General features: G+C 38.4%; 2 protein-coding genes across 6 annotated transcripts in view; one reads left to right on the plus strand and one right to left on the minus strand.

The window, feature by feature from the left end:
• Positions 1–31,890: 31,890 nt before the first annotated feature.
• On the plus strand, positions 31,891–112,901 carry DCLK2 (doublecortin like kinase 2). Of its 5 annotated transcripts, none has more exons than XR_008430346.1 (18): positions 31,891–32,834; positions 45,083–45,417; positions 77,347–77,449; positions 79,793–79,891; positions 81,187–81,234; positions 84,824–84,918; positions 90,853–90,925; positions 91,888–91,996; positions 95,511–95,568; positions 98,713–98,832; positions 100,550–100,696; positions 102,921–103,054; positions 104,338–104,415; positions 105,466–105,562; positions 107,036–107,116; positions 107,862–107,978; positions 108,741–108,823; positions 111,520–111,604. XR_008430346.1 is itself a non-coding variant. In XM_053939905.1 (18 exons), the coding sequence occupies exons 1-18, from the start codon at positions 32,420–32,422 to the stop codon at positions 111,534–111,536; spliced, it is 2,139 nt and encodes a 712-aa protein (XP_053795880.1). In that variant the 5' UTR covers positions 31,891–32,419; the 3' UTR covers positions 111,537–111,627. The 5 variants fall into 5 exon arrangements, 3 of the variants coding, with proteins under 3 accessions (XP_053795880.1, XP_053795878.1, XP_053795879.1); XM_053939905.1 differs by lacking the exon at positions 108,741–108,823 and adding an exon at positions 109,640–109,652 and having other exon boundaries at positions 111,520–111,627; XR_008430347.1 differs by lacking the exon at positions 81,187–81,234.
• Positions 112,902–120,507: 7,606 nt separating this feature from the next.
• LRBA (LPS responsive beige-like anchor protein) overlaps positions 120,508–144,179 on the minus strand; it is a 365,752-nt gene continuing 342,080 nt past the window's right edge. The window contains exons 53-56 of the mRNA XM_053939908.1: positions 132,157–132,258; positions 130,738–130,952; positions 124,029–124,180; positions 120,508–122,056 (exon numbers count right to left, since the gene is read on the minus strand). Of these exons, the coding sequence (XP_053795883.1) occupies positions 121,966–122,056; positions 124,029–124,180; positions 130,738–130,952; positions 132,157–132,258 (560 nt within the window). The 3' untranslated portion in view covers positions 120,508–121,965. The remainder of the gene's footprint in view (positions 122,057–124,028; positions 124,181–130,737; positions 130,953–132,156; positions 132,259–144,179) is intronic.

Below are 144,179 nucleotides of genomic sequence, written 5' to 3' on the forward strand. Positions count from 1 at the left end.
ACTTTCTCCAAAGCTCTTACTTATGGTGGAAACTTTGCCACTTTGGCCTTATTACGTTGTTCTGACTTACTGCATCCTCCTTTGCTATCCCAGTTCACTAGAATCTAAATTTTGAGTACTTCTGAATGTGTAACACTTCATTCCATTAGGTCACCCTCCACAATGCACCCAAATTCAGAGGAGCCTCTTTAGTTGGGCAGCTTTCTTTAACTGGTCTTTTTTTTAACCAGTTCAAGATGACATTTTCTTCATGTCACTCAATTAAACCAAAGGTAAACCCTTCAAATTCTGCACGACTTTGAGAGTTCACAGAGCTATCTTAAAAGTTTCATCTGCAATAAAAAATACAAGTAAACCATTCAGTCAGTCAGCCAGTCAATTAAGACTGAAAAACCACTGTGACCTTTTCAATCTACTTTAGAAATTCATAAAGAGTTGCTTTCCAGAATGAGTAGGATTGCTTGATATAGTGTAATAGACTGAAGCCAAAACTAACAAGATCTTTGAAGGTCTTGAATAGTCTGCTTCCAGTGAAGTCTAGAGTCTCCCAGACTTGTTACCTGGCACACGAGCTATACCATCAGTTCTCACTAACAGATTGTGAAATTTGCAATTTCCTAGGAAAAATTTTTGTGCTGCAATCTACCCTGTTTTTTTTTTTCTGTTGTCAGGCTGCTCACTTCTCATGCCAGCTGCTCCACCCACCTGTTCCCCTGTGTATAACTTAATAATCTCCATTTGATATAAACTGGAGCAGACCGAGGAAGTGTAAACTTTCAGTGTAGGATGATAGCACGGGGTGATTCTGGGGGAGTAGAATGTCTGGCAGTATACATTCAGCAGGCACAAGACTTTGATCAGCAGTAATGAATATATTGCTTCAGGAATAATCTTCATTAAGTTGGTTGGTGATGTGGGGATTGATTCTACAAGGTGCTGTTCATCTTGTAGCCACACAAACATTTTTTGAGCAAATGAAATGTTCTTCTCCACTTTCTCATCTTCTAGCATTCCTCAGAAGTCACAGCAAGGATTCTGTATCCAAGCAGGAATTCTAACTCCTACAGTCAGAGGATGAACAAACTGATGGACACATTTTCCAGTCTTTGATCAGAAACCACCCTTCCCACGCCATGAAAACACCCTACTCCCACACCACTTTGAATCTCCTATGGCGATTCCCAAAGTCTCGGATTGAAAGGATGGTGAGGATTTCCTAGAGCTTTAATAACTCACTGTTTCAATCCAATGGTATGAGTTCTCTGGTGAAAAGTGATTTACTGTCATAGAAAATGGTGGTCTTTCTTCAAATGTCAGCTGCTGGAAAGCTAAACAGAAAAGTAGCAGGCAAGCTGAACAGACTCCCCTCCATTCTGAAAGAGACTCTCAATTTGGTTGAGCCATCTTTCAAGATGGTTTGACCCATCTTTCATAAGATGATAAGATCTGTTAGATCCCTTAGAATCCTTTGTTTAGAGTCCCTTATTTCTCTCCATGAGTGGTGAGGCAATCTAGTTTAGCAGATTGAAGTAGATGTCTAACTTTAGAGAGATAAACTTTTAAAGTTGGAGTGTGAAGTCCACCCTAGAAAAGGTCCTTGCATCTATACTGCATACATGCACAAATATCTGTATAACATTGCATAAGAAATCCCTATGTACTTTCATATCAACATTGTTTCAAGTCTTTGAAGATCAACTTTAAGTACATTAATTATCAAGATTATCTTTAAATACTTTATTAATTCAATGAGAAAGTTTTTACAGTTTTCTCAGTCTGGTGAAAAATGTTTCCCCTTTAAGACCAAGAAATACAGAACAACTTATTTTTCTAATTTTAGATTTGTATATCTTGGTTTTGATTCCACATTTGTTTAATTGCATTTAAAAGTATTGGTAAGGGGTTTAGATAATGAACAAAGGTCATTAGCTAAGTAACTTAAACAACTTTTTTGTTTTATGGAATCAGAGAATGGGTAAGACTGGGAGAGACTACAGTGGGTCATCTGGTCCAATTTCCCTGATCAAGCAGGGTCACCCCAGAGTGCATGGCAGAGGATTGTGTCCAGATAATCCTTAAATATATCCACTGAGATATCTCTACAACCTCTCTGGGCAATTTGTTCCAGAGTGTGGTTACTGCACAGTAAAGAAGTTCTTCCTCATGTTCAGGTGGAACTTCCTGTGCATCCATTTCTGCCCGTTCCTCTTGTCCTATTGCCTGGCACCACTGAGCAGAGCCTGGTCCATCCTCCTGGCACCCTCTTTTCAGGTACTGACAGACGCTGATGAAGTTCCCTCCCAGTCATCTCCTCTCAAGGCTGAACAGGCACAGCGCCTTCAGCCTTTCCTTGTAAAAAAGGTGCTCCAGTCCCTTCATCATCTCTGCTGCCCTTGAGCTGGATCTGCTCCAGGATCTCCAGGTCTCCCTTGTACTTGAGAGCCCAGATCTGGACACAGCACTCCAGAGGTGGTTTCACGAGGGCTGAGCAGAGGGGCAGGATCACCTCCCTTGACCTGCTTTGAAGCGTATCCAAACATTTCACCTTGTTTAGTCCAGAAGTGCCACTGCCTTTACTAGATTACTTAGGCAAGTAAAATGAGCAGAAGTTATTTGCCACAGCTCTTAATTAGAGGGATAACTCACCACTGAAATCTAGGCAGAGTCAGAAGTTTAAATCTGGATAATTAAATACCTACATGCATCTGGCTTTCAATGTTCTTAGCATGCTGCATTTGCTCTTCTACTGATCTCAGTGCCAAGTTAACTCGGAATCACCCATTTATCTGCCTGGATAAAAACTCCATTAAAAGGCTGGCAGTAGCTCTAAGGATTAACAGTTGGGAACACAGCTAAGTAAAGAGATGTAGAGTCCATTTGGACTACAACAGTGAAAGCAGGAAATGTATCTTGGGGCAGGAAAATAGATCCAGCTGATATCATCTGGAGTACTTTGAAAACAAGATATAAAGAGCAGATCAACAGAAGCTGACTGTGGAAGGATGGAATTAGAAATTATAAATTAAAGTCTATGCCACACAGGAAAAAGAAGGAGCATTTATGACAGGCAAAACATTACTAATGCTTAATCACCACAGGCTTAAGAGAAATAGCCCAGAGAGCAGTATGAAAAAAATAAAATGATATTGCCAATTAATTTAGAGATAAAGGATAGGATCCCCTTATGCTTTTTTGGAGACAATGAGAGTTTTCTAGTTCCCTTCATTTGACATCAGGACAGTGATCTGTTAGCACTACAGGTTACCCGCATTTCATTTATTACTTCCCTGCATAGAAATATTTCAGTTTGGTCTCTCTAATTATTACGTATTCACGACGTGTGTGCAGGTCCTTCTCTCCCAAAGGACTTTTCTAACACTCAGGTGAGTATTTTTCCGAGGGAGTTCATACCTCAGTGATCTGAAGGTACAGCACTTCTTTCTAAAATCCGACAACCGTTGCTACTAGTTTTCCTCTAAATATCCAATTCTGTACTTTAGATGTTGTCACACAAGGTGGCAGACAGGAGCTCCTGTAACAAACCTGGAAGAATTTTTATTTCTGTAACTGTGACAAGATGCAGTCCTAAAATCCCCACATTTTAACCACACCCAAACACACAAACAGCATATTCCAGCTTATTTTACAACATACCACATGATGGTTCTTTCCAAAAACTGCCACCTGGGGTGTACATCCATATATATTGACATGGATACATGGATTACAATTCTAAAATATTAACAGATGTTCCATGTGGGCCTGATAAATACTCCTTACATGTATGACATGATTTGTTAAATTATTTCACTCTTACACTTAGGAAAGAACAAATCCTGCCAGCATTTATGTATGTGCTTGGCTTTACCAGCCTGACTACTCCTGGCATCAAGTATGATTTTCATAAGATCAAGGCCTAAGATATCATATGCAATAACTTGGAATAGAAATGCTTTCTAAAAAAATAACACTTGCCCTAGCTGAAAGCTACTGAGATTTCATCGTGATTATCATCAGCAGCCTGGTGAATAAACATGAGACACTCAGGCATTTACTCTGGTCAGGCATCAGGGAGGAGAACAATGTGAAACAAAGGAGGGAGAAATGAGGCAGAAGGGTAGAAATGGTTCTTCATAGCTTCCAAAGGTTGCAACTTACTCAGAAATGTCTGGTTATTCTTAGTGAAATACAGGCATGCCTAGAAAAGGGCCAAATGTGTTTTTGGGGATGGAATTTAGTACTAGACAGATTTTGAAAGTAAAACTCTGGAATCACAGTAGCTTTGCTTCTGAATACCACACCTGCAGAATTGTTTAATGTATCTACCAGGAAAAATAGATCTGTGTCTAAAGGTTTTCTCTTTCTTGTTATTGTAATGGAAAAGAGTATATGATAGGATATAGGTGATTAATAGAAAATCTCATGCTGCTCCATGTCTGATATGACCTAGATTTCCAAAAAGTGGGTATTTACTAAAATGAATAATTTAACATCCCAAAAAATACAGGGAAGCTGTGTCATAGTGTAGCTTGAAAATCAGTCCAGTTTATTCCATAATTTCTTTGATGACAAAGGAGTTTATTTTTCTTTTTGTAATAACTTTGCTGCTTTTCAGTGCCTCCTTCAGAGCTTTTTTACAGCTGCTACTTCTCACCATTAGACCTTCTCTTCTTAAATCACCCTCTCATTTTCTGTCAAATCCCAATTTCCATAAGGGACCTGTTACTATATCCCTGCACTGAGAGGATCTAAAGAAGGCATTCCCTAAACAACCTCAAGTTCCTGGGAAATTTAAAATGGTAAGTCATGGACTAGCTAAACAAGTGACTTCTACTATTTCCACTGAAAAACTCAAGTTTTTGCATCTGTTAAAAAGGACTCCAGACTCTCAAATTCCTTGTACATGCTTCTAGTAGCAACTTATTTAAATTTTTTCTCATATTAAATGTTTTCTATACCTTAACTGCACAATCTGGGAGTCCTTCCCAGCCATTTGGTCTCACTGCAGCCTCTACATCCTGCCACCATGTCAAGACAGGCATTGGCAAACTTTCTGACTCCCTCCACCACTTTTCCCCATTCCCTACTTCCCATGGGAAGAAAAGCAGACGTGAAGGATGGGAGAGGGGTATAATATGCTGTGGCCAGCCTTCAAGTAGGACAATCAATGTGATCAGGTTCCAGTGTTTAGATATAGTCATTAGTCATTCAGTGTTTAGAGTAAAACAGCCATTAGCCCCCATATAAAATGAAAAGGTGTTGGAAGTGATCAGAGTCCAGCTCCTGCCTTTAATGAGGGACAGGCCCAGGAATATCATCCTGGAAGATTTCTTGTAACAGAATCTTTAAAAGGCAGATCATAGGCAGAGTAAGTTATGTCACTAGGAGTTTCCCTGTTGTTGAGGAGGTTATTCCTTATTGTTAATGTCTAAATTAGCCACACTGGAATTGCCTTCTAATTTCCAGATGCATGTGTGTGAGAGGAATGGAAAAGGATTAAGAGACTTAGCATGAAGGTGTTGCAAGAGTTACTTGTGGGCCAGCTTGCAAGGGCTAAAGCTACTGCAAGGAACAGCTTGCTTAGCCATGGTGCCAGGTCTGAAGAGACTCGTAAAGAAAAATTGACTCAACAGTAAAGGGCATGATTTCTTGAAGATAAATGACATTTTCCACAGAGTGTTGTAGGAGAAGGAATAAAGTGTATTTGTCCAATGCTTGTGAAACTGTTGAACCACTTTGTGGTTTCTTCCTTTCTTTCATCCCTTTTTATTTCTTTGTTACCATTCAAAGAGGTTTCTAAAAACTATACCACTGCTAGAGCTTATAACTTCCTGCTGTGATTTGTAGGCAGCTAGGCTGTTGTGCTCCTCTACTTCTCGGCAGTGAAGAACAAGGGAAGAAATTGGAAGTGTCTTCCTGAGACGCTACAAGAAGAGACAGAAGATAATGAATTGCGTTGCTACATTAGGTAGTAAAAGACTTCAAATTTTCTTCAAATACTTTTCTGAGACAAGCAAAAGCAGTAGGGTCACTGAATAAATGATCTTTTCCTCAAAAACTGTTAGGAGAGACAATCACAAAGAGAATATTAAAGTTTTTAAAGTCTTGATAAGAATATGACATTACCTCTATGAGAAGATCTGGTTTGGAAGGAGATATGCTCCTGAGAATAAATAATATTATCAAACCAGCTGCTGAGCATAGCAAATGGAAACCTGTTTCATCTGACCTTTCTGTCTCTATAAACAAAATTGCATACTATGCAGAGCTTGAGAGGCCGGAAATAAGGAGATAATTTTCCTGCTCTTTTTCGTCTAGACACTAGAAACAGGTTGTGAGCAGGAATTCAGGAAATTCAAACATTATCCTAAGATCTAAAAGCTGAGAGAACAAGTAGAGAACAAGTAATTGGAACTGACAAAAGCTGGTGTACTGTGAAGAATTATTTAGAATTATACCTAATATTTTCTAACCTCCTTTGTTTTCATACCAGTCACAGTACTCATTAGGTTCCCAAGAAACCTTTGAGAAAGCCATTCTGATTTTGTTGTGCAAGAGGTCAGACATACTTGGGTGACTTGATTCACCTCACTCTGTTCAGTAGGTATCCCAAAATGACAACTGCCAGAAGCTGGAATGACAACCTGCTCTTATCTACCTTATTTGGCCAAGTTCAGTGAAAAATGGCTCACTGAGGTATTCAAACTCTAACCCCCAGGGAGAATTACTCCTCCAACTCCTCTTGGCTTCTGTCAAGCTATTTCAGCTTCTGCAAACCAGCAGGCACCCCACAGTGGGGTGTAACTCTCCCTTGCAGAGTACCTGGTGCAGTAGAAGATGGAGCAATTGAACACAGAGTCTGTCTTCAAAAATCTGACTCCTAAGTGAAGTTCCTGACTTCTGCCAACACCACAGCACTCCTTCCCCTTCCTCCCTTGCCACACTGTCCAGTCAGCCATCGGAATCAGCCTCATGGGAATTCAGAATGGTTGGATCCAAGGGGCAGCATGCAGTGTCACATGAGATGAGTCAACAGAGCCCACATCAAGAACCAGGAAAGCATAGTTGAAACCCTGAAGAATTCTACTTCTGGAGAACACCATTTGGCAAAGAAGATACTGAGGCAGACAGTTTGCAATCTTATTTTAATTAAAGCGAGCAAGTAATTGTGAACAACTAAATTCACAGCATGAAAACACCACACAGAGCAGACTACAAATACTGATACAAAACTCGTAATTGAACTTACAGACATGAGGAAACTGTGTGTCAAAGTTGTATCATTGGATTATCCTGACAAGGAAGACATTAAAGCCATGTCCTTGGGACAAGTCAAGAAACTCGTTGCCACAAGACCAGACTCTGGTTTGCTGAGTATATCTGATATCAGAAAGTATCACTTGGCCTTAGTCTGCTCTTAGTGCTTCTATCACACAAATGCCCATAGGTTTTTCAGAGTCATTGAAACAGAAATTTCCAAACAGGTATGGAAGGGTGAGGGCATAACTGCTGTTCCATTCCCACACTCATCACGATTCCTTCCCTTCCTGCCATTGTAGTAATGCCAAACCCAAGCTTTAAAAAAATAATCATAAACTAGGCCTCTCTAAAGTAAAAATAATGACTTCATAGAAACAGAATTGAAAAAAAATAACCAAACCAAACAGCACACTGCATAAGTAGGCAGGGAGTGTACAGGGCAGGGAGTTGTTCTTGTTATTCACCTTTGACAGTACATTGTTCCAATTTCTCTTCAGAAAGATTTCTGTAAGTATATTTTAAAATTAGTGGCAGATGATAATATCTATAATTAGTTAATTCATGGAAATGTTTAGAAGAGACCTCACTTATCTTCAGACTGCGTCTTTATAGCATTGTATTTCTGTAGCCAATATACATAATGTTCTTCTGTTCATGCTTTTCTCAGAACACCTTAAAATGCAAGATTCAACAGAAGCCAAACAATACAGAAGAGAAAAATTGGCCAGACATCTTTTCTAATTGAGTATACTCAACAAACCAGCTAGAAACAGTTTCAAATTAAACTTTCTAACCATGTATCTTGGTAATATGTACTTGAAAAAACATGCACTTTCAAAGGCATGGGTATTTAGATGTAGGATAAAATTGATGACAGAGACAGGAAAAGGAGAAAAAGTTGCAAAAGTATCTGTGGTCCTTGATTGAAAAAAAAAAAACCAAAAAACAAAAAAAAAAAAAGAAAAAAAAAAAACCAAAAAAAAAAAAACCCAAAAAAACAAACAGGACAAAAAACAAAACAAAACAAAAAGGCAAGCAGTCACGTTATTAGTTCCACTCACATTTCATGCAAGAAGACCAGCTTTGCTTTTAATAGACCTGGTTGCTATTTGCAGTTAGAAAGATTTTATCTAGTGGTCTCTGCTCTGCTAAAACAAGACTATATTAGTATCATACTTGAATGGTCTCAGATAAGTATGACACAAAAAACCTTCAGTGGACACTATTCTAGTGTTCAGTTTTAAGATATACATACCAGAAATGACATTGAGCTTTGACTTCCTTTCAGCTGAAATAACAAAAAATTCTTCCTGCTAACTGTAGCCTCATAAAATAACATTTAAATGTCAATAACATATTTGTGATACAAAAAGCAGGTTGGCCAGTAGTGTGAAAATCCCCCGGGACATTCTCTTTGCCGATAGTTCTCCTGTTATATTTGCAAGCCTTTCAGACTGTTCAACGGGAGCAAAATTCACCCTTTTCCATATGTAACTTAGAATCAGTAATTTGCCAAATCAACTTGTCTCCTAAACCAGCATTGTTAGGAGAGTTATAACAAGAGATATATAGCTTAGCACCAGGGGAAAAGTTCCCTTTGTAACTTAAAAGAAGTGGTGCTTCTCATTCTGCTTCTGCACTTTTTCTTGTGTATGTATATTGCTGGCAGCTCACGGAGAAACTGGCTGTGAGATTTGAACCCCCCAGGAGATACAGATGGCTCCTTGATTTACTTATTGATGAAATAAAAAGGAATTCTGCCTGTGGACAGGAAAGTGGGTTTTGGTTTTTGTTTTCCATTTACTGAGAATGAAATCTCCCGTATGAGGAGTGTAGCAATCCCTGCTGCATTTCTTGCTTGTGTGGCCATTAATGAGCTAGCATGCACACAACTGTACAAACCTAGATTAAACATTGTAAATGACCGCAGTATTTTCTTCCTGGAGCTAAATCTATGATGTGATCTATGGCCATTTTCCCCTTATTTGGAGGCTGCAGGGTTCATACTCCGGGCAGAGCAAAAACACAACACAGAGCTATCAAGCAAAAGTAATCCTCTTTATTTCAAAACAGATGACTAGCTATTTGCATGGTTAAAAATATCAGAGTTTTCCCTGGGTAATCCGCTAGCCAGTCTGATCTACTTTTTCCCCCCATAATGCTAGGTCATTCTTGGATTAAAAACAATAGACTCCACCCACAGAGAAATTTTCTTTAATACCTTCACAACACAAAACAAAAATGGGGAAAAATAAAAACCAATCACCTAGGCCTTCACAACTCATTAGCTTTCTTCCAGTTGTATTTTTATATGATGTTGCAAACATTCTATACTGTAAACATCTTACGCATGGTAGTTCAACTTTTGCAATTATTAGGTTTTTGGGCTTCCTGTAAAAACAATTGAGGCTTCTGCAAGCATAAAAATTGTTTCAAACTCCTGCCTACCAAAGCAAGCAATCTCCTGAGGAGGTGGTGGTAGGCACAGCTTGCCTCCTTTGTTGCATACAGAGTGAGGATTTTGCAAAGGAGTCCCAATTTCAGTGGTAATGGGTGAGATCTAGTGAATACAACTAAATATCTCAAAGTCCTGGGTGTAACAGTGTTAGATATTCATTGTAGGAATAGATGGATGGCAGGTGAAATAGCTCTCCCTGGCAATTTTACAAGTTTGAAGTTGTATGCTACAGTTGCATGAAGCAGGAAGAAATTAAAGTGCTTGCTTAGAAGCCAATATAATGACCCAAACCATCAGATAGATGGTTTGAGATAAGAATTAATTCTTGGGTAAATGGCAAGTGTTGACAGCAATATTTTTTCCCACCATTTATATACATAAACACTGATTTAATTTCTTTAATAAAATGATGACATGAAAAAATAGTTGACCTAGAAAGGGAAAAATTTGCCAGAATCGACATCTTTCTGAAGCAAAATTAAAATATTTTTTTTAAAAAATTAAAGGGCTCACAGCTTAGATTTCTGAGAAATTTCATGCTTACTAGCAATATCATCCTTTTTTAAAGAAAATAAGTACATACAACCATCAAGCCCATTTTAAGACATATCCCACATGAGAAATTACTGGCAAGGTATCTTTTATAACATTGCACTAATATAGATCTCTGGTAACAGCCTTACACAGGCTGTCACTGCTATTCTCTGATGTAGGAGGGAGACAAGTATGTGAGGCAGCACAGACTGGCAGAGCAGGCTACACACATTACACTTGCCAAGACTCCTGAGGGATGGAGCAAAACCACCATTCAGCCAAACTCTGAATGCCTGTGGAGCCTCTGCAAGCCTAGCAACGATAAACAGTGACACCTAAGGGAAGGAGTGAATATTTCCCAGGGGAAACAAATATTCGTGCAGGGAAAGAGAAGACAGCTATCCAAGTCCTCTCAAAGTTACCTTTATGATTCCCAGGGTATAAATAAAGTGGGGGGGGGGAAAGGCACTTTTAATAGGGCGAGTTGTCTATCACACTACCTACCCAGAACAGGAAAACTGACAGAACAAAACACTTCCCTCAAAGCAGCTGCTTCTATTATCACCTAGGACAGCTTCAGTCAGCTTTGTCCTATGTGTAGAGTTTAAAAAAACCCTGCTATCCAAGACAATTATCACACCCAGGACATTAAAAGCACTATAGTGCAATGTTGCCAATAGTATGACTAATACTGTATCAATTCTACAGCAAAACAATCTTCTCCAGAAAGGTCAAACAGTTATCCTCTCTGTAGAAGAACTTGTTTCCACATCTGGAAGAACATGTTTGCAGGTTTGTATCACACAGAAACTGCACATCCTCTAAACAATCTAGGTGTTTGCAGGGGATAGGAGTAATTTCTGCTCTGTTGTTCTGTGAGCTGTAATACAGGAGCAGGTTTCTTACTAATTTTCTGCTGCCCAGCTCTGATTACCAGCAGGTCCCATGTGTCCCATTCAGAAAACCATAATGCTTAAAGATGCTGTCACCTAGAATAGAAAAATGTACTGGCGACACAATTACGTAGCTTTACCAGAGGGCAGGAGACAAAAATTTCCCTTTTTCTCTGGCATTAACACCTTTGAACTTAATTTTAGCTCAAGCAATTCCCTGATGATAGAAGTGAGATACTTTAACTGAGGACAAAGTCTCATTGAACAGTAAGGAATTCAAGTCCCAGCCTCACCATTCTGACACATCTTCTGTACGTTATTGTGTCACGTTCTTGTTTGTCCATGTCCCACAATATAGCATCTGTGTGTTTCTCTCTCTTAATGTCACCAAATGCTAGTTTACACAGAAGGGCTTGCTTAGGTTCTAGCTAGTTATATACTGTACAAACACAAATTAACAGCTTACAAAAATTACTCTGCAATCTTCAATATCTCAGAACATAAAAATAGTCCATTTAGTCTCTCCAGAAACAGTAGCCGACTCGAGGCTTAGGCAAGAGTGCACAAGAGCAGAACAAACATGCTGTGATATATCCCAGTACTCCCCCAGCTTCCAATGGTCCATGATTTGGGGAGCTAACTTCCTCTGCTAGAAGCCTAACAATTGTGTTTAACAAACTTAGATTAAATATTTCATTATTTTGAACCTGCACAATGCACAAACCTTTTGCTATGCACAATATCCTCTGGAAGAAAACGCCATAGTTCAGATGTACACTATGTGAACACCCTGGATTCTGTTTCTTTGTTTTAAACATCCTGAGAGTTCATTTTGGTGCTCTTCTTCCACAGTCCAGAAAAGACAATGATAGACTTGGAGCCTATCTCTTCTCTCACTGTTTCTCATCATTTAATAAATCCTATTTCAATCCCCATCAGCAGACTCCCAGAGATTTTAGAGTCATTAGTTCTGTAGTCACTTCTCATATGGAAATCATCTTTCGACTTCAGTCTTCCTTGTTCCTCTTTCTGCTATCAGCTTATGAGATCAGGAAAAGCACAATATTTGTTTTGTTCTCCATATTTATCATTCCCAACACCTATCTGCTCTCTTTTTTTTTTTTTTTTTAATAATCATCACAGAGCACTGCACTTACATTACATTGTCATTAAAATACTCATAACTGCACTCTCTTTCCTGCCTGGTAACAGCCAATTCAAAACTCTTCATCACATATATAAAGCTAAGAATCATTTTCTTCATCTCTGTTGCTGTACCTTTCTCTACAGTGAATTTAATCTCCCATTTTATCACTCCGTGTCACAAGAGCTTTCTTCCCTGCAGAAAGTTTTCTCTTTTACTGCTCTGCACAACTTAATGCCATCAGTAAATGTTGCCACCTCCCTCTCTACTTTGTTTCCTAGACTGATTACACTGAACAACATGGGTCTTCATGAAGATCTCAGTGGAATTTGCCAGGTGAAAATCCTACACTGAGAAAACTGAACATTTGTTCCTACCTTCTGTTTCCTGTCTTTTCAACTGTTACTAATATATGAGAAGACTTTGCCTTTTATCCTATGGCAGTTTGGCTTCTCTAAGTATTTTGGAGGGATTTGGAAGACCTAAAGTCAACCACAATTAGATCACCTTTGTCAAACACACAACAGTGATTCCTTCAGGGAACTACAGCAAAATCAGGAGACGTAGCTGCCTTCTGCAGAAGCTACAGGAGGTCTTCCCAACTATATTTTATTTATCTATGGCTTCCTTCTCCCTCTAGAGACATCAGACTCACCAGTCAGCAATTTTCCACATCTTATCTAAAGACCTTCTAAAAACTGGTAATGCATCTGCCACCGTCTCTGATACAGAGGCATTTCTCAGGGATGGTTTATATTACACAATTGGTGGTTCAACACTACCTAAACAAGATTTCACTCACTCCTACCCATATTTAGCTCTTATATCAACTTTTTCAGATTGTCAAAGCAACCTTTGTTTCAATCCCCTAAGGAATGCCTAGAATCTACATTAGCAACAATTTCTTTTTCGGGACTTTTAATTTTGTTTGCTTCATTCTTTTAACTCTTACATAAAGGAGCCCTTCTCCTATACCAAGAGGGCCAGATGAACAAAGTTTTATCCTGTACACAGCAGGTGCATTACAAATAAAAACATCAACCTTTTCATTGTTCATTGGAATTTTGACCACAGCTAAATTGGGCTAGTTGAATTGGGTTAAATTTTTGTTAAATGGGCAGTTAAAGTCAATTTTAGAAGCACATCTAAGGTAATGTCTTCCACTCACGGGACAAAAATACCCATGGAAGAACATTGATTTACGTAATACATAAGTTAGGAACTGGATTAAATTAAACTAGCTTGACTGAGAATATAAAAACTGCATGAACGTACTTTAAATTACAGCATTGTTCACAGAAATTCAAATAGCAGTTGTATTAACCCAGTCTATTTATATAATATTCAGTTTGAAGGAATTTCCTGTAGGGGTTTTAATGAGTAATTGTAAAAAGAATTATTGAAAATTGTATCTTCATTATTAACAGCCATGTACAGTCTGTGCCAATAAATGGTATAGGAAATAGAATTAATTGTGTTGTGGCATTGCTTTCACCTTGATTCAAATCAATTGACATTTTTAATAGCACAAATATTCAATATTCAGTATTTTTTATGATTCATGGATGATAATGAAGGTAAGTCACCACAGGGCACAACACAATCCAGACCAATCACACTTTGATGCCTAACTTCAGGGTTTAGCATTTGACAGGTAATTTCCTAATTAACCATGCCTTCAAAATTCAAGACCCAATAAAGAAAGAGCAAACTGACTTTTCACACAGCAGAGATGCTAAACTACCTTCCTTTAAAATAGTAAATTGGTCCTGACAGTGTTCCATTTAATTGGGAGTTTTATGAAATGGACCAAAAGAAAGCTTGGTTTTAAACATATTTATTTGGCTAGAGTCAAAAGAGAAATATTTTTTATCTTCTTCTAATTTGTATAGAATTTATTTCATTCCACAAACACGCAAGCAATTCATTACTTGGGGAAAAAAAATTATCACACCTTTCATGTTGCCATTTGTTGTCAATTTCCTAAACTCTATATCCAAGTGTTTTTTCCTTTTCCATTGAACACAATCTTCTCAGGGAGCAAAAAGGAAGACAGATGTCAAAACAAATCTTGCAGAATGGTTCACAATGCTATCCAAGTGCAAACATCAATGCTATGTAGGCGACCTTCACAATGATCTCAGTGTTTTCTGTATTTTCACAAATTATTGCATTAGAGGTGCCTATTCTGCTAGCCACTCCACCAGGCATTACAGCTTTCTAGGAGAGGATTTCCTGAGTTGTCAGTTCATGTCTTTGGGATAGTCCCTCACTTTGCAGTTTTGCAATAATTTAACCCCTTCCACACATTTCACATAATCATAGCGCTGGTGACAAATTTAAAATTTTAATATCTAATATTTATTACACTTCCCCTATCATCACCCATTCCTGATTTGTCTTACCTTGGCACTGGCTGATATATGTTAATGTCTGATCTGCTTGGTTTGAAAATGAAATTGAACAGCATAAACAAACCAAGGTCTTCCAGCCAGTCATTACACTTTGCCTACAGAAAAAAAAATATACAATCTCTGCTTCCTTGATCACAGCACTATGTATGAAATCTACTATAAACTAGCAGAGGCAAATGCAACGGGTTTCTGTTGATAGAGGCTGAGCAATGGGCACCTGATGATAAACAACTCCTCTGTAAATTCAGTAGAAGTCAGCCCATGACTTCTGCTAATTTTGTTACGATCAGCTAGGGACAAGTTGTTCCCAGCTCCAGTGGTTAGCACAGTATTGACAGTTCATCCAAAAGGAAATTAATTCTCCCCATAGGCAGGAGGTCTTGGTCTGAAGAGCTTTTATTAAACTCCAGGTGGAGTTTAAACAGCTCTCCTAAGTTACAAAGCACATGGAAGGACTGCAGTAAATTCTTGACTTCTTGTTTTCACCTGGGAGGAGCACTTGCAGGAGGGTAGCTGTCCATCTGCTCTGATAACACCCTCCACATTCCAGCAGCATAAAATATTGAAGCTACTCAGTATCAGGCAGTGTAGAGCTCACCTAATTTAATGTCTGGTATAAAAAGAAGCATCATGCTGTCATTAGAAATGGCAAATACACTGGAAAGCATTTCAAGGAAAAAAGAATACAGAGCCATGACTAGTAGACCAGCAACATCACAACTAGACAGTCAGTTACCACTATCTTTCTGTTTCATTGGAGTTTTAACACAGACCAGAGTCTGTAGTAACCCCCATTTAGACTGACCAGAGTAACCCATACTAGACTGCTAAATATTCAGACTCCCATTTATCTGTCTCAAAATTGTAATTTCTGTAATTTCTCATTCAAGTTCAACAAAAATTAAATGGAACCTTTTGTGAAAACTCCTTTTGAAGCAGGGAGGTCATCAGCTGTACAGAAAAAAAAAAAAATCTGTAAAATACAAGGAATAGGAAGTAACCAGGGACTGTGGATCTAAAACTAAAAGCAAACTGGGTAATGTAGGCAACAGAATACAAATACACTGAGTGTGTTATTGCAGGAAAGAGAAGGGCAGCCAAAATGCAGAATGAATTAGAGCAGTCAAATCAGTTAAGAGAAAATTGGATGGGTTATAACAAATCATGGAAAGAATAAAACTGGAGACAACGAAGGACTTTTAATAAATGAGGAGGCTGCAGAAATTAATGAAACACATCAAATGTTTGAGGTATTGCACTGCTTTATAAAAATGTGCCTTCTGTGAGGCAAGTAGAGCACAGAACTGGCAAGTTATCAAGTGATAGAGGCATGTAATGCATTGCTCTGACTGAAGGTAAGAGAGGACTTTCAAATGTGACCATATGTACCTAAAAACTTCTGGACTTCAGAGAGAGGTATTACTTTTTCAAGACATGCATGCCTTAAGAGATATGAAGCTATTGGTGAAAAGAAAGGCAAATCTGGTACCATTTTAACAAACACAAAGAAATTATTGTGATTATTGTCAGCAAATTCAGCTCCAATTACAGGCCAAATAATGGAACAGAACTATTTCTTCTGCAGGAGGTGTTTCACCTTTTAAAAGTCAATAAATGAAAACAAATAAATAATATTTTAAAAGCTTGTGTTTATAGAGGTGAGGAGGTGTATCGGTAAATGCAAGCATTACATCTACACATAAATATTTTCCTAGTTATAGGAAGCACAAACCTGACTTATTCCTGACAAATGTGACATATTCTATGTCTTGCCATTAATGACTTGGCAGGGAAGTAAAACAGCATAGCAATTAAAACTGCCAGAAAAAGATAAATTAGGAAACATTGTAAATACCAGAAAGAATAAAATAAAAAGGCAGAAGACAAAGAGCTAAGAGGGAGGAGGAGAAAACCGAAAAATCCTAAAAGAAAATTTAATTATTTTTCAGAACTCAAATTTTTCATGGCCAAATTATGGCAAAAGTGCTGCTAAGTAAACTAAAGAGGTAAGTAGCAGATATTAAAGACGTTTCTTCATCAGTCCTTCTGTCATCCCTTGCCCTAACTCTTCTATTCAAAATCCCACCCATCTGCCAGGATCCCTGTATTTCATACCTAGCCCCCATATTCTGTGCCAGTTGATCTGCCTGTCCTGGCTTTGCTCTGGCAATCTCTACTACAAGGCTGAAATACAAGTTAGAAGGCAGAGGGTATAACAATACTTTCCTCTTCTTTTCATTGACAGACATGATCTTAGTCAAATTACATCCTGCAGATTTCTTCACCTCTGCAACAGGACTGAAGGCTAATAAAACAAGAAGGCTTTCAGAGAGGGTTTTGAGAATTAATTGTTACATGTAGAAGACTTAAACCTAATGTTAGAAGTAAAAAAGCCAGAGAACTGTAACCTTTTGCCCAGTCAGTACATGCAACTCTGCTGTCAGCGTGGGGATTCTTGTTTGGACTTAGCGCAACCATTGTCACTAACACGCGCAGTTCAAGTCTCCTTATTTATTCATCAGTGTGCAGGGAGAAGACTAAAGCCAACACAGTTAGAACATGACCTTTTTGTTTCAGTTCATATAAATAATGTTATAGGGTTGTATTTCTATCCTCCCTGATGTGAATAGTTGCATGAACTGGTCAAAAATAGAAGCTTTCAGAACTTTTGCAGTCACAAATATAGCATCTCCCCTAAGTGGCTGAACAGCAAAATGGACAATTCAAACTCTAAGTAGCAAGAAAATATGAATCTGACCTATTTACTCAATGGAAAGGATATTATTAGTACTTGTAATCCTCATTGATACTGACAGGAAATGCAACATTTCTTTTATACTTCCACCATATCTTCAAGAAAAGGAGAAAAAAAAAAACACTTTATCGTAGTACTGAAGGGAACCGCTCCTGTCTCAAGCTCTTATTTTACCCAGACAGATCAAAATACTTTGGGGGTATTTATGCAAGAATTATCTCTGCTTCACAGATGGAGTAAGTGAAACAGATTCTGGTGGCTTGTTTAACAGCTTTACATCAAAGAAATGTCGAAACTATAATTCTGTCTGTATTAATTCTCTGCTGCATGATCTTGACAAAGTTGGATCTAACTTTGAAGCTGGTCCTGCTTTGAATGGGAGGTTGCACTAAATGACCTCCAGACATCTCTTCCAATTTGTGGTTGCTCTATGATTCTTGCTTCCTTTGCATCTTTCAACTTTGCAGCCTGAACATACAAATCACAATGCAGACTTCAAATCCCAGATACAACATATTGGTAGGCTCTGCACAGAGCCTGTGCTTTATCAGGAACCTAGCAGGACACAGAGTTTTAAATAGCAAAATCCACTTCTTGGCATTCAAGCATCACAGTATCTGTAGAATGACAACTGAGTATCATTACAAGTTTTAATTAAGTGCTAGCACATAGCCCATCATCTTTCTCTGCAGCACAGAACACCTAGCTGTTCTCAATTCGTATTAAGCACCCAAATGTAAATAAGGTTATCTTATTTGTAAAGAACAAGGTATGTGCAGTAATAAAGATCACAAATCTAGTTTTAAAATTCATTTAAAAACTCAAAGTTTCTCCACTAGCACTGAAAGGGTGAGATCTGTCTCATGCTGCAATTTTGTTTGGAGGTCTGTCAGCATTCTGTCAAAACGTTTTGGTTTCTCTATTCTGGGAAAACTATTTGAGAGCATAGGAAATATTAGCTGAGAAGCAGAATAGAATGGATATATTTTGAGGCAAATAGGCAGACGACCTTGTAGTAGGGATCTGAACCAAAAGAGCTGAAAAAAGAGCTTAATGTCTTGTTAGATGACCAGAAGCATTATATAAATTCAAAAATAAAGTTACTTTTAATTCAACTAATATTTTGCAAATCAGTACACCAGGTGGCTGGTACCAGAATCTTTTTTGATATCACATTGCACTGAGTAAGTGAGTTTTACTCCAGCTCTGCAAAATTATTACTTTTTTTTCCTTACAATTACTCTAAGCAGTTACTTTGCAAATCCTCTGGTTTTTGTTGATGTAGCTATGTTTTCATAATTATCTCATTTGCCTTTTAGCAAGGACAACACGTCTTCTGATTTGTCTGATGCCTGGGGTTTTGCTGACCATGTTCAAGCTTCAAAATTCTTGTCCTGTTCCTGCTTTCTCTGCAATGTTTGTAAGTGATTCTTAAAACCTTGCCACTACAACCTCTTAAAATTTATTCCAGTTATTTTAACTTTCTTCCAAACCAATTTTTTTTTTAATTTAATTGTAAATTGTCTTTTTTGAATGCCAAAAAAGTTACAGTTACCAAAGAAGCAGAGAGTGATTTCTTTAGCTCTTTTAGTTCTTCATTTATTTTTAACCTTCTATTTCACTACTGCTTGTTTCTTCCAGTTTTGTTTTCTCTTAGAAGTCCAACAAACTATTTAACCACAGCAAGCCACAAAACCCACTTTTGATGAGTTTAATAAGTAGTCTGGGATCTGTGAAGTATTTCCCCATTGACAGCTAAAAATCAATTACAGGTCTTCTAATGTACAACCTTTTGAACTTGGGTTCACTTGATTAAACAGGTACCATCACTTACAGTCTTCCCTTCCACAAAAAGCTTTTCCCTCATAAAAATCAAGAAAAGAAAACCTATAAAACTACTTCAATGGCACAGTTCAGAGTCTGCTGTAGTTGATTAATCCACCAGCAAACACAATACCACAGACAGTACCTCAGGTAGGGAACAGAGGGAGCTGAAGAGCTGACAGGAAAATTAACTTTTTTCAGAGATGAAGACACCTGGGGAAGGGTCAGCTTTAAGCAGCAGATATAAAATTGACAGAACCTATCAGAACCTCTGTAATTTCTAATAATAATAAGCTCTGTTTCCTTTGAGAAGAGGAACAAGCACACAGGAGTATTTCTCCAGCAAACAGCTCTGGCTCCTTAGAAGAAGCAGCTATCTTGTGTCACAACCTCCAGGGCCTCATTCAAAAGAAAGTATGAACATCCTTTGTGCAGCATTTTTTTTTTTTTAATACTTACTTTCCCTCTGCTTTCCATCAGACATAAAGCATCCTAAGGAGCAGTAGCCTGTAAGGTGAGTCTGCTTGTTTGCTAGCTTCAGAGAAAGGTAGAAAGATTTGGGATTTTTTTTCTTTAAACTAGATTTTAGAGCTGCTTTTTTACCCTTCACTTTTCCTGTTGATCTGCTGCCATTGTAAAGAATTCATAATACGTAAAATTGTAAAGATGAAAGGGGTCTGGGGAAAAGGAAATACAAATTCAAGGTCTAGCAGTTTCATCACAATATTGCTGTACTAATTCCCTGTTTAAAAATTAAGATAAAATGTCCTTTCTTCTTCCCTTCTTCTTCCTGACCCACTTTAAAGGTAAACTCTTTGAGTACTGGAAATTTTTTCATATATATATATATATCTGCATGTATGCATGTATGTGTGTATGTATATACACACACATTCCATCTAGTTGAAGATGTCCCTGCTTATTGCAGAGGGGGTTGGATTGGGTGACTGGATGACCTTTAAAAGCCCCTTCAAACCCAAACTGCTCTATGATTTTATGATATGTTTGGATATCACTTCTTACAATGCATTACTCTCAGCTAGAGCCTGCACACTTGTGCAATAGCAATAAGGCAACAAGAATTCACCCAGTGCCTTCCAAATGTTATTTTTCTGAATTGCACAAAGAGATGGGTCTAAATTAATGAAGTTTAATGTGCTACGTTGATGTCTACAACATCAAGTAGCCTTTCCCCATACCTTTATATTTTTTACCATCAGAAATGTACACAACACAAATCACCTATTTATTTTCAGTAGATAACAGCACATAGACTGAGATACGGCCAGCTAGACCCAAATTGTGAGCTACAAAATTCTATGGTTATGCATAAGCTCTTCTTGCAGACCTTCCTAGCTCTCAGTAGAGAAATGTCCAATAATTTGCTGTGAAACAGCTCAACACATCAGAGGACTGAAGAAGAGCAGGACTGCAATGGGTCACACAGTACTCACAACAGAGATACAAAGACACAGCAGTCAAGCAAACTGCTCTAAAAGGAACATTTAAGACAAAAAAAGCTGGAGATTGTTTGTTTGTTTGTTTGTTCTATTTTCCTGGGGAGGTGTTTGTTGATTTTTTCCTAATACACAAAGAAATGTACTCCAGAAAATATTATTTATATTCGCCTTTTTATTGCTGTTAAATGTCACAGGTAGCAAATGCATTCCTTGATTTAAGAAAAGAGATGAAAAAGGGTGAAATAACTAAGCTGCATAATAGGATACAAACATGCAATTAGCTAAAAGAACTTGATACATTTGTAAATTGTGTTCTTTTCAGCTTTGATCCTCTCTTATAAGAATACCAAAATTTTCTTCCTGCAAATATTAACCTACAGAGATATAAAACTTGTATTTCTAAAATAAATAAGAAAAAATCCTCCACATCCTCGAATTACCCACAAGATGGCACAATAATCTGACCAAACCCGATACAACCAGTCTTCCCCTGACTACAAACACGGCTCCCAGAAGATGGTTTTTCCTCAGATCCTGACAAAACCACCACCATCCAGCAACTGGCTGAGCAGTATTTAACCCATGTATCATCTATAAAGACAGATGTTGCAAAGTTGGTGCCACCTTTTCTCCCCACACTTAAAAATCTTCCAGAAGGGAGGAAGGATTAAAAAAAAATAATATCAAACCAAGTACAAAAAAAAAAAAAAAAAGAACAAAATTGTGAACTTTTATCTGCTAAGGTTTTCACATAAGAAATATTTCACAAATTAATATTAATCTTCTCTCTATTCTCCTTGTTTAATCCACATTTACACAACATATAATAGATGTTCCCGGGTCAGAGAATATTGACCTACAATTTCAGAGGTCACTAAGTCTCTGAGAGTTACCTGCCCTAGGGTAAATGAGCAGAAGGGTGGCAAAAGTTCCACCATGTTCACAGCAAAGTTGTTTTCTTGCCATTCAAAATGAAAGTGTCAATGGGACACAAAACTGCCCAATTAAAATAGAATTAAAATGTTTAAAAATCAAACTAGAAATATTTCCATAGTATGACAACAGCAGACTCTCATGACTAATTTGCCAGTAGAGGATCAGACAAGAGAACAGATGGAATATCTGCTGAAAAATGTAGCTTTGCACATCAATCAAGTCTATACCATCCCAGCTGGTGTAAACTCAGCTCATATTGGACCACAGGCCTGTCTATTAATGGGTGAAATGCTGAAATAGGACAGTTACTACACTTGCATTTGGACTTTGAATGAACTATAGTCTTATACTCTTTTTTACCCCTGCACAACTTGCTAAATTTTAATGCCTCTTATATAAGAATAGAACTGCAAACTAGCACAATTTAAACTACTTTGGCATTTGTCCTCGTTAAGCAGATTAATAGCCTAATTCCCTGTTATCTGCTCTGGCTAACTACTCATTTCCAGGTGTTACAGTTGCTGTTCTATAAAGCAGAACACACACTGATACTGTATGTGCGTGCGTGTGTAGATATAAAAATATATGGAGATAAAACTTTCTTTTTTTTTGAAGACCGGTAAGAGCTATCACATTTCCTAAGAGATCTCTCCTAGAAAAGAGAAGAAGTTCCTGGAAAGATGTTTTTCATAGATTTTTCTCACCATTAGAATGCACCACTGGCTCCTACACAATAGTCTAAACCTAGTGACTTACATCACTGAGGGAAAAAGACATAGAACACCTCTGTTTGTAACTGAGTAGCTATGAATGGTTTTTGTTTTCCCTGTGCTTCAGTCATTCGGGTTTTTTCTGTATATGGCAGGAGTGATTAAGGAACTTTCTAATTCTGGAAAAAAATTAAAAAAAACCCCCAAACATTTAATGGTAAGGGGAAAACCTTTCCCAGGCTACTTTACTGCAACTCTTGTGTTTGTCAGCAGTATTTATGTTCCTGTTCTGCAAACTCATGGGTGAGGTTTATCAGCTGATGAATTACCATTTGCAGGCATACCCCTTGCAGACAAATTCTTGGGATTGTAACCTCTTTGGGTTTAGCATTAAGTCCTTTCATCTACTTATGACACTTAATCCATTACGGTTATGGAAAGAAACAAGAGCTAAAATTGAGTACTCTGGGAATAGTTTGCTTCTCCTCACTTCCAGAGAACCAAAGGGTTATATTGCATTTAAAATCTCCCATCTCTGAGGTTTGAGGAAGTTCATAATGAAAATACCTTAAGTTCTCCGAGAAGGCTTAATTTCCAATTAAACTCTAGCATCCGACTTTCCTTCAAGGGGAAAAAAAAGTTCCAAAATTATTACTTTTGTTCCAAATTCAGGCTCAGCAAATGTATTGGGGACTCTGGAACAGCCCAAGGTTACTTTTTGCCTGTAGCCATAGTTGCTCTTATGTCAGCAATCAGCTTCTGTGCCCCTTCATCTGTGCCCCCCTCATCTCCTCTGCCTCTCAGCTAGAAGTCTAAATAAGAATTATTCCTAATTGAGTCACAACTGACCTTCAAATTATTTTGCTTAAAGTTCTGCCTTCTCAAGAATAAGAGTTGGCTGCACTTGACAATCTCTATGCAAATGCTTTAATTCTATATTATTTACAGCACTTTACAAAGCAACACACACTCTGTCTGGAAGAAACATGACTGGTTTTGCAGCAAATTGTCCACTTTCAAGCCCAAAGATGGTACCAGGATGGGACAAGCTCACCAAGATTTCTTCCACTTACCTCTCATGGTTTCCTTATTTATTGACAAAACAGATTGTTTTCCTCTTTCCAGACCTGTCGGGATAAGCAGTCTTAAAGGAGACTTTAAAATAAGAAGTCATAAGACAGCAATATTCTCAATCTAAGTCATCTGAAGAAAACAAACGTAATATTCACAATGTTAATGCCAGAAATTAAGCCCCAAAGCAGCATTCCATTATTTTATTAAGGCAAAAAGTTCAATCTGGCAAAGTTCCCACACAACTTTGACCATGCTGGCTGTAGTAGTTGAGAGACATCATTCTGCTCCTAATGCAAATGGCTTTGCTGGCAGCAAGTCAAATGTATAGATTTCTTGTCAGAGATAAAAAGAGTACAAAAACATGGCAACTAAATTATGACTGATAAAGAAAGAACAGGAGAAGATTAAGGATTTTCACAACACTGCATCTGACTTCCTTTTAAAAAATAAAGCAACACTCTCATTACATGAAAGCCAAGTAGCTGCTTTCTCTTTCTTGTACAGGGGCTGACATTATTGACTCAACTTCATTTTGTACTGTGCTGATGAACAGACAGAATAATTCTGCTGAAGATAACTAAAACCTTTGCTGGTAATTAGGAACAAAACAGCAGCATGCCATTCTCCAGTAAATCTGACAACACACATGCAAATAATAACACCATAATTATTAAAGAAGACACATAAGCCTGGAAGGCCAAGATTGGGCTTGATATCTCATCTCTGGAACAACACATTTCTTCAGATGCAAGAATTCTCTAAAACAAATTCATAGAGCACTAAGCTGAAATCAGTCTCTGGTGATCTGCACAGAGCATATATTAGCACACAAAGAGTGAAAACACTGTAAGGGGATACAACTCAGTTTCCCTCAGTAGCCGGCTAGGTGACAGATCTTTAATTAATGTTATAAAATTCTTATCAGCAATTTCTGCAACCTATCCTGATCATCACCATCACTGTGTTTGTACAGTACAAAACAAGTTGAGGCTCTGACATTTTATAAAGTCTATCCCTGGGAATATCCTATGGCTGAGGATTTCCACAGCCAAGCACCAACAAGGATAAGGCCCATATAAAGGCTTTGAAAGCAAGATATGTATCCACAGACAATCCCATACTCATCCTAAACATACCAACAGACCAGAAATAAAGGCTTGCTTGCTTTTAAATAAATAAAATTTGATTATTCTTTAAAAGAATTTAAGTTACATTCAGCAATTGCTTATTCTGAAAGCAATGCTGCACTATGTTTTAATTAAATACCACACCTGATTGTCTTCAGACAAAGAAGAAAGTGAAAGGCTGCATTTCCTGCTCTTGCAACTTAGCCAAAACTTCTGATCTACTAGTCATTCCACTTCTCCAATCTTCAAGGTATTTCTGTAAAGCATCACCATTCTACACTGCATAAATTATGATTTTCAAAATCCTCAAGGGAGTTGCAGGGTCCAGCCAGAAAGTAAACCTAAGGAATAAAATTCCTATTTCTTTCAGGTATTGGAATTTACAGATCCAATGTAAAGTCAGGAGGTCTTTTTTTATACCCAGTGTGTTCTTCTCCAAGGCAGTTCCTTGTTCTGCCTCTACCTCCCACAAACGACAATCACCTATTTTACTCTCTGCATCACAAGGCTTCTAAATCTGCTGCTTTTCTCTTGCAAATATGCCACTCTGATCTTAACGTTGATTAACATAATTAGTTGCTCAAGTAATTTTTCTTAGAGCAACATTGGTTTTAAATGGTGCTAATATATTGCTGCTTTTTGGATGTGAAAGAGGTTTGTGGGCTCGTAAATCTGTCCTTTTGCTGACAGCTGTACTAACTGCTCTGATGCAATGTGGTACCTCACCTTTTCTTGCATCTTTGTCATGTTATCAATAGAAGTCATTTGTACATTCCCCTCCCATTTTACAAAAAAATCAGTCCTTGGATGACAAGGCTCCTGAAGCCAGTAGGGGCTTCACTGTGGTACAGAAGAAAGCAAGGGGGAAAATTATTACTCATTTCATTCTCTGCAGTTGTTCTATTGCCTGCTGATGCTTTTGGTATATAGCTACACTATACAATCGGTTTGTTCACAAAACAACCCAAATATGCAATATTAACTTCCTGCTCTATGACATTTTTGGAGGTGAGGGTTATTACTCTACCAAGAACATTGCCCAGATTCAAATTTGCAAATATCAGATTCAAATCAGGGCAGCAGACCCTGGTGGGTGAGAAAAAGCCATCAAGGAATAGGAGTGCAGATGAGAGAATTGTATGTAGTTGGCTTTGCTTCAGTAACCATCATATTATCAAATTATATACTTTTTTATTTCCTTTAGTAGTTCACTTGTTTCAGAATAGATACTGCTTCACTGTTGTTTTCATCTCTAGTTTCCATCAGGTTTGGGGCATCAGTTTATTTTAGACATCTTTGCTGAAGTAGCTGTCTCAGAAAACACATTAATTTTTCATTTTTAATTATATTGGTAATTCACTAAAATAACTGTTGGCAGTGATCTTTGAAAAATTTATTGGAATCTTGTCCTTATAAGTTATTTAACATCTGAAATAACATAATTCTTAAGGATTTTTTTCAAGATTCTACATTTCTCCTATTTTTAATACCATATGAGTAATCATACTTTAAAGTAAGACAACAGATTAAATGATCCACTTAATCCTGGATCATGGATTGTCCAACCAGCGTTATAGCAACTATACAGACAGCCATTTCTATTGAAAATACAGAATTTTGATGTCTTGTAATGAAACAGAAATAAATGGAATTAAAATTATTAATGATTATACAAAAATGATGATGGGGTTAGCAGCAAAAAAGGTAATAGAAATAAAGCCCTAATGACTTCTTGCTAAATATGCTAGGAAAAAAAAAAGATGAGTAGAAGATTTCATTGTCTGTAAATCATGCCTTTCTTCTCTTCAAATTATCTAAATTAGATTATCTAATCTATTTTTATTCAGTTACAGGTATTGCATAGATGAAATTTGCCATGTGCAAAGCCTAAATGAGTCACAGAAGGCAATATGACAGCCTTGAACTGTTGTGAAAAAAGGAAGTTCACAAATATCTTGCAATGCAGATTAATCAGCAAAGACATAAAATTTGTAGGTGTTCTAATGCCTCCTCCTTTTTAGGCTTTCAGTTGTGTATCCTTTGAGCTTTGATTTAGAAACTTTCCTTTTCAAAGAAATGCTGAATCACACCTGGAGAATTTAATGACAAAGGAACCTGGAGATATTTATGTAATCCACCAGTATGGGCACATGGAGTTAGGCATTCATTTATGTCACAAAAAACCACACTCAATTTATTTAATGTGGCCATTTCTGATCCAGCTTGAGTGGGTGAGGATCATTACCTCACGTCACTGAACAACTGGTTATAATCAGGAGCTGAATTTTGCTGGAATTCAAAAGGGCTGAGATCTCAGTTGACTTCTGAAGGAATTTGTTGAGAGGGTATCCTAACTCTTCCATGATGTTTACTACTAGCACAAAAACTAGGTTTGCATGATGACAATATTGTACAACTTCATTCATGCTGCTCTGGGTGGAGGTAGCATCCCACTCCCTATGTCAGGGACAGGAGAATGGGACAGAATGTCTCTGTTGATATTAGCAGAGTGCTAGAGATGTTCTGTAGAAAAGTGCTAATCTGGAACAAAAAAAAAAATACTGGATATGAAGGCAAAACCACTCATCTGAGCAGCTACTGGCTGATATGAAATACCAGCCATGAGGAGGCTTTACCTGGGTCCTTTCCCAGGACCTTGCTGGGAAGGGTGTTGATACATCTGAGTCTTCTTTGGTACAGCAAAATAAAATAGAACATAATGTGAGGATCTTTTCTTCTCTACATTTTTGTGTTTCAGGATCAACATTGGTTTTATACAGCTTTTATTCATATTTTTTTTTTTACTACTTTTAAAAATCTTAAATAGATGTTCAGAAATATTCTTAAAGACAAATTTAAAGACAAAGGTGTCCTGTGGGAAGTGTACAGAGTTGTTTTAAAAGTAACTGAACTTCTGTATGGCATTTTCATCTAATCTATCAAAACTGGTGAATAATTCTGAGGTCTAAATGCACACACTGACTTATCACAGATCCCAGACCCAGACTTTTCCCTATGATACATTAAGTTGTATAGAGATAATTCAGTATTCAACACTCAGACTCACTTTCCCATTCATCAAGAAGTGTTAATGTAAGAACAGCTTCATAATGAGATTATGAAACCATAGAATTGTTTAGATTGGAAATGACCCTTAAGATGATCCTGTCCAACTGCTAACCCAGCACTGCCAAGTCCATCATTAAACCATGTCCCCAAGTGCCACATTTACACATCTTTTAAGTACCTACAGGGATGGTGAGTCCACTGTTTCCCTGGGCAGCCTCTTCCAAAGCTAGACTATGCTTTCAGTGAAGAATTTTTTTCCTAATATCCAGTATAAACCTTTTCTGATGCAACTTAAGGCCATTTCCTGTTGTCCTATCCCTGTTTACTTGGGAGAAGGGACTGACCCTCACTTAGCTATAACCCCCTTACAGGGGGAGAGAAAGGTCGCCCCTGAGCCTCCTTTTCTCCAGGCTAAACACCCCCAGCTCCCTCATCTGCCACTCACAGGACTTGTGCTCCAGACCCTTTCCCAGCTCCCCTTTCCCTTCTCTGGACACAGTCCAGCAACCTCAACGTCTTTCCTGTAGTGAGGGGCCAGAACTGGACACAGGATTTGGGGTGCAGGCTCAGCAGTACCGAGTACAGCGGGATGATCACTGCCCTGGTCCTTCTGGCCACACTTGCTGATGCAGGCCAGGATGCCACTGGCCTTCTTGGCCACCTCTGGGCACAGCTGGCTCACTAAGGACTGAAGATCTTCCTTATTTCATCTACATTTATATATTTCTCTGCTACTTGGTCAAGTTGCTTAAACTTTTGGTTTCCCATTTTATGCATCTACAAAGTAGGGCACAGCATCTCACAGGGATTCCGAGATATTTTATTGTATGAATATTTTAAAAGCATTTTAACATTCTTGGGTTGAAAACAAATCATTGCAAATTATCATCTAATTGCTTAAATACTCAAATTTGGTATCCTTGGTGCTGCAAGTAAACATTTCCTTATTGAATTATTCAAATAATATTTTCTGTAAATAAAATCTTCAGTCAACAGACACCAAGTTAATGGTTTTTTTTTTCTTCTTTAGTAACATTATGTATTATTATTTTCAAGGTGAAATAAATGGGCTAAATGTAAAGGCCAGATACATACTTTTTTCTAAAACCACCTACTGTAAACTCTAATTTTGAACTGAATCTCACCTATCAATCCTATTAAATGTTCTGAGTAACATAAATGTCACTGATTACAACCAGGATGGTTAAGAGTTCAGGTAACAGAAGGAAAAAAGACATTGCATATCATGGTAAACTTTTCTTAGTTTCCTTTTAGAAATTTCTCACAGGGCTTGCTTGTTTTAAACAACCAATCAAGCAACAAAACCACATAGGAGCTCTTCTACATGCAAGCAGATATTTCAACCAAGTATTCATTATGCTTACCACAATAAAAAAGAAAGGAAAAAAACAAAGTCAGGTGAGAGAACTGATTAGTTAGATGGACATGAAAAGAGCAAGCTCTTTTCTATTCAAACAAGAAATGTATATTTACAGAATAAGAATATCACAAGAATGAATGATAATCACATTTTAACGGAGATTTAGGTTAATAAGCAAGGTATCATTTATGCATGTAACCTTGCTTGCTGTAAAGTGAACTGCTAATTTGTCATCCCTATTGTGGAAGAAGACAATGTGAATTCATAGGTCAGTTCCATACAGGACTGCACATTGATCACATTAATTTTCTAAAGTGTAACAACAAATGTCCTTCAGATGCATATGGGGTTGTTTTGGGGTTATATTCCTCATCTTGGAAAGTCTTTTAAAACATCTGTTTGGCTACAGATAACTCTGTAGGGGAAACAAGACGGCAAGGAAAAGGTGAAGCATACACACCAATGGAAGCTCTGTGCAACAGGGGCTTACAGATCTTATTAAAAATACACATAACATCTGAGGAGGAAAAAAAAAAAAGAGCACAAGTTGTAGGACCATGTTTGAGGTGTCACCAGGAATTTCCTTGGTAGTTACACATATGGATCTAATCCCAACCTCTCTGTAAATATCATCTTAATATAGAAATAGTTTAGTTTTACAGATTAGAAGTCAATTTCATATTTATATATGCAATAAAACATAGTTGGTCTACAGACTTTGAAAGTTCTCTGTAGCGGGAATTCCCTTTGAGAGAGAATTTTCCTGGTGAAATCTGGAGAATTCCCTTTTAGCTTTACTTCACAGGAGGTTGTATAAAATTCCTTTCCCTCCATCCCATCTCTAGCTAGAGGTTTCAGAAGTCAGAGCAAGTCCTGCACATGACATATCCTACAACTCAGCAAAACAACTTGAAACTGGCAAAATGGTAACCCTGTAACCAGATTTTCCAACCTATATTCAGACACAGACACAGCCAATACATTAAAATTCATATATATCTATATATGTATTTACATATTAGTCTGCATGAGTCCTCTGCAGACAGTTGAGCACTGTCCTGTGGAAACAGTTAGCAGCTCAGAGAGACAAAAGGTGTGTAGGAGGGGGGGATTAAACTTCCTTGGGCTTTTGTGACCTGCTTCTGAGCAAATGGAAAAAGGTTAGTCCAAATAACCTTCTGCTGAGGGTTGAACTAAGAAATGTGAATTGTTCTGCAAAGGCCAGATGTGCCCATGAAGCGTGGTACTGTTTGGAAAAAGTTATACCTTTGCAGCTGAGACCCATCCACTTCAGAGCAAAGTTACACACATGAGTTTGAATTTTGTCTGTGTAACTTTGGCTGCAATTAGGACTAGAAACTACATATCCAAGCCAGTCTAAAAAGTTGATCCATACTGTTTTGTGGCTTCTGGGTCCTGATTCCCAGGCATGACCTGCGTGTCTAATCTTAGCAAGTGTATTCATGCCCTGGCTGTAACAAAATTCCCTCTCCTTCAGTTCCTTTTGTTGATTTTACCACCAGAGGAGATAATCCTGCTCCATGGTTTATCTCTTCTTTTTGCTTGTGGAGGTTTTCAGGCATCACAGAAGTTGGCACTTCAATAAAGAGTGAGTTTCACTGCCGTTTTCTATGTATCATCTTTAGAATATTGTTACTAGATGTCTATCTACTTTGTAAGAAACCCAGTAATAATGCTGAGAAAGTGTTCGATTTTATTGGTATTTCAAAAAATAATAATAAAAAATATATATAAAAAAATAAATCCATCAAAACTGTGGCAAAGAATATTGGACAGAAGAGCACAACCTGTGGTCACCTGTAATGACATAACACAACTGCAACTTCCCAATGCAAGAGACCTAAAAAAAATTGAAAACATGTATGTAGTTATAAAAGCTTTTACATTTTTTTAGATTCTCATTGTGCCAAGAAAAGAAAATATGTTCTGTAAGGTTGAAAATAAGTTGAAATCGCATCCATCTCAGCGTATTTGTTGGCCATTTCTATGAAAAGTGAATTTGACTTGAGGAACCTCAGGAGCACTGAGAACATGTCTGAGGAAACCACAAAACGTGGGCTGCAGCACATTGAGGAGGTCTAGGCTGATTGAATGGGTTTATTTGAGTCCTCAGGGAGAGGTGGTGGCAAATGCAAAAGGAAAATCATAGAATCACAGAATGGTTTGGGTTGGAAGGGACCTCAAAGATAATCTAGTTCTAACCCATCTGCCATGGGAAAGGATGCCTTTCACTACACCAGCTTGCTTAAAACCCCGTTCCACCAGGCCTGGAACACTTCCAGGGATGGGGCAGCCACAGCTTCTCTGGGCAACCCGTGCCCGTGCTTCACCATCCTCACAGGGAAGAATTTCGTCCCAATATCCAATCTACACCTACTCTCACTTTGAATCCATTACCCCATGTCCTATCGCTACACGCCCTTTAAAGCAGTTCCTCCAGCAAATGACAGGGATGCGTAGTTTTCTGTCCCGCGGGATGTATTAGGCTGAGGGCCGTACAGAAGGAGCATTTTTAGCGTTTTAACGCAGTGACTGAGCCACGCAAAGCCGGGAGAGAGCTGGCAGGCAGCTCGGCGGGTGCGCCTGAGGGGCGTGTGGCACTTGGACGACCACCAAAAGGTCAGCACTACCCTATGGGAAAACTGCGCCTCCAAATTCTCCTTTCCTAGAAGAATCCCTTTCCCTTCCCGCTCCCCGCGAGCCGCCGCTCCCACCCTTCCCACGGCCGCTCCCGCCCCGCGCCGGACGCGATCCGAGCTGGCACCGCCCCCGCGCGGCGCGGCCCGGCAGGAGCCCCGCCCGCTCCCGCTCCGGCTCCGCTGCGCTCCACGGCCGGGCCGCCAGCGCCGCTCCCGCCGGATCCGCTGCGGCTCCTTCCCCCGCCGGGGAGCCGGGAGGCTGCTCCGCTCCCCGCGCCGAGTGGCGGTGCTGCTGCCCCCGCCGCGGGAGCAAATAGGCGCTCCGGCCCCGCCGCCGCTGCCCGGCAGAGCCAGCAGGGAAGGGGCTGAGCAGGGGACCCGCGCATTGTGCGAGCCCGCATGGGCACGGCACGGGGGCGCGGCCGCGGGGCTCCTGCGAGCCTCTCGCTCGGCCCCCGGCATCGCCCGTAGCCGGGGGGCGCCGCGCTCGGGCGTGAGGGATGCTTTTGTGCGCGGCCGCGGGCGCAGCAGCGGGTAGCGGCGGCTCCGGCGGGGCCGGGGCTGCGGTGGTGGGGCAGGTCGGGCGCCGCGCTCAGCCGCAGCCCTCCCGGCGAGAGCGGCCGGGCGCGATGCTCTATTAGGCGGCCCGAGCCCTTGCAAGCGCGGCGGGCAGGCGTAGCAGGCAGTAGCGGAGCTGGGAGGGCGGGCAGGCGGCTCTCCATGGCGAGCAGCCGGAGCATCGAGCTGGAGCACTTCGAGGAGCGGGACAAGCGGCAGCAGCGCTCCGGGCCGCGGCGCGGAGGCTCCGGGTCCGGCGGCGGCGCGGGGCCGCGGGGCAATGGGCTGGTGCCCAGCCCGGCGCACAGCGCGCACTGCAGCCTCTACCGCACCCGCACCCTGCAGGCGCTCAGCTCCGAGAAGAAGGCGCGCAAAGCCCGCTTCTACCGCAACGGGGACAGGTACTTCAAGGGCTTGGTGTACGCCATCTCCCCCGACCGCTTCCGCTCCTTCGACGCCCTCCTGGTGGAGCTCACTCGGTCCCTGTCGGACAACGTGAACCTGCCGCAAGGGGTCCGCACCATCTACACCATCGATGGCAGCAAGAAGCTCACCAGCCTGGACGAGCTGGTGGAAGGTGAGGAGGGTGTCAAAGTCCGGCTGGACCTGGCCGTGGGACCTGGTGGTGGGTTGTGGGCACTCCTGGGGTGAGCTTCCCAGTCCCCACCCGGACCAAAGTGAAGAGGTCGCCTTGTGAGAACTGGCGACCTCAGAACCCGTGAGGGCAAGTAGCCGGGGTTGCCCGCAGGTTACCGCTGTGAGGGGCGGTAGGGCCTCGTTTTCCCCGTGTGGACCATCCACTTCTGCCATCACCTTGAGTGCTGCCATCTGCATGCGCTGGGCTTGACTCCAATGCTAGTTAAGCAGCAGGTGCTCTTTTCATCTGCAAGAAGTGTAAAGTTCTTGGTTACCTTCCATTTGTAATAGAGGGAAATGCTGTAATTTGCTTCTCTAAGTGTCATTGTTGACTCACAGTGGCTTCAACCTTCAGAAAAGAAGCCCCAGTGCTGTGAATAAAGGGTATCTCTATCCTACCACTTATTAAAACTAACAGGTGTAACACCCTGGTTTCAAATGTGATCAGAGTCCATATTAACAGAGGGAATTATCTACCTTGCCTGACTTTCAAAAGCACGTTATGGAATCAGATGTATTTCAGAGTTGTTCCTAAGTAGCTTTTCATAATGGGATTTAGCTGCTGAAGTTATGTACATCTTACAAATCTGAACAGAACAGCACTTGCCTGTCTCAAAATGGGACCAGAAATATTCTTTTGTGAATGACACATATGCCCCTTGTTTGTGGGGAGTGATAACTATCAGAATGAGGAGCAGAATTCCCCAGTCTTTTCACGTGATGTCTTAAAATATAGTTTGAGCTCAGCATTGCCTGCTTCCCAAATGAGCAGGTTATGTTGTGCATGCTGAGAGGTTTGCAATGAATTTGCACTCGATGGTTGTTCTCAGGTATTTAATAGATCAGCTACCACCAGAGTCTTCCACCCTGTGACTCTGTGTGCCAGGTGTAGCTGGTTTGCATTAATGAAGAACTGGGATTTTTTTGTAGGCTTTCCAATGCCTCCTGCTTCCCAGGCTTTCAGCTGCCTATCCTTTGAGCTTTGGTCTGGAAGCTTTCCTTTTCAAAGCAGTGCTGAATCACACCTGGAGAATTGGATGAGAAAGGGAACCTGAAGACCTTTATGTAATCCACCAGGAAGGACATTGGGAGTTAGGGACTAGCTGCTTCACAACGTGGAAGAGAAAGGGGAGGGGCTGCAGAATTTGCTGTGCCAAAGGGGGTCTCCCTCAAAAAAGATGTGCATGGAAGGGCACTTCCATTACTTTTGAGATGTTGCAGCAGGAGTGATACTAGGCTTTTATGACTTAAAACGAAAGCAGAATTACTTGCTGGACAGCCATGTATACTCTTACAATTATAAATTAATAATTGAAAGCAAAACTTACTCTTTGTCTCTTCAAATACTCATTGAAACTGTAACCTTTGTTGTGGCTCTTCACTGGAAGAATAAAGCAAAATAAATGTCACAGTCAAAATGCCACTTCCATGCTTTCTCAATGAAATAAAAAGCGGGAAAAAGAATCCCAAGTACTTAGTCATCTATCCAATACAACTCTCAGGAATATTAAGAAAATCCTATAGCATCATAATTGGATTAGTATGTTCTCCAGTTAGCGTGCTAAAAACTTTACCAGTGCAAGACTAATCACCCAGAGAAAGAAAAGTGTATAGAGGAAGGAAAGGACAGCAAACAAGTAGTGAATCTGTCATTCCTTGAAATTATTTGAGGTTTTTGCTAGCTGTTTTGTTCTTGAGGTGCTGGAAGAGATTTGATTTGGGTTCATTTTCTTTATTTCTTGTGGTTACAGCACAGCAAGCTTAAATTTCTGCTCTCGAGTAAATGCTCCAACATTGGTGTTAACCTAAAGCTTGAACTACAGAAGCACCAGAAGTAGTTTTGAATGGTATTTTGCCATATTTCTTTTTAATATTTTCAGAAAGGAAAATAAAACTGTAGTGCTGGAGTGTGTGCCAGCCACAGGCTGAGCACCAGACGGGCCATGGCTGCGTGATGCAATACCAAGCTCGCTGGTCTCTTGGCACCTTCCCAGTGCTCCTGAACTGGGACATGGAGTCACAGCAGTTCAGGTTCAGTAGTGGCAGATCTCTGCAGTGAGCAGAAGGTGAGTGCTCAGCAAACCTTGCCAAGCCAGCAAGGTCTGCATTAAACCTCCCTCAGCTCTAGCCTGTGTGTGTGTAGCTCTTGGACAGTGATGTGTCCCAGTACAGGGCAAGCTCGTTAAGGCTTATTTGCTATTTATCTATCTGAGATATAAAAGCTGGCAACATCAAATTGTGTATCATAACGAGCTGAGTTGAGTCACTGATAAATGTTTTTTTTTGGAGTTTGGCTGTATTTGGCAATCTCTTTTACTGCTTGTCATTTTAAGAGAAAAAGAGCTAGTGCATGGACATACTGAGGATATGAAATATTGCTGTTATGGGTTGAGCCAGTTAAAAATTGCACCAGATCATGTTTATTAGTCAAAAATAGAAGCTCCAGTTTATGAAGCATATTGCTTTTCTTAACTGGATATGACAATCAAAAAAGCATGCTCTGCTGGACCAGCCTAAGGCAAATATAATTTATATTCTCAGCCCCTGTAGATAGGAAACATTATGAGTATGACAGTTTTCACTGTTTTCTTAGAATGGGAGGAATTTCATTGTCTACTCCTGATCTGTTTGAGCAGGCAGATCCAGAGAGGAGGAGGGGGCTGGGACTATTATGGCTCTCTTATACTTTTCTTTCTTCCAGCTTTACTCTGCTGGAACACTGCTTTTTACTTTAGAATACAATATTCCATGTGTAATTTTATACTTGCCCTTCAATATCAAATATTTAAAAGTAGATTAATTTTTATTTTCTACCAGAGTTAGCTATTTAAGTGTTTGTCTATTTCCTTCAGTTTCCCTTGAAAAAATAGGCTTCCTAAAGCATGATATACCATGGTAATAGAACTGTGCAGCTCTTTAGTCCTGAGCTATGTGTTTTATGTGGATGTTGGTCATGCTCTGTCTCTTTGTTTTCACTGCCTTGTTAATGAAGGATGCGGAGAATCCCGATTGTACAGGTCTGCTGCAAAGTTGGGAGTTGTTGGATTTTGGGAGATGAAAGCAAGTGTAGACCTTATTTCTGGAAAGAGAAGTTCTGTTTGTTTTGCATCTAACGGGAATCCTTCTGTTCCCTAGAAAAATGGCTGAGTGTCTTTGTTCGTTCAACAACAGTGCTTAATTAATACAATCCTTTATAAAATGTCAGGAGTTTTGTCTGCATGATTATGCACACAATCAACAGGCATTTGTAGGGAAGTCTTTGGGCAGGAGGTGGGAAGGTTTTGGGGTGGGGCAGTCCTTATGTATGGCCAGGACACATAGCACAGGGCAATGTCTGATTTACAGAAATGAGCTCTGCCTCACTAACACAGACTAAGAGAATGTGTTTTGAAATGAGGTGTTGAACAATCCAAGTTTTTTTCTGCCTTAGACCATAGTTGTTACTGCATATTACATTTTAATCCTGCATAAACTACCTGTGACTTCGGTTGATGTGCACTGTTGCATTAGGTCAGGGCATTTGTAGTCTCTTGTCAGGGCAAGCAGATGGCAACACCAAGTAGGCAGTTTGTGTTTTTGCACATTCCAAAAGGTATGATTACCCTCCTGTGCTAGAGCCAGAAGCTGTAGCGCTTTAATAAACAAGAGGCAAATGTAGCAAGTTGAACAAAGAAGGGTAAGTAAGGAGGATGAAAGAAGGATTAAAAACCACTGAAAGCATATTCTTCCAAATATGTGTTCAAATCACTGTAGTGACACAGTTCTGGAGCGTTGGGGTATGGATGTGAAATGCAGAAGTAATTCTTAGTTAATGTCCCATCCAAGTAAAATAAAATAATTCCATCATCATCCATCTCCTAGTTTCAGGGATGGGGAAATTCTAGTTTACCTGAAAAGGGTTATTTAGTTCCTGTGGAGAAGGCACATGGTGTCAGGTGTGTTTGATACCAGGTGGAATTGACTGTCATATGAGAGCTTTTACCCTGCCCGAGCAGGGGGTTGAACTTGTTGAGGTCTCTTCCAATCTCAGCTGTTCCGTGATTCTGTGAAAGCCTGTAGGAAGCTGTAATCTGCACCTCTTAATGTCTAAATCAAATCAAAAGAGAACTAAAGAGATCATCAAAAGAGATCATCTGCTAAAATCCTGGTTGTCGTCCCAGATTTTAAAAAGTGCATGGGGAATTCTGAGTGCTGTAGATGAGAAAAGATCGTGACTTCTATAGGGTTATTAAAGACGATATGAAAGTGAATTGTAAGAAACTGATGAGGAGGGAAGTTGCTCAAAATAAGGAAGGAAAGGGAAACTGAAATAACCCAATCCTTCATAAAAGGGGTTATTTTATTTTTAGATCAGTCATATATGCTGTAAATACGCTGTTCCGGAAATCTGCTTGGCTTTGTGTTACAGAACACGGAAAGGTTACTCTGCTGTTTCCTCAAGTTAGAAAGAAGGTCAGTAGCCTTAAGAACTACCTTGCTGTACTAAATAAGCAGCTTTTGGTAGTTCTGAAGCTAGAGAGTTGCACCCAAAGAAGCTGAGGAACATAAGGTGAATAAATGACATCTGTGTAGATACCTGCCCTGTCCTATGGGATTCACAGGGGAACACATGCCTAAAAAATATGGAAATTGTTTTCCTTCCCTAGGGATGTTTTTACCTGTCAGCTGTGTCATTCTCTGTTACACAGAGTGCCATTTAAAAAGTGATCATTTATGTGACTTTCAGGAGATAGTGCTTATTGACCTTGAAAAAAGCAAGACCGAAAACTTTATTCAGATACTTTTGTTTCAAATATCCCTACTGAGGATTTTTGAGTGTTGCACACTTAATTAATTCCTTTTGTTGCTCACAACATGTGACATATCCACAGCTGGCTTCTAACCTAATGCTAGGGAAAAGTAAATATTTGTAAGTATTTCTTTAGTAGTTTTTATTTTTTAAGGACAAAAAGTCTGAATATTTCTAGGCTATTTGTCAAATGCTTAGCAGTGAGGTTTGGCTCACAAAAGTTGTGCTGTGAAGAACCTCAAATGGTCAGGCAGCTGTGTTCCCTCAAAACTGCACTTGTGATGCAAAAAGGCAGGATGCATCCTACTTTTTTTAATAGTACCTAATATTGCATGGCTGAATTTAGAATAGTTCATGTAAAGGTATAAAATAATCAGGGTTGAAATAGACCTTTGAGATCATCCAGTCCAACCATCCACCCAGCGCTGCCAGTGTAACCCCTAAACCATTTCACCAGGTCCAAATGCCTCTTAAACACCTGCAGGATGGTGACTGCCCTACCTGCCTGAGGAACTTATTCCAGTGCCTGATCACCCTAACAGTGAAAAGATTTTTTTCTAATATCTCATCTGAATTTCCCCTGTCTCAGCTTAAGGCCATTTCCTCTATTCCTCTTATGGCAGGCATGGCAGAAGAGACTGACCCCACCTCCATCCAACCTTCTTTCAGGGATTGTAGACTGCCATGAGGTCCCCTCTGAGCCTACCCTTCTCCTGACTAAACAAGCCCAGCTCCCTCAGCCATTCCTCTTAAGACATGTTTTACAAACCCTTCATGAGCCTGGTTTCCCTTCTCTGGACACACTGCAGCTCCTCAATGTCCTTTTTAAAGTGAGGGGCCCAGAACTGGACACAGCACTTGAGCTGTGCCCTCACCAGTGCCCAGTACAGGGGAACAACCACTTCTCTGTCCTGCTGGCTGATCCAGGCCAGGGTGCCATCAGACCTCTTGGCCACATAGGCACACTGGCTCAGGTTCAGCTGCTGTCAACCAGCACTCAGGTGTCCCTTTCTGTCCTAAGCCACTCCTCACCCAGCCTGTATCGTTGTATAGCTCAGGTGCAGAACCTGGCATTTCACCACCTTGAGCCTCCTGCAGCTGTGTCCTCAGCCCACTGATGGAGTCTGTCCAGGTGTCCAGCAGAGCCTTCCATCCCTTGAGCACATCAATTTAGTGTCTTCTGCACAAGTACTGAGGGTGCCCTTGATCCCCATGTCCAGATCATCCATAAAGACATTAAACAGGACTGGCCCAAGGCTGAGCCCTGGGGAACACCACTAGTGACCAGCTGCCAAATGGATTTATCTCCATTCACCACAGCACTCTGGGCTCAGCCATCCAGCCAGATTTTTACCCATTGAAGAGTCCACCCAACCCAAGCTGCAAGCAGTCATTTTTTTCTAGGAGGATGCTGTGGCAGATGGTGTCAAACACTTTACTGAAGTCTAGATAGACCCTGGATAGGCACATCCACAGCCTTCTCCTCATCTACTAAGTGTACACGCTACTCTCCTTAATCCATGCATTTTTATCTTGAAAGGTGAGCTAGGCACATTTCTTGGGGATTGGTGTTGAAGAAATAGATTGCAAATAAAAAAAACTTTGTGGATGAGTTTCTAAGAAAGCAAACCAGTATTTAGGCAGCTGGTGATCTATGGCTGTTTGTCAGTCAGATTGACCAGTGTAGTCTTGTTTTCTCTTTTTCCATTTTCTCTGTTTATCATCTGTATTTTCCTCTTCTGAGGGGATGGCAGGTGTTGTGTTTAGACTGTTGGCTGTCTGAAGCTGGAATCCTTTTACATTGTTCTTAAACCACTTACACAGCAGCTTGTTTCATGGTTAGTGCATCCAGTTATTAATTCAGTGCAGCTGAATTATTGAGAGGCACATCATATTTCCTTGTGAAAAGCCAATGTTCCATGTCTTCTAGCTGATTTTCTACTGTTAATAAGACTTGGAAAATCAGAAGTAGACTTATGCCATTTGCTGATTATATTGTGGCCCAAAACATCAGCAGATGTTTCTCTTTTTAAGCAAGCATATGCCAAATTTGAGGAGTTTTTGCTGGTAGCAGGATTTCTTCATGGAAGAGCTGGCACTTTTAGCTTGCTCTGGGTACTGTCATGAATCGTGAGTTAGATTGTACATACACTCTGTTAAAATTATGCTGTGAACTTATAAGGAGGTTTCAGACTTCTGCCAAAACTACTCTGCAGCCTGGTTGAGCTTTCTGCTGTGGAATAGTTTGGCTGGGCTCAAGAGTCCCAGATGTCACCTATGTCTGGAAGTGTTGCATTTTTTTCTGCCTCTAAATGAAAAAAAGAAAGCATTGCTAAATAGATCATCCTGCTTCATTACTCTATATTGTGCTTCTTTACCTGCACATCTCAGTGTAATATTAGAGACTAAACTCATGCTCTGGTCTGAACCTTGGGGAGCTGATTCATGTTAATGCCAATGTTGTGAGCTGGAGACATGGTATTTACTTTCCATAATATAATTGCTATGACTGTGTGCTGGTTGAAGCTACTATGCATTAGCTTTAATGTCTTTCAAGAATATAAATGGAAAGTGGGCCTTCAAACCATAAAATTGACCAGCTTGAAGTCAGCAGTGTAAATATCTGAATTACTGTTTATGCCTGTTTTTGGAGATTTATCAACTTTCTTGGGCTGGTAGATGTAAAAATGCAAAAAGAAAAAAGCTACAGCCTGATCAAAATACTGCTAAAGTCTCATAAAATATTTCCTTTTTATTTGGGATGATATGCATTTAGGTTATTCACATGGATAATCTCATTCAAGACAGTCAGTGAAACAGTCAAATATATTTATGGTTGTGATTTTTAACTATAAAGGTATCTGTTAGTTTCAATGACATTTGAAAACAATTTCATTGGTTCAACTGTTCTAGACTCCCTCAAAAATCAAGTATTGTGTGTTATATTTTACATATCTTAGTTTTCTGAAAGATTGTGGAGATTATCAGAAGTCTGTACTTATACATGAATTAATCCCAAAAAGATTTAAAATCAGGTCATACATGAAAGCTGTGAGCAAATATGGTGTATATATATAGTATTTATATTTTCAGGTTCTTACCTACAAAAATTAATGTAAAAAAGAGATACTACTTATACAAATTACATTATATTTCTTCCAAACTGACATACATAAGGGCATTTTCTACTTTGGAGGATGGCTACAATAATTTAAACAATAGCACACTTTTATTAATGCTTGCTTATCCAGGGATGGTGTTTCCTCAGGCATGATTTTTAAATGCACCATTCTGTCGGAAAGTTTCCTAGAGTTAACTTTATAGATGTGATTTAAGTTACCCCTGCCATTTTTTTCCTTACATATTTTCATCACAATAGTCAATTGTATACCTCTGTCAAACAAATAAATGTTTAACTTGTTCCTAGAAAACCATTCTTTATCCAGAGAGAAGCAATTGTCTTCCTAATGATACTGTTTCTTGGGGTTTTTTTGTATCTTGCAAGTTTTTAAATAGAACTTAGAAACTGTGGGTGAAGTCCTGGCTGTAGTAAAATAATTAGAGATTTAAGTAATAATTTCAAAACTTTATCCTTTAAGTCATGAAATAAGAAAATCACTCCGTAAATGTGTTTTCTCACTTACAGCCCTTACTCTAGTTTTGCCATATGTGCCTGCCTTGCAGGTGTAGTAGTAAAATCTGTTTTCCATGCAAAACTTGTGTTACTTAACTTTATTTATATGTCTGGTATATGAAAGCAGGCATGGACTTTGAAGCACTTACTAAACAATTTGTAATATACCATATTCTCAAGCAATTAGACTTTACTGTATCTACCAACTATAGGAAATTTTCGATTAATTTTGGCAGATTTTATCTTTTTTTTTTTAAGGTAAAATAGTTTGTGCTTCAACTTCAGGCTTGACTAAATGCAGCTGAAACAAATAATAAACAAATAATTTGAAATTCTTTCTTTGAAGTTATTACATTGTTTTAACTTGAAAGCAGTTCCTGACTTTCATTACTGTGGCCTCTGCTTAAAGGAAAAAAAGTAACAAGAAGAAATCTGTATCACAACACTCTGAGATAATCAAGCAATTGTTTTATTCATGCATTAAGCAAGGGAAGCAGTAGGAGACAATGTTTTACACTGCTATCTTAAAAAAATGTAGATCCTTTTGGATTAATATTGACTGAAAATTTTATAGAAGTACAATTTCTGCTGTCCTATAGGGTGCTGTAGGACAGCTGTGACAGATAATAGATCACATTCCACGATAGTATGAAGAAGATGCTCTATTTATGATTATGAAACAAAGTCAGAATGCCTGTTGAAACTTTGCTATTATAAATCCTTGAGCAAAGGGACCTTTTTTATGCAAAGCAATGAATTCACTTCAAGTTTTAGACTGTTTCTGAGTAGCTTTAATATTTTTTTTAAACTTTATTAATTTAAATTTCAGCCCTGAGATTTAACTTTAAATTACCTTGTGTGCATTTGTTTTTTTTTTTTTTTTCTTTTTTTAATGGTCTAGGAAGTACATTGGTTTTGAGTCAGGATAATTCTGAACATTCTCAATTATGGTGAATTTTGAGGTACTTTATAGAATTTATTTAAAGCTCTTTTGCACACAGGTGGACAGACTGTCCCAAGAGTTTGTGCTGAGTTTGGCTGGGATAGAGTTAATTTTCTTCATGGTAGCTAGTATGGGCTATGTTTTGTATTTGTTTTTGAAACAGTGTTGATAACAGGGGGATGTTTTTGTTCCTGCTGAGCAGGGCTCACGCAGAGCCAAGGCCTTTTTGGCTTCTCACATCATCCCACCAGTGAGTGGGCTGGGGGAAAATGAAACTGGGAGGTGACACAGCTGGGACAATTGACCCCATCAGGCCCAAGTGATATTCCAGACCATATGACATCATCCTCAGTTTATAAATCTGGGGGAAGAAGGAGGAAGAGGAGGAAAGTTCAGAGTTAAAACATGTGTCTTCCCAAGTCACCATTACCATGATGGAGCCTGGCTTTCCTGGAGGAGGCTGAACACCTGCCTGTTCTTGAGAAGTGGTGAATGAATTCCTTGTTTATCTTTGCTTGCCCCTGTGGCTTTTGCTTTCCCTATTAAACTGTCTCTATCTCAGTCCATGAGTTTTATTTTACCCTTCTGATTTTGCCTCTTCTGTCCCACTCAGTGGGACTACTACCAGCTTCTTGAAGTGCCTCTCATTTGGCAGCACTGGGTTTGGAGACAGACTTACTGGCAATTGTTCAGGCAACAAGCACAGTGCTTTGAATCTAGTGATAGAGGATGTACAGGGGGAAACCTTTGCTTTCTGTTGTAGCTGAGCTGCTGCCACAAAACGAATCTCTCACACTGTTTTGCGATAACAGGATAGATGATGAAAACAGCCGTTGGAAGAGAACTGTGCACATCTTTAAAATCATGGGACCTCTTAGTTTGAAAGGGACTTTCTGAAGTCACCTCATCCAGATTGCTTGGAGATTTCTTACAATTTAGCAGGTAGTTCTGGGGCAACATAAGCTTCTAGACACCACGGCCCTTACTAAGCTGTGTGGAGTTTGGGGTTCTTTTTCTCCTACCTGTAAGTTGGTGCTAGTGTGCAGCATGCAGCTGTTTGTCAAGGAGTTTGTGTACTGAAAACACCTTCTTTCTCTTAGCTATTTTTTTGGGAGAAAGATGAAGAGTCTAATCTTGTCTGCATCAGTTTGTTTTTTGCACCACTTGATCTAGGAATATGAGGAGGAATGATGGGGATGAGTGAAGAGGAAGAGTACAGACAAGGCAGTGGCATCCACAGAACTTCACCCCAGTTTCCTAGTACCTGAGTGGAGTACAGTCCTGGTGATGTTTTTGGAGGCAGAATTTTGGCTACCAGAATTTCCAAACAAAATCAGTGTTGACTTGGCTTAATTATAATCTGTGTTCTTTCAAATACAGCAAGTAGACTTTCAAGAAGGTCTAAATACAAGATAGATTACAAAGCAGTGTAATAGGTATTGGAAAAGAAACAAGAAAGTCTTTCAGCTTACAGTAATTCTTCAGGGCTTTGAAAGTAGTTTAGTATCTTGCTTTTAGAATAAGCTCTGCAACTTCTAATATAAATCAACTCTCCAAACTAGAGTTCAGAAAGTAAAAGTGTTGTTTAAAAGTTTGCTAGTATGCATCTAAATGTAGGCATACATTTTGTAACCCTTACAATTCTGTCCCCTAGATGTATCTTTACTCTTTACTCATCTTGCTGTGCATGTTAGAAGTGAGTTTGGTTTCTTCCACCAGTGACTTTGACTGTGTAGCTTTAATTTTAGAACAGGTTAAGCTTTTTAAGATATAGGTAGCTCTTCTATCTGGAGCAATGTTGTATTCTGTCAGTTTTGAATGCTTTAGCATTCATCCTTCTGGCAATACTCTGCCCTTTCAAGAATGTCTTGGGATGTCATTTTGTGACACCCCAAGGATATGGGTTACACAGAGTTAAGGATGTCCTTGTCATGGTTTACACCTTGCATATTGCTGTCAGGTGTCAAAAGTGTTGTCATAAGCTGCAAGTAGTCCTCCTCTTTTTTTTTCCTCTAAAAGAAAAAAAAAAAAAAAGAACAAAAAAAACCTAACCCAAAACAAACAAACCAACAAAAACAATAAAACAAAAACCCAAACAAACAAACAAAAAACCCACAAACAAACCCCCACAAAACAAAAAAAGAAAAAAACAAGAGCCAAACCAAAAACACCCTGCAAACCAGCTTTGAGTTAGGAAAGAAATTAAAAATGGGGAAGTGTAGATGTATTATTATCCTCCCATACTCTCAAAGACTTGCTTGTGGCCTCAGCAGGTGTTCATTGGTCTAAAAAATACGTAAATGGATGTGTTTCAAATATGTGTCTTTGGTAGAAAGGCAGTAACTCCTGGTAGGTTAACGTGCCTTTTAGGGTAAGGGCCTTGAGGTGCTTAAATTTATTCTGTTAAAACTTGCTGTTGTAAAATAAACACAGGCATAGGTGTACATATCTTGAAGTCCATGGTTGAGGGATAGATACATAGGGGAGGACCTGGATATTTGCTGTAGGAGAATGCTCTTAGTGTCATGTGTTGAGCTCAAGTAATTTAAGCACTTGCAAGATGACTCAATCCAAAAGATGTGAAATATCTTGAACCTCCTCGTTACCCCCTACTGTTTATTATACCAGAGGTCTTTTGAAACCTGTTGAAAGCACTGTATGAGAGTGTTCTTTGGGTGGAAAGCCCTGATAACTTATGGTCCTCCTTGTGAAAATACAGGAAAATCATTCCCAAAATATGTCTTTTTTTGGTTTTTCTGGTTTTTAAGTTAACAAAGTAGCTGCAAACCCCCTTGAACTGTGAACATGTCCTCTTCTTTTCAGGTGAGAGCTATGTGTGTGCATCCAATGAACCGTATCGCAAAGTTGATTACACCAAGAATGTCAACCCGAACTGGTGCGTGAACATAAGGACTGGATCCAGTCGGTCCTTGACGTCCTTGACATCCACAAGGAGCGAAGTGAAGGAGAGTAAAGATTTCATTAAACCCAAATTGGTGACTGTTATTAGGAGTGGGGTAAAGCCACGGAAAGCTGTGAGAATTCTGCTGAACAAGAAGACTGCTCACTCCTTTGAACAGGTTTTGAATGACATCACCGAAGCCATTAAGTTAGACTCGGGTGTAGTCAAGAGACTTTGTACACTGGATGGGAAGCAGGTAGGAGAATAAACTGCTGTGGCCATCTAATAATCTGAGATGCTCAGTTTTCATAAATTCAATTTTCATTACTGTGTATGCTTTAACCTGTTTCTGAATGACAGTTAAAATCAACTTTTAAAAGATTCATTAAAATATTAATACAGCCAACAAAATTAGAATTGTATATAGTGTAAAATAAGTAGATTTTTACATTCAAGTAAAGCAAATTATTTTTTATGATAGCCGTTTTGCATTGCTCAAAAAAGTGACTGTTGATTGAGTAATACAGTTTATTTGAAACATTTGAACTTGTTAAGATATCTGTGTGTTTTCAGACTACCATACAGTGGCTGAATGGTATAAGAAAAATATTGATGTCTCCTTCCATTGCACTTCCATAGATTGCTGTTTCCAGAGGTAGTAACTGACATGAGCCGAGGTCAAGAATTGTATCTGAAATTAATAATTCTGGGAGGGTGTTCACATCTTTGCAACTTTTTTTTTTTGCTTTTAGTTTTATCTCTGCGAAAACAAAGCTAGGGTTAATGATGTGGTGTGTGTTCTTGCACAGAAATACAAAGGAGCAGCCCACAGGATGTTCTGCTGCACCAATTTAAAGTGTCAGGAACACACTTGATGTTGATCAGTCACATTAATGACTCAGCCCTTCATAGAACAGGACTTTGATACCTGATACTTTTATTTGACACTGCTGTGGAGCTCTGACAGAATTGTGACTGTAGTAATGGAGCAACAGAGGCGCAGAGTAGATCACGTTGGTATCAGGTACCTGGACTCTTGTACTGTTGACTAAACATTGATATCCTTGCTCACTCAACAGGTATTATATACACCTGTATACCTATACATCTGCATGAGGTAATTGTAAAAGTTTCGGTTGTGTTCAGAGATGTGGGCATTTTTATTTGCAATATTTTTATAATGTTTAATGCAAAAAACCCACTTTTTTTGAGGTGCAAGCTTCTAACAAATGTATCACAGAACAAGTGTATTTTTAGATTGCCTCAGTAAGAGCTCTGTCTCTGGTTATGTTCTGTGTGTCTGGATGTTCTGTGTCCCTACACTTCTTGTAGGGAAATATGTGAAAAGAACAACTTCTGTGTTTTGAAGAAAATGTAGCAAGGCAAAGGCATCACTGAAACTCTTGATTTTCAGTGTTTGGTGGCACAATGACATGCTCTTTAGTTCTTCTAATAGGTTTGATTTTAAATGAGATTTGTTAATGATACTTCTTAACAGAGAATCCTTCCTAGGAACATCCAAACAGTGTTTGTCATGTTTAATTCAATTAACAATAAAATAGCTTTGAGGGTATTTATTATGCAGTAATGAGTCTCTTCTGCCCATGAAGTGTTCTGACACTGTCTCAGGATTTTTGTCTTCTCAAGCAAGTAGGGAGTCAGTAAGGGAAACTGCAAAAGCTAGGATTGTCAGTTCACATTGATCTCTTCTTGCATTGTTAAAGCAGCGGAAACCCACTGATCTGCACTGATATGGAAGATGCAGTAGTGCATCAGGGATCAATAAAAGTAGTTAACATTAAATATCACATTCATTGCTTGTATGTTGCCGTCACCCATGGTGGATGATGACTTTCTTCAGTCCATGGTGAGGATGACCAAGCACTGGTAATGCTCCAAAACAGGATTTTTATTTGCTGTAGTACCTCCTCCTCCCCTTCTGTGGTAAAGGCAGTGAGCGAACTTGGACTGCAGCTGTAGGAGTGTTCTCAGGCAGGATTGAGAAATCCCGAATTCTGACTGTGAGCAGTCTGCGGAGAGCTGCTGCATGCAGCTGCCTCTCTGTGTAAACTGTCCCAGCAGGAGCAGTGCATAAATGTGCACTTCCACTGGGAAGACAGGCCTTGTGCTTTTCCACAGACTTTGGGCAGGAGCCTTTGTGGCACAACCACAGCGTAACTGTGTTTTAGGAGCTTGTGAGATGGAGTGCCCCAAAGAGAAGACCTATCACTTCAAACACCCTGACAAAAATAAAAGCCTTCTATTACTTACCTAGGAGAATTGAGAGCTCTTGTTTTGTTTTATTTTTTTTCTTTATTTCTCTTTCCCCAAAGGGAAGGGCTGACCCAAGTTTGAGGCAGTAGGGTTTTTTTTTAATTTGTTTGTTCACTGCCAGTATATGTAGAGGTTGGTGCCGAAGGGCTTTTTGGGGTTTGGCATATAAAGAGTTGCTTTCCTGCCAACTACCAATTGGTGGAAATTTCTCAGCCTATTTTCTCTAATGTAGTAATTGCTTATTCTTCTAAATCTGCTAGGGAGGCAGATCTTTTATGTTTGTTGTGGTGTTGGCACAGCTTGAAAGGCAACCATTAAAAAAAAGGCATTTTGTAAATGGCTGTGTTCCTATAAATGTAGCTCTTGTGTTTCTTATGGTTCTAATTTTTTTTCCTTGCTCCTTCATATTTTTATCTCTGTGGAAATACTTTTTTTTTCCTGAGTGAATAGGCTTAGGTTTTATTTTCTGTTTAATATGAAAATGGGACTGAAATTCAGATGATTAAAACATGCATGTATAAAATTTGTATTCTTTGATTAGGGAATGCATTGTTCTGTTAACTTGTGGTGTGATTTTTTTTTTTTTTTTTATTCCAGTAGAACCATTTAATGTGTAGGGAGAAATGGTGATAAAACCAGTGATCTTTCTGACCAGTAGAAGAGAAAGGATGTTTTCAAAAGGGTTTTTATTTGCTCTCCTGACTTTATTAATCTTGACTGTTGCAAAATAGAATAACAGAGAATAACACCTGAGCTGGATATTTTCCTTGATTATTCTGTGTGAAAACCAACAAGTATCTGGTTTTTAATTGTAAGATTTTATAATGTTTGCAAGGTTTTCTTTTATCTTCAGTTTCAAAATGAATGCTGTAACTTAACGTATTAGTGCTTTGTAGCCTGAAGTGCAGATTTATTGTTGAACTATTTTGATGCTGGGCTTAATTCTAACTTTTAAGTTATTGAGCAACCAACATTTTTTTACCTCCCAAGATTGTTGAGATGATTTTTAAATGAGAAAAATATTTCAGTAAAAGTAACTAGGCTTTAACTTTGCTGTGCAGGCTTCTGTTCCAGTCTTTGTGCTTCTGACATTGAGGTTTGCCTAATATATTTGCTTGACCAAAGTGTTTTCCTTACTTGGCTGCATTTTCCTGGAATCTGTCACTATCCTACTGTGAGGCAAGGACAGTCAGACTGAAACTTCTCCAGTTGGGAAGTTAACCCTTTGTTATCTCTGAAGAGAATGGAGGGTTTCTTTCTTGCTAAACGAGCCTCAAGCTTCAGTCATTGCGACTGGTAAGCTGGGGGGAGGGAGTCCCTGTGAAAAGCTCACAAAAAGCCATACACAACTCTGAAGCTTGTGTTATTTGACACACAAAAGAAAACTAAATCTTCAAACTTTTTAAACCTGCAGTGTGTTGCAGTTTCATGGATTAATGTCCATAACACGATTGAAAAGGTGGATGAGACACCTTTTCTATATTCTGTTGTCACACAGTGAGAATGCACCAAAAATTAGCCTTATTTTAAAGGTCTTTTTTGATGGGCCACAGGTATATTGGGGGCTATCTCTGGAACCAAAAGTTCTCCAATTTTCTGTTAATGAAGTTTTTTTATAAAGTGCTCATTAAAACTAAATTGGTAACTGAAGAAAACAGTTACTACATGTGGATGTATTTATCACTAATTGTGTTCTCCTCTCAGTGATTTTTTTATTCTCTAGTGACAGATATGAAAACTCTTAGTAGAGAAGATAGCTTTTGAAAACTGAATTTTGTATTTGCTTTGCTGTTAACATACCCATCACAGAGGGCAGAAAACAAAATAAGGGATGAGCAGGAGAGGTTTTGTTTATTCATGTAACAGATTTTCCCAATATTCTTGGTAGGCTTTTGTCATTCAGATCTCAAAAATTTCCATTAATTTTTGCTACAATCTTAATCTCAGTAGAGATCTTACTGTTTAGTACTGAGAGAAGTTTTAGAACATATGAATTTCATTTTTCTTAGTTTTTCCATTTTGTTGGCAAAGTCCTACTTGTATGAGATGATTTTTTAAAAAAATAATTTTATTGCAGTTAAGTACTTTTTGGAAAATATTTCCTTTTAGTTCAATTCTCTCTTACTAAAGGAGGATGTTCCTCAAGCAACCAGGCTCTAGATGTGTACTTTTTGTGTGTGTGTGTCATTTAATTGTGCTGTTACATCACTGATTGAAGACTAAGAAACAACTGTAATAGGAACTTGCTTCAGTGTTAACAGGCATGATTTCTAGTTGAAAGCTACCAAAGTAAATCAAACTTTTATCTTGCATCTCAGACTCTAACCTAATACAGGCACTGTACAAATGCCTTGGAAATGGCGCAGGTTTGAATTTTTGCTACGAGCAATTCTGCAAGAAAATAAATCTCCAGCTTTTTTTTTTTTAATTTTTTTTTTCTAGTTCTGCTGAAATTTAAAATACCATTTTTAAGCTGAAATGTTGCATTAATCTGCAGGTATGAGGGGAAGAAATCCTTAAGCCTTCACATAGCTCACAACTCTTCAAAAGGCTTATATATTGTTACTGTGGAATGTCAGTGGCAGCTGCAGAGAGTGATTCTCTGCATTGCAGATCCCATAGAAGGAATTTGTGGGCAAGGAGTCTTTCCTCAGCTAACTTCAAGATTTTGAATAGTAGTGATAGTCCCTGAATTCATCCTAAAGGCTGAGGGCCACAAGTGGTGGAGTCAACTTATAGAAAGGGATTTACAATTTGCCAAGCTGCAGCAGAGTGATTGGGGATTTGACACTGTGGATATGATTGCCAATAGAAGTATGGAAAGAGTAGATATGTTGGATAGAAAGGCTTTTCAGAATTCATGGTTCATATCTACATGAAAAAGCATATGAATCTGCCTATTTTGTGGGAAATTGCACAAGTGGTAGTTACATATACTGTGGGACATAGGGGGACACACAGTTTTTACGTTATGCAAGTTCAGTAGGGTGTGTGCAAAACATATGAGAGAATGGGAACGGGACCTCTTGATGCAGGAGTGGGATAGCACTGTGATATAGAAGTGAAGTATCAGCTGGAAAGAGGCATTTAAATTGCTGGTTTGGAGTTTGTTTGTTTGTTTGGAGTTTTTGTAGCTGACATGAGTCCACAAATTATTAATGTGTGAGAAATAGTAGGAGATGAACCCAGAAAGTATATTTAGATTGTCTTTAAAGAAAAAGAATGGAACTTCTAAAAGAGAGATCTTCCAAGAGACTAGGAACTAAGTGACCTGTGAAGTTAAATCAGAAAATATACACACAGTATAGAGGAGGAAAACTCATACTAGATGTCAAGAGTCATTCTTCTCATTCACTGGATCAACTTGAGACAAAACCAACATAGAAGAGCCAAAGATTACTTTCCAGGGCATAGGGAAACCCTTAAAAGCAGTGTAGAGGAGTGCTGCATGAGTCTAATGATCTTAGCTCTGATATTTATTAGATGAGATGCTGGTCCCTAAGGTTGAGCTAAATAAACTTAACTCTCAGACAGGACAAAGAAATGATGGAGCAGTACTATGAATCACTTTTTTGTGGTTAGCTGGATTATTTCCCTGTGTCTGAGTAAATATGTAGCAGTGGAATACCTGTACTACCCGGAAGCTGAAAAATTGTAGTTCGGTAAAAAGTCACGTTTGGAACAGTCACTTTGATGTGTGTTACAGACCAGAAGGGCACTGACACAGCACCTGTCTACTCAGGGAGCCTGCCAGTTTCAGTTGAGCTCTGAACACAGGATGCTTCAATTGAGAGGTGGGATTTTGGGAAGGTTTGCGGGCTTTTTTTGTTGGTTGTTGAGGTTTTTTAATAATACATATTTATGAATCAATGACTTGACTGGAGAGAGGGACAAGGGGAAGAAAACAATAGTAGTGGCTACTTCTTTGTATCTGAAATATGTTTTTTTTTCATGCTGTCTTTTCTCATCAATCAGCTAGGGAAGCATGGTCCAGAAAAAATGCAATGCTTACCAAATACACAGTTGGAATATATCTGTTCCGAGTAGTTATTGATGACTCACTGCCAAACTGGAATTTCATATTGAGTAGGGGTCAGTGAATGTGTGTTTGTATGAGTCTCTGGAAATGACCTGGAAGATGGAATGGAGGCTATGCTTAATAAATACAGATAAGCTACAGGAAACCTGGACACACATGATTAGAATCTTGGCAAACTGCAGAAAGAGCTTAGGATGAAGCAGGTTGAGTAATCTTACACTCACTGGTTATTAACAATGCAGATAGGAAATTACAAGTGTTCTGGCTGAAGTGGCAGAGGATCACAGCTGAAGATGTGAAGATGAATTCATGGTGTCACTGGTTGTGGGAGGGGAATACCAACATCCATGTGGAAGTTACAGTCGATCATCTTGTTTCTGATGTATGTGTCAGGTGCCCACTTTGCTCTGTCCTATTCAATGCAATGATGCTAGCTAGAGACAGCTTTATTATGGAAATCCAGAAAGGAGTAAAAAGATGTAAGGAAACATGTTCTGTGAGGAAAGATGAAAGGAAATGGGATAGCTGAGATTATAGAAAGATAATCAACAAGTTTTTTTGGGGGATGAACAAAAAAAACCTAGCAGCAAAAGAAAATTACTTCTGTGTCTTCCCTATGTATAGAAAAAGAAATAATAGGCTTACAGTCAAGATCAGATCCTGTGGAACTCGATGGTAGATAGTCACTGTAAAAATAAGAATAATGAAGAGGTGGGGTTTTTTTATTACTATTTTCAGCAGATAACTGGAGTCCAGTAGTCTCTAAGGTTTCTGAAAACTGATTGGGTTTGAGTGTTTTCAGTAACTAAAGGTGATCTACCACATTGGAAGAGCTGTTAAGCTGGAGATAAAATAAAAATTAGAATGTCTGTTAATGTTAAAGTGTGCATGTGTACACACCTGCAACCCACAGAATTCAAACAGCAGGGGTTAGAGTTACAGTAAGTTTTATCCTAATGCTAGCAAACCTCCTCTAATGTTTGATGTGAAATGTGATTTAAGGGAAGTTGGGTTTGTGCTGGAGGCTGGAATTGTTTCAGAGAGCATCTCTGGACAGATGCCTATGTCTAATCAGTGTGGGGTACAAACCTTGCAAGACTTACTGAAAACAAAAGAATTAAAGTGGCTGTAATCTTCAGGAAGTCTGTTTGGCAGGAAATGAATTCATCCATGGACACTGCTACATGGTATTTTTGGTCAGACTTCCAATCGGTGTGCTCAGAGCTGGGAGCCAGGGTTATTTATTGCTAGAAGGAAGGAGGAAGTAGCATACTCGAGCAGAGGAGATCATTTTGGCCTCTGCTCATGGACATAGAAATATTCCTATCTCTAGTTATATGTGGAAGGAAGTGTTTGTCTGAATCCAACCTGAAATTAACCCTGCCCTGTCATAGTTGCAGCAATCTGAAAAATACTCTTAGTATGAAAATACAGAAGTCTTTTCTGTACATATTTCCAGAGCATTTTCATTACATGCAGTGGTGCTAAGTACACAGGCAGATAATGTGGGGTTTATGATTTAGCCTGGAGAATATTTACAATTTTATTGCAGTTTCCAGAGGATCACATTACCAGTGCAATTATAATTTTAAGGAAAAAAAAAAAAAGGAAAATTGTAAGGATTTTGTTTCAAAGCAGCAAAATTGTGATGCTGAAGGTGCTGCAGAAAAAGGATTAAAAAAGAAACAGACCCTTGAACGTCTAGGGAGTCATCTCAGAAGAGTGTGTTAAACTTGAAGTGAACAATAATGCTGAGGAAGCTCTTCAGCTTTGTTGCATATGCAAAAAATAAAGGTCATGCCATGTGAAACAGCCACAGTCTAGCACTGTAAGACTTGGCTCTCTGGAACAAAGGTCTTTAGAATTTGTCACAGCGGGGGAGCCCCTGTGTCCCATTCTTGCTTTCTGGAGATCAATAACCCGGAATACAGTACAGATAGAATAGAGAACATATCTCTTTCCTTCCCACAGGGATGCACAATTCTGGCTGTGGGGCTGTGGTGTAACGTTACTGGGAATGTGATGGCTGGTGTCCACTGGGTGTGAATTTAATCTATTTCAGCAAGGTGCAGTTTAGAGATATGATCAGTAATACCCATTGCCATTGGACTAGCAGCTTGGTGAAGTGTGATGTTAAAATAATAGATTATTTCTAAAAATGAACATAAAATCAGAACCTGGTGTGAAGTCAGCACTTTTGAATTACAGCGTGGCAACTGAAAAATTTGCTGGTATTTTAGCTAGCAGCAAGCATGTGTGACCTGCTAAAAGTGACATCCAACTAGCTGAAGTCTTTGTGGATCTATAGAGAAGATAAATCCTACTGGGATTTCAATTTTTGTCTGTGCACACCAAGAGCTGACAGCACTTAATAAAAATGACATGCTGCACAGTGTGGGAAACAATCACTGCAGAAGTAGTGGTGTCACCAGTGGTAATGTTGTATCTTTGTTGATGTATGATTACAATAATTTTAGTGATGGGTTACAGAAATGGTGTGTGGAGCTCTTGGAATAAAAGAGCTGTATGCAGTCATTGTCTGCCATCTGCCATGCTAAAGATTGGGTCACATGACTTGGAAACTAAACCTTGGGAATTTGTTATGTCCCGCTGAGCCTGCCCATTAACAGATAATTAGTCTGGTAAAAATCTTTTGAATTTATTCTGCAGCTGTCATATGCCAGATTAGGATTTGTGTCACAGGTTCCTCATTACTTTGAGATCTTGGAATTTTTTTTCCTGTAATTAAATTACCCTGTGTTCCTTCAGCAAACAGTTCTTACATTTTAACATTTTAACATGCAAAATTTCTTTAAGAATCTTGCTATATCTTACAGTGTAAAGCTATTTACCAACTATGTATGAAAGGGTTTCGAGGTTGAATTTTCTCCATTCCTGTTCATAATGGAGGCTGTAAGCAGAATTTCTAGTTTTAGGATTTGGCCTTCAGGTTGTCAGGTTGATGGATCTGTAGCTGCTTCTTGGTTGGCTGTAATCAGCTGCTGTTTCTTAAGTTTACTGAAGCACAACTGAAATCTTAAAATATGAACTTTTATATTTGTACCAGTTGCTAAGAAAAATGACGTTCTGTTCCATACTAAATTAATGGCAGGAAACATGAAGCAGTTTGTTGGAGAGAGGAAAAGAATATATGTCTTTAAAGTTTAAAATACTGCTAGCTGTTTAATTTGCAGTGAACCTTTAAACAGAGAAACCTGAAGACTCAGATGGAAAAGCAATATTAAAGTAATAGCAACAAAAGCCAGCTCCTAAAAGCAAAGAGCTTTCCAGCACTTAAAAGGAACAGTGACCCTGTTTATGGCTTGCAGATTGAAAGCTTTGCATAGGAGGGAGTGATAACTCAGTGTTTACAGTGTAGGCAGTAAAAGTCAGTGTTCTTGTAGCACTTGTTCACTGAGCCAACAATCTTTTTTTTTTTTTTTTCTGTTGTGCAAATATGCAATCTAAGCCAAGTTCTTAAATATTTATTTTGTTCATATTTATTTGGTGTTTTATTTACTCATACATGGTGTAAGATATCTCTGTATTTATTAAAGACTTCTTGAAGAAACCAAAATATTTCAGAAGAAAGCAAGAAATAATAGAATGTAACTTGTAAGCTAAATGGGGAGTTGGATTTTTGGCTAGTAGATTTGGCTTTTCTTGGCTTTCCCCATCTTATTTCTTACTTTCAACTCACCTAGAACTTAGGGACTTATGGATAAAATTATTGGAAAATAGGCCAGTTAGCTAAAACAAAAAAAAAAAAAAAAACCAAAAAAAAACCAAAAAAACAAAAAAAAACAGCCAACCAACCAACCAAACAAAAAAAAAAAAAACCCACCACAAAGACAAAAAACCAAAACAAACAAACAGAAAACAAAAAACTCACGATGATTATACTACAAAGAGTACCAGAAGAGCCAGAATCCTCTTTGTAAGTGGTTTCTGAAGGTGCCATTTCCTTGCATGTAGAAATCTCCTGTTCCTCTTTTAAAGAAATCAAGGGTCTGGTTGATTTAACCAAGTTAAAATTGATGAAGAGAAGAGCAACCATAAGCATTCTCCTTCTATTTTGCAAGGGACTCAATAATACAGACACTTAGAATATGCCCATGTGGCTGTACAGGCAGACTTCTGGAGAAGTACTGGAAGTTGGAAACTGTTCTGGTTTAATTTGCAAAGAGAACCCACTGGTGTCCTGAACATCTGACTCAAAAAAAAACCCATCTCTGCAAACAACTATTCTGGCCAGTTCTCTTTGTGGCTGATATTTTTGCCTTGAAGGGAAAAGTATTCTTTCTACTTCCCTGGACCTGGGGGGGTTAAGCAGGGAAATCTCTCTGCAGATACCCATACAAGGTCTGTTGCATAATTTTTTTCATACTAATCTGTTGTATTAGAGCATGTTTTTAATATTTATTATATACTTGCAAAATTTAGAATACATTACTTTATATTTTTACTTAAAGCAAAAAATGCAGTAAAATGGATATTCTAAGCTTGTAAAATCTAGGGGAACAATGAACAAATGATGAAATTGCATTTGCAAAGCTCTGTATTTTTTCCTCCTTCACTTTCATATGCTAACAATACAATTTCCTGGAGTTTCAGTATCAGAGTGATGTTATTACCTGCAGTCCTTGAAGTCTGTCACCTCCTTAAGAGCACTCTCCTAGTTCAAGCACTAATCTTCCTTTACCTGGCAGGGATTTGCTCCTGCTTTTGGACTGACGTAGGTAATCGGATTTGTGAAAGCCTCATCATTGTCTTCTGTCACAAATTATCAAGAAGCCCAGGAGAGAAGTTTCAGTCCAAGGTGCAAAGGTGTTTTTTGAGAAGTTTTAGGGACTGAGAGGCCTTTGAATACTCTTGGAACTAGTAATTATTTTACAGATTTTCTTGGGTTTGGCACATCAATACATTTTGATTTCTTACAGCACACTTTACCCTTTACGCATTATTTTTTCTGTTCTATTTCTCAAACATTTGACTTTAAAAAAAATATTTATGATACTTAATAACTTCTTCTTCTTCTTCCTATCTGTATGTCACTGAGTATTCAAATTTTAGAACAGTATAAAGTTAATGGGGAATGAAGATGTTTGATATTACTTCTTATGGATAGACATTTATCTGCAATTTCCAAAGTAATTCTCATAGCTTGCTCACGTATTTTGGCAATAATTAGTTGATGATGAACACTTCTATTCCTTGAGCTTCTATTCTGGAACTTCATTTTTCATCTTCATTTAAGGCCTACATAACAAAGTATGAATGACACCACACCTACTGTAATGGAAATGAAAAGGACTTGCCAGATATTTTGTTTCAGTACAAATCAAAAACGCATGAGCAGGAAATTATCAGAAGTAGTGAGAGACTATGTACCTCTAAAAATGACTGGCAGTTTAGCACCTTTTATTATTTTTATCTGAGGCTTTCTGAAGCCTCTGTCACAGTTCTTTGTAAGAAATAAGATTTACATGGAGCTTTTGGATATAAACACCTAGCAAAAGTTATTAAGTTATTAACAGGGCATGCCTGAAAACTCAGCTTGATTGATGTTTAATCAAAAAGCACGTCTAGTTTTAAAGCTATTAAGATTAAAACATGATTAGTCACATGGAGTTTATAAGGCCAGGTCACAACACTTCAACCTCCTTTCTTCATCTCTTGGGAGGCGGATGCAAGCCCAGGAGTTTCTGAACACCTATCTGAAATTGAAAACTTCAGTTTATCCATATTGCTTCAATAAAGATACTTAACTAAGCAATAAAAGCAGCTGTCATTGCATTAACTCTGTCAGCAGGGTCTTCACTTGGTGGCTGGCAGTGGAGGGTATTGTTTCTTTACCAAGAGTAACAGAAATGAAATCATTCTTGGTGCTATCCTATAGAGAATGCTGCTGTCGTGTAGAAAATAGTTTGTACATCCTTTTCTGGTTACACAAGATAAGTTATAGAAAGTCAAGTGGTAAACAAAGAAAAATGAGATGTATACTTGCTGTGGCTGTTTTCCAGTGGTTGAACACAAATGCACCATGCACACTGAGGTATGTTCTTCTGGACAATGGAAAAGCTGTGAGAATAGGTCTCTGGGTATTTCTTCTGACTATTAATCCTCAGTGTTTCACCCTTCTCAAGTTTTCAGCATGTATCTGAAAGTACTTCCAAACATTTTCATGTGCTTTTTTTGTTTATTTGGGGTTTTTTCTTCATCTGTAGCTGAGTTTCTTGGTGAAATTCTCTTGGACTCACATGTGTGTTAGAGGCAAAATACTCCTGTCTTCTGGTTTGTTTGGCTGATAGTTGGAAATGAGCTATATTTTACATGGAATTTTTTTTTCCAAAATTTTTCCAAAATTTAGTGCCTGTGTATATTCCTTCTCTTCAAAGCCTCTTCAAAGCAATGAAAATTTATACAGATTCCTGGCAATGTATTATGAAAATTATCATTGCTCTGAACAAAAATTATTTACTGCTGTAAATGTTGGGGAAGGATTGAGGGAAAAAATGGGATTTTCCGTGCAGACCCCACTGTGAATCCATGTTAGTAGACTGATAAGAATTACAACACGTTCTCATTTGTATGATAGAAAAAAATGATTAAATTAAGTTCAAAACTGACTGAGGAATGAACTAAAAAAGCCTTTTCAGGTGTGACATGAGGAATGAATATTAATACCTCTTTTGTAAACTGACTTTGTTAGGGATGAGTCTGAAGTTAGAGGCTCTTTTTGAACTCATGTATTTCTCAGTGCTTTATATATTCATATACAATTAGTCTCAAAATGTTTTAGATGATTCATGTTCCTTCATACCATGAGTCATTTTCAGTCTGACTAGCACACTGAAAAAAAATTATTTTTAGCTAAGGGTTAGATATTTTGTGTAACTTTGTAATTTTGTGTAGAATGTTTGTGTAAACTGTCCCAAAATGGCAGGGAACAAGTTATAACTTTTTCTTATTCTATAGAGTTACTTTTTTAAAAATTACCATTTGCTATAACAGAGTATGCAGGCTTTCTGTGAAATGAAATATTAGCAAAGGAACTCTTATTCTAATAGTGTATCACCAGGTTTCAGTGAGAAAAGTAGCATTCTTTACCATCTATACGTATATATACATACCTATATATATATGTGCTTGAGGGCTTGTATTTTGTTAAATCCATAAATAAAATTGTTTACAGAATTTGTATCCTCAAAACAACAGTTTTTTTTTTTAAATAAAAAGTATATTTGAAAGAGATTGTTCACTTCTAATATTCTGTTAGACTAGATTCTTTGGTTAAATCTGGCTGACAGTTCTTAGAATTTGATGTATTAGGTTATTCTTCAGATTTGTGAACTTATGAACATTTACAATTATTTTAAAAATTAAATTCTCAGGTTGGAATTAGGGTTCTGAGAAAGTAATTTTCAAGAAATACCTGCATGCTTTCACTAGCACATGGATATACGTGGAGCACTTGACAAGCTCTTCATTTGCAAAACAGTAAGAATAAAATTGCTGGTTGAAAATTACTTACTGTGCATCACCTCTTTTGCAGAAACTTCATATCTGCTTTCCTCTAATTTAGTGACCCTTTTCCATCACCTCTCTGATGGGATTTGATTTGCATTTGTCTTGCTTGCTTTGCTTCTACTATTGCAGCGTTATCATTTCATTATTATAGTACTAAGATATCCTTTGAAATCCCCCATGTGATTTCAGTCTGAATATGACAGGCTTTTCTATACCTCCTTTCCCCCTTTTTCCCCTGCTATCTGTGCTGCTGGTGTGTGCTAGGCAAAGTGTTCAAATGGATGTATCTCTGGGCAAGGTGTTAGTTGTGCATGTGAGTTGAGGGATAAACTTACCTTTGCCATCTTTCCAACTTGAAAGGATTGAGTGTCCACAGCTTTTTTTTTTTTTTTTTTTTTTTCTTTTTTTAATTTGGTATAGGTGCTTTTTTATTTTCTTGCTGATAATATATGGTTTCTACTGAAAGGTAAGTGTAAAATTTAACAAATTCTAAATTTGCATCAGTGTACCCTTAACTGCATGTTCTCTATAGTATAATAAGTGTGGCATGACTTTATTCAGAGTGATACTATGAGCTTTTTATAAATAATTTTCAATGAGAATTTTCACTTACATTTTCCCCACCCTCTCTAGCAATCTTACCTCCAGTGTGGAACGAATTGTAGTAAAAAGTGGATTTTGTAAGCTAGTGGTATCAATATATTGTTTTGGGTATCAATAGATTGTTTCCTATGTTGTTGCAGCAAAGTACAGAGTCATTTTCAAATCTTTTAATGGCAAATCTGTTGGAAAGCTACTGGGAACTTTTGGCTGTGGCTGTAGTGAAGTTATTTAAAACATTGTATTGGAAGAATAAGTAGTCTTGCAACTTGGTGAAAAATATTTCTTGTGTTTCGATTGGTGAAATATTGGTGCTTCAGACCACTCACGTTAGGTAATTATAGTCTCACTACACAGAAAGGTAATTCTGTTAAATGAATGTTTTTTCTAACTGAACTCAGTTCAGTGGATTAAAAAAAAAGTTTTATTTTCCTTTGGGTCAATTTTTCCCAAGCTTGATGGTAGCAAGGGGTGAGCAATTGTGCTTCCCTGGAATGGTGGAGAGTGGAGGGACCATCAAGGAGTAAATGAAATGCACTTTTGCAGTGCTTCTTTAAAAGAATGTCACCAGACAGTTTTAGAAAAAGCTGATGCAGCATCTGCCACTTAATGTGGCAGACAATAAATCCCCATGGAGGATTTCTGCACTCATTTGGATATAAAGAGTTTACAATGACGCACAATAAATATGGCCTTTACTTCAGTCTACTTAACCGAAGTAAAAGTCTTAATTTTAAAATATTTTATTCTTAAAATATTGTCGTGGTTTGACATGGAAGTGAATTTTTTCAGAAAGTTAGGGTCAAACCAATCAGTGGTCGGGGTTGGATATTGGCACCTGGAGTGACCACTGAAGGCATGGACACGCCTCTGTGTCTCACACAGCGGGTTAAAAGCAAGAACTCCCAGGGGAACTGGCTCTCTTTGGTTCTGGTCAGAGTGCAGTGCAGACCTGCCCTGCCCGGCCATGGGCTGGGTGCGGGAGGGGAAGCCATGCGGCCTGGGAGAGGTAGGCCCAGGGGCGGAAGGACTGGAACCGGGCCGGCCCCTGCGGATGGAAGGGTGGAGAGAGATGGAGATGCCTTTGTTCCCCCCCTGCCAGAGGGAAAGAGACAGAGAGCCTGACGGCACCTGGAATTTGCCGGCAGAGGAGAAGGAGAAGGGTGGGGGGAAGGTGCCCAGTGTGGGAGTTGGAGTTCTGGGCAGAGATTTCAGCTGTCCAGGGAGTCTGAGACTTTTAACCCTTTCCTGGGAAATGATGGCTTTGTAAAATATTACTCCTCCTCGATTTGAAGTAGAAGAGAGACAAGTCTGGGATCTGAGATGTTAGAAGAAGAAATTTTTTTGGGTGGAAGGAGATGATGGAGTGGCTTTTGGCTGGACTTCTCTTGATAGCCATAGACTGAACCAAATTCTCCTGCAACAGAGACTGCATTTTTAGGGGGATGCAATGGTGAGCCAAGAGACCTGTTCCAGCGACTGCAACCACAGGAATGGAGTGAACAGAGAAAAGTTGAGGAGGGTGTGGTGGTGCCCTCTGTCTTCAGGAAGAAGATGATCTCTGTTCTTGAGACCCTCGGCCCCAGGGGAGGAGGAAATGGGGGGGACTGTTGTCCCAAAAAGGAGAAACTGAACTGTTGTTTCTTTTGGTCCTTGGCAAAGCATCCTTAAAGGAGCCCTATGAGCAGTCTGTCCATGCAGGGTGGTGAGAGCGCTGTGCCATGGAGAGTGTCACACTGGCAGATTTTCTCCGGGCAGTGCCATGTGTGCCATGGAAACACAGGAGGTGGCAACTGTGTTTCCTGGGGGGTCTGTGGTGCAAGAGAGACTCCTCTCTCCTTTGAGGGACTGAGTATTGATTATCTGAAGGGTGGTAACATGATCAGGAATCCAGGGTTTTGTCTCACTGTGGTTTGTTGGAAATTGGGTGGGGGGAGGTGGAGTGTTTCAGAAGGTTTTCATTCTGGATTTAGTGTGTGTGTCTTTTATAGTAGTAGTAGCTTAATAAAGTTTTTTTCCCTTTGTTATTAAGCTTGGGCCTGCTCTGCTCTGTTCCTGATCACATCTCACACATTTATTTGGGAAGGTGCATTTTCATGGGGGCGCTGGCATTGCACCAGCGTCAAACCATGACAAATATCAATAAAATTTGCCAATTTTGAGAAAACAAGTCACTATTTACTGGGAAATCTGAGTTGGCAGAGGATGGCAATAACTTCTAAACTGCATGAGGAAGAGAGTGGCCCAGTTACAGACCGAGGGTAGATACACTTGCATATAGCCTATGAAGCATATCAAAATTAATATTGTTTACCTTTAACTTCTATACTTGTTAGTAAGTATAGAATACCTTCTCATTATAAAAATGTTTTAAACTTCTGCTCCTGCCATCTTTTAAATGAGCTTAGAGGGAGATTAAATAGTGCTATTTTCATAAGTTTTGTTAATACTCTTAAATTTTTCTGCTTTTCTCTTCTTGTTGAGTCTTACTGATTTTTGCTTCCCTGCATAGACTTATCACAGTAGTAACTTGCTGAGGCACAGGACAATACTTGAACATTCCTGGAGGCTGTGTGTAAACTTAAATTTGAGTTGACAGCATTTAAATTAAACATGAAGCATATGATGAGTAACAGCGTGTAGGGGGAGATTGCACTTCTGTTGTGGGTTGTTTTGGAAGTGGTTTTCATTTTTTAAGCCTGTTAGTTTTAGAGTTATCCTAAGTATTACAAATAAGTTAACCAAATCAAAGAAAAGAATCTTCCCAGGAGGACTAGGAACTTTGAATGAACTTGATTTTTGTACTACAGGCACTTAATGCTGTATCTTTTACAATATTCTCCAGATGCTCTCAGGAATATCCATACAGATAAATACTGTGTTGAAAAAACTCAGTGTGAGTCCAGCGAATCTATTGCTCACTTACAGCTCTGAGCTGTTGTGTTTTGTTTGATCTAGATCTTAGATGCAATAAAGGAATTATAAAAATGAGTTTTAGACTTCAGTGAAGCTCTGCAGAAAGCTGCATTCAGTCCTTCCATGATGCTTGAGTTCCTCTGTGCTTATTAATAGTCCTTCCTCCTTTTAAAGCACCATTATCTGACTGTCATCTATTGAATGTAAACATTTGTGTAAAAATTTCAAAGGAGTTGGTTTTGCTTTTTTTTTTTTTTTTTGACTAGTAAACAAAGAGTTTTGTAACAAAAATACTGTTACAGCCTTCTTTCCCCAAAAGAAAATCCTGTCAGGGAAACATCTATGGAATACTTAGAAGCAAGATGAACTATAGATTCCTGGAGCTGCAGTTAACTTTTTCATATGGTGTTCTAAGCAGCAGTTTCAACATGGTGTTCACAGAAAACAGATGGCGTCCAAAAACTAATTAGGAATAGAAAAATAGTCGCTGATAATTTAAAATTCCCTTCTTGGGGGTCTCTGTCTCCACTAGAAGTATTTTTTCAGGGGGACTCAGGAAAAGGAGGTAGAATATTCTATTGATTCAGTATATGCTTTCTAGAAAACCTTTTAGCATTATGCCTGTATTTTGGGAATAAATAATCCACCTTGCTTATTATGCCTCAGACTTTCCACTTGCAACTGGATTGAAAAAGACTATTTATAATATCAAATAGATGATTTGTAGCAATAGAAATTATTTCTCTAATCATTTTTTTAAGGCAGCTGCTAAGACAGGTTGTTGTTTGGGGGAGGCTTTGTGAGTCAGGCAGGTGTCTGCCAGCACACCTCAATGCACTGCAGAGTGCTCCGTAATGCCAATCCTTTTTAATAAACCACTGGAGAAAATGTCACAGTGAAATAAATCAAATAACTGTGGTTGGATGTGCTGAACACAGACCAAAAATCAAGACTCTCCCACTGAATGAATCTGCCAAAAGTAGCTGGGCTTGGGTTCTAGTTTTGAGCAGTGAATCAGCTGATCACTGACAGGGCCCCAAGGAGGTCTGCTTGGCACACATGCTGAAACTCTACCCAGAGCTAGTGAAAACAACATATGTTCCCAGAAGCTGCTTAGGAAGCTCTTTAAGCACTGGGGAATATCTGCAAAAGCCTTAGACCTTGAGAGTAGAAATAAGGACACCAATAACCTCCATAAGGAAGGACTGGTCACCACAACTATTACTCCTGCTTTAGCAATAGTGGCTAAATGGATTAAGGCTAATACTGCTGTAAACAAGTGTAAGAATGGTTAAATTCTAACTGGGATTCCAGTGTGGACAGAAATTCTCCTGATTTGTAAGAAGAATTTGTAAAAGCAGGCAATGCAAAGGGAATCCTTTAGTATAACTGGTTCAAAGGTGATATTCTGACAGCTTTAACAACCTGCTTTAGCCTTTTATGGTCTATATTATCTCAAGGCTGGTGGTATTCCAGCATTTGAAGAGAATGTCAGAAATCATACCTAAGGAAGCATTTTCTGCTCTTAGAGAGTATGATTCTTGTGGTCTAAGGAGAAATAGAGTAACAAGAATTCAGGTGTTTCTGACACAAGGTACCTACAAAATATTAGTAAAATGGGTTTGTATTTTTTTAAAATCAGCTTCTTCAGGATCAGACAGCTAACTTTGTATTAAGCCATACGTGTAATGGAAGTTAGCAGGAATAAGAAAAAAAGAGACAAATCCCTATATCTGCTTAAATTATGATGCTTCTCCAGACATTGTGTACTTTATGCAGATGCAACCAATAAAATCTTGACCTGACTGCAGAAAACAGGAGTTTAGTTTGGTGCCATGGTGCCATGTTGTTATATTTGTGGTCAGAAGTGTGTGACAAGGACAACCTGTGCAGTGTTTCCTTCAAAGCCTGTATAGTGAGCAGATTCAGTACCTGCTGCTGATGTGCTACTGAACAGAAGCCGGTGCTGCTGCTGGCTGCATGGAGTTGTGTTCATGGGCTATCAAGAGGCTGCCCATATTCCTTTTATTGTGTTGTTGCAAGCCGACTCTGGTGCACAATGTGCCTTTCTCTGCCATTGCAAACCCAGGTGCAGGCTGTGGAGGGGGCTGTGCTACAGACCTCCCTTCTGCATGGAGTATTCTTATTACAGAATACATTTTAAAAATATTTAAATACCCCGTTAGGCTCTTTATGTCATGATCTTATGTGTGCTTAGTCTTGGTGAGGACACTGCTTTTTAGGAAAATGAGGAGGGACTTTGGAATTTTTTTGTGTGTTTTGCAAATTAATCGTGATGATGGTAATGAAAAAAGCCTGTTATCCAAACATTCACTAGTTAATTGCATGGGTATTTCCATCAGCTGCAACCATAGGTGCATTTTGATCCAGATTGAACTTCCTGATACCATTCTCTTTAAATTGCAGTATGCAGCAAAAGTAGCAGTGCTGCAGCTTGGATTTGGACATACTGAGCTGGACCTTGATTAATTCCATTTGTTGACAGCTGTGATGGAAACAGAATTAAAGCTACCAGAGAACCTTGCATCTACAGTAGCTTCTAATTCTGTGCAAAATAACAATGCAGTTCACTTGCTGAGGCTGCATTTGCTGTTCTTAAGAGCCACAGACCAGCTTAGGATCGGGAACACGAGAAGCACCCTCTGTATCGTTGAAGATTACCTCCTGTCACTAGCTGTGTAGCATTGCAGCCCTCATCTGTTCTCAGTTTTGTTGTAAACTGAAACACAGTTTGCATTTTTATCTATAGGTGTGGTTTAAGTAATGTTCCTGAAAATCCTCTTTAATCAAAATTGAAAACAGATTTGATAGATACATAGGGATGTTAAAGTGAATTAGTTAAACAGAAAAAAACTCCACAGAATGGTGAAGCAGTGGCACAAAACTATTTCATAACTACTCTTGCTGATATGGCAATATAACTTTTTTTCTCATTAATCACATGAATAACTTCTGCTTCCACTTCCATAGCCTGATCTTAGTTTTTAGCTTGGAGGAGATGAGGTTTTCTTTGTTGTTTGTGTATGTTTATTTAGCCAGAAATAGGTGATCACTGATTTTTAGAATAGCTAGCTTTTTACATGATATGACTTGGAGTGTGAAGAGATCCCACTGCTGCATTTGCTGGTTTTCTGTCTGTGAAAAAAAATATAATCAATGCAGTAAAAATAATGAGGTCTGATACATGGGGTGTTTAGCACCCTGCAGACAAAGTATGATGAAATGCTTCATGAACTGGTGATTTAACAAGGAAAAAAACACTGACATTAACAAAAGTACCCCAATTCACATTTATTACTGTATTTAAATGCCTTTCATTAATGTATTAATACTTCTAAAGTGCTTTTTAGATAGAGGAAAAATGGGTTAATTGAAAAAGCAGCCCTCAAACAAAAAATAAATTTAGTGAACTCTGACTTTATTATTAGAAAAGCAGAAACTTGGGAGACTGTCAATTTAGCAGTAGTTGTCTTGAATAAAATTTTGGAAAAAAATAGCTTTTGCCAAACCACTGAAAAGGTTTGGTTGGCCAGAATCTCAATATTGTACAAATCCAAATTTTGCACTGGGCCTCCCATTATGTGAATTGGCTTTATGAGTCAAAAGAGGTTTGTATTACAAGGAATAAATGTATAATTCTCTGTAAATACAAGGAATATTTGCTCTTCAATGAGTCCTAGGAGTTTGGAAGACTGTATGGATTCAAATACTGCCAGATATAAGTGGAAGAAAGTGAAAAATTCTTTAAGGGTGCCAGCATTGCTTTCTGAGCAGAGCCTTCAGTGTTGAGTTTCACTTTTACTGATGTTATGGTTTTATGATTGTATTTGCTCCAATATACACTTCATAGTTCAGTGTCTTACAGAAGAAGGAAGGCTGGAATATATTTTTAAAGTTTCTTATTTAAAAACAGAAAAAATAATAAAGGTTTTGAAATGGATCTTCAGTAACAATCTGTGAAGTCTTGTTCCTGGTCTCTGAAAATTTATTTCCAGATAAAATTAATGATTTCTGAGCTTATAATTTCAAAATTAAATGGACTTCCTCATGCATTTCAACAGCACCTCTGATGTGATTGATACAGAGATCCATAAAACATGGTGATGGTACCCATATGCTTCCAGTGTTCAGCATTTCTCATGTTCTGGCTCAGCAGAAACAGTCATCCAGACTACTTTAGATGCTTTTAATATTTAGCAGCCTATTGCTGAATTATGGCCCTCTAAGCATCTTTACCTTCTGATCTACTCACTCTTCAACTAAAGAAAAACCCACACTGAGTCAGCATTTAACTCAGAAAAGGAAAAGTACTGAGTCACCTAAATCCTCTGCCTAGCTCACCAAAGTTGAGTTCCAATCTGCTAATAGCTGTATAGCAATGAAAGTAATGCGGCGTGATCTTAAAACGATCCTCAGCAGACACCAGAGAAGTCAACTGATTGATAAATGGGGTTTAGCACCTCTTTTCTGTGCTCTTAAGTGATCTGGAGAATTGGGCAGGGGTTTAGTTCTGTGTTTCTGGGATGGGGGGGGGGGTGACATCCATTTTGCTTTTCTTCCTGAAATTGTGGAAGTTTGTTAAAAGGAAGAACTGAGATTCCCAGATATTAAGAAGAAGCTTGTGTGGCATTTTGTTGGGTTGTGTTTAAAGGAGAAACTCACGTAGGCACCTTTTCTTCTGGTCTGACTGTATTGAGACTGCATCTGTTCTTTTGTCAGTACCTAAAGTGTATTTGTAATACATTTGCTGTCTGATTGTGGAATCAAACATGTTTCCATGTCTTCAAATGTGTTTTACATCTGTTTATCAGCTTATTAAAGAAATTCAGAATCAGCAGCAGCAGACTTAGAAGTAATATTGGTTGAAGTTGGGAGCTAATGAGATTCAACTGGATCTTTGAAAGCCAGATAAAAAGTAGTTTCTATTTCCTGTGGTACCTTAATTTTTTTTCACAGTTTTGAGCCTCTTATCCTTTTATTAATCAGTTATATCCTTGTTTTTCTTACTTGATGCCCCTAGCCCAGCATAGCTGTTCCAGTTTTTGTGTACAAGTTGCAAGTACAACAGACCTCAATAATTCATGACAAGCAAAGCAGAGTAAGCATGGAAGTTAATTTGCTGAGCACAAAATACCTCCACACTTTATATGGATGTATTCTTACACAGAATTTCAGTCCTTTCATCTGTGAAAAGTCATTGTTTGAAATGGTGCATAGAGAGAACATCCATAAGCTGAATTATCTTCCTGTGTTTGCAGTTAACTGAGGAGGATACTTCAAGAATCAAGTATCATTAAAAGCTGTGTGTGCTGTTTAGCAAGCTGTTAGCACTGCAAGGTAATATTACAAAAATAGAACTGTAAATTTAGTTAGAAGTACAGTTGTTGTTATGCTGAAACAAATAGAACACTAATTAAATAAAGTGTCTTAGGGGCTAAAATAATGTTAAATGACCAAAACTTAAAATATGTGTGAAAAGCATCCTTTAATCCATGAGGAGCTCTATGGATTTTATCAAGGCTTGTTGTTATGTGAAGTAATATCTATGAAGGGAACAGGATTGAGAGAGAGACCTGAATTTATAGGGTACCAAAAGTTTTTTCCTCTCCTATTGCAGTGCTATGGAAAACAGCTTTGAATGACTGCAAGATGAAACCCTTGACACAGGAACTCAGAGAACAATAGATTTTTTATATCTTTACATAACAATATTAAATTTCAGTGAAGCATGCATTTCAACTAATATTTTGTGCCTTAGAATTACTTAATTTTATTTTTAATAGAATTTGAGTAGAGAACTGAATTTAGCAGCACCTGCGTGAATAATTCAAGCCATAGGAAAAACACAGAATCACAGAATTATCAATTGAATGGCCCTTTAAAGGTCATCTAATCCAACCCCTCTGTGATAAGCAGGGATATCTTCAACTAGATCAGGTTGCTCAAAGCCACATCCAACTTGACCTTGAATTTTCTCCAGGGATAGGACACCCATAGTCTTGCTGGACAACCTCTTCCAATGTAAAACTATAAATCTCTCATTTAAACCTTAATGATTCATGAAAAATTACTTGTACCTGTCATCAAAGGACATTTCCAGATTTATGCCTTTTCTTTTATTCTTTCTGCACTGGCCAAAAACTGAGTTTGAATTTCTTATTTGTCTGTGGAAAAATAGTTCTCATCCAAAGAGCTGCAGCTTTTGTAATGTCTCCAGGAAATTCTCTGCCCATAAACACTGGAAACCTAGGATTGCAATAGGTTATTGATTGATGCTACAGAAACTCTTCTGATCTAAAGAACCAAAAAAACCTGAAAGTACGTAGAATATTTGCCCATATAATTTTGGGGGGTTTTAAGTTTTCCATAGTATGTGGATGCCATGTTTTTCAAGTAGGGTGATTAGCCAAAGGCATGATTTCTATAATAGTGCAGAGTAGGTGATTTTATGCAAAAAAAAAAAAGGTAAAACTTAAATTTTAACTGCATTTGTATTGTGGAACAGGGTGTCATTAAATCAGTAAGATTTGATTAAATTGGTTGAACCAGATATCTGTCCTTATATGTACCCTTTTCCTTTTAATGTTCTTTCATAATACAAGTAGCTTTTATTTTTAGCCTAGCTGCTTGGTGGTGAGATGGAAGGTTAGCTGTGTGAAGTCAGGTGCTATTTTTGGCTCTGTATTAGGCTTCCCAGTTATGCCACTTAAGGAGGGAATCTGTTACGCTGACTGGTGAGCTGGTGTGATTAATGCACCTATGGGCAAAGATATCTTGTCTTGTAACTGGAAATCCTCTTGTTTGTTTTTCTCTTCATACAAACAGGATTATGTTCACAATCACAAGCTGCACTTGCTAATTTTCTGTTTCCTATTTCCACTGACTGCATGTTTAGTAAGCCTGTTGTTTCTTTGTGTAACTCATGAAATTGAGAAGCATGGCATTAAATTTCACTGTTTAATATACTGAAACTATCGACTCTTGTTGAAGTAGCGGATAAGGCTGAGGTAAGGGTTGTTCAGAGGAGTTTTGTGTTATAGAGACAGATGAGTTGTACAGAGTGATTCAAAATGATTCAAGATTTCCAGAATTTTAGTCCTTTTCAACTGTTATTTTCTGATATCTAAATAGCTGCACATAATCAGTGCAATATTTGAAAGGCCATTTTGCAGACAGATCAGTTTTGTCCTTTGGAAAAACTGGTGAGCAGACCTTGCCAGGAAGTCCTACTGCGCTGGAAGTCCTCAAGAAATAGATACATGTAGGAACTCACTTTAACTTATGCATATCCCTACAGCTTATTTTTCTTCCTGTCATTTCCATTGCAGTGAGGACGATGTGTTTGAAACACACCCAAATGCAATCTTCCATTTCTATGTGTGTTCATTTTCAGAATTAAATTTTTGAGATGTTAAAAGATATATGCAAAAATCTTTTTGAAATTCAGATTAAAAACTAAAATGTGAGATGTGCTCTGTTCTGTCACGTGTTCCCATCAGCTGTGGGGCTCTGTGAGTTGTGACCTGACCACTCTGTTTATTCAGTATTTCTGCATTGTCATACTGTAATAGGCGTTTCCTGGGCTTTCTGCCAGACTTTTTCTGTTTACCAGGCAGCAGGCAAAGATTTAATATTTCTGTTTCCTTTCTTACTCCTTTGATTCCCTGTGGGAAGGAAGGGCTTGTCTCTCCTTTTTTTACTGCTGTTCCTTGTCGTGGAGTATCAGTGGAAAGAGGTTCATTTTCTCATGGTGACTGTAATTATGTGACACAGCCACTGATTAAATAGTCATTTAAGAAGCTGACCTGGAAGAATTGCTCTCATTATGGTCTTTGTTTCAATTTTTTTTCCTCTTTTTTCTGTTTTCCTAAATAGGTTAACGAGCTCCCTTTGTCCAAGGCAGACAAATTCAACATTTATAAATTATTAGAAACAGAAAACTTCATTTTTCTCTCATTGCTTACTGAATTTGTTAAACTTGAAGGACAAAACAAAAGGATGCAAGATGCCAAACCTCAAATGTGGAAGCTCTGACCTAGAAATCATACTCATTTCATAGTTTATTGCAGTATCCAGCAGAGCTGATGAAGCCCTCAGACCTGTGGTTGTGCATAGCTTCATGAATGTGAATAATTTCATTGACTGCAGTGAAGTTTAAAATTAACCAACAGCATGGGCTTAAAAGGGACTTTTAGAGTAAGAGTAGACCAAAAAAACCAAGTGAATTACTTAAATTAACCATAGAGAAAAAGGACCTTCAACATGCTCTTTAATATATGAGGTAATTTTGCTGGTCAAGATGCACAGTCATATAACAGAAGATCAAGTAATGAATTTTAAATTTTGCAACAGAGTTGATACTTTTGTATTCTTTCAGCATGATCCAATCTGTTACTGTATTTCATGTTTCCTTTGCAGACAAAATAGTTGTGCATTTGAGCCTCCGAAATTAAGAGGCGTTTGACCTAATTCCAATTATTTCCAGAGAACAAAGGAGGGATTTTTGTCCCTTCTTGCCTGCTAATGACCTCATGGAAGTTGACTGTTGGGGAAGTTATTTTGGTGCCTTGCATAGTCCTCATAGCTATAGCCAGTAGGAAAGGTATGGGTGTCTAGAGTCTTACCAAGCTCACAGTTTTATGTCCTCAGACTTCAGGGCTCTCCAGCCTACCCTAAAGCTGTTTTGGGCGGATTTGGCCAGTCTCTGTAGCATTTGAGCTCTGTCAAGCCTTAAGTCAGAGGTTAGCAGCTTGCTCACCCTTCTCTTGGTGTTGTGTAGTTTTGTGCACATCGGGAATTCCCAGAGGGATTCTGTAGTAGAGCTGTCACAGAGGACACACATAAGCTGGTGAGGAACAGAAGCTTTTGCAAGTGTCAAGTGCTTGTTCATTACACCAGCAGGAATCTCACCAGTTTGACCTGATTTTCCAGGTTTACTGCAGATCTGATGTATCAGTGGGTTTTGTTGCTGTTCTTGTCTACAGTGTGGGCTTCTGGCCCTTGAACAGTTTCCTTTTTTTGCCTGCTCCCAAATTGCTTAGCATACTTTGACATACTTCGACACTTCGTTATTTCTGTGAAGAGGTTGTTAATTAAAAACAGAATAATGGCAATTACGGTATTTTTTGAAAGGGCACCTCATGGTCTCTTTGGTTTGACTTTTCTCAGTATTTCTCCTTCCTGGGTGTATTCTAGCTACCCATCTGACTATTCCCTCACTGAAGACATGTCACAAAACATGACTCAGGATAGCCAAGCAAATAGCTCCCATAATTTAGTACTGAACTTCTTGTGTGCCTCTTGGTTAGTTATGAAGGTCATTGATGGCTTAGTAAGTAGTAGAGAATATTGGTCAAACACGCCCCCCTTTTCCTTGGTCAAGTTATTCTGATAAAGAGCACAACCAAGGAGATTTTCCAAGGTAAAAAGTCCTGTGTGAAAATCACAGTACCCAGTTGGGAAGGGTGGGAATGCCCTTTTCACCTTCCTTTTTGAGTTCCTGAGGCTGCCCAGAGGAAACTTCATTTTGAAAGTTAAGCCTGCTCCTGTTGGTGATGGAGCTGAAATGGCAGACAGACAACTGACTTGTTTGTGCAGGAGTGCTTTCCTTGCATTTTGCACCATAAACCCTGGAAATGTAAGGCTGGCAGCTTCAGAAAACACTGCAAGAATTTTAATAAGTCTGAATGGCAGTGAAGAGGAAGTGGCTGTGCTAAAAGTATTTCAAAAGAGGAAACAAAAATTATGATTGCAAATATAACCTGACTGGTAAAATAGACAAATATTTTACTTCTGCTTACTCAGAAAAAAAAGTTGATGCAAGGAGCAAAGGGCAGAACAGCTATAATCGGTCCCAGTCAGAGGAACAGCATTTCCTACAAGAAATGTGGAGACCCCTCACACTTAAGGCAGTAGCAGGGAGGTTGTATCTAGATTTGTCATGCTGACGTTTAAAAAATTGTTCACATTTTTTTCAGCAATTCATGGGGAAAAAAACCCCACTGTAGTCCTTTAAGAATTTCAGCCTCAAGTGCCTGTCTCAGCTGCTGAACTGAAAATGCATTCACAAATCCAGCTGTTGCTGTGCATGCCTGCTTTCCTAGTTTTCCTTTTGCCTTGTATGTTCTGTGCTTCCTTTTTAAAATATTTGCACCATGTCCTGTTTTCTTGAAGTCAGTAGATACAAATATTTCTTCCATTGTTAAAACAAATACAAATAATTTCTTGTATCTTTTCCAGTTTTAATGTTTTAGATCCATTTTCAGCTGCTGCTGAGAATTTGTCATCCAGAGAAGCTTTCCCTGGACAGAGGGTGTGGCTCTTCAGGCTTAAACTGTGCAGTCCTGTAGCTGATCACTTAAATGGAATCAGACATACTAAATTAAGACAAACTGTTTGTCTTTCTAGCCCTTCCTTCTACGTTTAGAATGAAGCACATTTGTAGAACTGGAATAAAGACAGTTTACCCAGCAAGCTCCTGGCTGAGGGCTGTTGATATATGATCACAGAACTCTGTTTAGTGCTACAGATTTCAGGGAATTCAAATTTCCAGGAATTTTTTCAAGTGCTTATAAAACCTTCTTGGCTCCAGTCTCTCTAAGTATTTTTCTTATGGAGATTGGAGGAAAAATATTTTCTGGATAAATGTTCATCTATTTATTTCAATTTTTGTCCATTATATCTTCATCATAAGGGGCAATCAATAAATACATGATGAATTCTATTTATAAACAGTTGATCATTATTCATGTTTTTTTCTGGGGTGGGAATGTATCTTCTTTCTGTGTTTGTTAGATGAGGTGGGAGTAAGGATTGATGTAAATCACATTTCAAGGCATGTGTGGTGGTAAGGGGAAAGGGATTTCCATATGGATGACAATTTGTATGTTCTAATTCAGTGGCTTGATCTGACTGAAGAAGTATTTCTTTGAAAAGAGCAAACTTCTTTGGTTTTAAATATTTGTCAGAAACATAAGCCTATTTTGGAAGGTAAATATGATGGGTGTATGTGACATGGAAGCACTGCACTAGTAGACAGCAGTGGATCAGGAATTTGATTTTTCAAACAGATGTGTTTTTCTCCCTTCGTTTTCAACGCCTCATGTTTGTGGGGTTTTTTCTGCATTTAAACCACATTTTTTGTGCTTTTAGTTGTGTGATTTTGCAGTGCTTTGACTGGTACTTGTCTTAAAAACTGTTGTTAGTCATGACACTCCTGTAACATAGTGCATATTTAGTCACATGTACCTCTCTAAGAGATGTCTTTGTGTTTGTCAAAAACTTCATCCAGTGTCTCAAGATTTCATTCCTTCAGCTGGGGTCTTTTTTGAGCCCATCAGGAAGCAGGGATGCCCTGAGTGGTTTGCACATGGTCTCAGAAAGCCGTGGAAAGAATGCAAGGGAAAGGATTCTGAGGAAAGGACTGAGTACTAAACCAATTCAGTCTTACGCACACATTCTCCACTCTGCACTGTGTAGAGACATATTTTGAAGAAAAGCAGTGCAGCAAGACAACCTGAGCAGCCTTGAGTTGTCAGAGGAGCACCAGTGAGTCATTTCTTGTTTTAATGAAAGGGATAGCAGTGGAGTTACCAGGTCACAGGCAGTATTTGTCTGGGAAAGAGTGATGTATTTAGAAATAAATAGGGTTTAACACATTTTAAACGTGTTAACTGAAACATGCAAAGTCAACAAAAAAGTGGTTTTAGCACTAAGTGTGACAAAAGAAAGAGTGGATAATACTGTGGATGGATAGTGGAAAAAGAAGCAGCGTTATCATACACTAGTTTGAAAAACTAAATCTTGGTCCCTAACTTTCTGGAATACCTGACATCCTATTCATATGCACAGATTTTACTGCTAATGAAACTTTAAAAAAAAAAAGTTTTCAGAATTTTTTGTTTATAAATTTCTAAACTGCATCCTGATTAAAGTAATAAAACCCCCTCTCCTGTGACCTAAGTTCAGATATTCTTTGGAGTGGGATTATGTGATTTGTAAGTTAGACCATGGTGGATTTGCAGCATTTGAAATCACATGCAAACAAGTTAACAATTTCAAATGAATAATTTTTTGAACACTTGAGTAAAAAGCTTTCATCATTAATTGCTGTGTATATATTGATTTTAACTCTGTAGGAGATGAAGACATCATTTTAATATGAGTTTGCACCTTGAGAAATCCTCCCTTGACTTTATGACAATAAAAGCCTAGAAAAATACCTATTAGGTTGTACTTTTAGAAAAATGCATTTCCACGAATTTAATTTTGAAAATGCTTTCCTCACTTCATAATGTGGAGTGATTTGGGATTGGTAAATTCTAGCAGGTCTTTATTCTTCATTGCATACACTTGTTCAATACTTTTTTCATTCTTGTGTATTTTAGGTGTAGCCAGTCTGGATTATTTGTGGGGAGAAGGGGGACTTTGAGTATTCCCTGCTGGAATATAGTGAGCATCGGAGTAAAGCCTTTCTCATAGCTGTGTTTATCTGGCTTTCAGTTATAATTGTATTTAACACTTTTTACAGTAAGGTGAATACTTTTTACAGTAATGTGTCTTGGTGTGTGACTGGCAGGTGGGAGTCACACGGGTCAGGCACACTGTGTGGGAGCAGGCAGAGGCTGGCCTCAACCTGAACTCCAAGATAAAGGTGCTGTGTCTCCACCTGCAGCAGCTTATCCGATCACTGGCACTCAGCATTACTCCTGTGTATTTTTGCCTGGGGAAGCTCTGTGTACATGAACATGTGAGGAAGGATATGTGGGAATTACACATTTCTTAAACTTGGTTATTCGTTCCCATTCCTAGCAGCTGTTTTCAGCAGATTTTCCCAAGCATTTCTAAGGGTGCTCCTGTCATCTTTTGTGCACAGATCTGAGCCTTACTCTGTAGAATTGCTCTGCAGACAACAAAGGGATGCTGCTGCTTGCAGTTATACCCTTGTGTGTTTCCTGACATAAAATCTGTCATTATTTCCTCCCTTTCTCTCAGTTCACTTAGACTGGATGGGTTAAGGGGTGAGGTGAGGTGAGGCTTTCAATCAGAACAGAAAGATTAATTTTAGGCAATGCTAAACCACAGCATTTAACTCCAACCTGCTCGAAACAGCACTGCAAGGGCATCAGGAGAAGTGGTGGGCAGGCAGAGCTTGTGGAAATGGCTCCCAGGTTTAGGGACTTGGAGTGTGAGCTTGCACCTCACACAACATCTCTGCCCATGTCCTGCCTCTGCTGCTGTGTTCTGGATGTGTGTGACGTGTTCTGGAAGTTTTCTCACAGCTTTTCCTGTTGACTCGGTTGTTGGATTCTGGAAATCTGTGGAAATGATGATGAAGTCCTCTTGGTTATTAAGCAGAGAGGAATGAATCCCAAGTTAGCAAAAATTTGTGCAGCCTTTTGAATCCAGTTTTTGTTGTTTCTTTGGTTAACTGAAAGCAGCAGTTTACAGGCAGAGCTGAAAATCTCTCTCATCAATGAGAGCAAACTGTCCTTGCATCAGTAAGGTGACAATAAAAGGATTTTGGTGCTGGCTGTGGCCCTTTGGCTGCATGACACAGTGACACAAATGCTGAATGCTGTGAGCGGGGCTGCGCTGAGGATTCGGCTGCTCTCCTGGGGGAGCTGCCATGACAACCCCACTGCTGGTGGGGAATGCCCTGCGCCAGAGTTCCTGCGGTGAGCTCGGGGTCACTGGCATTCCGAGTGGCTCTGGAATATTGCAGGCACCAGAGAGCCCTTCCTGTACTTCTGCCCATGTTTACTATTCTCACAGTGGGTGAATTACGCAAGTGGTCTTGACAGGTATCTGGGAAAGAAAAACCTGATTTCTCTAAAAACAGATTTTTTGAATTCTTTCTTTGATTTCATGGCTTTACCAAGTGATTTGAACTTTTACTTCTAAATTTCATGTGGGCATGCAATATTAAAAAAAGGGAAACAATGGTACAATAAAATTTTAATTTGTTTGCATCTAAAAAATATCTACCTGCAAACACTTGTTTCCCCTTACAAGGGAATTAGAATGAGTGGAATTTCTTGTTGTGGCTTTTTGGTTTTAACTGTTTTGAAAGCAGACACTTGTTCCTTCACAAGGTGATTTTTATTGACTTTTGAGGATGGAGATTTTTTCAGGGTATTTGGTTTTGTGTTTTTAGATAATGTCTAAATTATCTTTTCTTTCTGGTATCCTGATCCTTCTTGATATACATTACTTGGATAACATCATTATCCAAGCAGCATTGTTACCCGGGTAATTAAGAACAGACAACTGCAAGGAGCATGGCAGGGACTCTATTTCTTTATTTTCTTGAATATGAAATACCTTTTAATAGAAAGGAAAATTATTTAATGATTTTTTTTTTTAGCAGGACATTAAAACATGGAAATTAAATGCCTCAGAACATAAAAAAAACAATTTGCCGATGCAATCAATTTAATTCAACAGATCTTCCCACAAGCAATTAATGTATTCTTAATACATGAAGCTTTGATATTTGAATTGTGTTTTCAGATGTTCCTGTCAAAGAAATGTGTGTGTAGTTATAGGCAAAAGTCATCAGCACGCTTATGTAACTCTAAGCAAAAACACAGGTTCTGAATGTAAGAGTTTTTGGAGGTAAGGGGCAGTCATATTTTACATTCTTGCTAGAGAGCTGATGTACTGAGGAGCTGGAGTGCTTGTGTTATTACAAATGAACATTATCACTGTATCACTGTGAGAAGGTAAAGACAAACTTACTATTTGTTGCTGTCTAACTTAAGATTTAGTTTTGAAAGTGCTGCATGTGTTTATTTTGCTGTGCAGGTAACGTGCTTGCAGGACTTCTTTGGAGATGACGATGTCTTCATTGCGTGCGGGCCGGAGAAGTACCGGTATGCTCAGGATGACTTCGTGTTGGATCACAGTGGTAAGACTGCACATCCTGAACCCACTAAAATAGAAAATTCTCCATCCCATTTCCCCTGTTCAACCCTCAAGAGTGGTGTGATTCAGGAAGATATACATGGGAGGATGTTTTCCTATGGATAAAAAAGGTTTTTCAGGCCATCATCTGGATTCTGTAAGCCTGTTAAAATGCACCAACAGACCTGATCCAAATTCCTGCAGAATAGACACTGTCCCTAAAGTTACATGGAAAGCAGAATTGAATTATAAAACGTTCAGTCATGGATCTAATGAACCTAAAATCTGTTAACGATGTTCACTTTTGGCATCTCTGACTGTAAGATAATTTCCATATTGCTTTCTTCATTAGATTTTTGAAAAATCTCATATGTAGCCATGTTCATTTAAGCCCTGAATTACCCTGCCAGACAAATCACACACTCCAGTCTTATCTGCTAATAGACCAAGTGTTGGCCTTGTGTATATTTTGAGATTATAGAGGATGTTGGGTAGGGAAGGAGGTGAGATAAACTGGGACTTTGTGCCCTCCTGTCTGCCTTGGGCAGTTCATGAATTGAATGTGTTTATGAAAGTAGTTTTTCCATAAAGAAAAACTTTGTAATGTACGTTCAAGGAAAAGGCAGTCTTCTACCAGAGAGTTTTGGAATTGTCTTGAAATATCAAATCATAAAGATGTTGGGGCTTTTTCCTCCATGTTCATGGAACTGTAGAATGAGTTGAGCTGGAAAGTACCTTTAAAGGGCTTATCTAGTCCACCCCTGGCAATACCAGGGACACTTTAAAAAAAAAAAAAAGAAGTTCAGGTTGCTCAGAGCTCCATTGAACCTGACCTTGAACTGACCTTGAATGTTTCCTGGGGTGAGACATCTATCACCTCTCTGGGGACCCTATTCTGTGTTTCACCTGTTGCCCAATAAAAAATGGCTTCCTTATATTTAGCCTGAATCTACAGTTTTTTACTTTAAAACCACTCTTCTTGTTCTATCACTGCAGGTCCTACTAGACATGTTTTTTTCTGTCTTTATTGTTCAAGCTGTAGAAACACCCTGATTTTCTTTTATGAAAAAAAATTAATTTATTGTAAAGAAAACTTGCCTTGGCAAGAATAATCAGATTATTCCAGAGGAGCTTCAGGATGTGAATGAAGGATTTTAGGGTTTTTTTTAATAAAAACAACAGCACCTTCTGTTCCTGTAATTTTTACAGACTTCATTATTTCATTACAAAATGCTCAGTTGCAGCAGGAAGTACAGATGTATATCTACCCACTGGCCTGTACATTTGGATGGATGGAGGATTCAGCTGCCTCCCATTCTGCTGTTCTTGCTAGGCTGCTGCTTTTCCAGAACCGCTTGATTATGTTGAGTCAGTTAGTGTGGGGGTGACCAAAAGGGTGTTTTTTAACATAGCTAACAGCTAAAATATTACTTTATTCTTATGAAGGAATGGAAGAGCATGGTTGTGTTGACTCACAATGCAAATCCCAGTCTGGGCATAATCCTAATTTCCCTAGCAGGTTTTAAGGCTGTAAATTTGCTTTTCCCATTACACAAGGCACAGACTAGTTGAGCTCATTTCCTTGCCTTTTTCTCTTTCTTTCCTTTATCTCTTCAGCTTTGGTGGTCCCTGCTTCCTCTAATAGCTCTGGGGGTCTTTATGGATAAAAGCAGGTTATATACATGACTGGCAGGGCATGCAGCTCAATTTTTTTATGATGACATGGGATCCTAATGATGACATTGTTCATCAGGGACAAAATAAGGAGAGAAATTTATGATCCCATTTGGAGCGATTTGCTAACGATGCTAACCATAGGAATTAAAATGTTACCAAAATGGCAATGCATGTGTACTCATTGATTCCATTCCCATTGAGGTTGTTATTTAATGATATGAGCTGATGGTAAATGACAGTAGTCTGTCGTTTCAGCCTTCTGGAAAGAATAGGCATTTTTCACCTGTTCAAAAATTGGTCACAGCACCAGTTTCTTGAAAAAGAAGGGAAATAGTGCTGGCAGTGCAGTTGCCCAGTATGGAAGTGCCATTACAGCAAAGAACCTTGGCATCAGCATATGTACAAACTTGAACTGTAGTAATAATCCAGCCTCAAGACGTGAAGAAATATTATCTGCAGAATGTCACATACAGTCTTGCGTAGCTCAAACGGGTTTTTATGGTGAGTAGGTTAGAGCTGTGAGATGCTCTTACAAATCTGTTTGACTCACCTGGGCAAAGATGTTTTGAAAGTGCTGGTGATTTTCTGGATGACAAACTGCCACAGTGTGGAGGGAGCCTGTGCATTGAAGTGTTGTCAAAACCCCTGACAGAGCTTGCTTGCTTTGCAGAATGTCGGGTTATGAAGTCTTACTCCCGCTCCTCTGCCATGAGGCACACCGCATCCAAGAGTCCAGGACCTTCACGTCGGAGCAAATCCCCTGCCTCAGGTACTGCTGCTAGGAAAGAGCTGAACACATCAAATACACAAAAATTAATTTTTTTCTAATGGGGTGAAGAAACCTGTTGGCTCTGTCTGTAATACAAGTGTTTCCAGAGGGCAGGAAAAACCCCTTTTTTCATTTTGTCTCAGAGATTTAATACTAATCTAAAAGAAATTTGCAATTATTTTATTTTAAATCCTAGGAAGAAACATGGTTTTTATTTTTTAATTACAGGCGCATGTAGTTTCAGTTTATGAACATGGGAGTAATTTGTGCTAATTGTGCACTTGGGATATGTTTTCAGCATGGCACTTGATTTTCCTGAAAACTATTAACTACAGGGTTATATATATGGTTAAGTTCATGTTCCTTGAACTAGAGTATACCTGTACATTTTGAATTAGAAAAGTTTCTCCTATATTAGCCAAATACTATCAGATATACAGGATTTGCTGGTTTAAGTAATTTTAGGAGATGTACTGTACTGTGATTGACCATTAAAAGAGAATTTTTCTTCCTGTGCTTCTCGTAATTTCAGAGAGAGGTGTTCACACTGGTGATTTTGCCACCAGCTTGGCTGAACACCATATGTTCCAACCATTTTATGTAAATAAAGGGAGAAACTTGTTTTTTAAAAAAATTTTAACCACTGTATTTAATTTCTAAATACTTCTTTTTCCCCTGAAATCAAACTATTGAATATGTAAATATATGATATGCTCTTTTATATGTAAATATAATATATGCTCTTTTTTGAATGTAACTATAAATGTAAGTTTCTGTGTGTATTCAAAACTGTGACATGTTCCATATCCTCATCTCCACATTTGTTTTGCTTAATTGGTGCTGGTTAAAGTCATTTTATCTTTGGGTTTTTTCAAAGTGGAATATTAATAATCTGTTTATAAAGGTTGAATGTTTAACTGGAAAGCTTCAAAGAAGGATTGCAGAAAAATGTATCATGAAGGGCAAGTTTTGCAACTGATCTAGATTTCATGCAATTCTTTTACCTCCAGTGAGATGATGTAGAATATCTATAAGCAGTGAATTTTATGCAAAGTATTTAGATATCAGTGCTGTCATTCCCATACTTATTTCTACTTAGACCCACTTTGGTTTGGTTAATTTGAAAAATGTATGCAAAGTGTGTGGTATTTATCCTTCTATTTCCTTGGCATTTTTTTTTTATGTAGTCTTTACTTATCTTTTATTTACCTTTCTTCCTTTCGTGCACGTTCAGAGCTGTTTAATAACTTCTTTCCTTAATGTCTTTTTCCTTTGTGTCAAATATATGAGTACAGTAAAGAGGGGTGGCCACTCCAGTGCTCATTCTTCAGCAAAATCCCCAGGTGAGCCATTACTATTATGGCTGTATATCACTAGTGTGTCTTCTCCCTCTCCATCTACCTGTATTTTTGGTGCTGCATTTGTGAATGTGTTCAAGTTTGAAACACATTTTGCACTGGATGAGACAAAGACATAATGGGTGTTGGGTTTGGTTTTTTTTGTTGTTGTTGAGGTAGATAATTTCAGTGAAATAATGCTTTTCAGTTGTTGGATATCCACTAATGGTGTCAAAGGTAAATTTTAAAGGTATAATTTGGCTACAAGTAGTGAGCATTCTAAGGAGCAATACATTTGTATGTTTATTCTAAAGCATATTAAAATAGAAAATTTCAGCCAGCAAAAAGACATTTCAGCCAGCAAAAAAGTATGAGAATTACTGAAAAAAGCAGTGCAAAACCATCTCATATGTTTTAATTTTATATGCAATTTCTTATTTTTCTTATTTTTCTTGTATCACTTCAGCCTAAATTCTACAATACCTGAGGAATCGCTGACATTTCAGTTCAAAGTCAAAGCTTTTGTGAAACAAGTAACATACAAATTGTTTAGCAAATAAATTGAGTCTTTGGGTCATACTCGAAGTAAACAATTTAGAAGTTATTAATAGATTTTTAAGTTTTAAACATTCCAGTGTGCCAAACTTGTAGCCTAACATGTACTACTTTAGAATGACAGAAAAGTTTTGGGTTTTTTTTTTTCTGTGTATCCGCTGGTATGCATGTGGAAAGAAACCTCAAAAGAATTTATGCTTAGAAAATAGATTAAAAAGGTAAGGTTGGCATACATAGGGAATAACCAGCAAATCAATAGCAGCAGACAGATGTGTGCCAATACAGATTGCTGGGTTATTGAGTGAGGGAAGAAAAAAAAAATGCTGCTGTCTGAAATAGCAGTGTCATGGTTCAACCTCAGCCAGCAACTAAGCACCACACAGGCACTTCCTGACTTCTCTGCTGCAGCAGGGTGAAGGAAGTGAATTGGAAGGGTGAAAGTGAGAAAATTCATGGGTTGAGATCCGAGTGGTTTAATAACTGAAGTAACAATAGTAATAGCAACAACAATGCTGCAATGAAAACCACAAAGAGAGAGAAATAAATCCCAAGAATGACAAGTGATGCGAATGGGCGGCTGCCTGATGCCATCTTGTCCCCGAGCAGTGTCCCCTCTGCCCAGCATTCCCTCTCATTTTACTGCTGAGCATGATACTGTATGGTCTGTAATATTCCTTGGATCAGCTGGGGTCAGCTGTTCCACCTGTGCCCCCTCTCAGCTCATGAGGAGCCAAAAAGGCCTCGATGCTGTGCAGGCCCTGCTCAGCAGTCACAGGAACATCCCTGTATTAGCAGCACTTCCCAGCACAAATCCAAAACGTAGCCCTGTGCTAGCTGATGTGAAGAAAATTAATTGCACCCCAGCCAGAGCCAGCACAAGCAGTTGGCTGGCTCCCTATAGATGCAAAATCTTTGCATCCAGACAAGGCCAGTTCCAGCTTTCCCTGTTGTTGCAGTTGCTTAGCAGCTCACGTGCAGTGGCTCTCTGAAGGCGCTGGCAAAGAGGAATCTGCAGACAGCTCTTTCCAGCAGGAATGAACTGTGCGTTCTGTAGATGCACAAAAGTTGGAAGGCACCTCTGGGTGTCATCTTGTCACACCCCTGGCTCCGAACATCACCCTTCTCCACCAAGAATAGCTGTGATATTAGCAAAGATCTACAGTGCTGTCAGTGTAATCTGGGCTCTTCTTGGACAGTTCTGGGGGGGAAGAACGTCATCTTGACCAGCCAGTTTCACTGGAACAACTTAGTGGTTCTGCCAATGCTTAAAGAGGATGGTAGTAACGTAGACAAGGACACCTTACAGCGGTCATGTCCAGGAAGTAGTGGCTTTTCTGTGAGTTGTATAAAAGAATCTTAGAACAAGCAAAAAAATAATTTTCCTCCTGTGGTACTAGTTTGTCATTTGGAAGCAAACTCTGAGATGCTTCTACTGAAGTATCTCATTTTTGGTCATGCAAGAAGCAGAAAACAGTAAGATAGCAGTCACTAGCCCTTGCCATTGTCATACTTGCAAATTCTTTCTAAAACAAGGATGCACTGGTTATCCTGAACAAATTACTGAAGTCTACAGGAGGGTAGTATACTCTTAGATGCTTTCAGCTTCTCAAAAAAAAAAAAAAAAACACCTTAAAATCACCTATTTTTCTTACAGGCAAACATTGTTAAAATCAAGATGAAAATATCCTAAATACACTGAATACTTTTAAAAGAAAATACTAAGGTCTTGGTCCTGTAACAGAAGTGGGAATATAAATCCAGGTTACCAGACTTCAAGACAGACTTGTTAGACTTAGCTAAACACCAATTATATATATGTTATATATTATATATATCAAATATATTAACATCATACACCAGACAAGGAGATTTTTGTGAAAACCAGGGATTAGTGGATGTTGTAGTGCAGACAGCCTGGTGTAGTGGCAGATGGACTGCCCAGGTTGTAAAAACAGTCCTTGAAAGGCATCTCTTACTCAAATAATATTAGTGTGCTGAGCCAATGGACACTTGTAAAATAAATCCAGTAGTTTAAGAAGTGATGCATAACCCGTGACAGACCTGAATATATAAAGGAATTGTGTAGGTGTATCTGTTACTTAATTTGAAGGTCAGTTTCTGTTTACCAGCTTTGTCTTTTCTTTCTGGAAAAATAATTCATCACCATGCTATGAAGCATTTTTAGCTCTTAAATTTCTGCCTAGTATTTTTCTCTCCCATGAAAAATGAGGATCAGCTGAAAAGAAATGATGTCTCATTATACAACATTGCATCATATTTGTGTCTGATGTACAGTGTACTATTCTCCTGCATAATGAAATTTGTCAGTTTGACCTTTTCAGAAAAAATACAAGGACTGACCTAAGTTATATTCAATACACCAGAGAGATAACAAATGTTGTATGAGGCCTGTCTAAAAATCTGGACTTAAAATGAATGAACTCTTTAAGTCGAGGGAGGGTAGTGTATATTTTCAAAGACACTTGTACTTATTGGAAGCTCAAGAACAAGCTATTAGCTTTTCTCTTGTTGAGGTTTTTTTCCCCTAAATCAACATTTCTGAGCTACTGTTTTCTGTCATGCAAAAAGTTAATTCTTCTTGTTAGAACTCCTATTCTGTGAAACATTCCACCTAGAAAGTAAGGCCTTGATCCAAACTGAAGAGGAGGAGGGTCAAATACCCTCAGAAACATTTTCTTTCTATACATTTTATTGTGTGATACCACAATTTATTATGCAATTTTTAAAGGCTGTGGCTTTTTTTTTTTCCCTCTTTGTTTCTGTGCCCAAAACTCTTGCCCTGGCAAAGGACAGAAAGGGCCTTTTTAATCTCTGGCATGACAATACAGTATTTGCATGTCTCCTTGATCCCATATCCAGACACATGAATTTTCAGGGTGCAATTTTGTGACGTACAAATATATATGTTATTCCTAAATACTGAGGTCTCTGTTTTGCTCTGTGTTGGCAGACTTCAGCGATAACTTTTGATTTTTATTCATCTTTTCTTTCATTTGTTCACTTTCATTGCTTTGGCCAGTTAATGGAACCCCAAGCAGTCAGTTATCCACCCCAAAATCTACAAAGTCCTCCAGTTCTTCACCAACAAGCCCAGGCAGCTTTCGTGGCCTCAAGGTAAGTGCAAAAGCCATTAAACCCCCTGAATTTCATTATTCAGTGACTGTATGACACTGGTGCTGAAGGAAAAATAAAAAGCTATTATTTTGGAGGGTAGCCTTGCAAGTATGGTTTTTGCTAATATGGAGAACAGATCTGAAGTAAGATTTTTGTGTTTTGTCTGGGTTGAACACTCAGCTTAGGAAAGGCAGAATGTGATGCTGGCTCAAATATGCCACTGTGTCCTCCAAATTTTCCATTGTTCTGTGGACTGCAGAAATCCTCCAAGCAATTTGTATCCCTTCAGCCTATAGAAATGTAGTATTGTCTTATAGTCTGTAGCATTGCCCAAGTTTCATCTAAAGCAGACTTATTTCTCCCTGGCACCAGTTTCACCCCTCAATCCAGTCTCCTGCCAGAAAGCTTTTGAGGGCTTCCTTTGGGAGCAGCCTGATGTCTGGCAGATTTTTCTGTATTGCACCAAGAGATTTCTCTTCCTCTCCCACTTCAGAATTGGCCACATTTGTAGTTCTTGGAGGCTGCTCTGTGCCTTTGGCTCAGTGAAATAAAAGGAACATTCTGGATTACAGTGGAGCATCTCATTGCTGCGTTTGTGCAGCTGTCCTTTCAAGGGGAATTTTCTTATGGAATCATCAATTGCAGCCGTTCTGGAAGCAGACTGGATGGTTTGCACTGATTATTCTGATCAAGTAATAGCTCCTATTGGTGAACACAGCATTTGTGAAGAGGCTGCATAATTCTGTGGAAAACTGTTTTCTGCGTTAAAAGACTGGCTAAAGGACGTGATTGGAATAGTGCTCCGATTTGGGTTTTGACATGCTAATTGTTATCAAGTCTTGTTTTGCAAGGAGTATTGGCACTAGTTTCTGCCAGACTGCTTGTGATGATTCTGACAAAGGATTTTTATTATTTTAATTTATTTGTTTAATTGTTCAATTTTAAAATTATTTTTTAATTATCAGTAGCTGTTTGGTTAAATAATTTTCAAGAGCAATAATAGTTCTGACATGGAAAATTAGAACTGTGTATCTTAAAATCTGTCTGGACAGCTCCTCTGTGGAGCTTACAGTAGAGGACACCAGAATCACTGGGCTTGAGGCTCTCAGCTGGTCTGCACTATATTTAACAAATACTCTTTGGTCTTTCTTTAATGAAATTATAAGTTTAGAAACGAGATCATTTGCCTTGGATTTTTCCACTGCTGCTCTGTCTGCTTTTAACTGATTTAACTCCATTAAAGGCAGAGATAATTCTTTTAGCAGCAAGTAATTCTCACCAAACTGGACATGTCCCCTTTCCCATTCACTTTCACTCAAGTAGGCTCCTGTACTTTTTCAATTTGGAATTTAATTTGTGCTGCGTGCTAATGGGTTTTTGTGTCAAATTATTCACCCCCATATGACCAAAGAAAACAGCAAAACTTCAGATCTGATGTGTTACTGAGGTAGTGACTACCTCTTGTTTTATCCTTTAAGATGCATCTGTTTAGCAGGAGTGTCCCAGCTGTGCTCCTGAGACTAAAGATAGGGAGTTATCTGGTGAATCCAAGGGGAATTCCAAAAGGATCAAGTGTGCTGTTCAGTCACACTTGTTTCTCATTAATGTTGTAGTAGTAAGGACTGTTTTGGGGAAGCATAAAACCAGTAACAGGGAGGCACAGTTTTATGCGAAACCAGATTCTCTTAAGAAATTCATACACCCTTTTGTGAAATTGGGTTTTTCTGGTTACGTTGATGAGAGAAAAGGGGGAAGCAGGGAACAATTTAATTATTTGGAGATTATTGCTTTTCCCTATTGTTTAATAGTTCCTTGTTGCTAAGACTGCATTGCTGCACAGACAAACAGTATGGCTTCCTGCACTTGTATAAAGAAGGTGCCATGACTGCAGCTGAATGAAAATTTAGATCTAAATACCATGTCAGTGACAGAATAAGGTGTATTTTAGAGGTTTTTGTCTTTGGGAGTTCAATATTTTGAGTGATTTATTGTGCACAAATCATATATATTTGTTTTTGTAGAGGGTGAAACAGCAGGACTGAATAATGGTTTTGTATAAGCTTGAGGCAGCATAAAAAAGGAAAAAAAAAACCAGAGTTGATACTTCTGTTTCCTGTAAAGAACAGAGCATGAGAGCAGCTGCACTTGAACTGCACTTTAAAAACTATTTTATTTGAAAAGCCAGAGCAAAGTAAAATATTTTACTATAGATTAGAACCTTGCTGTGCTCTTTGTAGTTTGACAATCAATGCAGAACATAAGTGATAGTGCCAGTCATCAAGGCAGCCAACTTGCAAAAATACTGACTGCAGCAGCAATTTCTTCTCAGTCTCAGACACTGAATCTTATATCATATTCTCTAAATGCCACTATTCCTTTAAAGAGAAGCCTCTTCAGTCCCCAAGGATTCCTTCTGCTTCACAACTCTTCTGTTAGGAGTGGTATGTTCAGGCAGAGAAAATTCCTCACAGGAGACTCCTTGTGAACAGTTTATCTTTAAAGGGAAAGGCTTTCTGTCCTTTCTAGCTCTTCCAAGCAGAGAGTGCCCTTGTGCTATTAATTGTTCAGTACATACAGTAAGTCCAGCATCCCAGGCTTGCAGAAGTGTTTTAAATAGTGGACTCTGAGGTTATATTGAAGTCAGGAATTAAAGCTATGTCTTAAAAATAGTAAACATGATGGAATTTCCCCACAAACCCAAATAAAAGCCGTTATTCCAGTAAGTGACAAATGTGGATACTATGCATCCAATACCCTATATAGTCTTATTCATGCTGTTTATTTTTAACAGCCCAGAATTATTCTGTAACTCAGCATTTCACTTAGCAGAGGCTTTGTTTCAAGGTGAAAATTTAGATGTAAAAGTTAACAAGTATGGGCATAACGTAAATGACTACTCTGTGCAGTGTTCTCTTTTGATCAAATGTGCTGAGTTTCTTATTTTTCTTTTGAATTCCAATGGAGATAAAATCTGGTGCATGGGTTAATAATAATGGTAATATGGTGCATTTGATGTCACAGGACAGCTGACCAAGAGAAGTCCTTTTGCTATTCTGTAGGCAGTGGAAATGTTTAACAATTTGCTTTGGTTCTAAGTGTACATTTCCATGCAGAGCTGTTACAGGTGATTTGATTCTTAGCTCTTCCAATACATCTGTTATTCTGCACACATTGTACCATAAAAATCATCCAGAGACTTAATTAAATTTGGAAATTGGTGTAACTTTGGAAAGTGGTGTCATAACTTCCTTATGCTTACTTGGATTGCTTTATTGTCCCCTCTTGAAATTAAGGACCACAAAGTCTTGCAATCTTTTTAAAAAGAAAATAAAATCATCCAAATAAAGAAGCTTTACAGTTGAAGCCTTTCGTAGACTCAGAATTATGCTAAATAGCTTTGTGTTTTAATTTGTTTGGGTGTTACTTTTGCAATTGATGGACCACATGGCCAAAGTGAAAGGGCATTAGAACCTGATCCAACAAATAACTTAAGTACTTACTTAACTTTCAGCAATTGAGTAGTCCCTTTTACTTCAATGAGGATGTTAATGTACTTAAAGTTAAACATGTGCTTAAGTGATTTGAAGGATTAGTGCCTATCTTCATCAAGGTTTTTGATTTCTTCAGTGTTGTACACATGTGCTTTGTGTGTAGTTTTATGTAAAGATTATTTACATGTGAGTATCCAGCCTAGTGACCCAGGGGCCACAGCAATTCATAGAAGGATTCTTTAAGTGAGGCATTTTGTGAATTTACAATTTATGTTTAAGGATCACTTTAAAAATACTAAGTTTCTGTCTTACACATTATGTTACTATTAAGCATTATAGTAATAAATACTCACAATATCTCCATGAAACACTGATTATATAAATAGCATTTTATTTATGTTCAGAATGTCTTTTAGTCCCTTCTTACTACAGTCGTTCAGGATGAATTACAATGGCATAACCAAAGTGTCCCCAGACTTCAGGGAATACTTCTGCAAAGTTAATCCACAGTTCTGCTAAAATGCTCATATTCCACAGTTATATTCACCACCATCCCATGTAGCTGCCAAGGAGTTAGGTATTTCTTTCAATATGAAAATAATCCCCAAATGTTTCCACAAACATTCATGTCATGGGCACTCTTAATCCTGAGTGCAGAGGTTTGCCAACCAAGATACCATTCTACTGCAAGAGAATAAGGGTTTGTATCTGTGGATCCTTAAAAAATAAAATCCCACCAGCTGTGGAGTTGTGGCAGAGCTAGGGTTAAACCTGCCATTTCAGATTCTGATCTAACACCTCAGCCACAGTGGCAGCATTAATTTTATTTTATTTTTGTATTCATTGTAGCTTTTTTTTCCTGTTAATGTTTGCTTCCTTCTTGTGGTAAGAAGGAATGTGCCCAGTCATGCTCTGCCCTTATTACAAGACTGAAGGAAGTTGGAAATGTGGCCTAGATGTTCCCATGTATTGTCATTCCCTGAAAACCCAAAATAGATTACTAATATTTTAGGCTGATGACTAATACTTAGCCATGGTCTGTTCTGCTATCTCTGCTTCATGCTTGAAGAAAATGTGGCTGACTGGTTGAGAGACTGACTCATGAGTTTGTACAAATGTTATTTAACCCAAATGTCCTTGTTCCTAATCCCTGTTAAATAGACAGATAACTCAGAAAGACAGCAGCCTTAACATAGCCTGGGTTTCAGTTATTAGCAAGGAGCAGAGTAGTAGCTGCCTGCTTGCTGTTTGATGCTGCTTCTGTGCCAAACGCTGGTAAACTTCATTGTTTCAGGGGCTCTGCAAAATTAAGTTGTACAGCTTCTAGTTACTGTACCTTTAGCTGATTTGGCAGCTCAGCTGCCACTAGAAACTTAAGCATTCATTAGCATTTCATGAGCCTTTAGACAATATCCCTATCTGTCAGTTCAGTTCTTTCCCTGACAATAGTGTTAATGATTTAAAATATTCAGCAGTGTAACCAGACAATGTCAGCTAAAAGGCAAAATGCTGCATTTGCATTCCCGGTGTCTCGAAAAACCATTTCAACAGACACTGAGCTTAAGGCAGAGAAGCATTTTAATCCTTCCTATGGTGAGTGCTGAAAACCACCATAATGGCCCATGAAGAAAACAAGATCTGGAACTTCACAGAACAGCAAGAAATGTTACATAGAGGAGGGGGAATTATCTAAACTTTATTTTAATTTCATGCAGCATCCCTATACATAACTGTAATAGGAGAGTTTATAAAAGTAGTGCACAGAACACATCCAGTATATTTTACTATTTATGGCATTCATTCCTATGCCTCCACCCTTTTTCAAAATAAAAACTTAGCATCGTTTACATCCTGGGCAGTATGACAGGATGACTTAAAGTAGAAACATGAAGATTCAGATCCAATATTAATTAAGCTTTTAGTGCAGGAGAATCAGTTTTCTTCAGCTGTCATGCTTGAAAATTATTTAGATATTTGTTTATTTACAGTGTCACAGTTACTAAAACTGGATCTATGTCTGGATACATATCTGACATCTAACTTGAAATGTTTGTAGATGTCAAAATCTTCACAAAAATCTTCACATCTATAATAACCTAAAATATAGCCCAATAGATAGCTAAATAAATCTGATTATCATAGATGTACCTGGCCACCTAGGCCAAAATTGTAGGTATAGCTGAAAGGACTTTTCTTTGCTGTTTACTGAAATCTGTTCAACTGCTTATCTAGATAGATATATTGTGCCTGAATCTTAAAGTGGTACAAGTGACAGTGATGATGAACTTTGAGAAAGCAAGAATAAAAATAAAATGGGAGTAGAAAAGTAAACTGCCTATCAGAAGCGTTTTTAGTGGGGTTTTACTTCAACTTTGCTGGTTTTTTGTATGGCTCTCTCTTGTGATTAACATCAGAAATTAGAAGTTCTTGTGTACTTCCACAGATCTCCCCACATGGTGGATCTTCTTCCAATGTGAATGGTGTACCTGAATCCCTCCGTTGCCAGAGTCCCGAAGGTAGGACACCAATAACTGCTGGCAATCCTTGCCAGAATTTTGCTGTGGATGACACTTGCATTAGCACTATTGGATGGTTTCTGGTGACTCCAAATCATTTTCTGTTTGGAGATGTTTGTTACCTTATTGATTCACCTTGGAAAAAAAATTAGCCCAATTCATACATCAAGGCAGTAAAGTTAGGAAATAAATTTTGTTAATTTTCTTTGTCCATTGGTAGCATATTATTGGAGCTTGCTCTTCAATAGTCACTGTCAGGAATTTGACTGATTTTGAACATGACCTGCATTATCACTAGAAATGTTTTTGTGGCTGTATTGAAAGAGAAACCCTCCTCAAAAGAGCTCTTTGTGCTTCAGGTAGAACCACTGGCCAATCAACTGACCTTAGCTAAATTAAACCTTTCATTCCTTATCTCTTTACAGCTAAGTCAGTTATTTTAAAATGTTTTTAAATTTCATGTTGGACAAATGTTTTTTATTTTAAAAACACTGAAATAAGCATCTATCAAAATTACTTGCATTTTGGATGTTTTAGGAGTACCTATAAAAACTTGAAAGAATTCAGCAGATAAAATTTTGGGGTCTTATATGCATTGTAACTGAATCTTATTTGCATTTTTGCTTTGAGTTTGCAAAAAAATAAGTTAAAAAAGTAATTTGAGGTCAGAAAATTTTAGATGAAGGATTTCTAACTGCATTCATTACTTTTAGAATATGCCTATACAAAAACATAGCAAGAGGCTTATTTTTGTGTTCTAAGGTCAAATATCTTTGGGTTCATCTTGTTCCTCTTTACACTTGAGATAAAACCAAGGGAATTGCAGTGGAGAAAACAGCTTACTTTTAAGTTTTGTTTTGCATTTGTGACTGTTTCTTATCTGTGGAGCCCATTGGGGATATATTGCATCCTGCTGACACTTCTCTTCAGCTTGTATTATTGACTTCTATATTTTTTTACAGGCTTGAATGGAAACAAGTTCTCAGGGTCATCTACCATTCTTGAGAAGTATAAAGTGGGGAAGGTGATTGGTGATGGCAATTTCGCTGTTGTAAAGGAGTGCGTGGAACGGTGAGCAAGGAAACTGTTCAGTCCTGCTGTTCATTGTACTGGATAAAGCCCTGTGCATTAACATAAATTTCCTAGACAAATGTAATGAGATGAAAGCGAAGAGCAGTTGCAAAAATATGCACACACTTCAGGAAAAACAGGCATAGCAAAACAGGCAGAGCTTTCTGTGTTCTCTTCTAGCAAAGGGATATGAGAGCAGCAGAGAGCCATGGCTTTTTATCCCACAAACTAAAGGAGGCATCACCTTCTCATGGTGCCTCCTCAGGAAACCCCACAGCTCTTCAAGAAGTCTCACACACTACAGATGGTTGTGGACGACAGGAAATTCTGTGTGGCATCTAAACAGAGTTTGAGAGACCCCCCCCACTCCTTCTGCCTCACCAATTCTGCTGCTGTGGTGCCCCCACTGCCTGCTGCTGACGTGATTTTTCACAGCTTTCAGCATTCTGTGGGTATAGTACTCTTAAAGACGTGCAGTTGTTGGCTGTCAGCCTGTGCTGGTGGCTCCCTTGGGCTTGCTGCCTGTGTTTGGTGGTGTGGAGGAACCAGACATTTCAAATGAACCCTCCAGTATGCCTGAAATATCCTTGTGCCTGATTCCCTGTGGAGTAGGCAGGATACCTTTGCAGACCTGTGCAGTGCTGCTGCTCTTCCTCTGCAAGCTTTGTGTCACACTTTGCTGCCAGTGCAAACGTAACAGATGATTTGACTGTCACTTTCTCAGTGTATTTTTTTTTAGCACCACCTTCTGCTATTTTCATCAACCTGAGAGTTATCTCAGTTTCTTAAATATTATGAGGAATCTCCAATTTGTACACAAATACTGGGAAAACTCAGCAAATGACTGTGAAAAACATAAATGTTAGAGAAACATTCTATTATTTTATCCTCTCCTGCTGGTTTTAGTTAAATTGAAAGAAAAAAATTCAGAATGGAAATATGTCATTCCAGAACTGAGGTTAGACTAACAGGTCTGTAGTTCCTTGGGTCTTCCATCATGCCCTTGGAAATTCAGTGTCAGCAAATGGAAGGTCACTGCTCCCACCCTTGTGGTCCTCTGGCTTAGGAGACTGGGCAGCCCAACTTCTATCAGTGGCACTAGAGACTGAGGCAAACAAAAAAAGCATTCCATGCCTTTGCTTTATCTTACTGTCTGTTAGTCAGGTGACAGTCTTCAGCAAGTTCCAGTGTTTTCTTTTGAGCTCCCTTTGCTATTGACACACGTAAAAAAGCCTTGTTGTCTGACTCAACAGTGGCCAGTTTCAGCCCTAATGGGCCTTTGGCCTCTCCTCTCCCTGTGTGCACCAACCACAGCTCTGTAATCTTGCTGCAAAGCCCTACCTTGCTTCCAAAGATCCTCTTGAGCACCACAAAGAGTTCTGTGCTCAGCCAAGCTGCTTCTCTGCCACTTAATGTTTGGGGAAATTGAAATCTCCCATAAGAGTGAGGGCTACTGATCCAGTAATTTTTCAGCATTACCCACAGAGTAACTCATCAGTGCTTACATCCCAACCAGGTGATCCCAGACATCCCCTGCACCATATCCTTTGTTTTCCATTGCCCTTATCCTCACCCAGAGGCTTTAATGAAAGATAGCAGGTTAAAAGCACAAGCTAACATATTTATTGTCTGATATATAGGCTGTGCATTTTGGAAATCACTTAAATCCCACTGGAAATGGCACAAGGGCTGCTAAGTCACTGAACGTCATTTGTGCTTTTTAGAATGAGGAAAGTGGACTAGAAAAACAACCCTCCAATTATAAAAATTTCAAAAAGGCACAATTCCACTTCAATATCTAGTTATGTATGTGATCAAATCTTTAGTGCAACATTATTAAATTAATTTTACGTAAAATAAGTATACAACAACAATTGCTAATAATAATGATGAAAGAGGAAATGCCAACCTTCTCTTTTAATTCCTATTAATTATACGTAATTTCTGATAGTGTTGTGCTAAGAAGCCTTAGCTGTGGAGCCAGGATCCTGTTACACAGCTACCAGCTGGGATATTCTACAAAAAGAACAAGAAAATAATGTGGTGGTCTCTTTTGTGCTTGTGTGTCTGTATATAAAGACATGAGTCAACAGATGGGCACTGACAGCTCGAGAAGAATCCCAGAAACCTCTCAGACAATGCTGGGGTGTGATGTGCAGGGATGTTAGCACACAAATAGTGTGGGTTATGTACCTTTATTCCATGGGTGCTGCAGTAGAGGACATTTGCAACAGGGATTTGAAGTTGTTGGATGAATTGGCTTTGTGAATGTTAACTCCTCCTGCTCACAGCACGGGTGCAGGAGGTTCCCCAAGTGGATGTTGCTGATCATTTGTTCCCAGGCTTTCTGATATAATGGTGTAAAGTACAAATTGTGATTGTGATTTCCATGCTGCAGATCTTACATTGGGTCTGTAACATCAGAGGGTGGCATTTCACAGATACCATTTAGACAAGGGCCTCTATCTAAAGACCGGATCAGGTTGTAACTATGACAACCTCGCAGATACAGCTGCTCTTCCAGGGCAGGGATTCTCTCCTGCAGTTTTTCAATAATGCATAAATGGAATGTTAGGTGTTAATTCAGTTCCTTTTTTTGTAAGGTGCTGATTTTGACCAATTGTATGCCAAATGCAGTGAAAATCACCCTGGAAGTTTGAAAATATGCCTTTTGCTTTTGTATCTACCTCTTGTTTTCTAGTTGTGTTCTGATGCACACTGGAGTCTGTAGGCACTGGCACAGTACAAAATAGCAGCAACTTGGTCTTACAGCAATTTCATATGATTTTTAATTCATCAATAATATAAATAATAATTTCATGTTTTAAAAAAATAATATTAAATGGTGTTGCTTTTTTTTTCCACTCATTTTCCCCCCATCCGGAGAAATGGAGATTTTTATTGCTTAAAGGGATGAAGGACAAACAAGAGCTCCTTTCTGTGAGAGTGTTTGTTGAAAACAGTAATCCTTTTTCACTTTGTATATGACCCACCCTGTTAAATGTCATGGGACTTTAGATGACTGCTGCAGAATTCTACAAAATACTTTAAAAAAAAAATTGTAATACAAAAGCTCAAAATCAGTGCCCAATAAATTCTACAGGATTTTAGACTATGGCATTTTAGCTCTGTTGAATCCTATTGAATTTTTTACTAGGGTATCACACTTACACATGTATAATTTTATCTTCAAAGCCTACCAGTTGAACAAAGCTAAGTGGAAGACTGAAGGCAAATTTTGCATGTTGCCTTAAAGGAGTGACAGCGTTGTGCCAGGTCACAAAGAAGAAATTGCAGCTGGATCCTGGGATTAATACACCAAGGGAGCTGGGTTGTGGTAGTCAGGGAAACAGGAGGCACAAATGCTGCTGAGGAAACAAAAATCAAACCCAGGTCTGCTCTGTGAATTTTCTGTCAGCAATCTGCATGGGCCACAGCATGCTGTTATGATGGTGTATTTACAGAAAATGCCACAATTTTTCTAATTATTGGCTCTCATGTTTTTCTTGCTTAGATCCACAGGAAAGGAGTTTGCCCTGAAGATCATAGACAAGGCCAAGTGCTGTGGGAAGGTAGTGTACAGCCATTTGCATGTGTACAGAAGCAGCACTAGCAGCTGCTCATTAGTCATAAATGGTGGGTGTGTTTGGGTTTTCTGACTATTTTCAGGGTATCTTTTTAACAAGATGATAACGTATCCAAGAACCAAATAGTAAAAACAGTGAGTGTCAGTCTACTAAATAATAGAGAAGAAACAAGCTAATCGTTGCCTATTTTATTGGGCTGACAAAAAATGCTAATATGCACACAAAATTTATTGGACAATTATCATGTGTAAAATATGAGAGAGGAAATGTGCAGCTATATGTTTATTTATGTAATTCCCATCCCACTCTGCCTCTTATTTTTCTCTCTGTATGGCTCAACATGCTCCTTTTATAAGCAGAACATGGATTTGAAAAGAAATTTTCACAATCATTTCTTTCTGTTTATGTAGTGTCACCTTCCTGTATTAACAAAGATCTCTTGTGTTCTGAAAACTTTCTTTTAATTCAAACTTTAAACAGAAAAATCCAAAATTGTCTCTTCAGGAGAACAGTATCTCATATAGTTCAAGCAAATACCTGAAAGTGTCAGACCTGTTCTTTCCCTTCATACTTCTTGAGTATAGATATTTTTAAAAAGGAAGAAAAACTGCCTCCCCTCTTTTTGTCATAAGGAGCTGTGTGATGCTGTGATGACTTCCTATTAGGAAAAGTCCTCAAACAGAAACATTTTATCTGTGCAGATTTTAAACCACGTATTAAGTGCTAAGAGATGAGGGTTTCATTTTAGCTCATATTCTCTGGGTTTATTTAGAAAATTCAGAAAGAAATCACAAAAATGTGCAGCCATAAGAAAAGGTGCTAGGATTGCCTTTCTGAGATTAAAATGTTGCAATTTCTTTAGCTGTGGAAAGGGTGACCCACTGCAAACAAAATTTTTGGATGATGTGTACAGCTTGCAACTTTAGATGATTTTTATTACTTGTCTGAGTCAGCTGCTTAGGTATCATAAATTGGAATGGTCTGGGGATAGATAATCTATTTTATACAGTAGAGTTTAGAGGAATTTTCTGCTTATCATTCTCCTTGCTTTAAAACATATATATGTAAAAAAAATCAATCCCATGGATGCATAGTTGCCTGTTTTTAAAGAACCGATATTTCTATAGCTAGAGACTGTTGGAAGATGTTTATACCTCTTAGGGCAGCGGCAGAATCATTCTGGAAGAATTACAATAAAGAAAATAATTAAATTTTGCTACAACTTATTCTGTCCTCATTCAGTTCCACAGCCCTGCCTTAAAAACACACATCCAGCCCAAGTTTGGATGATTTAAGTGTTGCTTACTGCTCCTTGATCTTGGATGTTCAGAAATTTGAATCCAATTGACTGTTTGCCGCAAGTGGCTTAAATGATCATTACATAATAATGTCTCTGTAAATAAATCATATTAATGTAGATGGAAACATATATTGCACTATCCAGGAGAACACAATTACGAGTTTTGGAATTATTATTTTTTTACATGGCAAAATATAGTAAGGCAGTGCGGTGGTTGAAAATAACTAGCTACATATTAGTCAGCATTTTTTGAGGACAGATTTTTAAACAGTAGCTCAACAACATTCTGGAGTCTTTTTAAAAATACTGTTTATTTTAGGTATTAATTATGTCTGAGCAGTTTAGTCAAGAAAGCACAGATGAAGCCATTGTGCCTTAGTTGTAATTAATGGGTGTAATGAATCTAATATGTTCCCTCTTCTTTAGGTTGAGAAAGCTGTAATAACATTCTGCTTTTTGCTTGAACTCTTAATGTTAATTTTGAATTTTGAGCCTTCCATCCCTAAGGCTTAGTATGCTGTGGCTGTTCACGTCTGTCTGGTGATGAGATTTAGCATTGTGTTTAACAGAATTGCTTCCTGCTTGTCTGTTTTGTTTTCTCTCCAGAGCACTTTGCTTGGAGCAGGCATATGTTTGTTCAGAGTGACAATTGCTGCTCTTTCAAAGTGAAATTCAAAGGTGTGGTGTTTAACCTGTGTGTGCCGCACTGTTCTCTCACAAAACGAGGTGCACACGTGACACGTGGTTTCTGAGCTATGCAGCCACAGAAAGCTTTGGCAAAAGCACAATGCATCTGTAAATAACCCCGAAAAAGAAGGTGAAGTGGTGTAAGATCTCCAGGCACTGCCTACACACAGTGGATCACATCTTCTCCTGATGCTCTGCTCACAAATGCATGAAGTGCATGCTCCTTGTCAGTGCATTCAACATGGATGAGTTCCCAGTGCAGTGACATGATTTGTTCCCTGCCAGGGTGGAAGGATACTCATATCTGATGCAAACATTGTTTCTTATTTTGCAGAGAACCTAAATACAATATCCGTATTCTAACATTTATAAAGCAAAACTAAAATCATTCTTCATGTGGAAGGGACATGTAATTTTTTTTTGCTCTCCAGTGTTAAAATGTTTTAGAAAACAAGGCATTTGAAACTAATTTCTTCTCAAAATTAGTTCTTCAGAAGAAACTTCCTCAGAAGCACAGGGAAGGGGAAATTGAACTCAGTCTGTCTGTTATTAAGCTGTTGGAGTCACAACAATTTAAGTAAGCTATTACACATTTTGCAGATTGTAAATCTGAGCAGACATATACAATGAATCAAAATCCATAGCCAAAGCACTCAAAATATTTTTTCTTGAATATACTCAATGACTTTTTTAAAAAATAAAGTCCTTAGATACAAATCCTAGGTAATCTGTCCTTGAGTAACCTACACTAAATGAGAGATGAAGGCTGGAGAGGATCAAGAACATGTTAACTGCTGATGAGGGGTGACAGGTTCCAATGATCCAGCTGGGGGGCAGAAAGGTTCTGAACTTAATTTCACCTCATAATACCCACATAAGAATATAACCTGCACGTCCTGAATTGCTGTCATGTTCTGGGGTCTTTTTCAGAGATGCCCTATTCGTTATGTGTGTGAAATATATTTTAATATAAATGTGGTCAATGATGAAATACAAGTTAAGATCCAGCAACTGAAAATAACCTTCTGCTGTATAAATTAATCAGCAAAAAGGGTGCTCACTGATCAAGTGATTGGCTGATCAAAGGAAAAGCGAATTGGCAAATTCATGTTTGAGATAAACTTCCATCCTCTTCTGAACAGGAACACCTGATTGAAAATGAAGTGTCTATTCTGCGCCGAGTGAAGCACCCAAACATCATCATGCTCATAGAGGAGATGGACACCCCAACAGAGCTCTACCTCGTGATGGAGCTGGTCAAGGTAAGGCTCAAGGGGCTTTATTTGTCTTTGAATTCTTTGCGTTGATGTGAAATCTGGGCAATATCTAGGAATGCTAGGATCTTGGGAGACATAATCAAATAAGGTTTCAGTGGCAACCCGCATTTTTAAATCATAAAAATACACCTGTCAAGCAAGTATATTAATGGGATTTCCTTCTCTTCAGTTGTAATTTGATTATTAACACAGATTTGAGGTAATTTTTCAATGTGCACAGTCTAGAGAGAAGTGGATAGGGGGTTTTATATCATGCCTACAATATGCAGGGGTGATAGCGATATGCATTTACTAACAGAACAACTGCATTTAGTTCACTATTCTTATTATTTAATAAATTGTTTTAAAGAAATGAACTTTCTATAATGAATTTATCTTAATAAATAAGACAAATAGATTAAACTCAAGCCATTTTCATCCTGGAAAACCAAAACTCAACAGATCTCACCCATTTTGCTTATATCAAGCAGTTCACCAGAGAACAGATGCTGCTTTCATACATATACAGAGAAAACACAAATATTCTTTTTGCTGTCACCTTGTGAGCCAAATACACGAACAGCATCAGGTTCTAGTCATGATTCTCTTGTCTGAGTTCTGTACATGCACCACAACACTGCGCATCAGCTTGATTGGCATGTCAGATACAAATAACATACAGCAAGAGCAGTATGCAGTAGAGCACGGCTCATTTTTTGAGGAGCACTTTTTATTTCTGACTGAGGCACTGTTACATTCAGGAGTCCCATCTAGAATGGTTGCCAGACTGGGAGACCTCTAAAGGAAGTGTGTAGTTACTGAATACATAATTTCTGTAGCCCACTCATCTTTCCTCCTTTCCAGAAGTTATTTTTATACACTATAGGCTTTTTGGGATTTCAAGACAGTATTTTTTTTATGTTTTAATTCACCACCATCTTGGTCTGTATTTCCTGAATTGCTGCTTCTCTTTGGTGTGCATTGAAATGCTTGGAATGCCACCCACAGCTCAGACAGATCACTCCTACAGATGTATCCAGGGAAACCATCATGGAGACTCCCACATGAAATTTGTTGTAATGACTGAAAATGCTGCATCAGTTACTCACTCACACATTGCTGTGTATTCCCAGAGGAACAGGGCATCCATAAACAGAGCTTGATACATTCAGAAATCACCTGGAAGTTCTGCACTTTGATGTATCTCAATCAGTGGATTCATTTATGTTGGAATGTGTTTATCTTTTTTTCCTCTTCAGCTATATTTATTTGGTATTTCTTGCAATATCTACAGAAATTTGAATTTGCTGAATATTTGTTAGAGGTTTTTTTTTTTTATTATTGGGCTAATTTATTTTCGGCTTTACTGAAAAACAGGGCTGTTTTTCAATATGTTGAAGGTATTCTACTGGTAAGATGAAGGAAAAGGATGCTGTATTCCTGTACCTGTAGGTAGTATAAAGGAGTGATCAAGGGTAGGAAGATCAACACCAGAAGCCTGGAGTACAGTTAAGAACTTAATGTAGATGACCAAAGGCCCAGTCTAGTATCTTGGTGATAAGATCATCTTTCTGCAAAACTTTTTTTTTTTTTTTTCTGTTTAACAGGAATTTGAGCATGTCTTTTGGGAAGGAAGCTTTTACATGTTTAGGGGTATTTTTTTAAACAAATACCATCTTAATTATTTTTTTAAACAATGCTTTCTTTCCTTTCCATTACATAGGGAGGAGACCTATTTGATGCCATCACTTCATCTACAAAATACACAGAGAGAGATGGGAGTGCCATGGTCTACAATTTAGCCAGTGCTCTCAAATACCTGCATGGTCTCAACATTGTGCACAGAGACATCAAACCAGAAAATCTTCTGGTACGTCCCATTTATTTTCCAGCATCTTCTCTTACTTTGTTCTCATTAATGCAAATGCTTGTGTAGAAATGTCAAGGAGCACAGCAGAGAACAGCAGGCATATTAATTTAGAATAGTTATGTATGAAGTAAATCTTTTGCCATGAGATAGCAATCACTGTAATGCAGGAGAGCTGTGCTCAAACCTGTCCTTAGACCTATCTTTATTTACAGTTTGATTGGCTGCCTTTTGGATAAGCAGGAGTATTGTCTCACAAAACAATGACTTTTAAAGCTATGCCAATGAATTATTTATCAGTTTGCAAGTGGGAGAAAGGTGGACTGAGAGCCATTTCTTCATTTCTTAACAATCCTATGGTTACCATCTGAAGCCAGTGTTTTTTTTTTTCTTTTCACTGTCATTGTAGGACCATCTTTCTGATGGTTTACCAGAATTCTGGCTGGGAATTAACCCTTTGCATACGTTTATTTTTTTCTTAGGCAACTGGCTACTTCTGTTTTCAGCAGAGATGTAAAATAACCGTGTTAACAAGAATTACCATGAAGTCTGCTTTGGGAACTACTTATTCCCCAGTCCACAGAGGGCATCATTCCCATTCTGTCCACAGAATGGGCTCAGAGTGTGCTGTCCCACTTACCCACAGAGGTTACACTTGTGCATTACATATTGGATATTAAGTGTCACGCATTGCACCAACAGGACCATAATCTCCCCTGCTTGAGGCATTTCTTAGAAGTCTTTTGTGGTGTTTGTCAGTCCTGTTTAATGAGTTCAAACCAATAGTAGGAGTCACAGGTTATCCCGCACTGGATTTTGAAGTATAACAAGGACAGGGCTACAAGCTGAAAATATTTCCTAATTAATAGTCAATTCTTTCCCCAGTAATTCCACTGACAGTGTTTAGCAATTTAAATAAACCCTCAAATAAATTAGATTGTTTAGCCAAAAGAGGCATGGGGGGAGGCTTCTCCTGGAAAATGTAGTCACAGCAACATGGCACTCGAGAGAAAAAATGAAGGTGGAAGTCTCACATACTATTAGTGTATCTCCAAACACAGACAGTCCAAAGAAATTTTAAGCTCTCATTAGAGATTGAATCAGTTATAAATAGGCACAAATGCCCTTTCTGCCTAGAAAGCCTAAAGAGATTACTCAACAGATGCAAATCTTACTCACTGTGATTGACAGCAGCAGAATGTTGAGATAGCATCCTGGTATTGAATGTAAATGCAAATAATTCCCATCAACTGCTACCTGTAATTGCACATTGTTGTTTTTTTTTTTTTTTTTGCACAGGGTCATCCAGCCTGTCTGGATGGGAATTACATTCCCTTTGCTAGTCATGCATTTAAAAAATGCAAACCCTAAGAGTAATAGCTGGTATAAAAGTGTTATATAAAGGAGAACAAGTGTTCCCATTACTGATATGAATTACACAGGAGAACGATGAAAGGTATTGCAGTGCTCAGTTGTTTGAGGAAGGCAAATAAATTCAGCCATTCTGGAGATCATGGAGTCCTCCGTTTTAGAAACTTTGAAATCATGTCAATTTTATATTTTACTTTAAGAGTGAAACTGAGATGAATTTATTAGGGGGATGTTTCCTTTGTGTTGGTCTGGTTTGACGTATTCCTGCCATCCCTGTTGCACAGCACTTTTCTTTCTATTGCAATTCAGCTTCTTTCAACAATAAAATGACTCAGTGCTAGATTGTTTAAAGCCTTTTGGTAAGGTGCAGTTGGGTCTGCACAGAAAACTAAACTGAATTTGCCCAGACCAAGCACAGGGAAGACATTTGCTGATTAAATTGCCCAATATGCTGACTAGAATTATGCTAGGATAACAAGATGTTAAACAAATATGATTGTAGCTGCCAGTCCCATTTTAACTCTAGGTCCCAGTCAAATGAAAGAAGAGTATTATATTTTACTGAATATATTTAAAACTTCTCAACATTCAAGGACTGAGTTTTCTTTTCCACATCTAGTTGCTCAAGGCTGTGTCATGGTCTGACCTACATAGCTGGCAGACAGCTCCATTGAACATTTGCTTCAGCTGCAATCAATGGGAATATCATTTTTTCTCTTTTTGCCCTACAGGACTGTGGACACTACCTCTTTTTCCCATCTTCTTGGTGTGATGATGATGATTTCCCAAAGAAATTAGAGGATATAAAAATGCAGATGTTCTTCTCCTCATTCTGTGATAATTTCTCTGATTCTAGGTGTGTGAATATTCAGATGGAACCAAGTCTTTGAAGCTTGGAGACTTTGGACTGGCGACGGTGGTCGAAGGCCCTTTGTACACTGTCTGTGGGACACCCACCTATGTGGCTCCAGAAATCATTGCAGAGACAGGGTGAGCATGACTTCCTACAACACAGGCCTGGTAGCCACTCATTTTTGGCAGGTTGTAAGATCTAAATGCTCCAACAGGCCGGCCCTCCATTGCTTTGTAACCAAACCACCCAAGGGCACCACTCCCAGTTCTTCCAAGAGGCCAGTATCTTTGCTCTGCCTGCTCCCAGAATTTGCCTTTGCCTCCTTTCCCACCTTCCCAGGACCAGCTCTGGTGCAGTGGAGTCCATTGGTTTGTGCTCCCTGCCTCACCTCAGCATCCAGAGTCCATTGTACCACCCATGGCAGCTGTTTAGGAAGAACAGAGAGGCAAAACACTGTGTTTGCATTAGAAATGGAATCATTTATATTGGAAGAGGCTGCAGACGTCACCTAGTCTAAACCTGTCCTCAGGACAGTTCTAATTAGATTATGTTGATTCAAGTGACCCTTTTGGGTGACACATCCTGTTTGATAACAATTGAACAACCCCATTATTCTGTATTTAACAGGTCATTGCATAAATACAGGAAAAAAATTTAAAAAATATAAACTTACACCAATGACAGATTTTCATAAGTCCCCTCTCCTTTTAGACCTACGAGATCTCCATTCCATGCTCTGGCTGACTCTTGCCATAGCTGTAACCACTCTGAATTTCCTAATGGAGGGAGGTTTTGTTGTGTTGTTTCACTCCTTGTTCAGTGCATTTGTTGCATTGAGAAACATTTCACAGCTGCTGTCAGCTCTGGTGTCAGAGGGCACCTCATCTGCATACTTGAGATTTTGACAAACTGAATGTACTGAATAGGAGAAAAGGCCTCTTTTTGACCTCCAGTGTTTTAATTTCTGTGCTTTAAAAGAAAAGTGCAGCTCTTCTTCCCCGTGTTACTCACTGAAGAGGCTGGAGAATTGGTGTGTCTTGTTGCTTAGCAACACATGATAACCTTTGAGAGAGTTACTTCACTGCGGGGACTGAGAAGGCACATCCTTGTCTTTAACCATTAGTGGCTCTGGATTGGGAAACCTGGATGCTGACTTGGATTTGAGTATATTCAGAAGACCCTGGAGAGCCTTGAGGCTTATGGTAGAGAAAAAAAAAATCATAGAATCATGGTTTCTTAAGGATTGTAAAGGTGTGAAGAAAAAGATGCTCAGGCACAAAATACATCACCCCATTGGTAGCAAGTAACTTAGCACAGATTCTCATGTAATCCTGTCAGCATAATTTATTTTTGATTGGAATGACTCTTTTTTTGTTGTTCTTATTAATTCAGCACAAGTAACACAGACTTGTTTTCTCAGGTATGGCTTAAAGGTGGATATTTGGGCTGCAGGTGTGATCACTTACATCCTGTTATGTGGATTTCCACCTTTTCGCAGGTGAGTGTCAAAGGGAAAACCAGCAAAAGCAATCAAGTTCTTTCAGAGCAAGTCTGACCTTTCTCCCTGCAGGAGGCATCCTTGGGGGAGGAAAAAAGGTGGATCAGATTGATGTGTTTTCCTCACGGTTTTGTTCATTTCTTTGAGTGGCTTTCACTTGTCCCTCATTTTAGGTTTTGGGATCACTTTTTAAAATATACTTTCCTATGGGGGCAGGTGCTTTAGTGCTATGTGGGGTGTGAGGGCAGAGCTGCTTTTCCTTTTGTCTCCACGCGGATCCCAGCTCCGCAATCCACGGGCAGGCGCTGCCCTCTGCCGTTGGCGGAGAGCGGTGCTGGGAAACCAGGAGAGGGGAAAAATGTGCTTATCCCACCTTTTTAACCTTGTGCCACACTATGTCTCAGTTCTACTGAAAATCAAATGGGTCTTTTTTTTTTGCTTTTTCTTTTTTTTTTATTTTTTTTTTTTTTTTTGCCAGAGAATAAGAAGGAATTGGCACATTTTAATAGGGAATTCTGCTCTTAACATATAAATTACTACTAATGCAGGGCCTGTTTGTTCATTTCTACAGTAAAATACTGTAAAATAGTTAGGTTTTAACTAAAGCACCTCACTGAACAAAAATATCTTGCAAACAATACAATTATTGTTGATGGAAAAAATAGTAGTTCAGGTATTTGGGTTTTTCATGTGGTTATTTCACATTTAAAGCTGAAAATGTGTTTTGAAAGATACATTGTATCTTTCAACTAGCAAATGTATTCTTTGATTAGAGTTTTGAGGGAGGGCACAGAGAATGTCCATATCATGCTAGTAGAAGAACCAGGTTATAAGTGAGATTAATGAATGTGTGTTAACTATGCAGCCCCTACTCTAGCGGAAAAGTTACCTCAATGTATTGGCTCAGAAGAGCTATCACTGTATAAACTTGCAAATTATGCATTTCTAGTAGTTATTAACATAATTTCTGTTCCATCCCAAATCAAGTTAAAATTCCCATGACAAATTGCTTTTTCTCTCATCATGTTTTTTGTTACTGCTGTTTTACAGTGAAAACAACCTTCAGGAAGACCTCTTTGATCAGATACTTGTGGGGAAGCTGGAATTTCCCTCCCCCTACTGGGATAACATCACTGATTCAGCAAAGGTACTGATATTTTTTCCCACCTGAAACAACATTTCTGACAAGCTCCTGTGCAGCCTGTGCTCAGTTGGGAAGGCAGCCTGGAAGATGCAGAGCAGCCCAGTGCCCCAGCTGCTGCACCTTTGCAGTTGGTTTAGCTGAACAGCGCTTGATGAATGCTCAGGTATTTCAGGCTGCCATGGTTCTGCCTGAGCAAAGGTAGCAAAATGCCAGCTGCATTCAGGGAACGTCACACGATACCCAGTTCACTTCATGATGCACTTTACAGCAGGTTCAGTGCTTCAGCTGTAAAATAAATGTCTCTGAATTTTTCCCTTGTCAAGCTTTAAAAGAAAAAAAATTATTGCTCTGTGGATTGGTTGCAGTACCCATTTCTTCCTATTTTTACTTGAGGCATTTATTGGAGCTTTTCAAGAGTTGCAGCCATGGCTAATTGCCACTGCCAGCAGTTCTGTGATCATTGCAGTTTTGTTGAAATTAATTGTTGTTGTAGGACTGAGATTCAAGTTGTAAGCTCCACTTCTCAGGTTAATTCGTTGAAGTGCTCTGAATAATATGTGAGGACTTGCTAGCAAGTGGAGGTGTTTTTTTATCTGGCCAATGACAAGTTGAATTTTTTTCTGCATTTTTTCTGCATTTTTTCTGCATTTCCCAATGGGTGTTTATCCATTTACCAACATTTCCCAAGTCCTAGTCATCTGGCACATTTCCAGACAAGCATTCTGAACAAACAAGGTCCTCAATCTCGGTATTCAAGGTGATGTCTCACTTCAAACTTCCACAGATTAAAGAACTTGGCTGGTTGGTAAAGCTCTCAGTTAGGTGTGTTGTTATTGTCTGCTTGAAGAAACCATTTCCCGAAATTGAAGCAATGGACAGTGCCCTTGAAATAATCTTGATAAGAATATGAAGACTGATAATTTGAGGCTATAAAAGTTTTTTTGAGGAAGAGACTTGGCTCAACGTCTTTTATTCTTCTGCAGCAACACAGAAGAGAATGTTTTCAAATAATTTCATCAGGTTCTTGACTTTCAGGTGCAGATTCTTGTCTCTGATTTGTGTTTTTTTATGTAATGTTACTGAGTGCATGTGCACTGCCCAGAGAGCATCTCATCTCTCCCACATTTGTTTTTGTTATGGTCATGTGCATGGATATATATTGAACACAGTGGAATATTAGAGCTGATTTTTTTAGCATATCTTTTTAATTTGTTTTCAATAGACTCAGTGAAACATGAGTATAGTGAAGAAGCTGATATCAAAGACACTGCCTTGCAGACCCTTAATCCTAAAGGGCAAATTTAAGTTCCACTTAAGCCACGCTGGTATCACTGCTTCTGCTATCAGCTGGAGTTGGTTTTTTCCATCCAGGTATCAAGAAGATTGCACTGAGAAGAACTTGGTGCAACATTATTTTCAGTTTTAATATCCTTTCCCACTCCCTTCAAACTCCTCTTTTTTATTTTTTCAATGAAGGAGTTAATCAGTCTGATGCTACATGTGAATGCTGAAGCCCGGTACACAGCAGCACAGATCCTAAGCCATCCCTGGGTGTCAGTGAGTAAATCACATTTCACTTGTCTCTAATTTGACATTAAACCTGTAAATCTAACCATTAACATGTAGTATTCAGAAGAAGCAGTACATATATATTTGCTAATAGCAAATGTAACACCTAATTTACCATAGACACTAAGCTGATGCCTGCCAGGTACTTCATCTTCTCAGGCAGCAGCAAAGGGGAACACCAAAGTGCATTGCTTATTGATTTAAAATCAATTAATTATTAATAAGTACTACATTTACATGGAGACAGTCAATGCTTATTTTCAGACATGTTCTAAATGTTCTGAATATGATCTGTGGAGTTTCCTGACACAAGAGAAGACAACTCTTAACAAGTGTATCTATGGATAACAGCTCCTCTCAAACATATTTATGATACTTTATAACATGTGATTATTTGAAAGAAATCCAAGTGAAAAATATGCTTTTAGTTTTTAAGATTATTTCAAGCATGTTATTTTTAACTTGCTTGAATCAAACCTGCAGCTTATAATTGTGGGAGAAATCAATGCACTGGAAGTGTCACACGCCATTTTAAGAAACAGAAGTTCATTCATAAAACAGTGAGTGATTGCTCTGTTCCTCTCCTCTGGAATTGTGTCTCATGTAGCAGAGTGTGTTCACTTTTGGTCTGCCTCTCTGAATATTTACAAGGCATTAAAAAGCAGAAAGTACCCGATGATAAAAAACTTTTTGTTTTTTTCCTACCTTGAATACTGTGTTCTTTCTTATGCAGGATGATGCTTCCCAGGAGAATAATATGCAAGCTGAAGTAACAGGTAAACTGAAGCAGCACTTTAATAACACCCTACCCAAGCAAAATAACACATCTGCTGGGGTTTCTGTCATCATGGTAAGAGAAATGAACATTTTTATACATTGGTAGTATACTCTGCATATTTTCCTGACAGTGCTCTAGAGCACATGTGGTGCAAGAATAGCAAACCCAAAGCTAGAACAGTCTCTAATTCTAGTCTTTATTGATGTGTAATGTGGATTGTCTCATTGCTTGAGAGCAACCAAGTCTATCACAGTGTGCTGCCCAAGAGATAAAAATGAGCTTTCAAACAGAAACATGTGAACACTAAGTAGGTGCATGTTAAAATGAAGTTTATTAACAATTTTTTATCATACTGCTCACCTAGTTAAGTAGGGTCTTCCTCGGTGCCTGACCAAGTATTACTTCATCTTGAGCAGTGTTGTTCAATACTACCTGTGCCAGGAAACCAGGATCCATTCCAGAAATTTCCTCTCTTCCTTACTGGGGCCTGTCCTTGTCTGATGCAAGGATGGCCACTGCACACAAAATGCATCTTCAGTAACTTAAAGAAAGTAAAACCATCCATAGTAACATAACAGGGACTTCCAACCTCACCCTCCTATCACTATTAATTACTTTCAAAGTCCAGACCACTTATGTTAACAAGGAGAATTGTTTTAATCCTCTGAGAACCAGCAAACTTAAATAAAATGTTTCTGCCTACATCTCTGTCTTTGCAAATACATTTATGTGAGTTAAATAGGCAAACAATTTAAATGTAGGAAAAGTGATAACATAAAATAAGTCAGGAAATGGATTTCAGGTTCATGCTCTTGTCTACATTTCATTTGACAGTTTGACTTGACAGTTTGAGAGGGACTTCAGAGCTTCATTCTTTATACTGTTGAGACTATGGATAAGCCTGAAGCTGAAAACTGGTATAAAATGCACTATATGTAATAAGAGCAATTTTAATTCTAACTCTCAGCCCCTCTCCAACTTGCATGCCACTTAAGCCTGTCTCAGATCTCTGACACAGCGTAGCTTCTGGCTTCCTATTGGTGTGAGTTTTTTCTGTTAGCTACTGACACTCCTTCAGCCAGGAAAGTTCACCTCATTTTACCTTTTCCTGCTTTATTTCCTTCTAACAGGTATGGAAGGATGTAAATGCATAATTATTAATTGCTGAATGCAGCTCCCAGTTAATGCTGAAAGGAAAAGCAAAATCTTGTTCAAAACACTGTGATCTAGTGCGGGTTAAGCCCCCAATTTGTTATTCTTGCCCTGGTTTACCTTGAGCATTGAAATTTAGTTACCTTTGTGTTCAGAAGTTCTTCACTTGCTCCAGCACTCATTGCTTACCAACATTCAGCTTCAGACATGCACTCTTTGTAATTCTTGTGTATTGCAGTGCATTGCTCTCTCAGTCCACCTGCACATTCACTGGAGCCCCTTTAGCATTCCCTCATTCCAACACTGTCACCTGGCCCATGCAGATAATACCATCCTGTGGCAGATAAGTAAAACTGCACATCCCCAGTTCAATGTCCTTGCACAGGAGCCTCCTGCTGCCCCCAAAAGCATGTTGCTCTTAATTCATTACTGATTTTTTTTTTGGTCAATTAAGAAATGTTCTGTAAATCTAAATTTGTTGCAATTGTGTTAGTTCTGCTTAAAGTAAGTCTAGTTTCTGTCCCTTGCTTCCTTCCTTTTTTCCTCCTTTCCCAATGCCTGCATTGCTTTCCTCTGAGTAGGTCCAAGGCAATGGTACGTACTAACGGCGATGCTTTGTTCTGCTGCACAAAAAGTACATGGTCTCCATTTGTAACAAGAAAGGAGAAATAACTAAGCCAGTCTGTAGTGGAAAAAGCTGTACAGCCACACCAAACCAGAAAAGGAATACCTTTTAAACACTTAGGAAAAAAAATAGTTCTGTCTTGAGTGATGCATATCTGAAATAGGCTAAAGCAAACACCAATACAACAATTTTTTACTTCCTCAGACATGTCTTGGTTTATTCTCCTGGCAGTCATTTTGTGCATGTCTATATCTCACTGTATGTAAAAACAGCTAGAAAAAGATGAGAACCCTTTGAAGACACTAAAAAAGAACTAAACCACTGAACTAGACATTGTTTCTATTTAAAATTGACACTTCCTTTAGAGCCAGACATGAGAAAATCAATCCTAGATAAATAAAATACATTCTTGCTTAGCAACAGTAAAATTAAAAAAGAAAGCCCTAAACTGCATTACATAGCAATGTAAGCAATGTACTGCTGCTATGAGGACAGCACAGGAGAAAACCACTATCAGCATGAACTGAAAGCATGTCCTTCCCCTTTTAAATAACTTTACCTGCCACTGAAATAGCAGAAACCCCTATTTACAACTTTTTCCAGCAAGAAAAAAGGTAATGCAATGGTGTCTTGATAATGATAAAACTCCTTTAGACTTTTAGACGATCACTAATCTCAAAAGCTCAGACCCATTTCAGCTGCTCCTTTCCTTGCATGCTCCCTTTGCAGTGTTGATTGTCAGTAGCAGAAACTCAGTTGTGGACTACGGAATTTTCTCCTTGTACCTCTCTATGCAGGGAGGCTAGTGATGTAACTTGAGTTTAAAAAAACCCAACAAAACAACAACAACAAAAAGAGAGTAAATACCTTGTCTCTGCTGTCCTTGATGACTTTGATACAATAAACACATCTGGAAAAAAATGAACTATGCTAAATTAGACTTGTGTCAGAAAATTATTTCAGTATTAAATACTTCAGTGAATAGCATATTAGTCAAACCCAACTAAAAACACATAAATTTTTTCATTACTAAAGCAAAAAATAGTAATTTTTGAATTACTAATTCAAAAATTAATCAAAAGAATAAATTTTTGAAAAAAAGGCAGAGCACCTGACCTTTGCAATCAGCACATATCCTTTAGAGGGCATGGAAATTGTTGTCTTCAGCAGATGTACCACATACTCCAGATACTTGACCTATTCACTACAGAATTCTCAGTTTTCATTCCAACCTGTTGCTCCCTTCTCCTATAAACTCATTTTTAAGTACAGAGTTCAGTAATTATGCCTTTTGCAACCATCAGAGGTCATTTGCCTACTCTCCCCACTAAGCAGAAAATTAGGCCCTTTTCTTGAAAAAAGAAAAAATGTTTAGGTTTCCACCTGTCATCTTCCCCAGGGGCTCCCCTTCTGTACCGCGTGGCTTGTTACACGAATTGTATCACTGAGTTCTCAGTAAGCATCACCTGATTCCTTGTGTCTGCAAAAACATAGGTACATAAATTTTGCTAGTAGTTACTATGACAAATTCCTTCTCTATCACAACCACTCGTGCCATCTTTTTTTCCACATCAGACTTGCAAGACAAAAATTTTAAACCTGCAGCATCATGGCAGGTATACATCTGGAAAAGAAGTTTTCCTTACATTTCCTAAAGTCAGCACCACAAAATTTACACAATTCATTATAAAAATGGATTCCAATGTTATTTCTCCTTTTTTATCCTGGCTGTATTGCATGCAATTTACGTCTTGTAGATTGTTTTAACCCTTAAGACAGGGCTGTATTTAAGTGTTGTTTCATGTTTTGCCTTGGGTTTGTTTTGTTTGTTTGTAGAACACAGCTCTAGATAAAGAGAGTCAGATTTTCTGCAGCAAGCGCTGTCAGGACTCTGGTAGAGCTGGAATGGAGAAAATTTCTGCAATTGCTGCTGCAGCTGCTGATCCTCGTGTGGCTGGGTCCGAGCCCCTCCTCCCTGCTGCTCCTGAGCCACTCCGGTCCCCCAAGCTGCCTTCTCCTGAGCTTGCTGGGGATCAGCCTGGTGCTTAGGACTGGGGAAAACAAATCCAGCTGAAGCTCCCCAAACTCTGGCGACAGTTTTCTTCATTTCCCATGACTGTTTTCAGTTTGTGTGCATCTCTCATGGCGAGCCCCAGCCAGATCTGATCCTCTCTCTCATAGGGGGTGAACAAACCACATCTTGGAAACAGCAGTAGGGGAAAGACTCTGGCAATGTTAGGTGGTTTTTTAAGTTCTCTGTGTCAATAATTAACTCAATTTCACACAGCCTTGGGCTCTGAATAGACTAACTTATGGTGTAGCTAACCATATTTTTATATGAGCAGTGAGGTGGGGAACAGTTACCTGGCCTCACATCCACCAGCAGGCCCTGTTCTGTTCTTCTGATGGGAATTTTCAGAGAAGTGGAAGAGGCAGACAAGGGAAGAAAACTTCTATTTGCCTTCTATTCCAATGCCTCTATTTTTAGCCAAGTTTCTACTAAACTTGAAGAGGCAAATTTTCATGAAGAATTTTTTAGTGGACTAACTGTAAAATATCATGAGACAAACATTTGGAGACAGAGAGGGAAGGATGGATGTTTTCCATCAAGTTTGTTATCTGACTTGCAGGTAGGGTAGTGTTTAGATAATATGAATTTAAATAAAGTAACTTGGGATGTAAACATGAGCAGTGGACATTTATTTGTTACAAAGACTGGAGTGAAGGAAGCCTTTTTGCTTTAGCCATTTTCTATCCTAACCACAAGTGTCCCATCCACACCTTTCTCCAGGGTCAGACTACCTGTTAGATAAAAAAATAAAATTATTTTGGGTCTGTGAAGGGAAAGCCTGCTGCATGTTATCCAAGCTATGATGAGCTGAGCAGCTCCTAAGTCTAGGACAAGCTGATAGAGGAGCTGCCATCAATAGCCATCAGAGGTTTGTCAGTGCTATCCCCCTATTCACCTGGTGCAGGCACTGGAAACCAGGATTGGGAAATAGCTCTCCTTAATCTGCAGTCACAAAATAGACGAGGTTTTCTCTTTACCATAACGCTTAGTTCAATAGAGTATGTATTCAGCTTAATTCTTTTCCTTTGCTCGTTCTTATGAATTGGTCATAGTTCATTTTTCTCTTAGCTATACTTTCTACTAGAATTGTAAAAGAAAGACCTGCAATAAACTTTCTTCATTAAAAAAAACAGAATACAAAAAGTTATTCCTTTCTTTGAGAGCACAGTTATTTTGTCAGTGACACTTGTCTTCTTTCCCCTGAAGAGACTGAACAACTAGATGCCTACCAAAACAATTTAATAGAATTAATTTGAGGGATTCCCATAAACTTCACTGTTTTAAAGTTCATTGCTTCCTATGAAAGCCATGATTAAACGCGGTTGTTTTACCTTCTGAAGAGCAATTAAAGATCAGAAAGTGCCAAGTGATAACTTAAGGCCATGGCAACTGAAAGATGTGCAACACCTTGGCAAGAAGACGGTATTAAAGGTAAGAACACATGGCATGTCTTAAACTATGATAAAAAGGTTGGGCTACAACCAATCTTTGCTAATTAACTTCATTGTGGGTTCCCTGGAGTAAGTTCAATATACTTGAAGAGTATGGGAATAGCCTTTCTGTAAAATAATTTGGGTTTTGGTACTGTGCAAAAAGATGAAGCTATCACTCCAGCCTTAATCAGAAGACAAAGTTCTGATTCTGGTAAGAGTCTGTAGCTGGGTGCCTGTGTGGTTGGTGATTTCTGCAAGAAGTCTCAGACTCTAAGTAAATAGAGATGGGTTGCTGGGAGATGTGGTGGTTGGAAGTCACATAGGGCATAGCGATCATGAAATTATAGAATTCTCGATATTTGGTGAAGTCAGGAGGAACATTAATAAGACTTTTATACTGGACTTTCTGGGGGCAGACTTTGGCCTATTTAGGAGGCTTATTCAAAGAGTTTCTTGGGAAACAGTCCTTTAAAGCAAAGGAGTTCAGGAAAGGTGGATGTGCTTCAGAAGAGAGATCTTGAGGCCACAGGAACAGACTGTCCTTGTCTGCTGAAAGGTGAGGCGACGAGGCAAACACCCAGCCTGGATGGACAAGGAGGTTTTAGAGGAACTTAAGAATAAAAAGAGGATGTATCATCTTTGGAAGGAGGGTCAGGTCTCTTGGGAAATATTTAAGGGGGCTACTAGAGCATGTAGAAGAAAAATTAGGGAAGCCAAAGCTCAGTTTGAACTTAGAATGGCGACTTTGGTAAAGGATAATAAAAAATGTTTTTACAAATATATTAATGATAAAAGGAAGGGTAAGATCAGTCTTTGTTCTTTATTAGAGGCAGGAGGGAACTTGGTAACTGCAGCTGAAGAGAAGGCAGAGGTGCTTCATGCCTTTTTTGCCTCAGTTTTTAGTGGGAAGATGACTTGCCTTCAGGAAAACTGCCCTCTTAGGTTGGTCAATGGTATCAGGGAGCAGAACGGTCCCCCCGTTATTCAGGAGGAGGCAGTCAGAGAACTGCTGAGCCACTTGAATGTTCATAAATCTATGGGCCCAGACAGGATCCACCCCAGGGTGATGAGGGAGCTGGCAGATGAACTTGTGAAGCTGCTCTCCATCATTTCCCAGCAGTCCTGGCTCACTGGTGAGGTTCCAGATGACTGGAAGCTGGCCAATGTGACATCCATTCACAACAAGGGTGGGAAGGAGGATCCTGGAAATTATAGGGCAGTAGTATATAGCCTGACCTCAGTACCTGGTAGGGTTATGGAACAGTTTATATTGTGTGTCATCACACAGAACTTATGGGATGGCCAGGGTATCAGACCCAGCCAGCATGGGTTTAGGAGGGGCAGGTCATGTTTGACCAACCTGGTCTCCTTTTATGACCAAGTGACCTGCCTGGTGAATGCAGGAAAAGCTGTGGATATTGTTTACCTGGACTTCAGCAAGGCCTTTGACACTGTCTCCCACAGCACACTCCTGGAAAAGCTGGCAGCCACGGCTTGGACAGGAGCACTCTGTGCTGGGTTAGGAACTGGCTGGATGGCCGGGCCCAGAGAGTGGTGGTGAACGGTGCTGCATCCAGCTGGGGCCAGTCACCAGTGGTGTCCCTCAGGGCTCTGTGCTGGGGCCAGCTCTGTTCAATATCTTCACTGATGACATGGATGAGGGGATTGAGTCCTTCATTAGTAAGTTTGCAGATGACACTAAGCTGGGAGCGTGTGTCGATCTGTTGGAAGGTAGGAGGGCTACCTGGAATGTTGGTTGGATGGGCAGAGTCCAAAGGGTTGGAGTTTACTAAGTCCAGTTGCTGAGTTTTTGGCCACAGTAACCCCCTGCAACGTTACAGGCTGGGGATGGTGTGGCTGGACAGTGCCCAGGCAGAAAGGGACCTGGGGGTACCAGTCAATAGCTGGCTGAACATGAGCCAGCAGTGTGCCCTGGTGGCCAAGAAGGCCAATGGCATCCTGGCCTGTATCAGGAATGGTGTGGCCAGCAGGAGCAGGGAGGTCATCCTGCCCCTGCACTCAGCACTGGTGAGGCCACACCTTGAATGCTGTGTCCAGTTCTGGGGCCCTCAGTTTGGGAAGGACATTGAGATGCTTGAGCGTGTCCAGAGGAGGCAACAAGGCTGGGGAGGGGCTTGGAACACAAACCCTGTGAGGAACAACTGAGGGAGCTGGGGTTGTTTAGCCTGGAGAAAAGGAGACTCAAGGGTGACCTTATCACTCTCTACAACTTCCTGAAGGGTGGTTGTAGTCAGGTGGGGGTCGGTCTCTTTCTACAGATAACAAACGTCAGAACAAAAGGACACAGACACCGACTGCATCAGGGGAAATATAGGTTGGATATTAGGAAGAAGTTTTTCACAGAAGGAGTGATAAAATATTGGAATGGCCTGCCTGGGGAAGTGGTGGAGTCACCATCCCTGGATGTGTTCAAAGAAAGACTGGATATGGCACTTGGTGCCATGGTTTAGTTAAGGTGTTTAGGGCATGGGTTGGACTGGATGATCTTGAAGTTCTCTTCCAACCTAGTCATTCTGTGATTCTGTGATTCTCAGCCAAAGAAAGGATGTGGAATTTCAGGTGAAGCAGGCTAACCAGCCACCACAGCAAAGACCGCGAACCTCCAAAAGAGCGGAATGGAGAGATCAGCAGAGTGGGAGTAACAATCAAATTATGAATGCTGGGTTAAGTTCTATTTTTCCTAAGAGGATGGATTCAGCTATGAAGAAAAAAACTGCCATGGATTGGCAAGGATTTCAAACAAGTTGTGTTGCACAAATAATTACACATTATAACAGAAGGGATCATCACTTGCGTGGTCAATAGCTGCCAGTTCTAAATTACTGCCTTGTCTCGTGGAAGAAGAAAGTAAAGAGAAATACCCTGAATTCATGTCCCTAAGTTCATGACTGATCAACATCTAAACAATCTTAGACAGGTATTTTGATTCACAGAGCAGAGGCAGGTTCCAAAAATGTCTATTTAAAAATAGTGATGACAGCTGGAAAAGATAATCATATGGTCGACAGCAGATAAAAACAGGATAGCTGGGAAAGTCCCCAACTCTTTGTGTAACCTTAGCAAAATTATTGCACTACTCCATGCCTTAAAATACTTCCACATAAGTTCAGTCTATGCATAGGTGCAGGAGATCTCACACTTTAACATAAAAATAAAATAAAGATATGTTGGTTAACTAAAAGGCTTAATGAAGGCCCCTAAGTATCACATTTGGTTTCTTACCTGCTGCACTTTCATTTAGTCCTTCTCTTGTAGTAGAGCCACCTGCTGCTGGAAGAAGGCAAAAACAGTTCTGGTTCACTATTTTTTTTCCTGTTATAAAGGGAAAGAAACTATTACAGAAATTGAAAACAAGTTATACATTTTTAGAAAGAACTGTTACAAACACTCCATAGTGACAGCTCTACTGCTACCACGCCTACATTTAAAAAAAACATTATTAGAAAAATATTTTAAAATATCCTAATATTTCTAGGTACTTTGAAAGTGAGTAGTTGTTCACAAAAGTCCAATGACCCATTCCTGCAGTTCTAGATTTAAAGAAGACCGAATCCTCTCCTGCCATAAATCAGCACAACACTATGTCCACTGATTGATTCCCTTACAGACAAGTATCCCCCTCCTGGAACAAAAAAAAAAAAAAAAAAATTAAAAATTCTCAAAATACATTAGTGAATATGCTGTTTTATGGTGTTATTTTCATCAAGTATTGACTCATTCTTAGTAGCTAATTGTCAAGAATATTTACACAGGACAGTAAATCCCATTTAATCCTGGTTTTCACATCCATCTTTCTTCCTCCCAGTAGTCACTGGTCTAATTAGTATAGCTTGATAGCTATACTGATACTGATTCCTTCACTTTTACATAAATATATGTATTTATCAATCATTGGTTTTATCAATTTTTAAATAGGAAACTATATTTTGCATTTACTCTTTCTTTGTTTCAAGCTATATCCAAACAGCAACTGGAAAGCAGCAGAAATGCACAAAACTAGCAACCAAGCCAAAATGCTCAATAAGTAAAACTGATGGTTTTAAGATGACAAAAAAGACAAGCAAGTCAAACTCTCCTACTTGGAGTCAACTTCAATGTCTAAAGCACAGAAGTAGGTATTTAGTTAACTTTTTCTGTCAGGGAAATTCACTCTAGCAGGATTTTTGTTTTCTTTTTAACCTAAATTAGCATTACAAAAAAAAAAAAAAAAAATACCAGGGCAGGGAGTGGTAGCTGCAAGCAGCCATGCAACCATCCACTAGGAAGCTGTTGCTTTTGTTCATGATTTTTTTTTTTTTTCAAAGAGAATTTGAATTTTAAGTGCCTTTGTTTCCTTTGGAAACAGGAAGCCAAGAGTGTGAATTGTGCAAAGTGCAGGTTTCAAAGAAGTACCAAAAACTGTTCCCTCCTCCCCAAAATAACAGGTGAGATGCTGAATGTTTAAACACTGCTTGAATTACACTATTTGTTTTGTTTTAAATGCTAAGATTTTGGGTTTTGCAGCTACAGAGGCTTGAAAAAGCATCCCATCCACACAGGATAAGCAAGGCAAAAAGCAAAATGGGAGAGCCAGGTACAAAGCAATTTCTGTTACTGGACATTGCTATTGCTGATAGCCCCAGAGTCTCACCACACAACCAGACTGAGCTGTGCCTACAACATTTTGCAGCTCAGAGGTCACACAGCAGCAAGAAAAATATTAGAATAACTTGAAAAAAAAAAAAAAAAAAAAGAATATATTATCATTTCTCAAATGTTGTCCATTTAGCAAACAGCAAGTACCACATTTTGGGAACCCCTTTTTGTCTATTCCCACACAATGCAACATCATTTTTAAAGCACATACCACAATGTTTGATCCAGGGGCAAAGTTGTGTGCAATTTCAGATTTTACTAAATACACACATCTCTTTGGTTTCAAGACTATGCTTTCCACTATTATCTCAATTAATTTACAAAAAAAAAAAAAGGTAGTTGTATTTCCCAAAATATATAAATAATTGTGAATTTTTTTACATTCCTTTTTTAACAATATGCTTCTTGCCAATGTCTCGACTGAAAGCACACTATTTACATGAACAAGTTAGAATTTATTCTTTCAAACTTTGTATGTTTTAATCTTTTTTTTACCTCATGACAATGGTTGTATTTGAATTGAGGAGCTTTAGGTTAAACAGCTGAATTTCAGTACATATGAGCAAAATCTAAAACCATTTCTTTTTTTTTTTTTTTTGAACAGAGCTTTTAAAGACCAGCTTTAAATTGTGATGCATCATTAACTGCATTAATTTACTAAAGATCTTAGGTTGGTTCTGCACAAAAGTAAACTATTTTTGATTTCATGTAATGATGTATCATATGGTAAATCCATGCAAGTGACTTGTTTCAAGTGCTACACAAACATCCTAACCCTGTATAGGAGAGGTCTCACTGGTTTAGATCAGCACTCTCAGAATGGCCCCTCTCTGGTTCTATTTAATGAGGATAAACCCAGTTTCTCAAGAACAATATAGTGATCTGTTATTCCCCTTCAATTACTTCTGGGAGAAAGAAAAAATAAGTATGCCATACCACAAACACACTGAAATCTCTATGAATATGAAATTTAGGACATAAAGTGGAAAAACAGCAGTCTAGATAGTCACCTTACCTAGGCCATTCTTATTCAATACAACTAACAACAATCGTGTCCTGACTAAAGCTACAATAAAATTCACTTCCCATTACCTTGGTATCAGATCAGCTCCTTGGGATGTTTACCAGGAAAAAAGTGCTGCAGAGAGGTGAAGGACTACCAAGAAGATGTCAAGGCAAGAAACAATAACAGATACATACACAGCTTGCCTTCAGGTGTAGAGACAGACAGCACAACACAGCCAGGAACTGCAGAAATAGCCTCAAGTCTGAGCATTCATTTACCTCTGCCTGCAGTAGCACCACAACACAAACTTGCTTCAGAGAAACCCCCATTCTGACCACCCCATCTTCTCTTGCCAGATCCTACAGCATTTCTATCAGCATTTTGCTGATAGAAAATACAAGGGATTTCAAGTTACATTTGCCAAGTACTGCACAACCTAACCAAGCAGTACTGCTACACAGCACTTCTCATAACCACACCTGGCAGCAGCTCTGTTTGAACTCACCAGGGCAGAAGAAAGGCCAGACTGTCACATAAAAAATGTTCTTCATAAATGCTCCCTCTGCATAAACACATTGGAGGAGAGGGGTCTGTCCCTCTCTTGAGGAATATTCTGCCACTAGCAGCCAAATGAGGCCCAGCTGCAGGTTAATGCCTGGCACCTGCTGATAGCTTTCAGGTGATCCAGGTGCTGCCCTGAAGAGAGTAACAAGTACCTGAGTAGCTGGCAATTTAACCCTATTTTCCATCTCATCACAAAAAGCATGAGGTGGACTACTTCAGCCAAAGCTGAGATCCCAAGTGCACGCCTGGGCCCCAGAGTGGTGTCCAAGGTATTTGGGTTCACCTGTGGAAGGAGGGGATGTCCTACTCACCAGAGCAGTCCAGAACAGAGGCGTCTTCACAGGTCTGCTCACGGAGGAGAAGGTGAAGATGTCCTTTCCCACAGAAGGGCTGCAGCCCTCCAAAGGCAAAATGGCACACTGCAGCAGCTGCTGCTTCCCAAGGAGGGTTAGGTGCAACTCAGGACAGCACACATAGCTGTGCTTCCAGTTTGGGAAAGCATTTTCTGATCCAATAGAGCCCTTTCCAAAACAAGCAACCTACCTAATCAACTCCCTGTGAAATATTTTGGCTCCAAGATCAGGAGCTATTATTTCTGTCAATAATGAAGTGTTTCCTCATAAAGAGAAGACTTTCGGGATTTCCATTTGGCAAAACACACCTTTTTCTTATTTGTTTTCCCTCCACCCAGTCTAGGAAAAACCACCCCTGGCTCAAGACAAATTCAAATTTAAGTTCAAGACCATTTCAATTTCCCCTCAAACTCTGCTGATATAAGCCTGTGAATGTTGTTGAACTTCAAGAAATAGGAGATACAAGTTTTGCATAACAAATGTTCAGTACACAGAGGTCAGTACACCAGGCACTTCCCACAGACATGACCCACTACAGCCTTTGCTTAATCCCATCATCCTTGTGCTACACAAAACATGAAAATGTAACTACTGATACACCACAATCACCTTGGTATGAAAATGCAGAAAGCACAGAAAATACCATTTCATACAAACCAAAAGTACATTAAATACATCAGCCACGGCACGCCTTTCCTCTGTTAGGAACATATCCTGAATCACAAGAACCCAGTACTCCACTGAAGATCTCAATTACAAATGTAATTTTATTTAATTTATTCACTCAAACTGAATTTTCTCATTCCAAATCTTTGCTGAAAGAGAGAGTAGTTAAATGCTTAGAAAAACTAGGAACGGCTCTAGTAGGCAGCTAGAGAAATGTATGTATCAATACAGATATGGAATGTAAATTTCAACTCAGAGATCACAACATACAAAGGAGATTTTTATGCAATACAGAACTTACAAAACAATAACAGTTCTTTTCACAAATATTTTCACAGAGTTCTGCACAGGAATCTTGTAGAAAAGTAGATTTGTGCAACACCAAAATAACTTATTGTTCCTTAGTATAAATTATTTTTCATTTCCTAAAAGAAAGAGGTAATTTAATATGACTAGGCAGGATCTGACTGGATTTGGTGGTAGCAAAATACAAAAGACATTGTTGCTATAGGCAGAAAAGGAATATGACATGTGCTACAGTATTGCAGGGGCACATTCTGACAAAAAAAGAAAGAAAAAGTGGCCAGCAAATCTTGTGCTTCTGCTGCTGTATAGGGGCTGTGCACCAGCAATCACCTGCTGCCTCCCTGCTTTCACAGTCAACCAGCAGAAATGTGGAACTTTGGAACTTGCCCCTGCTAAAAAACACCTGCCTCTGTGGACTTCTGGTTTGAAGCCTTCAAAACGAGCCTTTCTGATTTGGAGGAACAATCCACATTTTGGTGTGCTTTGAAGGAGATGCCAGGTAGAAACTAAAAAGGATTCACACTTGATGTAATACAAACTCCATTCCCGATTTCTCTCGTAACTGCACTAAACATACAACTAAAAAAGAACTAATTGTCTAGGCCTAGAAACATGCTTGAAGAGTCACATTGATGGAAATGATTTGCAAAGTTTAAAATTACATTAACCATAATTTAAATATTACCCCTTGATTCCCAGAAACTTCAGTGCTGATGCAGTACAATCATTTGGAAAAGTATGAGACAAAGTGTGATACAGATAGCACAGATTAAAATTCCCCCAATACCATAATTATTTCCATTATGTTAAGATCATATTTTCCTCAAGGTTATAGATAAAGCTTCAGATGGGACATTGCTTCTTCATAATATACCTAGAATGTGAGTTTTAACCATGTTTACTTTAGGTATTGTTTACATACAGGGATCAAAATAGACTTCTCATTGTGACTAAAAATATAGATTTTTTTTTTAAACTACAGAACCCAGCAGCTGTTTTTCTGCTTCTTTGCCCTTCCCCCAAAAAAGTCAAGCGAGGTCTACAAAAATAGCAATTAACTTTAAAAAATAGGTTGCTTCTTCCAGCAAATTTAAGTTACATTCAGATGTAATAGAAGTATTTATAAGGAGCTGTGTGGCGGCTCGACCCCGAGGGAGGCAGTGCTGTTTGCAGCTCCCTCCTGGCCACAGCTGCTCCTGTCAGTGCTTGTCCCGGCCTCTGGGAAAGTCAGTACCTGGTTTGGTACTCGTGATGCCAGCGATTGAAATCATTGTAAAAAACCACGATGCTCCCGGATGCCATTCCAGTCATTATGCACCTGAGGGAAGCAGATTCACCGGTCAGAAAACACACAAAGCACCGTGCAACAGTTTGTGTGATCAGCCTAAACCTACACCTGAGAGCTGGACAACAGAACTGCTCATCAGCATTGCTGTCCTGCAAGGTCACTTGGAATTCCCCAGGATTATTTCTTGGCTGGTTTTTGTGGGGGGTGTTAGAGAGGGCATGAAGCCCTGGTGTAGCAGCGAAGGGAAGGAAGGCCAGGAGAAGCGTTCATTTCAGTTTCAACTTCCCCAGTTAAGCACATCTGCATGAAGGAATTGGGCATGGGCACAAGCCTTCAGTTGGAAATACCAAAACTGAAGGCTTTGATTGTTTTGGAAGCTCCTGAAAGCAATCCCTGGGCTTTCCCACAGAAACACTCTTCATTTCTGAATTCCTTACCTTTGGTGTGCTGCTGGAGATCATTTAGATGTGTTTGAAAAGCCATGACCCTGACACAGTACACAATCAGTCTCTGGATCATTTTCTCTACAGTCTCATTAAAGTATTACAAAAGTCAGAACTATAAGGATGTATAAAATCCTGGCATTTGGGGGGAATAAAGCCTTAGAATTAAAAAATTCAGAGTAAAAGGCTGCAAATCTTTCCGTCAAAACAAAGATTAAGTATGAGATCATCAAAACATTGCATTTTGATAGGACCACCTATTTCATGTCAACAGTACAATTTTGATTGTTTTTCTATTATGTTAAAACGCCTTTTAAATAACTCTGAGTAATTACCTGTAATTAATCAGTAGTTACTCAGTAAAATACTCTGAGTAAATCTCTTCCTTGTCTTCCAACCCATAGTGCATAGGTTCTTAACTTGAGGCCATGGATAAATTTCTCCATTCCATATTAAATTTCAATGTGTTAACGTGTCATTAATTACAGTCTAAAGATTCTCTAAATGCAAAATTTCCAAGGTCTAAAACTCAACAGTTTTTGAAAAACATTTAACAGCAAGGGCTTTTTTTTTAATGGAAAACCACTTCATCCAAAATGCCAATATTCTCTAATTATGCTTATCAAGAAGCTGTTCAGTGTTTCATTGAAATGCACAGGTTTTACTGGTTTAGATTTTTTTAAAGTTCATTTTGTGTAAGTTTTAGAAACACAGATAAAAATTTTAAAAGCGTTCAGTATGGATTTTAGTAAGTGGAAGGCTAAGAGCTTCAGCAACATGCTTTACTGCATACTGTAGACATCCGTAAGGGATTTAGGAGACAAATCTGCTTGAGAAGTACACAGAAACACCATTTAGTAAATACACCACAGCAAATAAAATCCTAGCCTGAAAGCTGAAGGTGTACAGATGAAATGGGAAACATCCATCTTATAAACAAACAATATTTCTGTGATAAAAGCACTGAAGTATTGTCAAGTACAGCTGCATTAGAAAGTGCAATGTGAAACTGCAGTAAAAATTTCAACTGGTCATCTTCAGCAGGAGGATTGTTCAAAAAGGGTCATGCTGTATGTGGATAAAATAACTTTTCTAGAACTGAGAATGACTGATGCTTTAGCAAATATATGGATGTGTGGAGGGAATCTTCTTGTGCAACTATTCCAACTGTTCTATTTTTAACACCAAAGTCTGGAATTAGTAATGTGATTCATCTTGTAAGTGAAAGAAGAGAGATGAAAGCACACATGTATCCTTCCACCTCCATGTGACCCACACTGTACACTGGTGCAGACCAATAACTCAGCCTATCTTGAAAGTCTGCCAAAGTAAGATTTCTTGGATCTCTCTTCATTCCCCAAAGAGCTGGAATCCTGAAAAAGATTATCTGCCCTAAATATAACATGTTAAAAAAACCATTTTTGCCAGAACAGAATTCTCAAGATAATCACCAGGATCTGTGACCCACAGAAAATCACAATCAGAACAACAACAAAAGTGCAATTTAATTTTAAATATATATTCTCCAATACTCTTGTCCAGACCAGACTTGGTCTCACCTTTGGTCATAGGACAGGGCCATGGATCGGATTCCAGCATCACACCCTGGGTAAGCAAAGAGCCGTTTGAGGTCCCACACCTGCCAGACCATGACAACCCCATTGTCTCCACCTGTGAGCAGATACTGTCCATCCCGACTCAGCTGAATGGCCTGGGGGCAAAACAGAGGGAGATTTGTTAGATAAATGTGTGTGTTGCTCCCATTTCCTCACTTTTTCTTTCAATAAAGGGTTTCATAGTGGTAAGCTGAATGTCCAGGGAGACTTTGATATCAACACAAGCTTTTGGGAAGCAACTTTATTGTTAGGTTATTTTACCCAGCAAGAGAATTAATGCTGTTATGAACAAATCTCCAATACATTAAATGTTACTAGTTATGTCTCACCTGACCTGTGATTTATTCCATGTTCCAAAGATACAATATGAGGTCAGCTAAAGAAATTTACTCTTCTAATTAGCTAGATTTACAAGATGCAGCAGCATTGGCATTAAAATATAGCACCTGACATTCCCCCAGGGGTCTTTAATACCAGCCTAGCAGAAGCTGAATGTTGACAGGAATGGAACTCTTACATGAATCACTAAAATTAATTTAGACCAGCACTTTTAGATTCCTGCACTGGTTTAATAAAATAATGATCCACCTCTCTTAACAGAGACCGTGTTTCCTTTTATCATCCATCCTGAAACTGCCTGTGAAAAATTCAATGGCATATACCCTGTTTTGTATGTATCATGGGGACTGATGGCAAATCTGTATTTGAAATCTTTATTTGGGAACCAGATCATGAAGAAAGATGGGATATCACTGGTTTTCAGAGTCAAAACTTCTTCAAACAGGAATCTTCAATCTATTTTAGTATTTCTTGTATGCTATTGGGAAAAAATCAAGATACATACTGAATACCCAGAAGAGTAATTTTCCTTCTTTACCTGAAGATTATACCAGATGATACTATCAGATATTAAATGGACAGGATTCAGGAGAAATCTTTCTTAAAGGAAAGATTTTCCCAATGTAAATAAGCCAAAATGGGTCTTAAGAGAACTTGAAATTTTATTAGAGCAAGTATTTATGGGTGAGGAAGACCATGACCCATCTAGTGCAGAGGTCTATCTCCAGCAAAGGCAGCAAGAGATACTGCCAGCCTGGTCAGCACAAAGCCCTCTCCCCCTGTGCACAACAGCACCCAAAATCACTGAATTAGGAAGATCAGAAAGTTCCTGTTCCCTTTAGTATCTATTTATGGAAATGCTGCCCATGAATTTTCTTAATCTTTTTTTGAGCCTGCTGGTGCCTTCTGAGTGGCGCAAGAAATTGGCAGTTTTCCACAGGTTTATTCCCTGTTTTGAGGTGATCCCATCAATTTCAGCGAGTACACCACAGGTTTCATATTGTGGAGTTTCCTGAATAAGAGTTCTCCGTTCATCTCAGGCATTGCCTTCATCATTCTGTAAACTTTTAGCATTCTCCACCTCAAAAAACAATGAATGAAGCTGGTTCCCAACACTAACCCTTGGAAGACTCCATGACTGACTTTTCTCACAGCATGTGAGCATTTTTTCCATGTGTGTCTCAGGAATTACTACTACAGAAACCGTGAGGAGGATAAAAACTTCATCTGAAAGGAGGTTCTGCCCTGCTACTGTGCAGAAAAGAAATATAAGCAGTAAAGGATACCAGGCCCTGATTTTATAGCCTCATCCTCCAACTGTCCAGGAAAACCAAAAGAAACAAAACCAAAAAGTTGAGTGGATTCTGTCATGTCCTTCTGGAATGACATCAGCATGAGCCAACAGCTAGATCAAGACCCTTGAAACTACATTTTGGACCATCATTAATAATTCCAGTAAGCCCAAACCTTTTACTATGCTCTCTTCCTGTTTTCAAGTGCCTCTTCTTCACTCTCTTTCTGACTTTTGCTCCCCAACTTGACTTCTGTTTTTCCTTCTCTGCTCTCTGCTTATAGATTTGTCCACAATACTCAGCACAGGAACAGCCTGTCCTTGGTTCTGCTCTTCTTTCTCCTTTACTTCCTTATCAGTTCTTCCCTTTCCTTGTCCAGGGTCACAAGCATCACATTTTTTTCCATGTATCTTTTGTGCACCTCTTTGTAAGGGATGATTGGTTGCAGGGAAAAACTGCATCCATGGCCTACAGATGTTCAGTACAGAATGCGGATACTAAGCATTATCTACAAATGTATTTAATTTAAGGTCTGTGAATTTTCTAAATTTGGGCAGCTTTTCAATGCAATATACACCCATCACATCAGGATTAATTTGTGATAAATTTCAGCTGGCCCAACTTATCAATAGAATGATGTAAAAATGGGAAATGTTCAGAGCAGTGGCTTTTAAATTCCATAAACACACTCTCTACAAACAAACTGATTCTTTTTGACTAAAACATTGTCAAGGCAAGGATATTGCCTCAAGATGATAGTCTGCAAGTAAAATTCCAGCTCAGAGATTTAAATTTAGGAAACAGTAGAAAGAACTGAAGACAGGATTTTGCAAACTTCTCTCTACTGAAATCTGTAATTATTTTGGCACTTGCTTTTGGCACTCTGCTTATACAGGTTTGCAAATACACAAAACTTTTTACATACCTCAGGGAAAGGAAGTTTGGGGCTTTTCTTAACATAGAGAATTTACAGTACATGCACCACAAAAAAAAATCAGAGAACCTAGAACACAAAGATGTTAAGTTCATGCAACACTGAAGTGTTTATACAGACTGCTGACAAGCCTAGAAACCAAAATATACAGTGTGTGTAAGATACTGCTTCATGAGCAGCAGTAACTGAAGTCAGACATATTGCACATCTGTATTTTTTGTATTGCTGCACTCTATTACTGTGATGCCAAATACATCCTGTAAGAATTATACGATGTGCGACACTTAGATTAAGATAGAGCTTCTATATTATGTTATAAATTTTGAGTGTTTACTGCAACAATTCTCAAAGAGTCAGAATGGATCACATTCCTGGACTTTTATTTCATACAATAACTCTAAAAGGAGTGTAATTGAAACACAAACATATAGTCTAAACAAAATGTAACACTGAGCAAAAAAGAAAAGATGATAAACCTAATTCAGCCGTGTTTTGAACTAAGATGACAAGACATACACGTAAATTTACACACAATAAAACAGAACTTGTAGAGTTTTTCCAACCACAGCTAAGTATGGAAAACGGAATACTAACGAAGATTAGAATTGTGTATTCTGAGTTGAAGCTTCTTCCTCCCCCCGCAAAAAATAAATCTTCCAACCATTAATTGCTTCTGTGATTGTTGCTATCAGAAACGTGCTAAGCACTTTGAAAGCACAGGCCCAAGGAGCTTGAAAACTCTAATTTAGAGACTATCTTAGAAGAGTAGATTAAGAAAGGGGCAAAAAACAAACTGGTAAGACTGAAAATTATCTAGAACTAGCATGCATTGAGTGGATGATCACAAGATCTAACCACAGAAGTATTAAAGAGATTATTCATTAAAAACAAAAATCAATATGGGGTAGTTTTCTTTTCTATAACAATAACAGCCTCCTAAGGGTATTTCCAAATTGCAGTGAAGACCGTGACAAATAATTATTTGCTACACTTATAAAATTCAGCTGATGAAAATCCATTAACCTTATGGTCATGGTTCACTTGAATTTTATACTCGAGGCTTTTACTGAAGAAATGCTATATTAAAAGGCAAATTAAAGTCATTAATCTTTAACTCTTCCACTACCTGCAACATGCAATAGGTTTTGTGATCTTTTGATTAAATAAAGTACAGGCTTTGAACCCTTACTAATACCAATGCAATTTTACTAAGTCATTGGCTTGTCCTGAAGACAAGATGTTGATTTATTTAATTTTTATTGTTTATAAATAAATTTCTCAGTCACTTGCCTATATATATATATATGTGTATATATATGAAGGGATGAAGGAATGAATGAAGGGATGAAGGAATGAATGGAAGAAAAAGGTGGCCCTGTCAACATTTCAGTTTCATGATACGCCCTTCAAGATTTAACAAACAAAAGGATGCTTTTACTCCCAAGTACTCCAGCTGGTGTAGAGGGTGACATGAATCAATTTTACTGTTCTGCTTTTCCCCAGTGTAGTTTATCTGCAATTCTGCTAGGTATGAAACTGAAACAACCCTGCAACTAATCTTTCTCACAACATGAGCTTCAGACTCTCAAATAATCCCCAAAGCGCAAAATTTCAGCAGTGTTCTAAAAGCTGCATTTCTGACTTGTATTTCCCTGGAAAGTCTCAAAACTTTGCACAAATCCCTTTTAACATTTCAGGTTTTTGAAAGGCAGTGCTTTGTAAAAAGGCAGAGCTGACACTGTGACAGCCCTGGCTTACAGCAGCAGGAGTCTTGTGGGTACTTCCACATTTCAAAACAGACTCAGGAAAGGAAAATAAATTGGTTCCTCTGGGTGAAACAGCATACAGTCTTTGTTTAGGATAAAATAACTTTACCTCTCAGAACAAGCAGACTATTTAGAGTTAAAGGTATTCATTAAGATATCTAAACACTACACGGTAGATGTACTGTGATACTGTATTGCACAGTGAAGCCTAAGCTTCACTGAGCAATACAGTATTTAAAACAAAAACAGGTGGAAGGCATTGATTAGACCCTGAATTTCTCCAGAGGTTCTGATTTTTTTCTGGCAGTTTTCTAGCACAAGAATACAAGAAAGAAAATGAGAATGGTGATTCCAGCGTCACTATTGAAAACTGCTAGTTTTACCAATAACATCCTGAAATACCGGCCCATAATGACACAGGAAAACCAAAGCTGCTATATTACAAATTCCACACTTATGACCTTTTTCCTTCCCTTTCTATGTTCCCCAAGCAAAATCCAATGAGGAGAGTTTGTCAGCACAGCCCATGGGTAGGTGCTATTCATTTTAAATGCCCCACTTTAATCATGCAGTTGCCACTCTCCTTCAGCGATGATGTAGTGCAGAAGCACTGGCAGAGACGCTGTAGGTTGTTTAAGCATAAAGCTCAGCTTGGACCACTGGGACAAAAAGAAAACAAAACAAAACAAAATAAATCCCAAACCCCTCTACAAACATAATTCTGGCCCACAGAGAGCAGAACTTCAATTGCCTCCAGCAACATTCCTAAAGTTGTGGGTACTGACTGAAACACTACAGAAATTGTTTTAGCCGGCAAGGGATTTCTAGATATTTTACAGATTTGCTGGCCTAGCTGACAACATAATCACAACTGAAAGTGACAGATTATCAACATTATTAATGTAAAAAGAGAAAACACTCTGATATGGCCTTGCTTTATGGAAAGAACTCTGGGATGAAGGGTAGGCTGAAAATCTCAGAAGTATTTGCACAAGGATAGCCGAAGGTAAAATTTCAGGGAATTGATGCAAAAATCTACATCAATTTGGAAAAAAATGTCTGGGGACAGAAATATATACATTCTTACTTCATTTCCCCAGCCTCAAACCAGCACCTGTGTCTGCCACAAAATACAGAAGTCAAATGCCCCCTAATCCCACCAGACTGCACTCTCACTACGGAAAAGGGACCTACACAGAGAGTTATTTCTGCATATTCCACCACCAGCACAGCTGACATTCTGAATGGATGACATAGGGATACTGGATTAGGAGAGCATAGTACATGATAGGACTTTTAGAAGGTTTTAAGTGGAATAAACTGAACTGTACCAGAAACTTCACTGCTAATGAAGCAGTTCCATACAAATTATAAAGTGCAAATAATGAAGATCAAAATTCTTTAAAATACATTGACACATTCTTCCATCTTTAGCATGGAAAGAAGTGCTCGCACTAGCACAACAGCTGAAAGAATGCTAATAATTCTGTAAAACAAACATGATGGCAGAGAGGGATTTTCTTCCTGACATGTGTAATCCAAATAAAGGAAAAACTTTTGAGAGTTTTCACCTCAAGAGAACATTGGAAATCCCAGCAGCTGAGTTCCCGGTATCTTCCATAAGATTATGAAAATCAGCTTGGAGGTGTGGTACTGCAGTACAGCTGGCAGCTTCTGTTGTGCTTCATAGGTACTGTTACCCAGGAACTATCAAGAGACCTTCATTTTGTATTATAAAATAAGTTTTATAAAGCCATAGGCTTAAAATGCCTCCTGAATAGTTTTGGACTTGCTCCAGGTCTCTTGCAGCTAAAGATGTGGAACTCTGCTGCCTGCTTCGCAAATGCCAAAGGGCTAAAAAAGCTGAAGTATAGACATATCCCTATAAACTTCCTGGAGCTCAGCGCAACACGTTAGCTGAACCAGGATGCAGGAGTGCAATCAGAGATGCCAAAAGAAAGGGAAAACTAACATCCAAAACAACATGTCCACTGAACTCCCGCATTCAGACTCAAAAGCAAAGATGCAGCACAGCCTCCCCTGGTCAGCAATTAGTAATATTTGTATGCTCCAGCTCAAGGAAATGCCTACGCAGTATTCCTTACTTTATGAACAGAGTTATTTTACAGTTAAAACTGTAAAGAACACCTCCTAATGTTATTAAGAGTATATGGTCCCCTTAAAGTTTTTCAGAATGTTGTTATGCTACGGTCTGGTACCACATATTCATGCCTGGCTATAGAAAGAGTCTCCACACAACTCCAGCATTGATAGCTTTTCCCCATGCAGTTGGCAGTTAGCACACACTTGAGGACACTCACCCTTATCTTGTCATCTGTTTCCATGGTGGCCTGCAGTCTCCCATTCACACTGAACACACAGAAGAGGCCATTTTCATAATATATGACACAGTGGCCTTCTCTGGAAGCTTGAATAAGTTTTGGTCTCAGACAGCTTTCAGGACCTTGTAATCTTTCAGGACCTTCTAACGTCCTCAGTAGATCTCCATTCATAGAATGTATGAGACATGGTCCTTCTAGTGAGACAGAATAGGATCTCAGGTTATTGATTTATATGCTTAATTAAAGACATCATTTTTCAAATAGTAAGTCATGACTTCTACTTAAATAATCACTGTTATACTACTTTATAATGGTTGTTACCATGTTTAAGTGAATTGCCTATGACTTTAAGGGTGCCAGACACTAACATAAACAGCTTATCCCTTGAAAGCTTTGGATTAAGGTATAAGCACCTAGATTGCCTTCTGTGGATTTTCTTTTAAAGCAGGTAGTAGTTACATTTGAGAGCTAATTTTGAGATTATTTAATTTTGTAATTTTGAATAATTAAACATACTGAACCTTGAAAGGAGATTATCAAAACACAGACACACAGAGTAAGAGTAATGAATTTGCATATTTAGGTATTCTATGAGTATATGTTCTCATATTAAGATTGTAAGCCATACACAACCCACTAAATGTTTGCTTTTTTAACATATTCTGACAATTACCTGCTTTGCACATAAGCCACATGAGTTCACATGCATAACACAGAAATGCACACAGGTACAGACCATGAGTACACCAAACTCTGAATAAGTGTCTCTGAGTAGCTATTTTAGAAACATTAAAGTAGAACTATACTAATTCCAAGAAATTTACAGTTTAAAAATAATTGTGGAAAATTAAGCAAATAAGAAAATTATATAGAATATCCCCAGAATCAACATCACTCTTTATAATTTGCCCGCTAAAAGCAGGTCTTTGAGAATACAAGTGGAGCATATTAGAGGCTCTGCAGCCAAGCTGAAAGAGCCTGAACAGAATTACCAGCAGTTTATACACACCCTTCATCAAACAAACAGTCAAGCACATTCTCTTTCTCTCAAAACTAATTTTTGCTTCCCCTTTTTGAGAAGTTATCCGTAACAGCCACTCTTCACCATCCTGGCCCTCAAAGGCTGCATCCAACTATGCTATATGCAATTACACACTGGATAAACAAACAGAAATAGCAATCAGGAGGGAAACTGATGTGGTTTCTTCTTATAAACGTCTGAACAATCCTCAGTTTCAATGTGTTTAAAAAGAGGTTTCAAATTCCACAGCAACTAAAAAAAAAGGTTAGAAATAAAACCACCATAAAGTTTATAAATTCTACCACCTGAGACTATATTCCTCTTGGCATTAGGATTATAGCTTCACAAACAGAAAGATATTACAAGAGCTACCTTACCTTTTGAACCACTTATTACCAGGCCAAGCTCAGCACAAATGGCAGCACAGGTGATCTCATAGTCGTGTCCTGTCAGAACAGCTCGAGGAGTCGCAAAATCACCTTCATTGAAAAAAACAATAAAAGCAATCTTGGTTACAATCGATTCCCAAAGTCACTGCTTTCCATCACTCAAGCACCTTCTGTTTCCTTGCCCTTTGAATTCATGTTGCTTACAAATCACTTCAATGCTCCTGTTTGCATATGGGAATGTTGCACTCCTACCTGTATAGTACAGCAGCAGCACTCTGCCTGCATATTTACTAACACGCAGTAATATGGAAGTCAGGTGTTCAGTAAAACCAACCAAAGTTGGTTTCCCATCCCTCTTTCTCCCTCTCTAATTTATATTTTCTGGAGGGAGAGATTTAAGTCAATTACTACCCTTTCCTACAAGAGGCATTAGTAAATGCAAGTATCACTAGAGTAGCTATCAAGAGAAGGCACCTAAAGTGTCCAAAGGTGAAGGAAAAGTTCCAGTGACTGATCTTATTTTAACCTAATAACAGTGCTGAAACCTCAGCTTGAAGTCTAGTTCTTTGCAAGATGTGGAGTTGGACCACAGTCAGTGTGAATTTCTGATGAATTTGTAAAGAAGTCCCACTCAAACCCAACACGAATGCTCTATTAGACATTTCCCTGCTACAGGAACTGTATTTTTTTTGGTACTTCTCTTTATAATCAAACGTATATGGATACAATAAAAAAAGAATTGTACAACTGGCACATTTAAAGGAAAAAACATTATTCTCCAGGTCAAGGCAGAGAAAGGGTAAGCAAATGCTATAAAGCTCTTTAAATAGTTTTATATCTTGGCTCATAGGTTATTCACTGCCCTCTTCAAGAGTGCTGGCATTTCAAAAAATCACAAAGTTATTTTTGTATTACCATATAATTATCTCATTCATAGCATTCTACAAAGCATTTAAACTCCAAAGGATGTTTCTTGGGCAATGCTATCATGTAGTTTTCAAAAGGTTTAGATGAGTTTTTAAGCAGTAGGGAATAATTTCACTTCACAATGAATGATGATATGTGAGACAAAGTAGTAAAGCAGTGGTAAAATCAACTTCTTTTTTTACTTGAATAAGAGGAGATGGTTTTACAAAGACACAGAGTAATAGTGGGACCAATTGACTCAATTAGTTACTAAATTAGTATCAATCAAATTACATTTGGGGTTGTAAATTTAAAAAGATAAACCCAGCATAATGTCATTAATCTGTCCATGTACAGCAGCACCAGCAATACTGGTACTGAGTGTTATTAGTGATCATGGAGCTGTATTTAAAGGGATTGTTTCTCAGACCCTCCACGAGAGACTTCTCTGCAAAAGAGGTGCAAGATCTGAGCTTCCATAAATATTTTTACTCAAACCATTTATACCACCTCCCAAAACATCTGTGCAGCTGCCACATTCCAGTGGCTTTTAAGTAAAGGTCATTATCTCTGACAAAGTTTCAAATCAAGAATTCTGACCTTTCAAAATTTGATTTCTTTTGCAGTTACTATTACAATTTTTATCAACAATACAAAATCTTGAAAAGTAAATAAATATATTTCTTCTTAGATATAGCCACAGACACTATATATGTGTGTGCATACATGTACACACCCAAGCATGTACGTTGCCAGCACTTTAAATGTGAACATGCTTTAAAGCAACTTGCTGAATCATCCTAATGTCTTAAGAAACAGTCTTTAGAAGCTGTCACTTTTGTTACATATAATGTTTGAAAAAACAGACTCAAGCCCAGGAAGTATGGCAGACATTTCAGGAGCAAAGGAAAAAAACTCCCAACAAATTAGAAGCATAAGGGTGGATTTAATGACCTCCAGGTACTTCTCAGGTGGCTGATCCTGTGAATTTTGCTCACAAATCTTTCAGAGCAAGTTGCTCTATTGAACCTTGCCCCACTAAACATGGGCTGGGCACCTAAGAAGATTCATAAATGAGCTCTGTATAGCCAACCCACAAACCTTCAGTTTTAGGGGAAAATGTAAGAGCAACTGTAACAGTCATACTATCCAGTAACAATTTAATGTTGCTGATCCAATTCATTCTCCCTGTCCCTCCCAAGCCCTAAAATGTGGCAGCTTTGTCTGTTTAAAGGTCTTGTTTGTTTTCTTTTAAATGAGCTGAGCTGCCTATATATGAGCAAAATTTTAGAATTCTGATTTCATTGCTTTCTTCTGCTTTCAGAAATTGAGTTAACACATACTCGCGTAGATCAGCAAGAAATTAATCTAATTATACACATTAATGAAACTTTTGAAATCAGAGAAGTTTTAAATACACAGCATTGCAGGAGGTAATGATTGTAAGATGTAAGGAGTTAGAAGCACTTATGAGAAGCAATGCCTGAACGAATTATTAGGACGTGTACATACACAAAATCATGAGAGTAAACTTATTGCTTACAGCAACTACATTATTATGGGCTTTATCTGCATAAGACTGTCAGCAACTACATCAATTAAAAAACAAGACAAAACAAAAAAACAAACAAAAAAACCCAAAAAAACCCACAAAAACCCAAAACCACCCAACCCAAATGAACAAAAAAAAAAAAAAAAGAAGAAAACTAAATAGTATCTTTAATGAACTTAGGGTTTGAATAGATACTGTAAAAGAAGAGTCCTGTGAAACATCAGGCTGACTCCTTTGATAAGAATGTCAAGTATGTAGGGGTTTCCAAGCCTGATTTCCCAAATAATGGGGTCAACTTAAAAGCTGGTCATAGAGCAGAACAGATTTCTTTAAAAGCTTTTAAACTGTTATTGGTTCAAAAGATTGTCATGGTTTTCAATAATGCAAAGAGAAAATTTTATTTTGTTGCTGGTTTAAGGGGCACCACTTCAAACTTTTCTAAATTGTTTTAGGAGAACAGACTCACAAACCCTTTTGAAAAGCTAGGGAAGTGACTTCAAAGGGAAGAGAGTCTTTGTCCGCTAAGCAGGTTTACGACCACTGATGCAAACCCTAAGTAAGGGCTGAAAAGAACACTCAGAGAATCTTTATGGAGATCCTTAAGGAAGATGAACAAGTCAAATGAAATTAAAGATAGTTCAAATCCCAGTACTAATAACCAGGACACAATAGTTTTACAGATGTGCTTTTCTCAGTGCAGGATATAGTGATATCCTCAGACTATCCCATCATTGGATCGCTGCTTGGAGCTGAATTCTGTAACATTCTTAACACCACATTCACATTGCTACAAATGCCATCAATTATTTATTTAAATCACAGGAGGCACACATAAAGTTACTTTCCAGTAATGGACAGAATACTTTACCTTTGCAGCAACCATTTAAATTATTTCAAAAGAACCCACCTACATTCCAATAAATAATTTCTGCAAAGCTGTTTTCCCATAAAAAATAACATAAAATATCACTCTTACTTAAGTGACTAAAGTACATTTTAAATCATAAAATTCAAGCTTCAGAAGATAAAAGAAGAGCATGTGATATCATGTCTGTGGTGATATATCAGTGAAAAAATGTTAGGCTTTTGGAGACTATGTTTAAAAAGGAACAGTGGGCAAAGTCAAAACTTTCAGTTTAATGACATCCAGAAGAAGAAAAGCCTTACTGAAGAGAACAAGAAATTGGTTTGTATTACTGGGTCTCTCTTTGCTATTTTTTTCAGCTTTGGTGATGTTACAATACAAAGCAGGATCATGACATTTTAAATCCATCAGCAAATTCCTGAAATGGCCACTTTATTTTAGCACTAAGCTGTAAAAGCTGAGGCAAACACAATTTTATGTCAATACAAAATCCTAATCAAATGAAGCATCAGTTAATCTGTCTTTTTACCTATTTCTTGCAAAAGTGATTGAGTGCCTTCTTAGAATGATACACATCAACCAAACCAAACTATACATGTAAGAAAGGCCTTCTAAAATTAGTTTTTTAATTTTCCCAATTTGGAAGTTGCTTTTTATGATTAAAAAATAAGGAAAACAATAAAAGGTTTGAAATAACCATGGGAAGTACAGAATATAGGACATCTGGAAAAAAAATGCTCTCAGCAAAATTTAAGTAAATCAAGAAAACTAACTTGCTACTAAGGTCCTATGTTGATTATACAGCAGGTTTCAGACTTTAATTGTATCAAAGTGATAACTGTCAAATATTATAAAATGTCTGTGCATTAACATTATTTATAGATCACATAATTGGCCAAATGATTAGAACCCCATTTCACTGGCACAGAAAATTACCTGATGGATGAGAGATCTTACTCAAGTGATACCACACAAAATCGTTGAAGTATTTCTAAAGCTTCAGTTTGAATAATCTTTTGTTTGTACATAAGAATTTTTATATAACAATATAATATTTTCATATTGTATAGGAACTTCATTGTTGCCTGGTTCTTCATGTGACACTCCATCAGCATTTCCACTTAATTCCTTCCAACTACTTCCCATCTGTTCAGACTTATTTTACCACAAAAAGTACAACCTTATGCCAAGATGCAAGTTTTGGCTTTGTAAAAAAACACTTCAACCCCGTATTTTCTAAAAAAGGAACATCTTTGAACAATGTATCATTCTATCCTGAAGCAAGGTCTAAATGTGCAAAGCACCAGAGATGCTATAGTTTGTTCAGTAAGTAAACAATACATTACATTTATCTTGTAGGATTTGTTTCACTAAATATAACCCAAGAGGGCTTCCTATATTTAGCTCAGTGTCACTCAGTGCAGCAAGTGACCAACATTTAATCGGTATTAATGAGAGATTTTTCATATGTGTTGTGTCACAAAAACTATGTTTCCAAAACAAACAAAATAAGGAAAAGATCTACCAGGCCTTCATAAACCATATTTTACAATTCAGAATTCAAAAGTCAATAACCTCCAGTCTCTTAATTCCTACACCATGTGCAACACAAAACTTTCTGGAACAGGTTCTCCCTAAGTGGGGATTCAGCTGCTGCAAGTCCTGGAAGTCATTCAGCAGGACTCCTCCTACTGAATCCAGGCCTTTTTGAAGCCCCTGGAAAGTATCTGCAGGTGAATATTCAGGGTCAGAGTACACTGATATTTTAATATTTGCACCATCCTGACTTCATAAACTGTTACTTAAATGGCAGCTTTGAAGTTTTAGAACACTGTCACTTTGTCTGATAATGTTCTAAAACAGGTTTATGAAGGGGCTTGGTTTTTTGTTTATACTAAAAAAATAATTTATTTTCTTCATATTTCTCTTTTTTGGTTTATAGCACCATTACCTAGTGAGTTCAAGAAATAAAGACAACAAACCTAAACAGAAAAAACAGAAAAGGAAAAAAAAAAAATCAAGCAATTATTTCAGTCAGAAATATCAGCTATTGAGAAATTGTTGCAAGACAAATTAAGATAACTACATCTAGTTAAAACCTATATGGTATTTCATAACTTGGGCAAAATATAATCTGAGATGAGAGGTTTCCTATGAGAATTCCACCTAGTTTGGCATATTTTAATGATATTTTTATTTCCCCCTATTAAAATACACCAAAATAATTTATTCTGAAGTCTGTGCTTGAGCTATTTGATTATTTTTATAAACTACTACTACCACCAGTATTAGATTGTACTACAGAAACCAATACTACCACCAGTAGTATATTGTACTAGGGAGATGCTTACCACCCTTACTTACCAATGTAACTAGGAGTGCTGCTGGCATACACCAAGTTCAGAGAATACACAGGTTAGCTGTCTTTTTACAAGTAACTCTTTAAACCAGATACTTTTTCAATGAGGCAGGCCATAACTCCAATATCTCCATGGTGCTAGTGCTACTACTACTAGAATTTCGATCCAGAAACACTTAAAAAATAATTTCTCACCCAAGTCAGGATTCTTGTATTGATCAAATAATTTTTATAATATTTATATTGTGATCTTATTCTAGACTATAAATTATTATATCTTCTGCACTATGCTCTTCTGTCTTACATGGTATAGACTTTAAACTGAACGGTGATTTTTCTCAGCAACCAAGAAAGGTAAATGCGTTAGTACATCATCCCACAACTCTGTATATGGCACACATTAAGGATGTATTCATTTACCATCTGAATGTAATTCCTTTTACCACATCAACTATTAGTTACAAGTCATAAATACAGCATTATTTTTCCTGGAACTCAAAGGTCTGTGTTGCATCAAGCAATACTAAATATCTTTATCCTGCTGGAAATTCCATGCATCCCATTTTAGTAACACCTGAGGCTGGATACTGCCAAAAGAGCAGCATCCAAACTCCTTCTATGTTTCCAATCTCAAAATACATACATCCTTGGTTGCCTCAAAACTTGCTCTACAATGCTTCTTTGAATTACTGATTGACAAGTCCCAAAGCACAATCTCTTAGCTAGCTGAAAAAAAGTATTATAGAAATGCTACACTTAATACTGTAGGACATACTTTTAGCCAAAACAAATATTTATGGCACACAAACTTACATGCTTACACTACCAAGCCACAATGGCTATTTAGCTGCTTTCCAAACTATCTGTGAATGCTATTGCAAGCTCTTTTCAATGAAGATCTTGTACGCATAGGTATCTGTAACACGACTTTTGGCATTATATCAATAAAAAACTGTCTGGCTTGTATGCAGATATCAATGCAGATTTCCAGATATACCAGAATTCATCCACCTGTTATTCCTTATCTTTTTTCCAATTTAAATATGTGGAAAGTAGAACCATCATTTCTATGCAATTTACAGAGTACTTGGAGGCCTCCATACAATGAGGTTCAATGAGGCCTCAAACTCTTTGAGGTATCAATGTATTACAGCTGAAAGAAGAAAGGACAGTGACCTTTTGTGGCTGCAGAATTTAAGGCTCTGTTCTAGATTCACGCAGATTGCCCCAGTCCTTTTTAGCTGTGAAGCTACAGGGAACTGTGGGACCATTCACAGCATCAGGGGTTCTGTCCACTAAGCTTTCATGAGGCTTTCAAGGCTAACTTTGACTAATGCAATAAATGTTAGGTAAAAGAATATTTAGTGGTTGCTATGCCTTTCAAAAACATGTTACAGATACTTTTTCCAAGCTTTGTGCATCTTCTCTATTATATACTTTGTATTGAACTGGAATTCCAACACACATAGAAAAATGTAACACTGTGCTTGTTAAAGCCCTTTAAAATAAAAAAAGTACTTAATTTCTTTTTACGGTCTCACTTAATAAAACACTCCTGACGTATTTCTGTTTCAGTTCATACATTGAACTTAAATTCACATTGTATTTTCTCATTATAATTTCAACAAAAAGGATACAAATTATACTGCAATATTTTTTTTTTGCCTCCAAAATGTGAATAGGTATTTTTAATTTTTTCTATATAATGCTTAGGATCCATTCCTGAGATTAGCTTCAACTGGATGCCAGCAGATGGTGCTGAAGGACTCTAGCTTTACATGCAACATTGTCCTGTCCTGCCATTTTTGAGAAACAAAGAATATTTGTTACATTCGTAGTAAAACAATGTTACACCATTACTGAATTATTTACTGGATTTTTTTTTTAAGAAGGGCTCACACAATAATGTATAAAATGTGTGCAGGGGTAAAAAAATAAAAGTGCTATTGAGCACCTAAAGGAGCATGTGCGGACTGTCCTAAAACTCGGTGCTGGAGCAACACTCTTTTCATAGCAGGCTGACTTCAGTGGACTATCGCATTTATAGCAGCAATTTCAAACATATTTTAGTATTTTGAGGCTCTGAAAATTTTTAGCTATTCTGGTAGACAGAAAGTAACAGTAATAGGAGAATTTTCATTGCTAATGATCCTGATTAGTGATTTATGGACATTTTGATACTCCTGCTACCTAGCACGATAAATGAAAAAGGGAACACTAACAGGTAAGCTTTTTACAACTACTTCCCTATTCATTTTTTAAGAGAAGCTGCTATTAAGGAAATTATTTTCAAATTTTAAAAAATAATGATTAGAATTCTCAAAAAATATTCATACTATAAACATTCTTTGGAAATGTGGACCCTCTTCTTCTCTACTACCATTGGTTTTGAAACAAATTTTGAAAATAGAAGTCCAGATCATGCAGATCTGGCAACCAAGACAGGTTAATTCAAGATAAGGATGTGGGAAGAAGGCAAAGATGGGCTTTTTGGCTACTGAGTTAACAGCAGACAAATGACCTGCTTGAAATCAGTGTGACTGTTCACTATGAGCAGAGAGAAGCATCTACACAAATCCTCACAGAATTCAACTTTACAGGATTAGTGTGTCTGAGTACAAAGAAATTATAACCCACATTATTCTTCAATCAACCCACACAAAGATGCTCCTCAGGTATACCTTCAAAGTTTAAATTGCTTGCATTGTCCACTTTAATACTTAATTATGAAGCACTCACAAGAAGTTTTAATTTTCCAACTGAAAAATGTCTGCAGCAGTTGATGAAATACAGATGTTTTATCTTTTACCATAATTACCAATACAATTAAAAATAATGATTTCTCTAGTCTCAAGATCATAGCTTTCATGTTAATAATGATATATAATTATTTTATAATGCATACACTGTACATATAATATATATATATATATTTAATAATAATAATGTAAATTGATAAAAATCTTGCAGGTATTAAAATATTTATTTAGGAATTCTAGCTAAATAAAAACCGAACAAAAATGCAGTTTCTTTTAAAAGCAGCTTGGATAGGAACAAGACTGTTTTTCAGCAAGACAATAAATGTGATTAATTTTGAATCCTTTGGGAGATTTTGTATTTTATAAATTGAAAAGATTATGCATTTTAGAAATTTGCATCTGAGGGAGATATTCTACACATTTTCAATAGCAAAACTGTTCAGTGAATCTCCCCAATTCAATCTTAGTTAAATACAGTAATTGTATTTTTAAATATGAAATCAGGCGCTTACATTCACATGAGTCCTGCTACACAGCTACACCACTAAACCCATTTATTTCCCACACTTCAGAATACCAGAATATAGTACCCTCTAAAAAATATAAAGCTATGTAATGAAAGCACCCCCATAGTCCTCGTGATGCAAATGTGATACATACAGAGAGTAACATTTTCTAGTTTTATGGGCTAACATAAAAGAGGTAATATAATTTGTTTTATTCACATATGTGTGGAAGATCAATGCAATAACTCAGAAGAGAGCCCATTAATATTAGCAGTAGTGATACAGTTACACATGGACTGTACATTTCATAGCACTGAAGATTTTTATCAGTCAAGCCTTAATTTCCTTAGCAAATAAAATCTGTAATTAAAAATATTTTGTTTTTTTCAAAATATGAAAACTAAAACCTAATTGTGGACACATTTTTAGGTATTTGAAAGCAACAGAACCATATTTTCATATTCCATTAATAAAGTCAAGAATAGCAGAAAAACACTTCAATTGGACTATAGAAATGCCTACCATTTTTTAAGCACAATCCATTTTAGAAGCATAAACAATACTAAGACAAATTCACCACTATAAACCTCCCCTTCAAGAAAGTACACCCAAACAAAATAGCTACAGTGAAAAACCCAAAACCTTGAAGACACAGATTTACATCCACTAAACATTCATGATTGGCCTCCATCTGGTCCATGTAGGTGAGGGATTGTTAAAGAAAACTGGAGGAAATAGGATATTCCAACTACAAAATCATGTGTCAGTAAAGGAATACCACAAGTATGTGTGTAGAAAGAGATTTGGTGCCAATTTTTAATATATAACAGCTAGAGATGACCTTCTAGATATGATTATAACCAATACTGCAAAACAAATTAAAAAAAAAATGCTGAAAGGAATTTACATGGAAGTGGCAAAGATATGAGAATGTTCAACACACTTTATAAGGCAGAGATCAATGACAAGATAATTCCTGAAGTATTTTGTGAGAACAGGTTTCAATAGATACAGAATATCCTTCTGTAAGAGCTCATGGGCAGTTAAGCCTACAGAAAACAAAGGAAAAGGTAATAAGGATACTAGTGAATGCAGTACAGGGGTAAGACAGACAAGATCCCAGGTGGCACAACTCGGAGTTCTCCAGTGACTTTGACACAGGAAAGTCAGGCAGAAAGATCAAAATAAATGAGATATTTCTGAAACAGTGTAAGCAACAAGGTATGAGCAAAGAGACAAACCCCAGAGAGCCACACATAGATGAGATGTAACTAACAAGGACATCAGAAGTAAAATTCCAAAACCATGAAAATATGTCAAGTTTTCTCAAGAAGTTGGTTTGTTATTAAGAGCAAGCAATACCAGTAGATGATGCCGCACAATTACTTCAAGAAAAGGTCAGTTGCAGACAGCAAACCCAAGTAAAATCAGCAGTGAAAACTGCTGTCTCAACTAGAGAATGCCTGAATGAGGTAAATGTTTGGTACTCAATTGGCCTGATTATAGTGAGCTGAGGATACTCAGCTCAGTGACAATGGAGCTACATAATCCCAGAGTTATAACAATTGTTTCACGGATATTGGGTGGGGTTCCGCAAGACTAAAAAAAGTTTTGTGTTGTTTAAGAAGCAGAAAAAAAGAAAAATTAGAGAATAGTCTGCTTAATCCCAACAAACAGAAAAAATACTGGCAGAAGACTTACATTTTTATACATACACACACAATTTCCTACAAGAAAACAAAGAGATGAGAAACAGCTGATTTGGATTTGTTCTGAAGAAATCATGTCAAAGCTATTTTTTCTTGCAATAGCAGAGTAACAGGACATGTTCAGGGAGACATCACATATTTTTACTTTAGTAAGAACTCCAGCACTGTTCCACATGAGCAATTTCTTAAGGAAAATAGAGAAGCAGACATTCAGAAGATACTATTATATATTAGAAAGCTATATTCAGAAAGCTATTCATTGTCAAAATGGTAAATGTATTGATGGGCATTCCTGAACTGTGTACTAGCTAACATTTGCTTTAATGACCAATTTAATAGAATAAGACTGCAAAGTATATTTGCAGATATGAGTTGCTGCAAGGCTGCTGGAGGACAGGATGAGAATTCAAAGTAAGTTTGACAAATTGGAGAAACAGTCTGAAAAAAAAATACAATTCAGGAAGTTTGGAGATGAGATTCCACAGCCAAACTACACATAGAAGGAGACACAAGTGAATAGCTTCTTCAGAAAACACTGAAATTCATACTAGCTCATGCCTGCAAAAGACTTGAGAGTGTCATGGCGTTTCGAAAGAAACAGATATTCCCTGGGCATGTGAAAAGTACTGGTCTGTAAAACAAGTTGTTTTCTACTTATTACTGGAAAGAGTTCAGCTGCATTCCTGGGTCTACTTTGAGGAAGACAGTCAACTGAAGAGAGGAACGCACAAAAAACTCAGAGGTCTGGAAAAACATGACTTATGGCAAAAAACAAAGAATTGAATTATTAAAGTTGGAGGCAAAGAATTGCAGGTCATGGCAATCCAAATAACTGGAAGTAGCTACAAGAAGGAAATAATCTGTTCTCTGCACAAAGGAAAAATAGATTAAAGATGATAGAATGCAACTGCTGAAAAAGAACTGGATACTAGGCTGAACACTGAGAAAAGACTGCTAAGGACAGGGCTTCTAAGGCCCAAAAATATATTCGCTGTAGTTTTTAAGGAAAGATTGGACAAACATTAGTGGAGATTGGTTTTGGTATGGTTAAGCCCTCACTGGGAAAAGAAAATAGATCAGGTGACCAAAGCTCCTGCCCACCCTGTTTCCTATGGTTCTGTGATTTGATTCCCCAACCTAGGAAATGTCCAAACATCAGGAGTTTCCACTTGAGCTTCAAAGAGAAAGTGGGATCTGAAAGTGATACTCACCATTTGTATGCAAATGAATTCTCTCATCTCTTCTCCAGCCATCAAACAATCCCTCCTCCCACCCCCCACTTCTTGCCTCCCCTCCACCTCCATAGCCTGAGCAAAGACAAAACACAGCATCTTTCCACAGCCCTCTCCCAGGGC

This window comes from Vidua chalybeata, chromosome 4, assembly GCF_026979565.1.
Source record: "Vidua chalybeata isolate OUT-0048 chromosome 4, bVidCha1 merged haplotype, whole genome shotgun sequence".
In the NCBI taxonomy this organism is placed as follows: Eukaryota; Metazoa; Chordata; class Aves; order Passeriformes; family Viduidae; genus Vidua; species Vidua chalybeata.

Excerpts from the sequence above, each read along its gene's own strand:
- DCLK2 (XM_053939903.1), top strand. The coding sequence starts at position 32,420 with ATGGCGAGCAGCCGGAGCATCGAGCTGGAGCACTTCGAGGAGCGGGAC. Across the intron at positions 81,235-84,823 it reads TTCTTCAGCAAAATCCCCAG|TTAATGGAACCCCAAGCAGT; the intron begins GTGAGCCATTAC and ends TGCTTTGGCCAG. Across the intron at positions 91,997-95,510 it reads GTAAAGGAGTGCGTGGAACG|ATCCACAGGAAAGGAGTTTG; the intron begins GTGAGCAAGGAA and ends TTTCTTGCTTAG.